The 144179-nt window shown below is 41.2% G+C and overlaps 1 protein-coding gene across 1 annotated transcript; it reads left to right on the forward strand.

Annotated features, from left to right (window-relative positions):
- The first annotated feature begins 12971 nt into the window (after positions 1–12971).
- Positions 12972–97857, forward strand: znf536 (zinc finger protein 536). Its single transcript, XM_084540891.1, has 5 exons — positions 12972–13610; positions 16323–18619; positions 49319–49477; positions 56959–58743; positions 97277–97857. Exons 2-5 carry the CDS (start codon positions 16324–16326, stop codon positions 97429–97431), a joined length of 4395 nt encoding a protein of 1464 aa, XP_084397017.1. The 5' UTR covers positions 12972–13610; position 16323; the 3' UTR covers positions 97432–97857.
- The last annotated feature ends 46322 nt before the right edge of the window (positions 97858–144179 follow it).

Genomic DNA, 144179 nt, shown 5'->3' on the forward strand with positions numbered 1-144179 from the left:
GTTTAACCCCCAGCTTTCCAGTGGTGATCCACACTCTCTCCGTTTCACTCGCACACAGACACACACAGACACACACACACATACACTCATCCCTCCCTAAATGTCCCCCTCCGTCTTTAACACACAACTTTCGCTCCTGGCTTTGTGACTCTGACCTCCCTCTTCTGATCTCTTTTTCTTATTTCTTTCCCCCTTTGTCATCTGCCTTTCCCTCCCCAATCCCCAGTCTCTGTTTTGTGGTCCTTCTGTTCATAAATGCTTTATTAATAACTCAGTGAATAATGTAAAGAGTATTGTTTTCTCCAAGGTTGTATTAATAAACATGAATGAATTTATTTGTCTTCACCAAAGCATGATTAATGCACATTAATGTCTGGATATTGCTCACTCTGCCCTGCATCACCAAGCACATATCACCCCCACGCTGTCCCTGCCACCAAAAAAATAAAAAAAAGACCTATCAATGTTAAATATTTATGGCATAATATTAATGGTTTTGTAAAGAAAATAACACGTTATTAATCCTCTGATTAACAACTGATTAACCTTTTTTATTAAACACGTGATCCGTGCATCATCTCGACTCAGGATATGTCGACTGACTGCGCAGCAGAATAATTATTTTTGTGTCTTTTCTAATTGCAAAAATCGCATGACTGAACTATATGTGTGTGTATGTGTTTTTTTTTTTTGTCTTGCCTTGACACGTGCATAGATACACCGCTCGCACTTGTTCAAACAATATGAGATATACGTAGCTAAGATGACAGCGAGGGCTGAAGGAAGGGAAGAAAATAAAACACACACAAACATAACTGGTACATTCTTTCACATTGCGGTAGAACGAGAGCGGCCCCTAAATTTAGAAGCAGATCTTTTTAAAACAATGGGGTTTAATTCACATATCCGTTTATTCTGCAGTCACTGGCATGGGGTGGGAAAGTGGAGTGAAAACACAGCTGAAGGACAAAACATTTTCTCTCCTTTTTTGCCTCTGCTCATCTCAAAGCTATTGTCTGTGTATTTTTAGTTCTCGTCAACTGAAAGACAATTACGCTATGTTTTCTGACATGGTGGAGCAGACTTCAGGTTGAAGAAGACTGAATTAGACGCAATATAAATCTTTAGTTTAAATCCAGCGATTGTTTTTTTTTATTATTATTATTATTCTTTAGCGGCATTGCGGAAACGGTTCAATGTTTACACAGTGAAATGTGAAAGTGCTCTTTCACAGGATAATATTCTTGATAATACTGATGTCTTAATCTGTGGGACAACAGCACAACACTAATGCAGATATTGGATGAGGTGGATCTGATTTTAACTACTTCATTTTGCTGCGTTTTATCTATACCAATAAATTGTATTTTATGAGCTGACAGTACACTTTCTGGACGTAAAATCTTTAATTAGCATCAAAACAGTTAAGGTAAAAGATATGAACAGCAACTTTATTTTTGGTGCTTATTTAATTGTATTTAAATAACACAATTAAACCCTGTCATAGGTCAAGAATGAAATTTACACACATTGTGCAGCGGGAATACGTAAAAGCATCGTACTGTATATACATTTTCTTTTATAACTTTGTAAAAATATGTCAAACACAGTGACAGCAAAGACACCAACAAAAGAGATTGCTTTGCTTAAGGGACACACCTTTTGTGAGACATTTTGTTTGTTTACATGCCTTTTCTTATGATATATGTCATCTCACTCCCACAGAGGCGTGTGCCTTCGTTCTGTCCTTTTTACTCCTTTTCTTCACCTTGTTTGCTTTCTCCTAACCCATCCCTTGCATAGATCTCAGTCTTTTTCACAGATCTGTTGTTATATATATATATATATATATATATATCTATAGACACACAGACAGAACATACTGTCCTTACATCTCCCATGCTCTCTCTTTTTGACTCTGTCTTTTAACTCCAGCCAACCTGGGAATCTACACAAGCCTGTTATGCACCCACTTTTTCTTTTAACTGTTGTTTAATGCTGTTTGTCCTTATTACAGACAATTCACTTCGACTTTGATTGTAATTTCGCCCTGGTTGCTGATCCTGTAGAGGTTCAACCTTATTATAGTCTCCTGGAACTCCCCCTAAAACCTTGACTGATCATGTATTCCCCATGGCCTCTTGTCATAGCTTTGCTCTATCTGTTCAGATCCTCCTTCTTCTCTCTCTCTTAAAAAAAAAAAAAAAAAAAAAGATTTAATGCCATCATTAAAAAAAATGAATTAGCCGGATCCCAAAATACGCAGAAGGACATATGGTTTGGCCCAGTTTCTGAGAAGTGTCGGGTTCAGTTTTTGGTCATTCTGTAAAAAGGATGTGTGTGTGTGTGTGTGTGTTCATTCATTTACAAGTTGTATTTCAGGGCTTCTTGGGAGTTGAAGGCTATTTATAGTGCGTCTCACACAGAGGTGGAATTCGCAGTAATTAAAAAAGCGGTAAAGGTGGTTAATTCTATTTTTCCAATCACTTTTTTAATCTTCTGTCCATCTATTCTTGAAACATACAGAGGGAGAGAGAGAGAGTGACAGGTACATGAGACTTAAGCCTCTTATAACTTGTCTCCATGCAGTGCAGACACAACACTGTGTCAGGGAGAGGTTTAGGCATGGTGCGGGCCTTCCTTAATTACTGGGGGATTGCTAAGCAGATACGACTGTGCTTTCACTGCAATAGGTGCTGGGTCAGTGGCGGCCTATGGGATTAGCCATACACAGTAGCTTCAGTCAGGAAAAAAGTGAGAAACATATTCCAAAAGAAGATGAAGAGCTTCAGTAGAGTGGAAGACAAAAGGATAGAGTTTACGGAGCATTGCACTGAGTTTTTATTGATTGCCATTAATTTATGTAGTGTCATCATTTTCTCAAAATGTTCTTGTCAGTAAAGACTTGAGTAAAGGGCTTTGTTTTAAAAGAAAAAAAAAGATGCATCATGTTTTGTGTTAAAAATAATAATGCTTCCATGCAGGCCACAAGGTCCTTCACAGTTACCAAACAGGAGATGCTGCATGGTTTTTGCACCACACTTTGCAAACTTGCGCATAGACCTGCAAACCAATAAAATAATTGCAGCTGATGCCATACATACTGTCCACCGACTATTTTTTGATTGTTGGCTTGTTGGTCCATTGTGATCCCAGCACATTTCACTCTCCATCTCCTTTCGTTCTACTGGAGAGTCAACATATTTTTATAGATGGAGCCAGAAGAAAACAGCACATTTACTGTGTAATGGTGGCATCAAGCCACAGTCAAAGTTCTGACAAAGGAAAGTCATATGCAGGTTGTCCTGCTTCCTGGGGTTAGGGTTAGACATTTAGACATCACCAACAATGAGAAACTATCCTTTGGAAGAATGATGTCTGTTCTTTATGTGAATTTCAGAGACTTTGTGAAAGTGTGCTGAGCTAAATGTTCAGCTTAACCTTAACCTTACCCTGAGTCTTTGTAGAAGTTGCAGATGTACAGTATTTGAGTCATTCCTAGTGATTTATAACTGCTCTCAACGACAATAGAGAAAAAGGTGAGCACACACTCCCCCCTACTCTCTCTGGAGCACAGTGGCCTGCCACTCTGCTGAGAACACATTAGATTTGTCACCGAACAAATAGAGACATGTCGAGCGCAGTCAAAACACTCCAAACCGACGTGAGTTTTGGTGGGAGGAAGACATTTTTGCCTCCTTGTCACCAGCTGGAGTTTGGACGTACCACCACAGGAGTTTCGGTGACAGCCCAGTGAAGGCTGCTTTGTTTTCCTAAGTCGTCTCCATTCCCTTTAATGAGCCATTATGGTTATGTTTTGTCTCAGTCGTGTACGTTGGCTGGCTGAGTTTCTGAGCCGGCAAGACAGGGGAAATGGGTAGGGGCGGTGGGGGGCATCTTTAAACCTCCCTGCAGTTTTTCAAGAAAGAGAATCAACTGGAGAGAGGCATAGTTAGAAAGCGAGAGTATGAACAAGAACAAGTTTGGATCACTATACTAGGACTGAAATAACAATATAACAATAGTAATAAGTCAGGAATGCACCAGCAATCATGTATATTTGGACATTACATAGTCATTCTTCAGTAAGTACGGCCTGATCATTGACAGATTTCCTTTTGACAAAATATTGGCAACCCCAGCTGTCACCAGTGGCCTTTAAAAGCTCATACCACTCCAAGAAAGCAGTAAATAACTCCCTCAACTTATATCGCTCTGAAATGTTTCCTGAATCAAAGTCAGAGTCTTGAAGCCAAACTCTCCTTTTCTTTTGTCTCCTCTGTTTGCCTGAAGATGCAGTGAGTTCCTCCACATAGCATGTGGTAAACTGTAACAGAGTGTGATGGAAAGTGATGGGATGTTGAAGGGGGGTTGTTGAGGGGAGTTGGGTGGCCAAGCAGACACTGTGACAACCCACCTGTCAGCAGGTACTCAGTATAATTGGTAAACGAAGGCCGCGGGATAGTAGTGGGGCCCCGTCTCTTCTCTCTGTCTTCTGCTCTGTTCTTTTTTTGACAAGTATTTGAAGTCACCAGGCAGTTGTTGGAAGCTCTCTCCTTTCTTGTTTGGTTCAGAGAAAGACAGGGGCCAACCAGGAGAGAAGAAAAAAGAAAGTGGTGATGAACACATGTAAATGTGAATCACCGGCTCAGTAAGTTCACTGAAGGTGATTATCCGAGGAGCGGACAACTCTGCCGGTACATTTCATTGTGGATTGAGAATGGATAAATGTATTTTTCATCCACGTTAGACTCTTCTCCCTCTCTCTCAATGCCAATTCCAGCCATCAGGCTCTGTTTGCCCTCTAATGAAACATATTCATCTTCATCGCACTCTCTCAAGGCTCTCAAACTCACTTTACAGCATAGTCAATTAAACCCTTAGGGGCTACTCTGTGCGTAAGAGGATATATAATGCTTTGACATTTCAGCGAGTCCACATTAGGCACACCCATATAGCATTCTGCTTTGGGCTGGATAGGAAGGAGTCATAGACAAGCCTAGAGGTAGAGGAAAGCCAGTCAGTGGGATTGGGTCTCTTATAAGCTAGTTAGCTCTTTGGATTCATTTACTTATGCTGATGTAATAGGGCAGTTGTAAGCGGATACTCAAGTCTCTCTGTGACCCCTACACTGGCTCTTGTTCTCATATGAGTGTACCTAATATATACTAAGTCGTCTATAGTGTAACCATAGACTAACTAATAAATGCATTAGTGTGCATTAGTGTTGTGCATTACCATTTAGGCTTCTTAAATTGTCAGAATGTCCTTCTGAGGACTTTTGTTATCTTGTGTCTCATCTAAGTCCGTGATTGTCAGATTTGTTTGCTTGCGTCGTTCCCTCTTAGACATTCGTAGTGTCACTGGGACAACTGAGGTCAGCAGTGTAATGATGCAAAGCAAGTCTTGTAACGGGCCTACCGCTCTGGGGCTCAGGGTGCTTGTGTGTCTCCTAGGCTATTAGTTGATCCTGCATCTCAATGGCATGAAACAGCTTGACGGAGCCAACTTCTCCTTAAGGCTGAACATCACCTCTTCTCCCCCGTCATAACCCCTCTGACTACGGGGGGCTTATTTGAAGGCTGCTCCGTATCCAGTTATGTCAAGTGTTGTCTGGAGTCATGGGTGTTACAGTTACATACACACTGTATGGTTGCTCGTTTCAAAAGGAGCATTTAAAGAGCATAAATGATATGAAAGTGGTTTGAAACAATAAACTAAAACAAAGTAACATAATTAATAAGGTCCACTTGCTAGATTTTTCCCTACATTTTCAGTCACACCTTCCTTCCAGTAGGGATTTTAAGGCGTTAGGGGTCAAAGATTTTTAACCAAAAATCTGGATAAATTACATTCATGTTCCAGATTTATCTTATCTTCCCTAAACAAAATCTTTTGCTCCATTTAACTATAGGATCAAGTGTTTAAAACCCCTTAAGGGTTTTGATAAACAGTGACTGAGGACTTGAATCACGCGTTCTGCCTGGTAGTAAGATGGTATATCATGTTTTTATTCTTTGTAGGCCACACTACAAACGCCTGAGAATATAGTCACATTGTGCCACCAGATTTTTATTATTCGTCATCACGACCTGGCCAAATAAATTATTCCTAAGGAACCTTGATCCATTTTCTGCCAACCAACCTGCTCAAACGTGCTTAGATGGTCTTTGAATTGTTGCTCAACGGTTCAGTTAAAACTCCAGAAAAAATAAAATAAAACTGGAAGAATCTTTTAATACCGAGGTTCAAGCCATGGTTCTTAACTTCACTAATTTTGTATTCCTTCAATTATGTCCTGCTGTCACAGGCGACGGATCAAGCTTTTAATTCACAGCAAGCCATCTCAGATTTTCTATTGAAAGAGGGATAATGTGGTTGTGTTTTGTTGAGGATACTAATGTAGACTGTTTTATGTTGGATTGTACGTGATTCCTATTTGCTGATTATGTTTGTATCAATAGATGTGTGTGTGTGTGTGTGTGTGACTATGTGTTTCTGGGTAAGATAGGTGAACTCTGTTTGGTATGCCCAGTCACCAGTATGTAGAACAACAGTGGTAGGCTTCTATTGTCTTGTGCTGCTCTATAGGGGTTAGTTGGCGCTGCATATGAACAGATGTATTTTATATCATTGTTGTTATTTACCAGTCATAAGCTACAACTCAGGAAAATGTCTCCCTCTTCTGATTTATTCATCTGGACAGTGGGTTTAGTCAGAGATGCTGAAAATCAGGATCTTTTCTGCACGGAACAACAAGCAAATTTATTATTCATAAAAGCTAATGCATTGTTTCTGTTGCTTTATATCTCTCTTTTTTTTTTTTTTTTTTTTTTTTTTTTGCTCTGTTACTCTGCCACCCCCCCGCCCCATCCAGACAGTGAACCGAATTCTCTTAGGCAAAGGTTGGCAGTTAAATGTCTGTGTTGAAATGAGAAGTTTGAAAGACGCGGCGCTATCTCTGTATATATGCGTATGTGTGTAAACTGATTTAAATCGCTCTTTGAGCCCTACAGAATGGCGCTTTAAATGTTAAATGGGGGTTGAAGCCTGCCTGAACTAATTTGTAGGGCTTTGCACCATGTTGACATTTAAATGTGATAAGAATAGCAAACTGTACCGCCGACCTATTTTGAAGATGCTTTCAGAATACATTCACATCAGCTGTGGCCTATAATTAATAAAAAAAGACAGGCCTCCCTTGCTCCAGATTTGATTATAATACAACCTTATAAACACACCAGGGATAGATGAGAGAAGACGAAGAAGAAGAACCAGGGGAGGGAATAAAAGAGAAGAATAACAGGAATAAAACAAGAGAAATGATGGAGGCAGGAATTAAGAGGGAGGTGGATTGCGAACACCTGGTCTTTGAGGCAGATTGCGTTGGCTGGCTGCTGTGCTATCACATTACTCTGATCCTGCCTCTCTTGTTTGTCAGAGAATTGAGAGAGAGGGAGAGAGAGAGAGTGAGAGAGAGAGAGGGTAGATGGGGGGTGGTGGGGTCTGCAAAATCAGCATGCAAATAACACCACATTGTTAACTTAATCAGATGCAGGGGGAGAAAATATGGAGAGGGATGGAAGGAGTGTGGTGGCGATGAGGGGAGAGGGGGGTTTGCCAGAGAGGTGAGGCAGAGAGGAAGAGGGGTTTTGCGGTGATGGAAGACGACAGAGGGCACGCAGATTATAACCACCCACACCCCAGCCCCACCTCCCACCACTGCCCACATCCAACACCCCTAGGCTGCACCGGAACTCATGGAGAAGATATTGTGTGTGTGTGTGTGTGTGTGTGTGTGTGTGTGAGGAGACGGGATTCGAGGCAAACGGATGCAGCCTCCTCAGCACCCCGTCAAGTGGCGTGCACAAACAGCTAACAACTGGTTACTATACCAGCTTGTCGTGGCAAGACTGCCGGTGTCAGGCATTTTGATTTTGATCAAAATATTTCTGTGATAAACGGCAAAAGTTGTTAGGCCCAAGTAAGTCTTACTAACCACTTGGACATTAACGATAGTGCATCTTAGAAATATAAATGACTCCTCAGCCAGAGCTGTTTAGGTCCTAGGAATTTATTCTTTCAGGTTAGCAGCTAATCCCAGAGAAAATCACTTTTCTTAGAAAGGGGTCCAAGTGTCTGTGTGTGTCTTTTTAATGAGCATGTGTATTGTAGCCTTTGTTGTGGAAGATAAGTAGGATAGGAACCTGAAGGTCACGCAGGGCAGAGAGGAATGAGGAAAATGCAGTGTTTGGCCTGCAGACACTCTGCACTGAAGAATCGTAGACAGATACAAGTCCTGGGACAGTCAGATTCTTTAAGAGACATCACACACTACTGCACACCAACTAAATCTTTTTTTTTTACCCCTGAATCTAAATCCTAAAGTGTCCCTTTAAACAGTGAGGGTTAACCTCTTTCCCTCCACGCCACTCGGAAAATGCAGAAGTGCACAACCAGGTGTCTGCATCTTGTGTGTGTGCATGTGTAACAGTGTGTTTTGTAGTCCAGTTCACAGAAAAAAAAAATAAAAGCTCCTCTGAGGTTTCACCCAACTTCCTGCTTTAATCACGGCTGCCTTTCACCGAGTCATTGGCATCGATGCAAATGCTGCCTCACTGGCATCTCTCTTCCTCTCTCGCTCTTTTTTTTTCTTTATCAGTCTTTCATTTCTTATACTTTCCTTCTGTAAACCTTTTCATCCCTCTCCACTCCACCAAACCCCGTCTCTAATCTTAAGAGCAGTCACCACTTTGTGTTTCTGATAAAGTCTGATAGATAAACATGCTCTCTTATGTCCCTGAGGCCCTCCACCCTCTCTCCTGAGAGCACACCCCTCTAAAGCACTTCCTCTGCTACAATTAGTCTGTAATAAATACACCCTGTCCTTAAAGTAGAAAATGCTCTTTCATTCTCTCTCTCTCTCCTCTATTCCTTTTTATACAGTATTAAGTACCACATTAGCTCACTGTACGTATCTGACTTTGAAGTAAAAAAAGAGAAAGCAGAGTGCGCGCTGTGTTTTTCTTTTCTTCCTTTTGCTCCCCAGTCACACCAAACGTGCGTGAGAACAATAGCGGTTGTAAGGGCACTAAGAGATATTGTAACATATGCTGAGAATCGCAAGCATTTCCACTCAAGTCTCCACTTCCTTGATAAGATTAGTTTGCTTTCTTAAACAGGAAATGTGCTGCTTAAAGAAAAAAAAAAAATGACAAAAAGACAGCGCGGTTGCAAAATAAGTTCAGCTTCTTTCTAAAGAGCGAAAGTTCCATTCAAACTCTTCAGATAAAAAAAAAAAACAAGAAATGAGAGAGGAGAGAGATGGAAAGGGAGAGTTTATCAAAGTGATTGAATAAAGAGAGATTTAACACGGTCATATTAAAAAGACATGCAGCAGTTTCAATATTTAAAAATCCCATTTGCTTCGACAGAAGAGCTTTTTCATTCAAGAGCATATGGCAGCAGTACCTGTATCCAGCCTCTCTCTTATCTTCCTCAAAGAAGAAGAAAAAAAGAAGAGGGAGGGGGTGCTTTCAAACAGACATTCAGACATTGAAGAATCATTCAATTATCGGCAGCATGATGTAAAATAATTACCTGACTCGCTTCCTGTAATGAGTGCTGCTAATTAGCCATAGACTTTTGTTTTAGTTGAAAAAAGAAAGAGAAAGTCCCATACTCCCAACAGCAGAGAAGCTGTGAAAAGATACGTTGTATGTTGAGGTAGCGCCCTATCCTTTCTCTAACCACACACACACACAACATGCACTATGACTCTTTACTATAGGCTCACTTGGCTTGAAGGCACAATTTACCTCCCAATGTATGCACACACAGCTCTCAGTAAATAGTCGAGAGTGCAAAAAAGATCCTTCTTCTCTTAATTAGCTGTGTAACAATTAAAGTCTCCTCTTAGTAAATTGAACCTTTGTCTCCCTTCCCTCCCTAGTTGGATTTCAGCACCTGTCACAACAACCCCTCCCTTTACCACCACCTCCACCACTGCCACACACCCACCACTATTACCTCCGCAACCCCCCCACAACTGTAGTCATTATGCAAAACTCTACCAGAAAGCGCCCAGCATGAGTGGAAGAAAACAGCAATTATTTCTGATATTCTGTTATTTAGGCCGTATTGACATTCAGCTACTTTCTTTCTGCTTGTCTCTTTCTCGCCGCCATCACCTGGAAATCAGAGTGAGACTGAACTCATCCTTCTAGCAGTGAATCTCGCAGTTCATCACTGCACCGCCCCAAAATGTGACCTACAGACATTACTGTGTGTGTGTGTGTGTGTGTGTGTGTGTGTGTGTGTGTTGGCAGCATTAACATGCAGCACAGTGACTGACCAGTGATGTAAGCTATGACAGATACACTGCGGTCATTGTCTCTCTGGCCTCTTTCTTTCTATAGTGTAACCATGCATGAGCGCTCCACACTGCCATGTTTGTTGTCTAACACACACATGGACATGGCCGCCCACACACACAGATTTGTGCCCCAGTCTTCTGACTGATTTGACAGGAAGAGTTTAGTCGCCAGACAAAGAGCAGGGCAAACCACACAGGTACATTACACAAGAGCCACATTTTGAATGTGAGCTGCGGACTGAGTTGATCTGAGAGCCCACGCGGTTGTTGTGAGGTTTTCAAAAGTGCATCCTAAGAGCAGTGCTTGGTAGAAATAAAACCACAAATCAATCCAACTACAGTAGAACCACAATAGCAGTGAATTAGCATGTATAAAGAGAACTCATAAAGTTAATTCACTGATAAGTGCTATAAATGATTTGTTTTAAATGGGCAACACATATAGATTTGTTGGGGTTAATGTGATCCTTGACCACCGGCATTACATTTGTGGATCTGTGTTTTTGGCAAATGAAACACAACGTAGCCTTAGCTGCTACTTAAAGTTTCATAAATCTATTATATAACAGAAACAGTTCCTTCATATCTGTTTTCAAAGTCTGATATTTAGTGTTTCCCAATAGGGCAGTATCAGACAACAGGCAAACAAAACCCAAAACAAACAACAAGAATTGTGTTTATTATAATGTCAATTACTACATTTTTCAGTTTCTTTTTGGGCTTTCTCTTCGCTAAACTGAGACGGACTGCTTAACAAATGTTTGACACTGTTAATCCTGTGCTCATCGCTCAGCTTTATTCACTGCTGCAGGGGTCTGACCATGCCACTGTGACCTCTATTGTAGCTCACTCAGGAGGGGAGAGGTGTTCACGATGTACATGCACACACACACACCCACACACGCACATAGACACTGAGACATCTGCAGGTCATCATCATCATAGTGGGAATAATACCAGGGATGGTTATCATAAAGGGAAGCTTTGAGCTCCCGGCCGTCTTGGGAAGATGATTTGGCTGGCCCTGAACAATGAACTGTGGGAATCCGCTTGTCCTGCATTGATCTTCCTCCCATGGCATCCCCTGCAAGGCTGTCAGAGCGACGGACGGATAAAAAGACCCACAACATTTTTCTTTCTCTCTCTCTCGCTCCCTCCCGGTGTCTTTCTTTTCTTGCTGTCAGGAGGGCTCCCACTGATCAGCGGGGATGAGCTGAAAGTTGAACTACCTGTTGACAGGACCTCTTAAACAGCTCTCAATGACATATTGTGCAGGAGAAAGAAGGGAAGGCAGAGGCTCCTGTTCATTCATATTTGCCACAGATCTATTGAGTCTGTGCTCTCATTAAATCCCTGCTCCCTTGCTATTATTTTCTCTGCATTAAAGTAGAACAGGGGTTATGTTATTCCACAACTATTCACAAGTTTTCAGTTGTTAAATATTCTGTGTGTGTATGTAACAGACTATTTTTGTCTCACCAATGTTGTGTTTTGGAAGGTGTCAAATTTACAAGCCACAAATCGGGTCATAAGATTTGAGTGTCATTGGTGTTTTTGGCCAGCCAATCAGAAGTCTAGTTCTTTCAGGCCACTGATAACATTGCCCCAAAAATCCAGTAGCCCTTTGGGAGAAAGTTGCACACTAAATTTCCGTTAAACGATTGTTAATTTTTGCAAAGAAGAAAAAATAAAAAAAACACTTCATCTCCACATCTAAAATCCAGACGAGACCATGGCCATGTCTGCAGCTTTACTGTTTCCTCCCCTTTTAAAATAGTGCAATCCAGTTTTTTGAAGCTGCACATCTTTTTGAGAGTGCAGAGTTATGAGTTTTGATCAAGAGGCTCTAGGCACAGGATGGAGTTAGGATTGAATTTGGCAGGTGTTGTGTGACTGTTTTCCATGTGCAGTTCAGTGCAGAGTGTTTTCGCCTCATTACAGAAAGTAATAATGCAGTGAAGTCAAAGTGCGAGAGAGAGGAAGGAAAACAAGGCAGCTTTTTTATTGGATTAATTAGACGTCTTGCAAAGACCACCTGCAATAGAACAAAACACAAGCCGCGAAGAAACTCATATCTGGTGTGTTCTACCTACCAAAGCACTAACTCTAACTAAAACATCTTTTGCCAAGAGGTAATTGATCTTTGAAATGATGAGGAAGCTCGGTTTGTACTTTGAAAACACACTTTTTAATGAATCCGAATGTCCCCGCTGCTTGTCTAATCACTAAATATTTAGCATTCAAATCTCAGTGCATGTAACATATGGCAAATACCCACATTGTCCCTTCAACATCAGAATGCTGTCACTGCAACCCCCTTGTCTCATTAATGATTTGGTGCAAATATGATTGAATTCAGCACATTGTGAATAATGATTGATTTGTTTAATGCAATGAATTTGTTCATTAGGACTTAATGAGGTATTGCATTGTGATTAGTCGATGGGTTTTGTGTCGATACATGCCAAAATAACAAAGTAAAGTCCAACTAATGGCATTTCGATCCTTTACCCCCTCCCCATCTTGTCTTAAATGTCAGAGAAAAGTTTTTATGACAAAACTCAAGACTGACAGCAAATTCAAGTATACTATGAATTATGTTTGAAAAAGTTTATTTTAATAAGGATTTATAATAGGTAGCAATTCCTAATATTGGAACTGCCTTTGTACAATCATTTATATGGTTACAATTAGAGAGGAGCACATTTAAATCCCATATGTATTTATGATGCATGCTACTGTTGATAAGAGAGAAATGAACTCAGCGCATTCAAATGGTGACTGAAATATACTTCCATTGTGTTACAGATACCACTTATAATTAAGCTGAGGATTGAAGAGAAACCGAGTGAAATCAGTTTCTGTGAGTGTGTAAATGTGCAGAGTGTTTGGTGTGTTTACGGGTGCACGTGGTGCTTTGCTGAATATTAAACCACAAACTATAAAGACAACAACTGAACCTTCGTGAGAAAATGCTAAAGGAAGTCTCTGTGGTTTTAGAGGTATCAGAGGAGCCAATAGTTTTAATGAGGCAGCATTGCTGCACATGCCAGGAAATGATAAGGTTATACAGGTTAGAATAACGGCAGACAGATACTGTACCAGCGTGAAGCTATAGACGACATCTGTTCTTCGTAACGTCTTCATAACGGGTCTGCACAGGCTACGCAACAATGGCAGAGAGAGTGAGACATATTAGGGACAAAGGGCCCAGAGACGTTTCTTAATGTGACTGGTAAGAATGACATCCCTTAGTCTTGATCTTCGACATAGTACTGCTATCTTAACAATGCACAGAGAACTGTTCTTCAGTACATGTCGCGGATATTTTGCATGAAACTGTCAGACTGTGGTCAAAATTGAAAGTGTTGCTGATGTGAATTCTCTGGGCAGCCATTTGAAAATGCTGGGTGAGTTGCAACATACTCACCGCGTCTTTTAGAGGGCATTCGCATATTGAATTGTTGTCTGCAGTCAAAGGGATGTGTCTGAGTGTGTTTTTTTCCCTCTGTGTCTATGTGTTCCTGCTTGTACACCACCCTCAAATTCCCTTGCATGTGTGTGTTGATGTGAGCAGAGGGGGGATGTCACATAAGAAATGTCCTTTTTAATCAGGGGAAAAAATATAAAATGACTCGGGAGCAAGGCAAGCATATTAATGTGCCTCATTTGCATACGCTCGTCAGCCAGGATACGTTTATAAAAAACACAAACTGGATTCTTCAGTTCATTTCACATTATTCCATTGTCTATCTGCCTTTGTTATATGTTAAAGATAAAGGCAGAAATCAAATTGAAGAAAAGGGCAAGCTGCTATCTCCCCAAATGAGCAACAGCTCATCAGCCTAGTTTAAATCACAGATTTCTATTCCAAAAGGCAGCCGCCTCTGTAAAAAGAGCCCATTCAAATAAGGTCTTCTCCAATATATGCACGACTGGTGATGGAAGCTGGGGTGTCACATAAATACAATTTAAAACCTAAGCCCTATTAAGGCAGTCTAACAAAGTTTTATCTTTCCCAGCAATTTTAACAATAAATGTACACATATACAGTATATTCCATTCAAGTGTAAACTTATTTACTGTTAGGATTTTAGCATAATTTATTTCTTAGATGAGTGCAGCATTATTTAACTCACATGAGAACGCAGTCATGCGATCTGTTGTACATTTAAGTAGGCTTTGACGGAAGCACGTCTAACACATAAGCCTGCAGAACATAACATACCCATTATATTCTTGATGAATTCAGTAGAATTGCTTTATGATACTTGTGGGGAGGAATAAGGAGAATTCAAAGGGCAGCCCACAAGTGTCACATTCCTTTACACACAACTGGAAACTGGTGACAGTGTCTAATTCATGTCCTCAAGATAAGAATCCACCATCAACAGTGTGTTGGAGGGGCCAGTGACTACAAGAACAGACACCCCTTATGTCTGCTAACCTCCTACTGAGGGGAGAGAGAAGGGAAAAAGAGAAAATGCTCAAATGAACAAGACCACAAATGAGCCAAGCGCAACGTAGAGCCCCCCATGCTTCTGAAACATACAGTAGGTGGAGAGACAGAAATGAAGTGTGGCAGAATCTTAGCTGCCCTTTGTGCCTGTAAAGGGTACACTGAACATGTGTGCACATATTTAATGTGGGTGTGACACATTGCTGCCAGACCTTTAGCGTTCTACAATCATACCACTTTTTCTTAGTAAGTAAATGCACCTAATGGCAGTTCTTTACACTACCTCTTCATGAAAGGATTTTTTCATGATTATAATCATACATTATGGGCCTGTGGCTGTCACTGTTACCAGGCAGCATACTAATCAGCTTAATGAGATATTATACAATATTTTGTTGACCAAAGCAGAACCACTGTTACTGTTTCTGAGGGTTTGACCCCTGCAAGCAGCCAGGAAGTGTGCAGATAGATGTTTATACCTTTCCATCTGGAGAGCAGATGGATCTGCTTTAAAACATTGTTTTTTTTTTTATATATTTAAATAAAATGTTAGAAAAACAAAACAAAAAAAGGCACTGATGTCACACATATGGAATGAAACATCTTCACTGATAGTACAACATAGCGGGATGTGGATATATTTGAGTACCACTATGGAAGCCCAGGACTACAACAAGATATGTCCATAAATAGGTAGAATTAAATAAATGCACAAGTGGTACCTTCTAATTCCCTTTAGACGTTAGGATGTGCTTATCTCTATCTGTTCTTTTAGTGTATTATCCAGTGCAGTTTTGGATGTACTGCAAACCTTTTAAACACAGCTAACTTGTGTTTCCATTGTTTTCTCTATCCCAGGAACTGTGAAAGAGTTAGGTAGAGAGAAGAAGAAAGACACAGAGAGAGTTGGGAAAATAGAAAGACACAGAAGGAGAGCAAAGTGATTCACATCAAATGTAATACGGCTCTTTAATGGAATATTGCGCCAAGACAAGTGTCGTGGCACCAAGATAAGAATGTTGTGTTTACTGGAGTAACCCCTTGGTTTTAAGTGCTATTGTTAATATCATAATTGTAGTATTGCGGTGGCTTCCCGACAATGCAGTTGCTCCATTTCATTAAGGCGTGTAATTGAAGGAATTCTGATAGGATGGGCACAAGTAGCTTAATTATACACTGCTCGCAGTGTTTACAGAGTAATTATTCCATCCAAAATGGTTTTACATTTTGAAAAAAAAAGTTCTAAGGAGTCACAGCATCCTTCCAGGCCGTTGGTGCTGACAATACACATAGTGTATCAAAGACAATCAGTTTTATTTTCCTTCACCTGATTGCACATCATAGGTGCTGTTCCTCTAAAAGTCGTTAGTCCCTAAAACACATTAGTCCTGAACATGTGGTTGGATAATGCATTTAAAATACAGTGTTTTATTATGTTTCTTTTTCCTTGAAACCTTCTAATATGGTTCTTTCTGTCTGATTTTACAGGATGGAGGAATCTAGTTTATGTCTTGGTGTGTCATCAGCGGTTACTGACGCTGATGCCCATCTGAGCAATGCAGTGTTAAATGGCCGCTACCCGATCAGTCAAAAACTTCATCAGCTTACTGCCCAGCTAGGACACGCCTTTCCTGACCTACACCGCCCACAACAGATACCTGAAGAGAAGGCAGCCACACCTTTAGATGAGAAGACTCACCACGCAGCCCTGGCCAGTCAACCTATAAGCAGCCAGATGGCCCTGTTAGCCAATCAACTTAACCGAGATATTGATGCAGGGGCACTAAGTGGGTTGAACGGGCGTGTTGATCTACAGCAGTTTCTCAATGGGCAGAACTTGGGCATCATGTCGCAGATGAATGATATTGAAGATGATGCTCGCAAGAATAGGAAGTATCCCTGTCCACTGTGTGGCAAGCGCTTTCGTTTTAACAGCATCTTATCACTGCACATGCGCACACACACAGGAGAGAAGCCATTCAAGTGTCCATACTGCGACCACAGAGCAGCTCAAAAGGGCAACTTGAAGATCCATCTCCGCACCCACAAGCTGGGGAATCTTGGTAAGGGCCGTGGTCGTGTCCGAGAGGAAAACAGGCTGCTGCACGAGCTTGAAGAGAGGGCCATCCTTAGGGACAAGCAGATGAGAGGGAGTGGCAGTCTCCTCCAGACAGCTCAAACACCTCATCTGGGCCTCAATAGCAGCTCTAACACCCATCAGCAGCAATTAGGTTCAGCCTGTGGCCCCCCTCCCCCTTCTGGCCTTGCCACTCCAGACACCATTTCCCAGCCTTCTTCTTCACCTAAGCCAGCTGGCACCCAGGACGAACAGTCCCTGAACCCAACTACAGGCTTCCGTTGTACATTCTGCAAAGGAAAGTTCAAGAAGCGAGAGGAGCTGGACCGCCACATCCGCATACTCCATAAGCCCTACAAATGTACTCTGTGCGAGTTTGCTGCATCTCATGAAGAGGAGCTGATAAGTCATGTGGAGAAGGCCCACATCACAGCTGAGACCACACAGGGCCAGGGTGCTGGTGGAGCTGGTGGCACGCAGATGGCCACTGAATTTCGCTGTGACGTTTGTGGCCAGGTGTTCAGCCAAGCTTGGTTCCTCAAGGGCCACATGCGAAAGCACAAGGACTCATTTGAACACTGCTGCCAAATCTGTGGCCGTCGATTCAAGGAACCCTGGTTTCTCAAGAATCATATGAAGGTGCATCTGAACAAGCTCGCCATCAAGAGCAAGCCACCCCAGCCCAGTGAACAGGACATGGCTGCTGTCAATAGCATGAGCAATCTAGCTCAGGAAGCACATGCCAACCTTTATTCCCGCTACATCTCCTGTCTTCAGGGAGGCTTCCTTTCACCAGACAAACAGGGCCTGAGTGAGCAGCATCAGTTGCTGGCTAAAGCAGGGATAGCCATGAAGGAAAAGGAGATGCTAGGGAAGCTGCTGGGACCGATGGCAGGAGGCATGGGCCATGTACTGGGTGAAAATGAGAAACGCTCTCTCCTTGGTTGTCTGAATCTTGTGCCACCACTCAAGTCGAGCTGCATGGAGCGCCTCCAGGCAGCTGCAAAAGTGGCAGAGATGGACTCCCTCAATAGCTACCAAGCCTGGCAGATAATGGCTCGTGGCATGGCTATGGACAGGGCTTTCATGCCTAAGGATCAGCAGCAGCACCAGCATCACATACCCCCAGGGCAGGAAGATGAAATGGGTGGTGTGGGGCCCTTGGCTTCCTTCTCAAAGGATAAACAAGACTACTCCTTGATTGCTTCAAGTGATAGCTCCAAGCAGAAGCAGCTCTCTGAAGCCTTGCAGGGATCTAAGGCCTCTAGCGGAGCCATGATATCCATGAAGGAGGATGGAAGAGGCTTTGACAGTCATCGTGACCTCATGTCACACCATGGTAATGCCGAAGCACCTGGAGCCCTGGCTGGCTTAGGAAGCGCAAACATTGACTTCAGCCATTCCAATCTGTCCAGCCTGAAGGAAAAGCCTTCAGAATGTCCTGACTGTGGCCGGGTGTTCAGAACCTACCATCAAATGGTAGTCCACTCCCGAATCCATGGGAAAGACAAGAGAATCATTGAGGAGGCACTTCAGCAAGGTTTAGATGAACGTCGCGGATCAGCCAGTGATCCGGAGTCCCAGTCCATCAGCCGCTCCACCACTCCAGGTTCCTCCAATGTGACAGAAGAGAGCGGAGCTGGGGGTGGACACTCCCAGACAGGAAGCATCCAAGATGACAGCCCACATCCCTCCTCACCATCTTCAGGTAAGAAGATTGCTTATATCTTTTGCTCAGTCTGTGGATAAAGGGGTTGTCTCATGATGTATAATACAGAATTATGTTTCCTTATTTAATCCATCCATCTGATTTATTGTCCAACAACTCTACCTACATAGTTTCCGCGAAGAATTACTTTAACTGCATGGATGATATGATATACCCTAAATATCAGTGACAAATCCATGTCTTAAATAGGAATGGAAAACAACCCCAAAACCCGAGACAAATTGGAATCATATGGAACTGGAGCCACACATTCTTCACATAACTTAGATGCTTGATTTCAAATACCCCAGACCTTCACACATCCTCACATAGTGGCTTGCTTATACAGGTTACTCTACACTCACACACACACATGCTTGCACACACACACAGATTCATAGACAGAGTGAATTTAAAAAAAAAATAAAGTAAACACATTGTGCTATAAATACTGAATATAAGATAATCCTTTATCCCACAGTGGGGAAATTTGCAAAAAGGTACAGTTATACTTGTTACTATGTTGTACTATTAAGTACCATTGTAGCTAACATTCACATTAAGCCAAAGAAGACTCCAGAGAACAGAGTCAAGGAGGAGAACTGCTTCACTGCTGCTTGTTTGCAGGTTAGCAGTCTAGATCCCTGTGGAACATGAGTAAAGAATGAGAGCATAGGGACAAACTCATTTTAACCACAGTGATTAATAAATGTCTTTAATAAACATGTTAGAGACAACCAAACCCCTCCCCTCTCCCTACCCAGTAAACACAGGCCGGCTGGGGCTAGATAAGTGTATGTTTAGTGGGATTAAGGGAGGCTCATTGCTAATGATTACACAAGTTTTTAAAGGTAACTTTTGGTTGCTCCTCGGGGCACTATGCTGGCGTTAAGAAGCGTGTGCAGTAATTAGGTCACGAATATGCGATAATCAGTCAGTTTAAGCTAAACAAGACACTAATTAAAGATATACATATAAAGCAGGTCAAAAAAAGTGAACTTCATTTGCAAAAGCGAGGATGTGCTTTTAAGTCTTTTGAGAAAAATATAAATATATATAAATATAAATCAGAGTGGCTTAGCTTAAGGCTGTAAGCAACTTAATTCCACCAGTGGAGACGAAATTGTTTATTTATTCACAGAGGCATGAAGTCCTTATCATGCCCGTGTAGTGTGATGGGTTTGAACATGGGACAGGCTATGTTTATTTTAATCTAAGAATTAATAACAGACAACCCCCCACCCCAATTAGGAATTAATGAAAATGAGAGTGAGATAAAAACCTATTTTCTTTATAGAGACTATTAAACATAACACTTTCTCAACAGAGTGGGGGTGTAGCGGATGTAATTATCTTCTGAATTTTAATGCTGGAAGTTTCTTCCTCCATATCTCTCTCTCTCTCTCTCTCTCTCTCTCTCTCTTCCTCTGCATCTCTTTCTCTCTCTTTTGACTCAAGCACCCCAATTCTGATGGGTACAGCTTGTAGCAGTTCAGCAACTTCAGAGGTACTCTATATTGTATACAAAATAAACTAATTAAAATATGTCTGACAATAATAAAAATAAAACTTATAGCATTTGGCATGTATTCATTTAAATGTAACAAAGAACAAAGGAATGCATTAGATTTAGTTGAGTAGTTAAATCTTGCCCCCGGGCCACCATCTTTGGAGAAGGCGGGCAGGATTAAAGACAAAAATATACATATAAAAATACGTCAAAATAGTCATTTGGCAACTGTGATTGTTTCCACAAGACCTTAATGTTGCTGTATGTGTGTGCTTATGTTTGTGTACGAGCAGTTTTTAGTCTCACCCTTAGCCCAGTATTCAGACAATGGCCCTATTCAAGCTTTTTGCTAAATGCTACAGCGCATGCCAAATAAAATAGATTTTTAAAGAAGGATACAGTAAAGCGAAGAAGAACGCCCTGATCTGAATAGACTGGGATGCAGTTTTATTGAAACTAAATTTCAGAAGTAAACAGATTTGACATTAAAAATGTTAACAATGCTTGTTTTGCCACTTCCTGTTTTTTTAATCAGGAGTAGCAAAACTTGACTTGTCGTTCTTCACAACTTACACAATGTGATTCACATTTGGAGCTCAGGGACTCTCAAATTAGAAGCTTTGATGTGTGAGAAAAATGTGTCTGAGTCTCATGTGGAGAAAGGTGTCATGCTTCTCCTCTGCATGAATGTTTGTTGTGTGCGTGCATATATGTGTGTGTGTGTGTGTGTGGAGGGAGGGGAGGGGGTTAGTTTTGTAGTGTGTGTGCATATCACTCTCTTCTGTCGTGAACAGGATGTGGCTACTGTACCATTGTCTTTATCTTAATATTTCAGGTCTTAAAAGAACAGCTTGTAATTCTCTTTAAGTGTGTACCTGCATGGGTGTGCTTGTGTGTGTGAGTGTGTGCTTCTGCCCTGCCACCTGCCCACAGCAATTTTGAGTTAAACTTAAATTATAGTAATCAACAATAACATCTCAACTGTGAAAGAAGGTCAACTCTGGCACTTTTGTCTTTGAGACAGCGCTTGTTTAAAAGCAATGAGTGAAAAATGGGAGAAGTGAGGAAGAAACAGAGCTGAAAAACAAAGGCCTTTGTGGGAGATGTCCTTTAAAGACCCTTCTTATTAAACGGAGCTCTGCAGCTAACCTTGAGCATGTTTTTTTTTATTCAGCATGCTTTTTTTAAGAACACAAATTGGTAATTACACATAGACCCATTGCTAACTCTTTTATGTTTGATTATCTTTGGACTGACTTCCTGTTATTGTATCCTGTGATGATAAGGCCTTGAAGAAGCTGTGCTGGGTGAAAACCCAGTGCTGTAGTCATGCTAGTAATGTTCAGCAACAGGTAGGACTGGCGCCAAAAGGACCTGGCTCTATGGAAAGAATTCCCTCTTACATGCACGTCAACCACCATAGAAAATTCTCATTTTGTACAATACCGTCTCCCCATTCTCCTGCCATAATATAGGCAAAATGAAGCTGAATCTGTAAAAATTGGCTTTGCTGTAAGCATGTAAGGCCTAAAGCAGCCTTGAATGTATCTCCATAACCGTCCCACTCCCCTTAAACCCCACTCCCACCTCTTTGCTTGTAGCTGTAAAAGAAGACTCTATACACTCCCTTTGGCTCTCTCTTTCTTTCTGTCTCTCCGGAGAATCCCCTATGTCTACATTTTTTTTTTTTTTTTTTGCGTTTTAACATGGCAGGGATTAGCCTGCATATCCCTGGTCTTACCACGGCTCAAACAAGCAGGCAAAATGCTTGCTCTATACAAATTGAAATTGGATTTGCCAACTTGACGCCTTAGGTTATAAAGCGTGGATATTCATCTAATTGCGACAGTACAATGGGGGCGTAATTACACATGCAGACAAACTGTTACAGTGTAATTACTGTGTCATTAAAACAGGAATAAAGCAGAGTTGAACAAGATCCAGACTACTATAAATAAGAATGGTCACAAACCTGATCTATCTAGCCAATATCAACTGTCCAATATGGCAAGCCAAATACGCAGAAGCACAGTGGAGTGCTGTGGTTTGGGTGTATTCTAGGTGACGGGACACCCTCACACTATGCAAAGACATAAATGTTAGCTTAGCTGGGAACTCAAAATTGCTGACAGGTGTGACTGGTTATCTGTCTCTCTATGTGTCAACCCTGTGATTAACTGGAGTCCTGTCTAGGGTGTACCCAGCCTTTCACCCATTGTCAGCTGGGAGTGGCTTCAGCCCCACTTCAGCCTTGCAAAGGACAAACACATATACTATACATTTGAACAGAGTCATTCTTGGGCAAGACTGTAACCTGTGGCCGCTGTCTTCCTGCATACAGTATATGTGCCAAGGATTGACTAGCCCTCCTATGCTCCTATAAGTGATACAATTAGTTTTTTTTTTTTTGTTTTTCCCGAGGTGCTGCTTGGCTAGTAGCGATCTACAGTAACACACAAGAAACTAAAATAATAATCACATTTTAAAAATAGATTCTGATAAAAATGTCCACTCCAAGTCTGAGCAACCACACCAAATATACCAAGACTCAGCTGGTGAAGAAATATATTTGATGTAATATTTGAAAAAGGTCAATCGCAATTTGTCTTGGACGGACAACTTGGTAATTCAAGCAGAGTGATCAATTTAAATTTAAATCTGGATTGTGGGCTGGTTCATTGGCTACAAATTAGGAAAGTGGGATATCGCAAAATCAAGGAATCAAAGAATTGTTTATAAATAAACCTGCCTCTTGTACATTTCACGTGTCATGGCATGGCATTGTACAATTTTAAAACTCTTGTATGATGCTTACAGATCTAAAATGTATACCAGTCAATCTATTATGTGAATATGGTGCATATTCCTGCTCAGTTTGTGTTTACATAGAATGAACCTGGAGAAGTTTAATATTTCTGTGAAGGACTACTGGTTTGCTTTATGGTGCTATGGACAAAATGGATTAAAGGAATGAGTTGTGACAAGGCTCAATTGGCGCCCCCAGTGGGCTAATCCAACCCTAGTAGCGTCCGTGAATGAAAAGATTAAAAAGAAAGGTCACATCTTTACAAAATGTAAACCAGATGTTTGACCAAGCACTTGAACAAAAACTAGAGAAAAAAAAAAAAGAGATTGAACAACTACAAGAGTTGAATAGCACACTGATTTTTTTAACAGATAGATGGGTATTTCATAGGTTAGGCCAGGATAACTTACACATTCCTTGTTGCCGGGAAGCTACATTACTCCTACACCACCTCACACTGAAACCAAAACTGAAATGAGGCCAGGGCTTTGTGACTGTGTGCGCAATAATCCAGAGTATGTGTCTAAAACTATGTGCATTAAAAAATAATGAATTATGTTTCTCTTTTTTTTTTTCCCATTTCTCCCATCTGCGCAAATTACTTTGTCTTTGTAATTGACATCCGTTCCTCTAGTACTTTCCTCCTCGCACCATTCTTCTTTTTCTCTATAATCAGAGAACTCAGTGGTTACAAAACCTGAGCTTTCTACCCCCCACTCATTTGGAGAAGTCTGGCCTGTCATATCTGTATTTTTTATGTGTCACCAAACTTAAATAGACATTCATTGTGTTAGAGGCACATTCATTCCCTGAGCTGTATTTTTGTACAGTAGGTCAGGACTCTGGTGTCTGGTAAATGATAAAAGTTCTATTCAAACGCACTAATTGTCAGTGTGCTGCTCTGATTGACATGTCTCGGATAAATGCAGACTTAGTATTTTTGTACACGCTTGCACAATATAAAAGGCCAATTTATTTCTCTGTTCTTCTTTCTCTTTTTCCTTGCACAGTTCATTTGATTTCTTTCTTCCTCTTTTGCTCTCTGTCTCTCTCCCGTACCCCGTCTCTCCGACTCAATTTGTAAATATTACCCATGGTGGGAATTAGCCTTGGCTTTTTAGATATTTAAAAATTTCAATTGTATTCCGACGAGTGTGTTTGATCGAGGGAAGGACTGCGAGACTCGGGTTTGCTCCTCAGTATTCCTGGGTGGCTATCAGTGGCTAGCCTTGTCCTTATGAAACATTTATCAGCCCCTTTTATGTCTTAATGATCACGTTAGGATTCCCCGCTTGGTTATGAAGCCAGGACAGGGAAAAAAAAAAAAAAAAAGACTGTTGAGACAGTGAAGGAGAGGAGACGAAAAAAAATGACACGGGCAATCGAAGGGAAAGACCGAGAGAGTGGAGTGAAAAAAGGGAGGGAGAGATGACAGGGCATCACATTCCTCAGTAAACAGCACTGCATTATGCCAGTCCCTCTTTTCAACTCCAAATCTTTGCCAAAACATTGCTTACCTTTCCCTTGGAATAAGCTTCCTTGGCACACACCTCCTCCCTCTTCTTCTGTCTTCCCCATTTCTGTTTTATGTTTTATAATTAAAACATAATATTTATCTTTCCACAACAGAAGGCTGCCTTACACTGTCAGGTAGACTGTTTGCATATTAATATTCTTAATACATCAACAAGCTATCTTCTCTGGTGTCATTGCTAAAACTGAGCAAGAATAGGGAAAGCGAAGCCGACTCAAAATGCAGCTCTTTACAACGGTTTTGAAGTGCAGGAGAAACTTAACTTGATTGACCACGCGGGAGACGAGTCTTAAAAGCCTTAAAAAAAAAAAAAAAAAAGGAATGCAAGAGAGAGAGAGAGAGAGAGAGACATAAATTAACATCACAGTCACAACTTGCGCTAGTAGTGGAGCGTGTTTACCTAGTCTCGACATTAAGATGCACATACAAATGCACAGATCCAGACTAAGTAAGAGTTTGCCCTTCCTTCAGCCAGAACCGCAAAGCAAAACTCTACACTGGCTAAAAACTTTCTCTTCTTTTGATTGTTTATGTGTGTGCTTAACAGAGGGGCTGGAGGGATGGAGGGGAGGGCAAAGCTGAATGAGATTGAATGCCAAGTTCCCTTTCTCTCCGTCTGGTGACAGCTGTCTGACTCCGTCAATGTGGGATTCCTGTGAAATGAGGCAGGGCTCTCAGTCAGAGAATGCAAATGATGGCACTGGATGGCGGAGCGGCAGGATTGGGGTATGGGATGGGTGGCGGCGGGTGAGGGGATCTTTGTTTGAACAAGTTAACTTGGGCATGATTGGGTCTCCTCCTGTGTGTGAAAAAGAAGGAGAATACATTGACCTTTGCCTTATTAAAAAAAAAAAAAAAAAAAAAAAAATGGAGGGCCAGGCATGTGATACCATGACCGAGGAATCTCCTGCTTGCTCTTGTTCCCCTCATCCTGCCCACTTTTTTTTGCGCTTGCCTCTTTCTCTTCTTCTCTTTCTTTCTCCCTCACTTTATCATTCTCCAATTTTGCTGCCCCTCTCTTCCCTCCCCCCTCCTGCCTCCCTCCCCTCTTAATCTCCTCCTCTTAACCCCATTGACAGGTCACATAAAAAGCCTTTTGTGTCAACATCAGGGTGCTGACATGAGAGCAGAAAGCTACATGAAAAATTTGCTTTTTTTCCCCCCCTTTAGCTGTAGCTATCTTCTCATCGCAAAAGAAGAAGAGACAGTGAGAGAAAGAAGGGAGAAATGGAGAAAAAGAGGGAGAAGCAAAAAGTGAGAGGAATTAAGTCCAGGGATTAAGATCTCTGAGCTTTGGTTTTTTTTTTTTCACTCTCTCCCCCTGCCACATTCCAATTGTTCTTAAAATATTTGGCAATGTCAATTAGTAAGTGAGCAGAGCTAGCTGATGAACACAATTTTCCAGGCGACTGAGCACCCTATTGTTGTGGAGCGAACAGCAGATTTCTGAGGTCATTATCATTCCCTGTTAGCCGTGCCCAGCTGCTCTCCTCTTGGCTCCAGCCAAACTCAGCTCTCCTCTCTGCTTTTCCCCTCTCGCTCTTATACATCATCTCTCCCCTCCTCTCGTCCACCTCGCCCCACCCCACCCCCTTCACCCCCACCGCCAGCCTTCCTGCACCGTGTTCCCTGGTTCAGAGCTGGTTGATAGTGGGCAGCAACAGGGGGGCCTTCAACAAGAGGAGGGATGGCAGGAGATAGCGGGCGGAAAGAAAGGAAGACGGTGAGATGAATGTAGCACATGAGAGATGGGATACAGTAATGGCAAAGGAGCGAGGGGAGGGGTCAAAGGAGAACAAAAATAAAACAGAGAAAGGGCATGGGCCAAGCATGAAGGAGTGGGCAGATCAGATCAGGTTACGAATCACACAAGAAGAAGAGAAAGGAGGTTGATAACATGGTGTCCTAGAAGGAAGAGGGTGAAGATCACTCATTCCCAAAAATTTAGTTTTTTTTTTTTAAGGAAAGGCTAAATGTGTCTTGCCAGTAGCTTAGCATTTATCAAGCCTGTTTGAGGTTTAGTGTTAACATGACACATTGCATTTTACCCTGTTGTGCAGTACTTAAGGTAAGCTGATTGTTTTGAACCACAGTGACTTAAAACACTTTGTCAGGAACGCAGAGAATCAGAGCTATAAACCTTTTGCATTTTCTTAACTGCAACTTATTTCACTTTTAATTGCCTCAGTTAAATGCATCTTTTATGGAGCATTTATATCTATTTTAATAAAAAAATAAAATAAAATCATCTTAGAGTATGGTGGATATGATGCAGATGAGCTTTAAGATAAAAAACATGCCTGCTGTTACAACTGGTTTCAAATGGTTTGAGTTCTCTTTCATACCGAACAAAGCATCCAGGTATCTGCATCTAAACATCTGAAGGCGTCTTTCTTTTTCTTTTTTTTTTTGCTTAAGAAATGATGAAAGATTCCTTTGTGAAAGTTAAAAAAACAACAAGTGCAGAAGGAAGAAAATCAAAAATCTCAGAAATTTTTTTGTACTTTCCACATGTACTTCTTAATGTGTTCCCGCAGGCCTCTTTGCCCCCCTCCCTCCTTCCTTACCATACTGTACCCAACTATTTCTGCCATGGTTGCTCTCCCTCCTTCATCCCTCATACCTATCTCTTTTTTGACAGCAGATCTGTGCATGTTGGAATGCAGATCACTTTTTTTTCTTTCAGTTATACCCTTTCCTATATTGTCAGTTCCACCTCTCTCTTGTCCAACCTGTAGAAAGTTTGCATGGGTTAACACTGGTTAGTATGGGGGTGTGTGAGTTCTTCTGAGTGTGTGTGTGTGTGTGTTATAGAAAGAGAGAGGAGGAGAAAGAGAGAGAGAGGAAGGCAGAGAGAGAAAGAGTGAGAGTGAAAAAGGGTGAGCGGCATCAAAGCGTTGCTCTCAGCTGCAGCTGCCAAGCTTCCTCGTCCCCAGTTAGCAGCCATCCAGCTGTCAGGCTGCGCGAAGAGGAAGAGAGGGGGGAAATCTCTCACCAGCCATATGGTCCCCAGTTCTGTCAGAGACACTCCACGCTCCGTGGGCAAATGGCAAACTCATATATCTAATCAACACTCTTAATATCCAGACCTGAGACCAAGGAAATTTTCAGTCTTGCCTTTCAACATCGTGGCTAAAAGGGAGAGATATGGGATATGACCAGACACGATATGGGTTTGTTGCGTTATGTGAGCTTTACTAATCCCTGGACAAAGGTTACAGAACAGTACTGTGTGTAGAAATGCCTGTTTACAGTCTAAGCAAGCGTTGCTCCAACAGGGAAGAATAATTCTTATGTTGGGGACTATTTTCAGCAATGGGTTATTCTCATTTTGGGGAGCTAGTAAGCATTTAGGGCAGAACAGTGTCAAACCGCTGCATAGATGCTTGCGTTTTATTAGTATTTTTAAATGTTTCCTTGTACTGTTTGACCATAAGTTACACGAAATACACATAAACACACAATACTGCTTATCTTCTTAGGAGGACGACCTCATCATCAATCACTCTCCCAGTGGATTAACCCCTTTACCAATTCAACTGGAGACTTCCCAAATGGTATAAATTAGCTAGACATTAATCTGGTCTTCCCCCTACTGAAACATTATTACCACAGTAATATGTGCAGTGGATTGACTTGAACCTTCCTTTTAGTTGAGCAGAAGCTGTTAGCTTTAGCATTGGCTAGCCCCAGAGAGCATGGGCTTGAATATGGCTTTGTGCTGTATCTGTTAGCGGGATGCTACACCTGCTCATCTAATCCTGGCAGGCCTCTGTCTGTAGTCTCTCCGGCTGCAGAGTAACATGTGCCTTATGGCAGAGCAAGCCGCACTGAATCACAAGGAGGTTTGTTGGTATTAAAGTGACATTGCTGTGTAAAGCTTGGAAACAACCATCGCCCCCTCCTTGTTGGGACTGAAAAGTGTGACTCCCTCCCCAGTTTCTTCTCAGAACACAGCTATTAGGATGAAGCATGCACCAAGAGCTAAAGGCAGTGGACGGGGAACCGGTATGCGAGGTGATACATAGAGACAGTGACAGAGAAAGTGAGTGACATGGTGGGAGAATGACAGAGTGGGAAAGAGAAGCGGAGATATTTAAATAGAAATCAGGAGATATGGACGGGGGGTGGCTGGGAAAAGAGGAGAAGAAGGGGGAGCGATCCAAGTCCCACAAATCTTTGCTCAACCCAACAACCTGAAGCAGAGGCCATTAAAAGCAGGGAGAGCTGGGTGAGATATCAGCCTAGATGGATATGGTGGCAGCAATGGTTTGGAGGGATGGTAACTTTAATGGCCCCACTGGGTTTTTAATGAGTGTTGTGCCCCAAACAAAATGAGCTAATTAGTGTTATCATCCATATATCAGACCCTACACACACCCATGCGTTCTCAGACAGACACATACACACTCTTCTGTACATAGTCACAAAAAGCCTGCAAAAACAATTCAGAGCTTTTTACTTCGTGTTTTACATGTAACTCTTGAGCTCCCATCAAAGGACAGAATTTAATTCACTCCGTTCCTCTTTGAATTACATCGTGTCCACGAGCTATTTCATCCCGAAGTTAGCCAGCCACCTGTTCCTCCAACAAAGACACACACTTTCCAAGTCATAAGGCCGTGCCCTGATTGTGAGAGGAGCGATTATGTCTACACTGGTTTAAAATCAGGATAACAATGCCTGAACGGGCATTTGGAAAAACAGAAAAGGGCTCAAGCCAATATCCCGGCATTTGGACTCAAGCTGCTGTTACCTGCTCGTAAGCTGCGTGTTTGTCACGCCATCGCCTCTGGTTGACCACACTGCCCCGCCAGCCCCCCACTTTATTTCTCTTGCACTAAGCCTATTATAAAATCAATAAACAATTGAGCTTTTTTTTCCAGTCCTTTTAAATCTTTTTCTCCTCTATATATCCTCTGAGATGAAGGGGAAGCATGCAGGCGGCAGTGTGGAGAGTGTGGAGGAAAAAGAAAAGAATAAAAGAAAAAAGGAGAAACAAAACCAGCTCAGTAACCCCTTCCTTCCCCCCTCGCATTGTGTCTGTTTCAAGGCCCAGCTTCTTAGACCAGCTTCTGACGACCAGACGTGATGTTTGTGCTCAAAAACACTCATGGTTAATCATACTTACACACTTCCACATGTGAGCGCGCATTTTCAGTTATCAAAAAGAAGGCTTGTGTACCAAGAGGAGAATCATTTCCCTGCATGATCTGATATTTGTCATTTATATTTTGACCCCATGCTAGAATTCCGTCTACTTTTCAAGTTGCCGTGGTCAAAGAAAGCTCATGACAATGATTGAGGGGTTTTTAATTGTCACATTCTTGAAATGTAATAACCCTTGCCTGGATAAAAATCAACAAACACCAACTCCGATAGCTGATTTTCAAATTAAGCATCAAAAAATGTGGCGTTCACAGATTTTAATTCCCTTTGTCAGTTTAAACTCATATCTCAAACTCAGCCGTGGGGAGATGACAATATGAACTTCTTCTTATTCCACCAGTCTCTGAGAACTTAGAAATTAGAGTGTCTGCAACTAGGCCTTCTCCATTTTCTATTTCCCCCCCGTTTTACAACTTCTCCGTTTGTTTACTCTTCTTGGAGTGCAGATACAGTAATTATCAGCGATCAAAAACAGCGACAGTTACTCGTCTGATATATGCCCATGACACTGTGTGTCACCACATCATCTGTCAAATAGAAAGCAAGCAATTTTTGGGAAATAAGCGTTTGCCTAACTAACTTTAGCAATAGTAAAGTAATTATCATCTATAAAATACTTTCAGATGATGACATACTGTCGTACTAGTGCTTTTTAATAAAACAGAATGCTGACTATTTCAACATGTTGCTGCACTCATTCTTTTCAGGCATCAGGCTTACACTCTTCTGTCATGCCTGCTGTATACTGTCCAGTGGCTGCACTTATGACTGCAACAGATTTCAGCAAGCTGTTGATTGTGTCATCTTGGACTTTATTCTTCTAGCTAGCCTTCTTGGCTGACCCTCCCTTCAACATGCCTGCTATTGGCTGACCCTCTATTTAACCAAGTTATCATTGGCCAGCAACCCGGCCCCCGTCCTGCCTTGAGCCAAGCCTTGATTGGATGATCTCTGGAAAGCTCTCATCAGGATGGTCTAAATGAGTATAGACGTGGACTGTCGTGGTCGACCGTCCACACTTTCCCATTCGGTCCTCGGGGATATGGCTCGCGGCGTGGCCAGAGAGTGCCGACGATGCTGGACGAGCATTTGGCTGGCTCGGTCCTATTCCCAGGGTTTGTCCCCCACAGAGACCCCGTGTGGGCCGCTGGTGGTGACTGTGCTTCATGCAGCATGGTGTGGCCATGTGTGTCACATTCCCCCTTGTCATCCCACCAGACGGAGGGCTGTATCATGGCTATCGTCCTGTCACACTTGGATGATGCTTCTTCGCCTCAGAGTTTGACAGTGACTTGCCTTAGTGACAATTACCACCAGAACCAGCTTTCTTATCCACCTGGTTCAAAAGGTCTGTGTGCCGAAGATTGGCAGGCGCTTCATTTTCCCTCTCTCACTGCTGTCATGCGGTGCCTTACATTTCACTGGTCCGTTTATGTTTCTATTGCTCTTCTTTTGTTATGGCACGTTAACCGTCCGTTTCACATCATGATATCTATATGCATGTAAACATCCATGCACAGATAGCAGGCAACTCTAGTCTGTTTGCAGGGCCTTTTGCCACCATATCATAGCAGTATTCAACAGGAGAGCTGGAGAGAAAGAAAGCCAGTCTGTAAGCATCTGTGGTGCCTCCCTTTTACTCTGTGTTTTGCTCCTTCTTTCGCTTATTTCCACTGGGAGGAACACTGACCTCATTTGTGAGGACAATAACCCCCTTGACTTTGGGGATTAAGACATGAAACCTTTGTGGATTAATTAGGTTCAGAGCTGAATTCATTTTGTCGTTATGGAAAGCAACGAGAGAAAGAGGAAAGAGGAGTATGCGGACTATAGGCTCTAAGATGAATTTGCTATTTGTCTGGATGGATATATTAAAAACAAATGCTGATCGCATTTAAACCCGCAGAGCATTAGCGCAGGAAGTAACTGTAACACAAACCATCAAGTCACAGCATTACAGAGTGTTATACATCGGTGCTGACTTCAAACCATGGCTTTGCAAGCGTGGAAACAATGTTAGCCCACTGAGCTTAACTCTTTGGCAAGGTTACGCATGCAAATATGGCTTGCCGGACTATCTTCAATCCGCAATAGGCTGAAGCCTGAATCTGCGCATTCATGCCCCTAGATCTACTCTTAAGCTTGTCACACATAATGTAGCAAGTAGCAGTCCTGACAATGCCGCCGGAATCACATTATCTCAGTTGTCTTGGTAACAAAGCAAAGTGTTTGTTTTCCAAGAAGCAGTGCAATTGCAATTTAGACGGTTTACACCTATTTTGTGTGTGTGGTTTTTTTTTTAGTCAAGAGCATATGTTATTTGAATGTATCTGCAGCTCGCACGAGGGGCTGTGTGTTAGACGTTTTGTTTACAAAATAACAAAGGTGTTTGTTTCACCAAAGGCATAACAGAAGATGTGTTAAAGCATTTTTCATGTCATCTTGTGCTTGTTGTAAATAAAAGCGACTGTTGTCTTATTAGAGTAACACCTTCTAAATGCGACAGCCCCAGGTATAGCTCCCTTATGGACCAAGTGTTGAACATGTGCTTGATGAGATGCCTTCCTCACTTTCATTTACAGCTCCGCTAATGAACCTGAGTCTCGTCGTCTCTACCAACTCCTTATATTTTTTTTTTTGCATCTGCCCTCAAGTTAACATTGCCCAATGTCTCACACAGTGAGCATATGTTTATGGCGATGATAAGGTTTTAACAGCGAGGGACGGTCTCTCTTAGCCTCTCAGTGTTTTTCATGTACAGCATAAAGCTCCATGTGAGGATCTTTAGAAGGAGTCATTCCCAGACTTAGATTAGGTCTTGGATTCTGGCACTATTGGAGAATGAGATCTCCCCGAATCAGAAATTCTCCAGACAATCTTGGACATTGAGACAGACTTTGTACATGTAGAGAACAACAGCATTTCTATCTTTCAACTAAGTTAACAAGTTCACCAACCAAGGACAAAAATGCTCCATAGTTACGGCTTTCTTGAGACTTCAGTGTCATCACATTTAACCCTTGGGCCTCCATCCAACTGCCAGAAGTTAGTGTTTTCCCTCGTGAGAACACAGGTTTATCCTGGGCTTTCACACAGAGCAAGAGAGACTCGTATTTTCCCCAATGGTCCTTCCCATCCCTCCTATCCTGTGTCTTAAGACATGGAGCTAAGTCGGGGCTAAGCCCCAAACCACCCTCATGGGAAGACGGATCGACCAAATGCCACCTCTCCTGGCAGGGCTTGCAGGTAAGGTGTAATTGTGCTGGTGTCGTACTCTGAGAGCCAGAATTTCCTATTAGACACAGAGATGAGGAGTGGATTTTCAGGAAGAGGATGGGAAAGCCGTTTTGGTCAATCCTCCCTCCCTCTCACTATCATGGTCCTTTTTGCTCACGCTCTGCGTCTTCTCTGCCCCCACCCTCCATTCCTGATCCTTGAGCCCACTCCATGCTCTATGTTTCTACCTGTTTTGCTGGTACTTGACAAGACGGGATTTCGTCTTTTGTCTTCCATGGCATTGCCTTTTTTCATCTTTTGGAGAGAAGGGCAAAAAGAGGATGAGGGATTGAAAGTTTGTGGAGGAAAGTTTTGGAGGACGTTTCTGGATTATGTTCACAAGGCACAAGCTGCTCACAGTGTGAACATGGCATGTTGTCAATGAGATCTATTTCCATGACGATTATTTTTATACTCCAACAATCAGGGAGCCGACAGCACAGTACCACAGGAGGAAAAAAAAAGTCCTTCTTCCAATTCGCTACACACTCTGTAACATTTTAGCTGTAAATACTAACAAATCCATGAGGGAGAATATAATGACAAGATATCAACCTTCTTTTCTGGCGTCACAAATTCACATTCTAGCTCAACTAAGTGTCCTGTTGAGTTGTCAAGTGTAAGTGCACCAAACCTCAGGCTGCGTACATCTTCTGATCGGATGCTCTCCACTGCTCAGTGTTGCGGTAAATGCAACATCTGATGGCTTTCTGAAATCTAGCGTGTTGGACAGGTGAGATGCTGCAGCGAGCATCACTTTTGAGATGTGTGTTAGCACCATGTCACCCTTCACCATCTGTAAGCTTTCAAGATTGTATGTTCGGTGTGTGCGCGCGCGTGTGTGTTCACATGTTTCAGGGCGTCAGAAGTAATTCAAACTGGTTTTGTACACTGTGCGTCCAAGAATTGAAATAAAAACTCTTGTTAAAAAAAAAGGAAAAAAAAAAAGAAAAGAACATTTGTGCAGTCTATCAAGAATATGGCAACTAAACAACGGATTTGGAATTCACTGCTATATTCAGTGTCACTATTTGACTTGGTGTTTGGCAGACTAAACCAGGGTGCAGATTGAGAGACAGTGTCACAGGGAGAAGGAAATGTCTTGCCTCCTTCATCTGCCATTGCGATTGCTTCCATTTGTTGCGTTCCTCGGCGTTTTGTTTTATTCAAACCTGAAAGAAATGATCAGTCACATTCACCTCCCCCTTTACATAAAGTCACTGACAACTGACAGGATCCGTCAGATACATCAGAGGAGTGTGTACAACTCCTCTCCCAATGTCTTGCGTGCGCTGTGGGCTGCTGGAGGGCTTTCTGCTAGACAGAAGGGCTCGGCTGCAGAGTGGGGTGAGAGCCAGGCATCTTGATGATTTTTTCGGGGTGCATCACCATCTCTTTGAAAGTGCCAAGTATGCACCAAGGCCATGCCATTCACTGTAGAGAGTGTGTGATAGGGGCACGCCATCTTCCAGCTCTTCCAGGCATCTCGGAGTTTCTAAAACGAAGATGAATCTGGTTGCCACATTAAAGACAAATGCTGTGATTTCTGTGAGCAATAAAATTGTAATTCAGTGAAGCTGTAATGAATGCAGTGAAATGGTTGTCTAGTGAAACATTTTGTGAACTCGATTAGAGGTGCTAAACCATTTATTTGTGAAGTCTGTTATTGCAGACATAATTTGTGGTGGCAGTGCAGTTTACCTAATTTTATTTATGTATTCCCCTGGTCAATGTTGTTTCTAAATGAATGGGAGATTTTTGCCTTTTGTCGTGCACTAATGCTAGAATTTTGTTTGTAACAAAACAGAATTGCACGCAACTGACTACAGTATAATAAATAATCCATTCTGTTTCCCTTAATACTAGTAAAGCTGTCAGCTCAGATTTCCTATACTGATAAATTGTTAGAAATTCGGAATCTTAATTTCAAGTGTCTTTCATTAACAGCTTTCTTCTCCAGTGAATAAACCTGTAAAGCACATATAAAGCCTAATTCAACTGTTTGCTCTCTTCTCACCCCCCTCTCCTTATTCTAAATTAACACCACATAACACTGATCGATGGATCCCTGCTAATAGCGTTAGATGTTTTGTTTTAAAATACCAGTACCCAGCTGGTGACTCCGAGCACTCATCTGTTTGTCTCTGTTGTACTGATCGCTGTCTCTCCTTTTCCCTTCTTCCTTCAGTGTGTCTCCGTTGCTCATTTTCTACCTCTGTTCATCCTTCCCTTCCTGCTTCCATCCTCACCCACCTCCTTTTCTCTTTCTCTCTCCCTCCCTCTCTCTCTCCCTCTTTCTGCATCTCCGTTGTGTTTGTTTTCCAGGCTGGCGGGGAGGGGTGGGGGAACATTTGGCCCAAATCCTAGGTATCACATATCTGACCATATTTCAAGCCCGAATGAAGCATGTTAAAAAAAATCCCTTTTTTCGCTTTAAAGGTCAGACATTAGTGCTGGTAAAAATTGATCTGTGGATTTATGAATTTAGCCCTGTTGTTGGGGCTCCTTTGTAATGGAAGATTCAGTGGGGGAAGCTTAACATTGCATTGTTTTGCTTTGACAACGCAGCCACGAGAGCCCGTGCAGCTGTTCCCCATGCTCACAATGGCAGATTAATTAACACAATCATGTGGCGCTGGCTCAGGCTCAACAGCCAGGTCTGCTCAGGGATAGATAGGTAAATCCTATACATGCATTTCCAGACTACCACTGAACATTCTTGTGATGCTCTGCCATAACTAGATAGATTTGGTCATTGACTGGTCAGCTGAAGGCATAAAATTAACGTTGAATAGGGGGATCTTTTGCTAATTGCACTGATGTTAAAATTGTGTGTAGGGTAGAGTGTGTGTACACATGTATTTTAGTGAATTTCCATGAATTAAAAATTTCCTTTTAAGTAATTTGAATTATTTAAGTGGATTCAGAGAACCAAAATGTTTCTTAGCAAACATGTAAATGACGATGCGTTCATGTGCACATTTGTCCGTTCAAGTCCGTTCAAGGATATGAATGGGTATACTATATAATATAATGGGTGTATTTATGACTGTGTGTTTATATCAGCATGTATATGTGCATGTGTATGTCATCATTAGCCTTTCATCATTAGCCTGGAAAGCCTTGCCTTTAGATGGAGCTATTCTAATTAAGATTCTGCCGGTGGACCCCTCTCTCTCTCTTACTTACTCTTAGTCTTACTTCCCTGACATTTTCAACTGTCTATTATGCCGCTTGGCTTTCAGGTGCAATGCTGTGTAAATGGCAAGTCAAAAAATTATGTATCTTTTACATACAGTTATCCATCAGGGGCGGGGAGGAGGTGGTGGGTGACAGATTGGGCCCGGTTTTTAAATTGTTACCGGACTATGTGATCTTTCTCGATTGATCATATCACTCACTTTACGTCCTTGATGTCACTCTGTTAACACCTTTCTTTCTTCCTCATTCTTCACCGATACTTCCCAACCATTAGCCCATCTTTCTTCCTTCCTCCCCCCTTCCTCTTGTTTTTTTTTAATATTTCATCACCCACTACCACACATAAACACACTCCTCTTCTCAATGCTTTGCATGAACATGACCGCAGTTTGTCAATATTTTACCCTTGGCCCATCCCCTGTGTTGATATAATGATCACTTAACAGTCAAGAGTAAGGCGAGGAGGAAATTAGGGCGTCGGCAGCAGAGAGGACAACAACACTGAAGCAATTATGTTTCTTTCAGCCCAAGCATTCTCACGTTAATGAAATCCCTTATCGTTAGGGGAAGGGGAAGGTGGGGAGGGGAGGACAGGTGCACGAAATGTACGTTGTTCATTTATCTTATTCTCTGAAATGAACGGAAGGAGCGGTGAGAATAATGTAGAGATAAAGTCCGGGCAACAAGTGTGTAGTATTTTTTTTTTTTTTTATTCATCTTGCTGGCCCTGCATTTTGCAGTGACAGAGGAAGCAGAGAAAAGAGAAAAGAGTTTGCGAGGCAGATGAATGAGAAAGGAGGAGGGGAGGGAAGAAGGGAGGGCATGGTGTATCACACGTTAGCATCTTCCTAAAGGACAAATCGAAGACACTCCCCGGGCTAACATTTGAAGTATTTACCTTCCTGCAAAATGTCTGCCCTTTTCCTATGTAGATGAGATCAGTCAGTCTTGGAAAGTCATAAAGATCCAACACAAGACCTTATGTCAAAATGGCACTAATCAAAATCTTTGTAATTAGTTTTTTTTTCTTTGTCTGACTAAGAAATTGTATCAGAATTTATTTTCTCTCCTGAAAACTATGTACGTGTGTGTGGGCCACCAAAGGTGACTGGTTTATAAACCAGCAAGGATAACAGGGTAAAATAATATATATATAAAAAAATACATTAGGATGAACATAATACAGTAATACATTGGATTTAGTCAAATCTAGAATTATGTGTTTTGGTAAATTTCTTGGTGCTTTGGTAGAGGTTTTCATTAAATATCAAATTGTTGGTGGCTTTAGATGAATGTTCTTGGAGATAATTTGAGTAAAAAAAAAATTTTTTTCTTTTTTTTAGTGTATAGCAATAAGTGGAAAAATAATAGGTTTTCACATTCCCTGGAAAAGATTCAGTCAATCTGGCTTACCATCCTGATTGTATTCCAAGTGGCATACCCTAAAACCTCACTGTGAACAACCGCAGCTGCAGATACCCTGAGATCCTGTAGTGATTTAATAATCCAACTCATGGAATTTGTACTGATTTTCAGGCAATTTCACATACTGCTGAAGACAATGAATGAATGACTGCCTTGTTTCCACACTGTAATTGTATATGTTGGCACAAATAACCGAATGCACAGATGACCTATAAAATTGAACTTCAAGTTAGACGAAATCGGTCGGCAGTGCATTTTTCAGGTCCAAAATGAACCCAGAATGAGCTGAGTGCTTCAGTCATCTCTATTGTACTGATGAGCATTGCCACTGGCCATGGTTCCATTGGCCGTTTTGAATGATTCAGTTCTAGGATAGATCTCTTAGCCTCCACCGCAAAAGAAGAGATACAAACTAACTCATTGATCTTGTGACTGACCATCCCCCTCACAGCTTTCTTAAAAGAGACTGTGACTCAGTAGGTAGAGCGAGATGTCCACAAACCAGGGGGTAAGTGGTTTGATCCTCTGTACACGGACCACATGCCAAAGTGTCCTTGAGCTAGACACTGAACCCTGAGTTACCCCCAGTGCTTGGCACTGTGGGTAAATGTGACATTGTGACAGCAAAGCAATTTGAGTTTCGACAGGTAGAAAAGCCATTTACCAAATTCACTCATTTTCTGATGAGTCTGTATGTACAGTATACATATGTTGCACTGAGGTGCAGTAGACTTGCACATACAGATATTGCCAGTTCATTCTAATATATTACATACATTTTTGTAGAAATGCATACTTAAACAAGTAATTTTAGGGACTGTGTATAAAACCAGGTGAAGAACAAATTTTCCATTATATCCACAGAGGGACGACAATGATCTCGCTGCTAACATACCTTTGGGATGACAATACATACTGTACGTAAATAAAATGCCCCAGTCCTTGTTAGCTGCTGCTATTAGTAGTGTTGAGCTGCAATGACACTAATGTCTGCTTTGGGCTGCCGTGCTAGGCTTCTTTCCGTCACTCCTGTAAAGGAAGGCTATCTGATAGAAAACAGATCTGGGGCACTGGGGGGGTTGGCCCTAGCTCGTTGGATTTAATGACCCATTTCCTCAGCTGCCTCATGCCACAAGCAGTTAAACGACAGTCAAGGTGCCCAGAGGTCCCTTACCATAGGACCAGGGGGAGTACAGAGTACACTAGCTGTAGAGACAGAGTGAGTAATTGAGAGCGACATACCCGGGCTACCAGGCAGCAAATCAAAGCCCATTTCCAGCAGGAAGTTAACTACCATCTACCATAGTCTCAAGTCAGATGTTCAACGAATTCCAGGAGTTATTTTGTGATCAGGTGTTGGAAATCACTTCTCTTGGTGGAGACATGCTTTCAACAGTCACCAGAAAAAGTGGTAAAAGTGGTTAGAGTTGGAATAGATCATATACACTTTATTTATTATACACCATGTACGTACAATAATATACCATACGCTGCGTTGAAATACACCTAACTGACTTTACAATAAATAAATTGATTGATACTATAATCTTAATCTTTAGGTAAAATACCCAGACATTTGCGGAAATCCGAGATCAAACTGAACAGCAGCATCCAGTTAAATACACATCTCACTGTATTGATATGACCTCATTTTGTTTAGGTCAGTAGTGTTTAATCTATAACAACACTTGACCTTCGATACTGCTCAAAACCCCAATGAGAAATCTAAAATAGCCACACCAAACTTCAACCACTAAAAACTTCAGCGCGCTCTGCCCTATCAAGCTAATGATCAATTATTAATATCCACAATCCTCAGCCTTGATGTGGCTGCTTGGATATAGAAAAGCAGGCAATTATGTGCTACTCTGTCTTTTGGGTTTTGGCTGCCTCCATCTCCGGCCTGCCCCTGCTTCTCCATGCGTTGAGCTCCGCTATAAATATATAACAACTAGTTCCTCTTAGCGAAGCACAAGTTCTTATTGGGGCCCTCTCATTGCAGATATCCAGATCCAGATTAATTTGTAATTAGTCTTGAGTTGTTGAGCCTCTGAAAGATAAAGGATTCCAGCTCCCATTCTCTTCGCCCCAAACACTGACGATCACTTAAAAAGAAAAAACGCTCTTGCATTTGATAAAAATAGCTTAAGCTTGGACTTATTTGTTTGGCGACAAATGCCAGACACATATGTCTGAATGGCTTGGGTGAAGCCAGAGCAGAGAATAAATGAGTTGGTCTACAATAAAACTTGTCATTGTCTCTCTCTGCATGTTTGTTTGTAAAAAGGGGGGAAATGCTTAACTATTCACCAGTTCAGTACAGGCAGCCGTTGTGTTTCATTTTCAATGTAAAGGCATATAGCAAGAAACATGCAGGACATTTTAAAAGTTCAATGTTCCGCATGTTTTTATAACGTAAATCTATTATCAGGAGATACCGTCTGTGCGGGTTTCTTTTAGGCTTTGTAAAAGAGGCTTTAGGCTTTGTCCTCCACAGACAACAAATGTCAATGGGATGAAGTCAGATTGTCTTTTTTAATGCCGTATGTGAATATGGTATGAGTATGAAAATATTAGAATAGATTTTAGTCATTTAAGCGGACAAGGGATGTAAGCAGGGGGGTGAGGGTAGGGTGTGGAGGGAGGCTTCAGTCTATTAATAGTTGAGTCATCAGTGCCTCAATGTTCCGAAATGGCAAATTGTTAGATCCCCAATGGTGATTATTACTTGCTGTCAATGACCTTCATAACAAATTAAAATTATGCGACTGGGACAGAGCGTGCTCTTTAATAGGCGTTATGCATGGGATTGTGTGTGTGTGCATGTTACTTTGTGCATGCAAATGTGTGTGTGTGTATTGTATGCTGATAGCCAGTGGGTGAAGGCCTCCAGGATTTAAAAACTCTTCAGCTCTCACTAAAAACCGGGGCCTTCCTGTCATGTATCCTTAAATTGTGGCTCTATCTCTTGTGGTCATTGTCTCGCGTCCGCACACCGGCATGCACTCGTGCACACATTGGCAGGGTGTTTGCGCGCTACAGTATAAATCTTTTTATTTCATTTTCTGAGACACTGGACAAGTTCATAGAAGAGCAAAACGGGACACGTCCTTGGTCTCTGGATTTACTGCCTGACCAGGACATGGTCTCTCTGACTCACACACAAACACACGCGTGGTATGTATGCAAGACGTGAAGCAGATTTAGCCGCCGTAGCTCCATTTCCAAAGAGACCTTGTTAAAAGTGTTCATCCCTTGTGGTAATATATGTCTTTAAGTGCGCATTTATGCTCCCAAGCTATCGATCACTGTACATTCCTCACCAGATAATTACTCCACCTTAATATGCATCCTTAATGAGGCTTAATTGATTCATTTTCATTGATGGAGAATAACGCCACTAATGGCTGCGGTGTGCAGAGCATTGATGCCACGTACAGTATAGACTCTGACCAGTGCCAGATGGATTGAGGGTGGGATAGAAGTGGTGGTACTGTAGCAGAGTTTGATGATTGGCCTATTGTGCTTGCTGTTGATTTAGTATGCTCAGAAATGAATAGGAAATCAATGGTGGCTTAGGGAGGAGTTCTGCCTTTATTCAGCGTTAAAGAGACAGTGCAACAGGGCGGTTGTCATCTTTAGGTGGCAGTCTATGCTGTGCATTGAGTCCGTAAAAAAGAGTTTGCCAGTTACGTTTTCTAATTTACGTTTCGTACATGTAAGCCACACGGCCCTCTCTTTTTCCCCTTTTTCCCTCTCAACTCTTTAATTTGTGTTGTTATGTCATGCCATTACTTTCTCAATACTCAATAAAGGATGAATAAAGGTACACCTTATCTTATCTTCCTGACCTGTGACCTTTTTTGTTGTCCCCATTCGTTGCTCTTTTCAGTTACTTCAGTTTGTTCAATTTTTTTTTGACTGTTGTGTCAAATCCATGTCATCTTCCTCACACTTCTTTTGTCTTTTGTTTTGCCTTTTAACATATATTGTCTTCAGTCCTTTCCCTTTCCTGTCCTTTGCTTTCCTGTCTCTATCTATACCAATCCAGCAGTATACCAGTAAAAGATACAGCGACCTAGTCATCCTTCACTAATGGTAACCACACCACTTCCTGCCAACACAGACTGAGAGGGGCATGATGAATATACACCCTGATTATTATAACATTACGCACACAAATGCACACACACACACACACACACTCACGTTGGCAAGTGCATGCATATACAAACACACAGACAAACACATAATTGCTTTTGTCTACATGTCCTAAAAGACACCTACCTCTGTCCCCATCTGCCTTTTGTGCTCTCATGCACACATGCAGACAGTGGTGGACATCACACACACATACATACATGCACACAAGCGCACACACACTCATAGACCCTCAAGCATCATCCACAGCCTCTCAACGGGGCTATGATCACCCTGCTAGAATGATAAAGTTAGTGAGACATCAGTGCTCCCTCAGACATTTCTATGTGCATGTGTGTGCGCCTGTGTGTGTGTGTGTGTGTATTTCTTTTTCCAATGCTCTTTGAAGCCTGAAACAGACTTGAGTAGGGGGGAAAACAAAGGTGGGCCGGTGCCAGGGAGAAACTTATGGCACCATTCCTCTTCTCCTAGCCGGGCAGAGGCATAGCCTTTACTGAGGAAGAGAGCCACCTTCTGTCAATTGGGGTGGGGAGTGGGGTGGGGGAGGAAGTGGAAAGAGTAATGGAGGAAAAAGTGGGCAAGGAAAAGCACCCTAAAATGAAAAGGCTGTCTGCAAAATCTTTAAGGTCTGGCCCCTTCAGGAATTATATTGTTTGTGAGCATTTAGAACGAGCTCACAGTGGTTTTTGATGCAGAGTCCTTTTCGCAATAGTTTTGGAGGAATAATCTTCCCAGCATGAAGATCACATTCCCTGAATAGATATCCTGCACTTCCATACCCTGCTTTCATTCATTCAAACAAATAGCTTTAACACAATTCTGCACAATGGAAACCACTACCCTTTCATTACCCCCGTTGAAACTGAGAACTATCTCTCCTCCTCTTGTTTTTCCCATCCTCTCTCTTCTTTTTTTTTTTTTTTCTCCTTCACAACTCCAGTCTTAGTGCGGGTGTTCACTAATAAATATAAATGTTTGTGATTAGCATCTCTGCAGCACAGGTGCATGTTTGTTGCGAGGGGAGGCTTGTTCATTAATTTTCAGCCATGAAAAGTGCAGTGCGCCATGAACGGAGAGTCCAAATCGCGCACACTGATAAATGAACGCACAGATTGTTAATGTACCATTGTAAGGCTGCTGCCTCTACCAGCTTTGAAAAAAAGGGGCCTGCTGCCAAAAGCAGGGCTGAGCGCACACACCGGCATAAACACAGTCTGAGAGGTGTGGCAGGACTCTATTCAGGGGTCTAGATTAAACTGAGGAGCGCTTTAAATCTGGTGTGTTTTTTGTCCATATATCCAAGGATTATTTTGATTATATAGAAAAGACACCCCCTGGCGTGAGGCCTCTGGGTTGTGTTGTCTAATTAGATTTGGTTGAACTGGTATCTGCTGGTAACGACAGAGCCAGGGACCTTGTGTCCTGGTGTAAGTGTGCGTTGGCTTGTTCAGCTATGTGGACTGGGCTTTGCAGATTAAAAAATAAATAAATAAAAAAGTGGTAAATTGAATTTGTTTGAGTTTCTTAAGAATGCGCATCCTTCATGAAGCAGTTATTTGGAAAAGCTTGGATAGCAACCCTCAAAGTGTTCTTTTTCCTCGCATCATGATTGTCATGATCATTATATCATATGTGAATGAATTCCCGTCGCCAGCCGTCAGTCTTTTGTGGACACATTTGCCTGCGTGTGGACACAACACGCGCGCATATCAGAATCACCACATACTGTATAATTTAATTAGATAAAGCATTCTGAATCTAGAAACAATCCTCAATATGTTTTTTGTGAGATACCGTTGCAACTGCAACATTCGCAGCAGAAGAGAGAAATATCGAGGAAGAGTAAACAAAGAGAAAATAAATAAAATCTGCCTCAAAAGGAGTTGTTTTTCTGGGGCCGCAAAAAAATGTTTTATTAGGGGGCTGCTGAACACCTGCCTTAAAATGTCGTTTCAACATCTCCCGAATGCCATTTTGCTTAATTGACTTGGAAATGGCCCAAATGTATTGCTGAATGCGGTCTAATTAATATTAATAATAAATGCCATTATTAACATCAAAGAACATCTGGTGCCCCTGTTTACCCCACCGCCTTATATGTAACACGTTCTGCTGCTGTTTTAATCTCACAAACATTGCAGGGGTAAACAAAAACTTGCATTTCCTTTATTTCGGTTATTTTTTTCTTGGGTTGGGGGTAGGGGGGGTTCCACAATTTTGCTGGTCTTTGGTCTCATTTCTGTTGCTCAGTGGGGTCAGTAGTACGACAACAAGTACAAGAGCAAAGATGCACAGAGCACAGTTGCTCTTTTCCGGTCCTCCCTCTTCCCTCTTCTTTTTCTTCTTGGTCTAGACCTGGTTGCTGTAATACCTAGGAGATTTCTCAAATCCCCAGTGAATTCCCTCCAAAAAAAAAAAGCGAAAAAAATGAAACTAAATTTAAAAAATAATTAAAAAACAGGAAAAAAAACAAAACAATGCACATTAAGAGAGCCTTGCAGTAGGACTTTCTGGATGCCTATAAATCATGGGCCAAATAACTTTAATCTAAAATTTCATTAAGTAGTCCTTGTCAGGTGGTAAAAGGAGGGGGATAATGCAGTGGTGTTTAATGATAATTGGTGTTTGGTTAATAAATTCTGCAAGTTCAGATTACGTTCTAGCAGTGGCTGGAATGCTAGCATCAGCAGTGTAACTAAACCTCAAATTGATTAACTCGCATGAACCAGACGCTCACAAAGATGGCAATGGTCCAAATCAAAAAAAAAAAAAGAATGAAGGTAAGGGGGTGCTGGGAGGTGTGTGTGTATGAGAGAGAGTGAGAGAGAGAGAGCGAGAGAGAGAGAGAGAGAGGGAGAGAGAGAGGGAGAGCAAGCATCGGGCCGGATGGTGTTGTGTTGCTCTGGTGTAAGGAAATCAAGTCCCCCCGGGCGCATTTTTAAAAGCCTAATGCCTTTCAAATGATGTCATCACGTTTTACTCTTTCTCTCTTTCCCTACCACCCTCCCTCTCACCCAATCTCTCTTAATATCTTTCCCCCAAACAGTTTCCGTCCCCCCCCCCCACCACCACCACACACACACACACACAAACACACGCACACATTCTCTCCCCAATTAGTTATTTGGCTACAGGGAGAGGCCGATGGGCTTCGACAGGAGTCACGTGACACATTAGAATAATGGCCAAGCAAAAAGCAAAACATCTTGTGTTTTTATGACTGATGTGCTTTTTCCCCCCTAGTTTTATTTCCTGAAAGTGATATCATACTAATCAAAACCACAGAGCGTTTAGAGTGCAATGTGTGATTGAAAGAGCACCATTAAGGAACTGGCAACTCCCCTGCCCCCACCAACCTGCACCCCTGGCACCATATATGCGCACACAATCACTGGCTTTGCTGTTTATTTTTGATGTTGTTGATGTTTGATGTTTTCTTACATTCTTTTTCTTTTTTTGTCTTCCATTAATGGGAACTGGGTGTGGTCGCTGGAAAAGAGTAGGCAGCGTGCCGAACCCTGGGGTACCCACAGGACGATCTCTGAGCGCGCGTCTCAGTCACACACACGCTCAGAGATCGCTCTCAATTTATATATTTGTCAGTCAGTTGTTGAGGCTGCCTCGGTGGCGTGTCCCCGCGATGGCGATGTATCGGTCGCTTTGTTGCAAGATCCTGGTGACGTGCGGTCAGAAGGGAGCGAGGTGTTTGACACGCACGCACAGACACACACGCGCGCACGCTTGTACATGCATTTGCACTCTCGCACACAGTTAGTCAGAGGGGAAGTGTGTGTACATGAGTGTGAGTGCAGCAGACAGCAGGCAGAGTGACTGATACTCAGCCTGCCTCCCAGATGGCCTGCTCAACTCTGCTCCAATCTGATCTCAGAGCCTTTGTTCTGGCATGTTCCATTATGCCGCCGTGACACCAGTAAAGGCAGAGGGGAGAGGAGCTGGTCTCAGATCAGATACAGTTGAATTATACATGTATTTCTCTTTTTTCCCCTCTGTGATATTCTTGTACTAGCACAGTCACAGTTCTGCGTTTGTCATGTTTTTTTTTTTTCTGTTTTTTTTTTCCTGGGGTAAAGCAAGACAGGAGTTCACAGACAATACGTAAAAACTGTTTGAATGTTTGAGTTTAATGGGAGAATCTGGCAACGAAGGAGTGGTAGTAGACTGAATGTTTAATTAAAAGATATTCTTTAGTGATACTATTCTTGATATGAATTCTGATCGTTTGTGGGGAGTAATGCTAGAGAAGGAGGCTTTGCTTGAAATAAAACGTGTCAACTCAGTAGGGACCTCTGACACTTGAGATAGAGATATGCACTAGATTGTAAATACTGATCGTTCTAAAATATGGAATATTAAATATCAAACAAATTCTGCATCCCAGTGTTTCTCTTTACCTGAGATACAAGTCGTTCTGTGCCAGATACAGAAATGAATAAATAATAAGATAAAACATCTGGCCATTAAATTTCTTTTGTGTTCAATTCACGTTTTGTTCAACTGAAACAGGCCTATATATAAAAAGCCAAAGGCTCACCTGTGACAATCACTTTAATGTTGTGTCTCCCACAGCAAATCTTTGCATAAAAAATAATGGAAGACAGGGAACGAAAATCAATACTCAGAGGATAGTTACGGCTGGGTGTCAACAGGAGATTCCAGACTCTCTCCACACATCACACACCCCACTGTGAACGATGATGCCTAATATACGGTGTGACCTTCAAAATGTCATAAATGTGTTGTGCAATAAAGTGTCAATATTTGTGGTTATATGGAGCAGGATGACTTTTACAGTAATTGGAACAGCCGCATTAAAGCTACGGATCAGTCAACTGATTAAAGATGTGCATGCTGGACACTCAGCTAGAGCCTCGGAATGACGTGCAGTATCCCACGTGCGTGTGTGTGCGCGCGCGCGTTTTTTGCGTGTGTGCATACACTTAAATCACATGCCTACACAGTCATGAGAAGAGCAAGGAAACACACCCAAAGTTCTGTTTTACCTTTCTTTGTAGTGTGTACCATGTGTGCGTGTGTGTCTGGAAATGTGTGAAGTCCATTTATTATTGAAAGGCTGTTATATGCCAGGAGAGCACACTCTCATCCTCTCAGTAGTGCGTCTTCCTCTTACAGGAGCACTATTAACCCTGACACACAAGGACATGTATGTCTGTGTGTGTGTGTGACAGAGAAAGGAAGATGCATAGCTTGTGTGTGTGTGTGTGTGTGTGTGGTCTGTTGTTTGTCCTGCTTCTAATCTGTGTTTTGGATTTTTTAATTTTAGCCCCATCTGGGGTGGGCAGGTGGGCCAGTGTCTGTTACACGATGCAGGGAATCTTTGCCAAAAAGGGATCTGTACAGTAGACCACTCAAAATATGTTTATGAGGAAGCGACTATGGCTACAGTATGGTGCAGTCCTGGACCATGTGCTGGGGGAATTGTATTTCTTTTTATTTAATTATTTCCTGTTTACGGAGCATATTTTAAATGCATTTAATGCGCGGCAAGGCAAAAGGATATATATATATATATATATATATATATATATATATATATGTGTGTGTGTGTGTAAGGCAGGGAAAATGTTCACAGTGTACTCAAACATATTTACACCGTCAACATTTTATATATATTCTACATTTATTTTAAAAGACCAATTTCCCAGACATTTTATCTGTTTTTAAGTGGATGCAGCGCAACAGTAGAATTTTCATTTTTCCATTTTAGCGACCCAAAACATTTTATTAGCTGTAATTCAATCAGCCCCTATTTCAACAAATGTGGAAATAACAGACAACCACCGAATGCCCCTTTGTATAATATTTGGACCTGGATCCACAGTTGCGCTTTTAAAACCTGTCTCTGTGGTTCTTTCTCCTTGCTATTAAAGCGCACAGAATTAAACCATACAGTCGCCAAACCCAAGAGGAAGCAGTTGGTATTCAGTATCTGCGTATTGTCACAGACTTACATTTAGGTTGCCTTTCAGTTTCAGTCATGATAAATAGCCTTCAGCCTGATAGCAGCCTTGCTGGATGGAGTTGTGTGTTTAGTGGCGATGTGGAAGAGGACTTGCTGACTTGGGTCTTTCCATTCTCTAAACCTTATTTGACTCCCCAACAGAGGAGGGTGAAATGGGGTGGGGAGCGACAGAAAAGAAAAGATTAGGCTACTGTTAAAAATGTTCCTCATTGTGTCCCGGGGTTGCCTAAGTGGGTTGCTCGATTTTGATTCTTATTCTTTCTTTCTAGCCCTCTCCCCTTCTCCCTACACACATAAATCATGCACCAGATTAGGAAATAAATAGCATTTTCGTCCATATGTGGGCATCTTTCGGTCACGCGCTGTACACACGGACAGCCACAGCTTCGGTGTCACCGCTGCTCACGGCCACAAAGTTCAGGAATTCTCACACCGGCTAGTTATTCTGCCTGCGACTATACATTCACGTATCAGACGCGTAAATCTTTATAAGGCAGCTGTCCCACAATTAAAGAAAATTATAACAAAAGAAAGAACCACAATGAAAAGAAAGAAAGAGGGAAAGAACAAGATTTTTACTTTACTATGAAATCTGTAAATCTTTCATGACAGTTCTGCACTGCGTGGGTTTATGTTAAACCGCCTGCTTAGTGACATCCATCAAAAGCTCCTGGACTACCAGATATTTTTAATTTTACAGCTTCAAGATACAAGACGTATCAAGCGTATTTTGCATGTTCTTTTCGGTTTCTTTCAAGTCTCTTTCCCACGTTTTGAACTTAACTGTGCCTCTTAAGCCTTTAAATGCGGCACATCACAGGCTCTTAACCACCGGTACAACAAGGCCTGTGTGTACAATCTGATGATGACACCCTCACCTCAGATTATGCTGCTGTCAACACATTCCCAGGTTGTCGTCGCTCATCTTTAGATTCATATTCAGAAGGTGATTGTGTTGATAACAGACTGCTGTTGCACTAAACTGTGCATCATCGTTTTTTGGCATGCGGAGGAAGTGGTGGAGGGCTGGGTCAAAACTGTTATCACCCTATCATATCTCTGACAGCTACCTGTCAAAATCAGGTCGCAGGAAGAGATGCAAGGATATCCTGCGATGCTGACAAAGCCAAATCTATTTTTCTCTTTCTTCTTCTTCCTTTCAGTCTGTCTTATTTTGCATTGTTAATTTTCACTGCAATCCAGCATATGCTTAATAGGAATGATGATGATAGCAAGGATAAAAAAAGAAAAAAAAAAAAAACAGGAGGAGAATGGGAGTTGCTGGTGTGTGTGTGTGTGTGTGTGTGTGTGATTTAAGGGGGGTGTATCTTAGAACCATAGTGTTTCTAAAGAAACTGAAAAGCTTATGAATTGTCAGCGTTCTGTCAGGGAGGAAAATAGCGTGGCCCGTGAACTCGTTTGATGTGTTTGACTTTGTGTGGTGTTCACACATTTGAACAAGGGAAAACGAGGGACAATGAGAGAGAGAGACAGACAGCGGACAAAGAAAAAAAAAATGCGTTGTGTTGTGATGTGTGGAGGGCGGGTTTGAAGTGGCACTCAACACACCTTCCATTTGTCTCTCCCTCCTTTTGCTGTCTCTGTGCACGCTCCAGATGTCGGGGAGGACTTGGGGAAGGCAGCGGGGAACATCCAGCCGCCTCTGCCCCAGCATCGCGAGCGGTGTCTAGCCTCGTCCTCCAAGGATTGCCCCTACTGTGGCAAGTCTTTCCGCACCTCCCATCATCTCAAAGTCCATCTGCGGATACACACAGGTCAGTACAAACACTATCATTTCCCTACCCCTCTTGGGTACAGGCATAAACTGCACTTCTTCAGCAATTAAACATTTATTGTACTTCATGCAAAATTTACTTTACTGCTTGTACTGACATTTCTTCTGGGGTTAGACTGACATATTGGTTTATGAATATTGGCCTAATCAGATATTGGAGTCAATCTCCCTCTTATATGATGGATATGATGCAGATTAATTGATTGCATTGATGTTGTCTCTGTCTCTGCCCCAAATAAAGGAAAAGAAAATCCTTTAGTACACAGTTTCTCTATCAAACTTATGTGCACAGATGGTCACAGTTTTCAAATCACACCAACACAATGTTCTAAAACTAAGCAGCCCCATAAAAACCCAGTGGTCTCAGCTCAAAAGCTCAACACATATTGCAATTCTCACCTAAGTCATAATCTTGTTTAGTCCACAAAATGTAATCCTTGAGATATTTTCAGTGCGGTTTTATCAGCTGTCAGTTTGGAACGCATTTTCTTCAATCTGACATAAAGCCAAATTAAGAAAACAGTTCCCAAGTAGGAATATGTATTACCGAACAGTGTCCCTCATTTAGGCTTAAGGCCATTGTTATTCTGTTTTTCCTACTCATCATTTCATTGAGCTCTAATTAACACAACAAGGGTTCAGTGTCTTCCAATGACATCATTCAGAGGGCAATTTCACACTCTCTAACTCCCAATAACTTTCAAGGCAAAACAAAGCCGGCCTGTCCACAATTTGGGGATATGCGTGAGATGGTGTGCCTAATAGATTTAGCTTTATTTTTCCGTCAAGCGGCCTAACCCGCTGTTCTCTCTGCTCAGACCTCTCACCAAACGTGGCTCAGGCAGTTCTGTGATAACCCATCCCCAGGTTATTGCTGGAAGGTTAAGTCTGCAGTCAGAGTAATGATGTGGACTGTGGACAGTAGCCAGGGCTCTAACCCTCTGCAAGGTACAAACGCCCCAATGAGTATCCAGGTTAAAGTCACAATTACACTATGCAGAGGACACCTTTCAACAAGGACACCTGGTTTTTATTGGAGAGCCTTGTGTGTAAAGTTTTTAAGGTGATTCCCCACCTCTCAGTTCATCTCAAATGGAGTCGGAGTTTCCAGACTGGGAACAGTGAACTGTGATATTTGGGCACCTTGCCATCTAAGTGGTACAACGCACATACTTATGCTACTGCTAGGGTTTTATTGATGAAGTGGATAGCTGCTTGGTTAATAAACAACAGTGTTAATGCTGGACAATTCTGAGTAACCCTGGATCATTTATCTTTCCACCTTGCTACATAAAGAACACAACCCATTCTGTGAGGACACTGAACATTGGCAGCGGATGTAAATCTTGAGGTGCTGCATCATCCAGTATGGATGTAATACCAAGAGACGTTACAGTTTATAAACTCTCATAAAATAGTAAAAAGGTGATGCGTCCAGTTTTCGTTTGCTTTGTCAGCAAGTTTTCAATTGCTTTGTCAGTGTCACAAACTGAGTTTGAAGAAGCAAACAGTATATCATAGAGAAAATCTATAAAACTCCTGTTTGGGAAACTGGAATAGTGGACAAAGATTCATGCTTTTTGACTCATCTGATCAATTAAACATCTAAATACTAATGAACAGCTGCATGGCTTTCACGTGGTTGTAGATGCAACTGAACATTTGCGGGAGGGAAAGGAACCAAGTGACCAATATGTATCTGGCCATAATTACATTATGAGCCATTAAGGGTCATTTAAAATTCTTACTTATGGGTTACCAGGATCACATAGATGGATTAGGAGTACAGCAAAATATTTGTAATTCATAGCAAATTATATAAATTGCGATTTAGTTTTTGTGTCATATGAATTCATGCAATTTTAACTGTATCGCCTAATTTGAGAAAAACACATAAAATTCATCATCATTTTCCTAAGTGTTTTTTGTCAGTTTACCCACCGCAATCATGTGACCACAAACACAGATTCATTTTTGAGTGAAAGCTCACAGTCCCTTCAAGCTTGGAGTTATTCTCCTTCTCTGTCTCACCGGCTTTGTTTGCTTCCTTCTGCCGGCACTTAAAAGTCAGACTAAAACCTGTGTTGGTTTCCTTAACAAAAGACACATACCTCAGACATGGAATGCAAGTAGAACAAAATCCTCAAACTGAAGCACCATAGCACATCTGGTGTATACTCACCAAATTAGATTCCCTAGGTTAAATAGCACATCCGGGTCACACCTCGGCCACCCCCAGCTGTACTGTAGTAGCTGGTGGTTTTTGGGGGCATCTGTTATCTGGTGGTGAGTTATGTCTGCTTTGAGTTCTGTAGTAAGTGTACCCATGAGGGCTATATTTTACTGTGGAGGAAGTGGAGACCTCAACCCAGGCCTGGTGTTAACTCATTTAGAAAAGCACACTAGTGGGTTGGTCTAATTTCACACAGCACATTTGTTCTTTCATATCTCAAAAAATACGGTATAAAGTTAAAAGGCTGAAGAGGAAAAGTGAGAAAGATTAGTAGGTATGTTGTCTTTTAGAATGGAATGTATCTTTGGATATGGGCCTATCTCAACACAGCGTTAACATAGTCTTCCACACGTGGCGAGAAAACGAGCCTGATGCATCCCCAACATGTGGCCTTTAAATCATCCCTATAACCTAATCATGGCATCTCCACTGTGACATCCTGATTACATCCACAAGATGACTTTTACAGCGGCTAAAGATCCTCTCTCTGCTCTGGTGACAATGCAGAGAAATTCACAGATGACAGCCAAGCTCTCCTTCATCCTAATGTAATGTGAGTGACACAATGGAGTTGCTTACCAAGCCGGTCGAGGCGGCATTGTGCAACGCAACACAGAGATTAATGAGCGACTAACGCCAGCTTGAAAGGAATGAAGTGAATTTAAATTTCTCAAAAAGTTAAAGAGCTAATGTTACAGTATTAATTTCCTCTTGAACAGTGAGTGGGAAAATATCCATTAGCAAAATTAACCACAGTTTTCTAGGTAGCTAACATTGTGCGGCAGTGGCACTACAGTGTGGGGCCAGAGCTAATGAACACACTGCAGAGGGTGATATTTCATTATACAAATTAATGCTCACATTTTAATGGGAAAGTCACATAATGAATCTAGGCTTCAGTGACAGCAATTAGAGGCCCAGATTGTCCCCTTCTGGACAAGGCACTATTTAGCAGTAAGCAGCTGTGTGTAAAAAATAAAAAGGTCCTCGCTCTTGACAATAGCCACACATAACTTCAGGCAGGGCCGCATAACCAATAAGAGTCCCTGCTCACCTTTAAATGAAGAGAGAGGGAGACAAAGACGTGGAGAAATAGAAGGAAGAGAGGCAGGACGTGCCCATGTCACTTAACCTTAACCTAACCTTGTAATCAGGATGAATCAAGAGGGACCTGTGATCTCCCTCTCCATTTTTCTCACTCCTTCGGGCCCTGTTTCTTCCCTTTCCTTCTATCTTTCCATATCTCTCTGCTAATACATTTTTTTTAAACTCCATTTCTCATCCTCTGCTATAGAGTGTCTTTCATACAGCAACAATGCTATATTTAATGTACACTGTTGCCCATAAAGTTGGAATAATTTTGTTTTCAGACACGTTCTTCTTTTTATTCCTATTTATATAAATCACATTGTCACAAGTATTTCATGAGAAGAGGTCAAAAATATGTTTTTCCAACTTTATGGGCGACTGTGTGTTTGCCATTTGGTGCAGATCTAATATCCAAAGTTCCTTTGTGCGTATACAGCTTACATATATACACAGTATATGAATTAAGTATTAATAAGCAAGTGTTGTACATTGTATGTAACACAGAGCTCTATCATTGTTGAAAAATAAATATTAAAAACACATTAGTAAGATACACTGCTGCACTGGATGACAGTCGCTGTAATGTATTTTGATTAAATCTGAGATACACCATCTTGAAGCTGGAAGTACTTATACCCAGTTGTTTATTAGCTAAAACAATGCCTTCAACAAATGTACTATTTACTGCTTTGAATAACACTTGGGGAAAAAAAACAAAATAAAAAAAACTACGGTACAAAGACAGGAAATAACTGTGTCCTTTTTTAAAATGATATATTTGGAAATTATGAACAAATAGACTGCTGTAGGCTTGTGTTTATATGCGGGGGTCAGTTATCCTTGGATTTCCGTGGATTGATCTGTTAACCCCAGCAGCACTGGAGGCATTCTCTAATCTACCTTCAACTGAATCACTTAAAACAGCTTCTCCTGTTATTCAGTCTCACATCAACAACATCTCAGCCAGTGTTTTTTTTTTTTTTTTTTAGTCCTTTTTTTTTTTTCCGTCCTTCTGGCCAAATGGAAATTCATCTTCCAGTATGTCATATCTATTAAGCCATTTTAATTGCCCCTCTGTACAGGTTCGGGGTATTTATCTTTACTTGTTTCTATGGTGCTGTCATAATTCACACAAAGCCAGACGAAATCCCTACATGCAGCATGAAGTGCAAACATACTGTGGAGAAGCAGATCTCAGTACAGCAGTCCAGAGAAGGCTGATTTATAGCCACAAAGGTGCCACTTAAATGTTTATGTGCTCCAGTTTTTCAAGTCCTCGCTAAGAAGGCCAGATAGGTGAATTTGTTATCCATCTTTCTTTCACCTTTGTCGGGGTCAAAATGTCAAAAGGAGTTGGGAAAAAAAAGTGAAGACAGAGAACAGCAAAAAGTTCACCATTCTATTTTTAACTCCACATAGCAATTTCCTGGTTTTGTGGCGGCAGTGATCTGTCATGTGGCTGGGAGGTTGTGCTGTTTGCGCTGATATCAATTAAAAGTGGATTAACGGGTACATAATGACCTTTAGCAGTAAATTGTGTGTAATGTTGCAAGGCAGGATACAGTATATTCCCCAGATGTCACACCAGGCCCCTGACGTATGATGGAGCAGATGTCTTAGCCAGTCCAAATGGCCCTCTAAGACACAAACACACACACACACTCATATACACACAGGCTCAGGCTGACACGCATGCATAAACATGTGTTCACACACATTCCAAATGGTGAACACACACGTACATAAACACAAGGAGACTCCGAAATGCACGTGTCGTCTGTCTCACTTGCTCCAGATATTTAAATGCTTAATTTTAATGGAAAACTGGTATAAACTGATCACTCACTGACAGCGTTTGTATTTGCTTTCAGTGCACTCTGTAAACATCAAGGGACTGTGTCAAACATACAATTGTCTGCGCTTTTTATTCTAATTTTAGATATGTAGATGGTACATTAATCTTTATTTTCCCCCGTGAACATTAACAACATCTTATAAGGAAAGAGAAGACAGAGGATGAAAAAAAAAATCTGATCAGTCTAATTTCTGTCTAATTTGGCTCCTAGAATATCATTTTGTCCAGTTAGACGAATTGAGAATGATCATTTGCATCAGGGACGTTTCCTTATTAAATCAGCACTGAGCCTCTGTTCGGCAGCTCACAGGAGAAGCACTTATTGGGTTAAAAGCTCATCTCGTATGGTTTATTTTAAATATACTCTATGCTTCAAAGCCACTCTGGTGTAAGAGAAAAGATATCAAATCACTGTCTTTCTGTGTATAGTCAGGGTTATCTGTATCTCTGCGTGCTCTCTTTCTCTCCCCTGCTTCTCTCTTACTCTTTCTCTCTGCTCTCTTCAGCATTTCCACCTTCAATTTTCTTTTGTATAGCCTCCTATTCTTTTCTCTCCTGTATCAATATTCTATTGAGTTGGTGTTTGTGGCCCTTTATTTGAGAACTCTGCAGTAGGTCTGCAGATCGCAAAGTCTTTTTCTGGAATGGTGCCCTCTAAATAATGATAAATTACTTGAGCAGTATGCCATTTGCTAATTATATCCATGATTTACTACACAGCCCGACTTAAATCATTCAAACCAGCCTTGCGTAACAATGCCTTTTTTCCTTTATAAAATGGTTTCCATGTGTATAATCTAAACATTTTATTGGCATACTGTATATATAGAAAGTGCATACAAAACACTACAATCATCCGATCCCCTTTTATTTCTTTTTCCACCAATCCGCCTCTTTTTTTCACACAGTCGTTGTTATCCTTCTAAGCAAAATTCCACTCTGGGAACTTTTTATATGTATATATTTATAAAAAAAAATAAAAAAATCAAGCTTAGCGTTTTTCTCTCTCTCTGTTCATTGTTTAATGAATCCAAATCTGGCTCAGACTCCAAGCCTATTATAATTGCTAGCAGGATGTGTTCTATTTCAACATCAGTATCATTCCAATGGAAGATCCACTTCTGGCAGAATAATGCTGGTGTTATACTATTATCAAGAATATTCATGAATATGGATGTGCAGCATAAATAAATATATGTAAATGTTACACAACAGATTTACCCTCTCTTTCACCATGATATAAATCACTTTGATCTGTGTATCCTGTACTGAATCATATTGTTCTTTATCACAGAGCTTCACTGCAACAAACATGTGGTTCACACATTTCGCCTGCATATTTCTTTTCCCATTTTCTTATTCTTGCATTGTGGTCTAACATCCATATTTTATTCTCAGTTCATTGCAGTGTAGCAGTGGTCGGGGTGATACTGCGCTGTGGCTGATTTATGCTTCTCAAGATAAACTGCAAATAGGGAATGTCCGAGAAATTGCACTCTCATCGCTAAGGCACAGGCCTGACAGAAAACAAGGCCAGAACAGAGGCATGATGACCCCACTGCATGCACACACACACATTCTTGTAGCGATACACAGAAACATGCACCGGGACCTAGCTGCACCCTCAGCCCCATGCAAGCACAGATAACATCGAGACAGTTGTGTTGTCAGTTGAAAATATTATCTCTTGTAGTGGACTGAAAGCACCATATGGTGAAATGTTTTTATGGTGTTGATATGAGTGATGGCTCACTTGGCGGAGCTGGATCGACCCATATTCAGATGCCTACTCCACACCCCCACTCCGGTCCCAGTACACACACATGCAAGCATCAAGTGGAGCTGAGCCGATGACTGGGAAAAGAAAAAAAAAAAAAAAAAGATGGAATTGTCGGGGTTGAATGAAAAATCTTGTTCATTATTACTTTGTGTTGTAATACTTATTTTTCTTCCTAAATTTCTTCTTACCCTATTTTACTTCTTTTTAAACTTTCTTCTCTCAATCTTTTTTTCAGAAATTAATATTTGCCTGCATTTTGATGCCAACTAAAAGTGAGGCATGCAAAATATAATCTTTTTACAGTAGTTAATGAAATCCTATCATTTTTGTGAGTTCACTTGACCTAATTTTCTTTGTTCAGGGAGGTTACATGACCCTAGGGTCCACATTCCCTGCTCCAATAAATAGATTTTGATACCAAGTCAATGTAATAAGCAGGTTAATTGTTCACTGTTTTCACTCTCTTCCCCTTTCTGTTTCTTTGTCTCTTTCTTGGTTTCCCAGGAGAGAAACCCTACCGGTGCCCTCATTGCGACTATGCCGGCACCCAGTCTGCCAGTCTAAAGTACCACCTGGAGCGTCACCATCGCGAACGTCAAAATGGCTCTACTTCATCGGGGCCATCTTCTGGCCACACCCCTTCTTCTGACCATAAAGACGATCATGGGAAGACAGGAGGTGGCATCTTTGCCCGGCCAGATGTCCTCCGTAATGTCTTCAAGGGCATGCCTCCCAACCTAGATTTCAGGGCAGGTCCATTGCTGCCACATCAGTGGGCGTCAGCTGGCATGATGTCTTCTCATGACAGAGATCGTGAGCGTGAGCGTGGAGACCGCCGCTTTGACTCCTCAGCAGAGAACATGAAGACAGCTGATGGCCCATCCTCCATGGTACCAACAGTGACTGAAAGTGCCGCCAGCTTCTCCGACCTGAGCAGGGCTTACCAAAGCATGATGGGAAATGGAGTCCATTTTCAAGGTTCTCTCCAGGCTTTCATGGACAATTTTGTCCTCAGCTCCATGAAGAAAGATATTAAGGACAACCAGAATTCAGTCCAACTCCAGCCCCAGCGCTACCATGATAATGGCGAGCCAAAAGCCAAGCGAGCAATCTCAGACGACCAGGACAGAGAGGATAAGGCTGAAGCCAAACAGAAGTCAGAGCCTGGGAAACCTGGTTCCCAGTATGAACCACTTGATCTGTCTGTGTCAGTCCGGCCTGAGTCTGCTTCTGGATCTCTCCCTGGCTCATCAGTCACCATTCACGATAATGTGGCATGGCATGGCTGCCTCTTCTGCTCCTTCTCAACTGCCTCATTGGAGCTCATGGCTCTTCACCTCCAGGCCAACCATTTGGGTAAGGCCCAGCTTCAGCGGTCTGATACAGGCAAGGAGCTTCATCGAGAGGGTTCTCCTACCACCTCCACCATTCTCTCCTCCAACAACAAGACGTCTGGTGTGGCCCTTGACAGAGATGGAGATAGAGATGCAGATAAAAGCCAGGGAGGCTGGAACAACCACATGGACCAGCCATACAACCCCTTCCAGAGTGACTTCTACAGAAGATTTGGTGGCTTGTATGATGGATCCCCAAGGACCAATCAGAGCCTTCAAGGGTATATAGCCCAAGCAGATCAGGGCCTCGACCTACCTAACCCTTTGGCTTTTGGAGGAGCATCTTCTGCTGGTGATGACCAGATTGGTGAGAGAGGCTCCAATGGAGATACTGAAGATGACCGCGTTGGATCAGATGAGGAGGTTGTAAAGACGAGGGTGCACAGTGCCAGTGAGACTCCCTCAACCACCCCCAAGAGACAGCAACAACAGAATCACTCAGATGAAGAGGAAGATGAGGGAGGAGCTGCTGAAGAAGAGGAGGACAGAGATGAAGATGGACAAATGGACATGGAGAGAGAGGAAGAAGAAAGTCCAGCTTCAGACCACCTCCACACCCATCCCAAACAGCTCCAAGATGAGTCCTCCCTACCTTCAAGGAGTGGAGCTGGTTTAGCGACATCTTCCTCCACCATGACACCACTTTCTCTGGTTCCACAACACCAGAACCAAACTTTGCCCTTAGAGAAGCAGTGGCAGCAGGGCCTGGGTCTCTTGTCTCCCGGAGGTCCTTCAGGACTGTTAAAGGCTGAGCAGCAGACCCACCTAGAGCAGCAAATGAACATGCTGTCTGTCCTCAGAGCCTACAGCAATGACAACCTCCCTGCATTCAACGGCCTGGTAGGTGGAGCAGGAGGAGCACCCCCAGGGGGCATGAAGAGGTCAGATGCACCTGGTGAGTGTGTTTAACTCCTACCGGCACCACACATATTCACCGACAGCTACAGGAGCAGAAAACCACGCACATAAAAACGCAAACTGAAACCCAAATTACATTTTTCCACCACTGCATACACATAAACACTAAACCTTCAAGACAAACACATATACATTTTTCGCCTGACACCCACAAAGGAATCTCAGACACTCACTAAATGCCTCAAGATTGGCTCTGAAGTGATTTCAGCCTTATTTCAAGCAAGTTTAGAAGCTATCAGCCTGGCGACTAGCAACAGATTAATCTTTATTACACGTTTATATTACTGGGAGTGCAGTGTCTCCCTCCCGCTCCACAGCATGGGGGGAATAACCCTGGATGAGTCAGAGCAGGACCTCAGCTCCCTGTGCCATCTCCTCCACATGTCTCTTAACTATCTTAGCTCTCATAAAGCCAGCTCCCAAAAGCCCATTACTTTATAAGACTCGTCGATCTATGACCCTGTGAAAAATGAACTGTCAACTTTCATGATTCTGCTAAGGTTATAGCCGCTCCTTGAGACCGAAGAAGGAAGTCTTTTTTTCTCTCTCTCTCTCGCTTTTACAATGCGCTTTGGCTGTTTAGGGGTGGTTGCAAGTTGCTTAGTGTCTCTATAGGAAGAAAGTAAAACCCAGTGTTGGTATTGAGCTTCAAAATGCTGACTTCGGCACACCACAAAAACAGGAAATCTAGAAAAAATACAAATGACTTAGCTCCGGTGAAGTTAGCTGATCATTCAGACTGAAAACTGAGCGTATATAATTCAAATAATCTTAAAAACAGTAAATAACAAAAGAATGGGGCATTTTACATATGATATGTGGAGCTTACCTTTACTCTAAATGGCTTAATGATATAAAAGCATACTGTATATGTATATATCATGAGACAGAGAAATGCATTTTTACCTTTTTGTTCAAATGCCCTACATGTGAATTGTTTAGCGCAAAAGCTTGTAAAAGCACGCTATGCAATGTGGGCAGTTCCCTTTGGAACTAGGAATGCTTGACCTTTATAGATAAGGCTTTCTCTGTTGAACAAAGGCCTTTCTTACATGTCCTAGTCTAAGTCAGGCATTCATTGTAATTAAAAAAAAAAAAAAAGTTATTATGTATCCAACTTCCTGGCACAGCTCAAGGATGGCACTGAAGATAGCATGGAAAAATATAATAGATTATAGGAAACATGAGTAAAATTGAGACATATTGTGGCATGCTTGAATGTGAGTGAATTGTTCTGCTAAGTGTGACATTACTTTAGGTGTTTTTTCCTGCCAACCTCCATTCCCACCCCACTAAACAATTATCCGTGTTTACTGTAACAATGATATATGTAACAGATAGTAACAGCACGTAATCCTATATCACAAGCAAAGCTTTTACAGATTCTCAAAAGCTTAGTGTATTCATGTCTGTGTAGTAAAACGCCAGCTGAACTGAACTACGATCCAGAGTGATATTTTGAAAGGAAGACGCTAGAGTGGTGTGAGGTGTCATTTACCACATGCTGGAAGCTCAGACTTCTTCACACAGTCCGGAGACATGCAAGAAATTGAAAGTGATCCTGTTGGCTGCTCACGAGTAAGAATGTGAGTGTGTTTGTTTGTCAGTGTTAATTCTGTGATGGACCACATGATGAAACCCCTATGCAAATTTGTATTAATAAGGGCAACTAGAATTACAGAATGTGAAGTGATGGTGACTGCTATTACAGTGTGCATTATTTATAATATAACTATTGTGACAACTACCTTATTGTTAATGTAACTACAAAAACAACAGTTACTATTAACTCTCATATTGTTACATACAGTATATTGTTATAGTTAGTAAAATTACAAAGTTGAATCATTTTTGTAATTATGCTCAGTCTACTATATTGTTCTGACTAGTACAATTACCAGCACTGCTCAGTCATTGGTCTCTGCACTGTCGTGAAGTACATCCATAACTAAAACAGCATGAAATGGAAATAATATCTAAAATTATATATATTTTTTTAAAATGTAAATTTGTACCACTTTTGCTGATACTAATTTCAATGCAGTACTACCACTACTGTGGCTGCTTCTGCCAGTTCTGCTTTACTTCATGTGCTACAGATGTGTGATTAGATGAGAAATAATAGGCGCACTTCTTTCATAGTAAAATGCACGATTACGGCCCTTTTTTTATGTGTCCACTTGTAAACCCCTTGTGCTGGGGGTCACTCGCAGCTTGAAGAGCAAGAGCCGCACATTCCACTGATATTTGGTGGGTGGAAAAGGTGGGGGTGGCAAAGACGTCCGTAAAACTCAATTCAGACCTGGCAAAATGTGATTATCTGGAGTGGGTTTGCATTAGGTTTGTATGCAAATACAGCATAAATCATTAATATCGAAATTCTCCCCTGAATCTGCGGGAGCTGTTGTAGGGCACGCATTGCACGTCTGGAGTGGCCGTCTCTTCATTAGTATGCCCGGAGGACGGGAAAAGGGGTACAATGCACATGAATCTACTTGCACTCTGACACATAGATACGCACACATAAGGATTTCCACACACATTTTCACATGTCAGTAGTATTAAAATCCACACCTCCCTAAACTGGCCCTGGAATTAGATTTATCAATAAATGTCATTAACAGCAGCAGTGGCCCTGAGGTCTCTGTAATCAGACAAGGTATCTGGTTACTGAGGTACAGTACACTGTGTAAAGATTGATATGAACCCACACCATTTGCTGTACTGTAGATGTGCTTAACACAATCAATACTTGGCTGCAGTGGAGACCTATCTATAGCCATGCATTATCAAACATGAAGTATTGCATTATTCAAACAGTGCTGTACATGCCATGACTGCTTGCGAACAGCTCCTCACATCGTATTACTTACATTACCTCAACCCCCTTGTTCATTTAATATATTAAATGTGGACTAGGACTTTAGGTTGAGATTGACAAGCTGGAGAGGAAGCGTTGATAGAAGTGTAGGACTGGGATGAGAGTGTTGAGGATTTCAGAGAAGAAAATGGCAGAGCTCATCGCTGAGCACCTCTTACAATTTGAGAAGTAGGCTACAAAAACAGAGAGTTAGTGGATAGGCAAGGGAAAGAGGAGAGGAAAATGCTGTATATCTCAATTAGACCCATCACTCCCAATTTACAAGTACGCTCACATTGTGTTCTATATTTCTCTCACCAATGCCGTGAGAAACTCAATTTTTACATACACATACTGATTTTATTATTATTTTTATAATTATTATGATCAATATTAATCTTAACTACATAGCATAATGCAGCCTATGCTGAGGCAAAGAAGGGACAACTGCCATGCAGATTTCATGCTGTACTAATAAATCATCTAATAGCCTTTCCCCACTTTTGAGAACAAGAAGCAAGGAATGTTTTAATATTGGAGCCTTTGTGCCAAAAATGGAATGCCATTTAAAATAGAAATATTAAGTCAAGAAAGATTTCATTGAACTTTTTCTCCATGTCATTTTGCTGTGAGGTCACTGCTCTTTAGTCCTGCAGTTGTAGGACACATGCTATTGTTTTGTTTGTGTGTGCAAGTGTGTTTGAGTGTGGTGCACAAGGAGAAGGCCATTTCATTTTCATCTTAAATGTAACAATGGTTGTGTCTGTAGTTCCTTACCTCTGTCAGAGGGAGTTCACACCACCCTACCTGGGAGGGACTGTTGAGGTTATATTAGAACAACGTGCACAGGCCATCTATACATGTGCATATTCAAGTGTTGGAAAGCAAACAGAGAAACGCATCCACTCAGAGGAAAGTTGAGGCTATTATGATAAAAAGGCTAATACGGTATGTGTGTCTCCCTTACTGTGTGTGTGTGTGCGTGTGTATGTAACAGGTTCTGTACAGCACTGATGGTAATTAAAAACATATGGTGGGATTGGTGGACTCGCTGTGAAGCGCAGATGTAGTGGATCACAGTTGGCATTACTGGTGTAATTTTTATTTTCTCTGCTTTAAGTAGAAGAAAGGTAGGCAACAGCAAATACTTCACACGCACACACACATGCTTTTTCTAATGAACACAGATACAGTAGTCAAAATTGTTTGTGTGCACAGAAAAATCACTCAGATAATGACACGCATGGACCTGTGTTTACTGAACTGATAAAAGTGAGGATTTGCACTTAACCAACATCTAAGGAGATTGTAGAAACTACTAAAATTCCATCGTCCTCGAGGAAGAAATGTGTTACAATGTGAAGGGAACTCAAGGGATTGGGACTGAACAGCTGTGTAGCCTTAAGAAAACCACTAATCAGTGAGGCTAACCAGAAAAAAAGGCTTCAATTTGCTAGGGAGCATAAAGATTGGACTCTGGAGCAATGGAAGAAGGTCACGTGGTCTGATGAGTCCAGATTTACCCTGTTCCAGAGTGATGGGGGCATCAGGGTAAGAAGAGAGGCAGATGACGTGATGCACCCATCATGCCTAGTGCCTACTGTACAAGCCTGTGGGGGCAGTGCTATGATCTGGGGTTGCTGCAGTTGGTCAGGTCTAGGTTCAGCAACATTATGTGCCCAAAGAATGAGGTCAGCTGACTACCTGAATATACTGAATGGTCAGGTTATTCCATCAATGGGTTTTTTCTTCCCTGATGGCACGGACATATTCCAAGATGACAATGCCAGGATTCAAAATGTGAAAGAGTGGTTCAGGGAGCATGAGACATCATTTTCACACATGGACTGGCCACCACAGAGTCCAGACCTTAACCCCATTGAGAAGCTCTGGGATGTGCTGGAGAAGGCTTTGGTCAGACTCTCCCATCATCCATACAAGATCTTGGTGAAAAATTAATGCAACACTGGATGGAAATGAATCTGGTGACATTGCAGAAGCTTAAAGAAACAATGCCACGGTGAATGCGTGCTGCAATCAAAAAACTAAAGGCGGTCCAATGAAATATTAGAGTGTGTGACCTTTTTTTTGGTGGGGACTTTTTTTATTTTTTTGGCCGGGCAGTGTATATTAATAATTTTATATTGTTTCCATTTCAGCCAATTTTCTCCTGACCCTCATTTTTTATAACCCTTAATTAAATTAGTCATTTTTATTTGTCCCTAACGTATTTTCAGTTCGTCTGTCTGATGTAAGCCCTTTCTCTCTTTTTCACTTTCTTTCAAATACACAGAAAACACTTAGTCCAGAAATGTAAATCTTGGTTGTTGTGGATGGGGTTTACGATCATCTAAAATGTGGAAACATAAAAGCTATATATAGACATGTTTATAGTTGTCGTTGTCATCATTCATCTAGACAGTAAACTCTAATGTAATGCTTGAAAATCTCTTTACTTTCTGAATAAGGTACACGCACACTGTTAAAACTTATGTTGTTGTATTGTTTCTTGTTCTTTCCCACATTCAGTGCAGATGGGGATCCAGTAGAGTACGACACATAAATAGCTTACGGGAAACACTGCACCTTATTGCTCTACAGTTTGCATGCAGTTCAGCATCTGAAAACCCGTAGTTGCAGACTGGCAAATCTTTGCTCCTTCAGAATTTGACTTCAGTAATGCTGTAATCTTCAACTGGTAAGAGTATCGGTGATGCTTCATGCAATCAGGAAGCATTATAAATTAGTTAGGCATCATCTGTACTTACTAAATGTAATTACCGAGATCTAAAAACACTGCAACTTATGCCACTTACTTTATGTGGCTGTAAAATGGAATGCAAAAAAATGTGAGTAAATTTCCCTTGCACAGCGAAACTGCATGTAAGCAACCTGTAGCAAATAAGCTAGGCCCAAAGTGACAGACTGCACAGTAGCACAAGGAGAGAGGAGACCAAATCAGCAAACTGACTTGGTTATGTAGTTTGTTAGAAGTTTGCTTAAGTTTAATTAATAATTTGTTTAATTATAATTGTGTTGTCATTAAAACATTACAAAAATTCCCTATAAAACCTGCTTAACTTGCCTAGCCAATTAACTATGAGCTTATTTTCCACTTCTTGATCACAATCACGCTGCATTATAAAGTATCAGCAGTTTAATAAAAATCAAAAAAATACAAATAATGTGAATAATGAAGAAAAGTTTAGATAACTAACATGGTCTTTGGCCAGACGAAGCCAGTCTCAAAGTTCCTGCTCTTGTGCCACTGGACCAGACTGTTCAGTTAAATAATTTATTCATGGCAAATTCAATTGGAGGCTTCTTGTAAACAGCTTAACCTGATTAGAACTTCAACCAGAGTTTGACTAATATCAGAGTGACACCACTGATGTTCCTGTGCTCAGACTAAAGTGAGTCCACTAGTACTCTTCCGTCTGTGTTAGATCCCTGCATCACTTTCCCACACTCCAGGATCCTTCCTTTCCTTTATCTCTCGCTCTGTCTTTTTTTTCTTTTCTCCTCTCTCCTTGTAACTGGAGGGCATGGGCTCCTCCAGTGATTAAGCCATCTGGAGGCCTGTCTGTCTGTCTTTTACTAAGAAGAAGAAGATGACTGTTGGTGATACACTTCCCCAGGCTCTTATTGTGTGCCTCCGCCATGCCGAGATGACAGCTTTGACGGCTGGTGAAGGCGAGGTGCTATTTCCCACGTGCAACAATATTACCAGTTTAACTTGTGCAGAGGTGCATTATCACCTTGTCACCCAAAAGTGCAAATAGTGTAGTTTTCAAAGAGCAATTAAGTGTAATAGCTGCTGTCAAGCCCTAAGGATGGTACCTGTTGCTCATCTCTCCTGCTCTTTTTCTCCTCGGCAGATGCGATGGCTCTAAAAATATTTCCCCTCACTAATTCCCCATATATCAACGCCTGTGTCTGCTGAAAGGTCCTTTCTGAAAAGGCTTTATATTCTTCCCATGTTCCTCTCTCTCTCAGCCATCTTCACTAATACCACCAATAATATTGGCCACATCACGTTTCCTGGAAGTACAGTACAGTGAGTGAAAGGCAGTATCGAGTTGCACTTGATAAGAAAATTGAGACGAATGCTGGATGATTGCAAAGTTACATGACAATTACTCTATTCATTATTTTAGAAACAGGATGGGGAAGCGGGCGTAGAGACAGCGTGGGAGCTGGAAGGTTGCGGGGAACTGGTGATCACATTCATAAACTATATGCAGTTTTTGTGTGTGTGTGTGTGAGTGTGTGTTCACGTGCAAATCAAGTGCTTTTATGTATATATGCAAGTCTGTATACCCTTTCCCCCTGTGCATTCATAGCTACGTTAGTGTGCATTGTATTCGATATTGCAAAACATGAAACAATGGGTTATAAATTGGCCTTCTAACCCGATATATTTGACATGATCTCTGCTTCCCATCTCGTTAGTTTGCTGTTTGTTTCTTTTCTTCCCTGACTCCTGTAGACTTTGTTCGGTTTGAGTTGCTCCTCTTAAGAATGCAACGTTCCCTTCCCCAGGCGCCCTGGAGATGTGAAGAGGACGCCTCAGAGGAGTTGTACTCATAAAGCTCCTCATCCTCCGAGGGAGAGACAGAGAAAGACAGCAGAGAGGGAAAGAGACAGAGAAACAGAGAGAGAGAGAGAGAGAGAGAGGGAACAGTACCGCCAGGCAAAGAGACACAGGCATAATAACTACACTTACACAGCTAGTCGACACATAATGAGACAATGCTGCATCAACTTCAAGGAAGAACACAGATATATAAAAAACAACAGAGAGCAAGGAATGGGGAGAGGAAAACAGGGGGTTGTGGGGGTAAAAAAAAATGAAGAAACTATGTCAACTTTTATTTCCTCTGTTATTCCACATCAATGGAGGCATGCGGTGATACTAATAAAAACAAAAAATATACACAGGTATAGACGTATAGGCAGCAAGCTGCCGTGTTTGAAAAGCTCTGTGGCAATTAAGGACAAATAACTTGCATTATTTCCCGTAGTGAAGAATGATCCCAACCACTCGCTAAAAACATGTTTGATTTGAACATCAAAAAGTGCCAAGAAACAAATAAATAAAACTCAAATAAACAAAGTTGCGAGAGAGCGAGAGAGGGAGAGAGACGCGGAGCAAACCGCGGGGGGAAAAAGAATAAGAATAGCGAGCGTCAAGACAAATAAGCCTGCAACATTATAACATTAGCAGTTAGAAAATACACTTAATTCCTCTGCAGAGATGGATATAAACTGCATTGTTGCGTTGCAAATCCCAGCGACCGGATTTAAACTGCTGCATTGTTTTATTAGGGAAATATGGGGGTGGAGGAACACTGCTTGTTCTAATTACAGTGATTTAATCAGGATTAGAGAGGTTACCTGGATGAAGCTAGGGGGCATCTATGGCAGGGGCACATGCTTTTAGACAGACAGACAGACTGCTTACATGCGGCGGGATATTTCACAGAGCTAGTCCTTATCGTAGCTCATCTGCAACAATGACTTCAGCTTCTAAAACAATGACTTTCTATGCTGTTGCATGAGTAAACACTGGCCTATTTGTTCTGCCTCTCTTTCCCTCTCCTCTCAATCTTTCATTCGCTTTTTTCCCCCCCTCCTGCCTAGTTAAACAGCAGGCAGAGGGAATCCATTTTAATCTGATTAATAACTTAGTTGATCACATATAACCCAATTTTCATTCAGTGCCGTCCTTGTCTCCCCGGCCACACCCACGCTGACCTTTGCAGTTGCCACAGTAACAATAAAGCACAATGAGTACCATTGTTCTGTCAAAAAAGCTGAAGATGTTTTACATCATAACAAAAATTTAATGTCCCCATCTTTTTAAATGGGATACTTTCCACAAAAGGCCAGGCCTGCAGTTGAGTGAATGTGTGTGTGTGTGTAGGGTGGGTGGGGGGGTGGGGGGGGGGTGGGGGGTGTTATTACGAGTAGGATTCGAGTTTCCCGGGTCGCAGAGATGGGAACAACTTTTCTCATGCATTCACAGTAATATGAATCGTCCTTTTAAAACAGATATGGTTACATATTAGTTTTGAAAGGTACAGTAACTGGCTCAGCGTTAAGCTGCCCTCCAACACTGAGGCTCTTTGTTCCTGGCCAAGCTAATAACTGGCCCCTGATCCTCATCTCTTACCGGTTACGGAAGAACACTCAGCTTTTTTTTTTCATCTTTTTCCCCCTGAATGTATCTTTGATTACACCGTTATATGAGCTTCATTTTGTCATTTCAATTTCACTCAATGTGTTTAGCGCTGAGAGATTTGTATTCAGGATTGGCAATTATGATTAGAATGCCACAAAGTAAGCCTTGTGAGTTTTTGCAATGACAAGTGAAAGGGAGAGAAAAAAAAAATATCCTTCCTCCCTTTCTTTCCTTCTTTTCTCTCTCTCTCTCCCTCTCTCTCTCGCACATACACACAGGAAATATGAATCAAATATTCATGAAGTGGGCTGAGGTTCTCATACACCCATATGCTTCCTCATTCAAGCAGCTTGCAGTGGACAGAGGCATCCATCCAGCTTGTATGACACAGCCGAGTGTGACAGAGAGCATGACAACACCCCTCCGCCACCTATCACCACAACCGCTGCCATCACGATAATCATCAAATAGGTCATAGAAAATATGCACTGCTTTCCTCCTATCTTCTCCTTTTCCTATGTCCTTTTTGCCCTCCGCTGTATCCCACAACTTTGTCTTTCTTTTAATAATCTGTTGTGAGAAAGATGAGTCCTTCGAGCTCTGTGATTCACTGGCCAGGAATCCTTGTAAAATCAGGGCGCCATGCATTTGCCAGTTTCCAGAAATTGTAAGTACTTTATGGTTTATAGTTTTTTATTATGCCTTGGTAGGAATGAAAAGGGTGCTGTAAGGGGATGGTCCAGGGGGTGGAGTGGTGGGGATTAAAACTGAAGGGATTAGCACCATACTTTAAGATAAATCTTTTTTAATGTGAAACCTCATCCCCGCTCATTCTGGGGTAACCGCTCTTATTAACTGCTTCTCTATCACTCCCTTTTTAGCGCGGCCTGTGTTTTTGTTATTTATTTCCGCCGAGCAACTTTAAGTACAGGCTTTTGGACGCGGCCGCACACCGCTCACTCTGCCAGCTACACAAACAACGTCTCTTTTTAAGCATTTAAACTCGGAACAATGGCAAAGCACATAGCCGCGCACATTAATGCTTTTGTATATGGGAGGGAGGGGAGAAAAAAGCAGGAAAGCAGAGGAGAAGAAAAGAGATAAGCAGAGCTTGGCTGTGCTGCCCCTCCATCCCTCCATCTCTGTCTGTTTTCTCTTTCCCCCTGCTCCTATCTTTGTGAAAAAAAAAAAAAAAAAGTCTCTCTTTCCATCATCCAATCCAGGCTGATCTGTATGCATCGCGGGCTAAACAGACAAACATCATATTCTCAGTCTCCAGACTCTAATTGACTGAACAAGGATTGGTCACACTTTTAAGAAGCGTTCCATAATGGATTTCCATGTTTGTGTCTCTTTTAACTGGCAGTGCAAAAGGAAGGCATAAATGTTGTCTTTATTACAGAAAACAACAGCCCTCTCTCTTTTCCGTCTGCCTCTATCTTTCTCTATCTCTTTTTATTTTTTCTCTCGCCATAAAAGATGATATCAGTGCAACGGTCGGCGTTAGTTGCAAGGTCAACTCTGCCCGACAGATGACAAACGATCTCAAGATGGCCACATCATCTGTCCTGTAGTTGTTGGCTGAGAAAGAGATGAACACACACATCTATTTTGCCTTCTTTCTTCTTCTTCTTTAATTTTATTATCACATCACGGGGGGGGGGGGCACGCGCACACACACACACACACACACACACACACACAAAACAACAACAACCACCTGATTATCCATGGCACCAACTACTGTAGAAGCGCTTTCAGGCCAAAAGCAAATGAGGAGTGGGGGGGGGGGGGGGGGTGGAAGGGGGATGGGGGGGGGCAAATGAACAAGAAGGGAATCTTTTCAAAAAATCTGCACTTATCGTGTTTCTGTATCAGGAAGCAGACTTGGCAAGAGACGGGGATTCAGTATTATGGACAAGCTGCTCATCAGATGGGAGTTGGGTTTATTTCTGTGGCACACACCCCCCACCCCCAACTCCCCTCTATCCATCCATCAATACCTCCCATCCTCTGCCACCACTCTTGTTTGCTTCTGATCCAAAATGTGTCTTATTTTCCCTGACTGGACAGCTACATCAGAAATGCCCAGAACAACTCGGGAGTCTTTGTGTAGACAGAACACAACTTTTCATTTAAATAATCTGATTGATTTCCTCGCTGTTTATTGTTTTGTCTTCTTCTTCTTCTTCTCCTTCTTCCCTTCATCTTTTTTTTCCTTCTTTAGTTTTTCCAGGCTCATTATCTGCAGTACGGAGCGCGGGGTAAAGACGCGCGTACACATACAGAGCTAAATTCCATCTCCAGCAGTGACGGCCACTTTTGACAAAACACTAAGTGCATTTCTTAATTATCTGACTCCTCTCTAATACCGTTGTCATCTCGCAGACAATCCTCCTCCTCGCTCTCTGATGTTGTTATTATGTTCTCATTTGGACGCTGCCTCTCTGCAGGTAGTCAGCCCCCACCACCTCCCATCACATCCATCCTCCTCTTCCTCACGGATACACACACTTCTCCTCATACTCCTCAGTCACAGGTCCTCTGATAAACTTCACTCCGTCCCTTTATCTATTTTAAAAAGTGATCGCTGGTACGAATTTTCCAAAATGCAATTTCGTCAAACATTAAAAAAAAAACAAAAAAAAACAACTGCCTAAAAAGGAAAAAAAAAATGTTTTCATCCTGCATCGCTAATGCATCTATCATGTTGAACACCATCCATCCGTGAACACCCCCACCCACCCTTCCTCCCCCTCCTCTTCCTCCTCGTCCTCATCTGACAAAAAAAAAGAAAAAAAGAAAACTGAACTTGTTAATTAAGAAAGCAAACATTCAGCAACTTCATCACAAGTGAGGCGGCAGACAACATTTTTATGCATTCCTTTTCGCTCCTCGTTGTTTTTTCATCTTTGTGAAAGAGTGCCGTCAGCTCACCTGAAGTTTTAGAAGAACGCGCTTTCTTCCAGGCTGTTAACTTGAACACAATGCAGTGTGTTTTTTTTCTTTTGTTTTTTTTTTTCTTTTGTTTTTTGAGCACAGGTTTTCCGCTCTTCTCCATTAAGTATTAAACGTTTACAACACAGTCACATGAAGCTATACCGCTATACCATTGCTTGAAATTTCAGAGCATTTACTTAGTTGTTTGGAATCTATCTAGTGTGGTCCTACAGTAGATTCCCTTACACAATGAAGTGTAGTCTATTGGTTTTTGGGGGAATGCAGAGGTTGCAGTATTGGATCTTGCACCTACTGAAGCTGACGCAGTATAACAAAGCATGCAGGGCCAAAAGTAATGATCATATACAAATATCAATATGAGAAAGAGTGTGTGCTAAAGAAGACGCATGGCTATTGATGTTTAAATAACTGTAGCGTCAGAGAGATGGAGAGAGGGGGAAAAAAGTGAATCATATTTTCTCACTGCGTCTTGTGGAAAAAAAAAAAGAAAGAAAAAAAAAGAAAAAGACCCTTAATCGAACACATCCCACGAGGCGCAAACAGTGAAGTCAAGGGCAAGATAAAAACAGCACCTCTCTGTCTTTTCTCTTTTTCTCTGCCGGGTGAACAAAACTACAAATAAATACACAACCGGTTAGTATACCGTTTTGTGGGCATTGTCTGTCCACGCTGGCGCTCTCTTTCTCTGGAAAGAGACAAAGAACAAAAAGTGTTTGACAAACTCTGATGATAAAAAACTGTAAAAAGTTATGTCTTCAGAAGTATTTTTTTCCGCTCTTCTCTGTGTCTTTTAATTTGTCTGGGCAAACGCAGCTGTATTTGCATTTCAAATGCTCCTATTTGAAGAGGGTGGTTTAAATGCCAAGAAGCGAATTGATGACAATCACCTGGACTCAAAAGCATCGGCGGAAATTCTCCATCCTCGCCGCTGACATTAAAGCTAAACCAATGGCCCAAACAGAAACACAAAACAAATATATATTTATCTGCCCTGGCCCCCCCTTTCTCCTCTATCAACCTTTTCTTGCTTTTTTTCCCTCCCTCCATCTCATTATTTTAGTATCACTTTACATTTGAATATGCGTTCTAATACTTGCAGGGGCAACCGTGTGTGAGCTGCCTCTGACAAACTCAAATAAGAGAATAATCAGCAAGGGTTCAGAATGAGGAGGGATTGATTCAGTGACAAACAGTCGGGGTGCATACACGCATACTCATGCACAGCCTCCCCCCCCCCCCCCCCTTTCACTGCCTTTTCATCACTTTTCCATATTCATTTCTGTAATTTACAGTAAATCCAATAGCTGTCAGTCACACACGCACACAAACACACAAAAGGAAAAAAAAAATGATTAAAAAACGCTGTAAATTTACTGTGTTGGGAAACAGCTGCAGCAACATTTACAGCAAAGACCACTCTAAAATATTAAAGATATGTCATCACCGGCACTCGGCCCCTGCATCTGTAACCATCTGCTTTCTATTAAAACATTACACCCAAAAAAAGCACATGCAGCCCGCTCGCTTGGCGATGCTATTTACAGCCCCCCTTTTTTTTTTTTTTTTTTCTTCCACATCTTTTCAGTCTCAGGGAAACTGGATCGGTGCAGACAAACAACCTTTTGAGTTTTGAGAACTACCCATAGCTTCTTGGATATCTGCTAGAGCTGTTGTACGACCTATGAGCCGAGCACCTGATACCAAATACTACAGGACACTGATTAAAAAATAGACAAGGTCACAGGTTTAGAACTTTAAGACAGTTTTGTCTTTAGTAGAAGAACTGAGTTCACAAAATGCAATTTATCACCTGTTTAGACTAAGATAAATCTTCTTGACTAAAATCAATAGTATATCAAAGTGATGTTTGTTAGCATGTCTTAAGGCCTTTTTATCTGAAAATATATTTTCTTCTTTTACTATTGTATTTTCCATATGATTAATAATAACTGTAGGTCACATACACAACCTCCTTTTGATTTATTTCATTACATTACCGGTGCCGTCCGCATGTCCTTGAGCAAGACACTGAACCCTCAAGTTGCCATGACTAAGAGCATCAGCTAAATGTCTAAAATGTAAAATTACAGTCCTCTCTTCCCTGATGTCCTTGGGTTACTCAGGGGTGTGGAGGCGTACAATGACTCAGACTGTTTGGGGCGATGACATCTGTCCTGTTAAAACAGATAGAGGAAGAAAAAAAAAGAAAAAGGAGTGAGAGCTGGGCTTCTGAAAGCAGCGCTGCAAAATATTATGTTACAACTGAACAGAGAGAGATGGGAGGAGAGACTTATGGGCCAAGTCAAAGGTAAACAATTACAACATCGTGAGTCACTTTCTTGGAGCATGGCTAAAGGAAGATCATCTCTCCCTCTTAATAGGTAATTTCCTTTGTCTTCTGAGGATCATATCACATGTTGCTGCCTTCAACGGGGTGGTCTGCTGAGGGAAATGGCAAATGAGAAAGAGAGGGAAAAAAATTACAGATTGAAACTTGGCTGGAAAACTTTCACAACGCCGCTCCTTGAGAAACATTCTGTTCAAATTAAACAAGCGCCTGTTTGTGCGGAATGCGACGACAGATTCGGAGGGACATTTCCCAGTTTATGTCTTTTTTTAATATTTCTTGCTTTCTGTCATCTTGTCTGTGCAAAACTAGTTGTCCTTTTTGGGGCTGTCATCTCCCCTTCCTTCATTTGCAACCTCCCTCTTGTTTTCTTTCTCTCACTCTATGTCTCTCTGTCATTCTCCCTTGTGATGTCACTATCTCGGCGTGAATCATTAGGATATCAGTGTTCAGCCAGTGACAGAAAGCGCCTGATTAACAAGCTCTCTTGTTTTTCCTCTCCTCTTTATCCTCCTCCCTTTTTCCTGAAACGAGGACTCCTGCTGCTCTCAACGACATTTCTTCTCATTCCACCCCCCACCCCCCTCCTCATCATCCCTCCTTCCCTTCTCTTCTTCCCTGTCGTGGATGGCAGGGAGTCACAGGTGTGTGACAATAATTACACATACACTCAGAAAAAAATAATGTCGTTTCCTCCATTTAATAAGTTTGCAGTAAAATAGGCAGCGAGATAGAGAGAGAGGCAGAGAGCTCAAATCTTATCGGATACCCCAACCTCTAACTTAATCATATGGCTCTTAAGAGCAGCCTGCCACCAGCTGGGGCTCCGTAATATGCATGCAATATGTGTGTAAAACGATACGCTTTAATTTTGAGCCCACTTTAAGCAGCAACAAAATCTGTTTATATGGGAGACATTTAAAGAGAAGAGAGGGATGAAGGGAGGGTGAGTGGAGGATTGGGTTAACTCTTGCTCTCCAGGCCTGACAAAAGCCATCTGTCGGGTGTCAACGGCTATCACTGTACACACTGTAATGTATAGAAAGAACACGTTTACATACCATTTTTGCATTAAAAAAGCATGTACAAATTGAGTCACAGGTGTCCCCAGTTTTAAAATCTAGTTCTCACTTACTATTTCCTCCTAGTTTGATGTCAAACTTAAAGCTAACCTTGAACATTCGAATGCATATGCTATTTATACTTACAAATGAAAACTTAAATTCATCAGCTGAGTTCACGGTCTTTGATCTGGTATGACCAGTAGTGTGCCAGATGTTAGTCATTTTTAGAAAGCTTTAGTAAGGTATAGTATAGTACAGTTCTACACGTTGCAGTACTACCAACATAACAGTATGTTATTCTTTACTGCTGACAGGTCATCCACTCTAAACTGAAGAATGACTTGTCTGACATAAACTTTGCTTCTAACTGGTCAAAGAAAGGAAGTAGGTCCACGTTAGGCACACAACCGTGTAGCACAATAGCAAACATACATAGGTTCACCTGGAAGCAGAAAAAAACATGTCCCTAACAGACATATTCTGTAAGAGCTGTGCATGCAAACCTGTCCCTTTATACATCCCTATGTCTATCTGTACACTCTCAGTTTTTGTGGCTCCAAAGTTTCATTTCTCCCACGAGTGTGTCTTATTTCGTATCTTTGTAAACTTTGAGGCCTCCTATAAAACGTAAAGTGTTTTGGCTAAACCGTTAGTACAGTCAGCGAGATGCATTTATTTGTTTGGATTGATCGGTCCTGTTGATTCGGGAGGTTTCGGCAAAGTTTGAGCTCGCCTTGCTCGGAGTGAAACACTTCACCGAACACAAAGACAGACATACTGAGCTGCTGTGTGCTCGTGTCTATACTGTACAGATATCACAGTAGAGTAGGAAAGAGATGACTCAAGAAAGCAAGAAAGAAGCATTCAAGGACAAGGGAAGCAGAAGGCTTTTGGGGAAGGAAGAAGAGGAAGGGGGGGTGGGGGGGAGCGCAGTGTGTAAACTTCAAAAAGCCTCTGACGGCGGCTGTTGCCGCTGCCGCCAGCCCTGACCACTCTACAGATGCTTTTGTTCCCCACTCGCTCTCACTTGCACCCTCCTCTTCTTAACCCCCTCCTCCTCTACTCCTCTCTTTTCGCTTGGTCTCTTTGGTGATCCAGTGCGAGAGGAGCGGGGGCTATCAAAGCCACCGCTGTCTGTTTCAGACTTCAAAACCCAGGGCCCCCGTCCATCCGTCAGCCCCAATCATCATATCTGCAAGGCCCCAGCGGAAAGCCTCATACACTGGAGGAGAAATATTTGATCTGTCCTCTTTGCAAGGATCAACAGTCACACAAACGACAGGGGCGCCCCGGCGTTGCAAAAGGAGGAGGAAGGAGGAGGGAGGAAGAGGAAGTGGGAGGACTTGAGGAGGGTGGCTGTGAGAGAGGGAAATGAAGACTGGTATAATGAGGGAGTAAAGCATTCACAAAAAAAAAAAAAAAATACACCTCTACTGGACTTCATAAGGTCAACCCATGTTCTTCTACTTGAGCATCTGTAATATTTGCGCAGGTCCCACATAGCTAAAAAAAACCAACTAAAACAGTCACTTACTATTTCCCCAACTATCATTTGGTTTTCTCCATGATCTTTAAAATTGTTTCTTTTTTCTTAACATACCGTATGCATCATGAAACAGCAGAAACTAAATGACCAAGACATAATGATGCACAGTAAACCTACCTTAACTCATTTTCTTTTTTTTTTTAATTTTCTAAATGTGTCCGGGCTTTTAGAGTGTAGTGGTAATACAACATGCTGATCGATAAAAGAGCATTTTATTTTCATATGAAGATGAAATCCCAACTTGAAGTGAAGAACCCTCAAAACATTTCGAGTGAGGTCTTTTAACGTTTCAAAACACACAGTTATACCCTAATTGTCAGGAATTAAATGTGTATGCCATGCTTAGAATTATCTGATATATAATTATCTGAATAGATGAATTAATAATAACAACTGAAATAATTTACCCAGCTTTTCATAAATACCCGAGCACAGTTGTTTTATTTTTGTTCTACATTACTCAAAAATATATGATAGCTATTTTCACTTCTTTTTATACTTGTAACACTAAATGATTGATTGAACTGATAATGTAAAATGATCTCATAGTCGCAGACCCATATATATGTAGGGAATCTTTTTTCTTTTTTTTTTTAAACCATGTTATTTTCTACCTACTTGACTGTGGACATGTTTGTGACTAAGGTCATGGTTTACCCAGCTTTTTATTTGTCACTGCGTCATGAAATATTAGTGCTCAGAATGGAGTTATAGGCCTGTATCTATCCATGTATCTATCAATCTATTTAGCCATCCATCTGCCTATCTTACTGTCATATGACAGTTATTTATAGACATCACTGTGTGTGTCTCTGGCAGACGGCCGGTATAGTTAGCTCTTAAATCCTGTATGTGAGATCAGACTACATAATTACCTATCACATTAAGCCCTTTATGTCCACCAGACTTAGACCTCTCTCTCTCTCTCTCTCTCTCTCTTGCTCTCTCTCTGTGTCTACCTGTCTCTCTATCGTCTCACACACACAGAGCACGAGCAGTGGAGCAGCTGGTAGTATTATTGACACACAGTGTGCCGAGGTGGTTGGGGGGCGGGGGGTGGGGTGCGAGAGGAAATCAAATGGGAGAAGATGAATGTGTGATTTGAAGGAGAGTCTATGTTAGTGTAGATGACCAACTTCAAAACACTTTTGTTTAATTGAACCCCCCCCACCCCCCACCCCACACATACACACACACACACACACACAGCATACCACAACTTCCCAAACACACACACACCAACGCCTTTGGCATGAATCTGTTCAGACAGACTGCTATCAGCAATGCAGGCATGTCACTCATCACCCCATCACATCCAACAGAATAATCAGCAGGATTTCGTGTCAGGCTTCATGGACATGCATGCATGTGCCAAGCTGCAAGTCCAAGGTTCATAAGGTTGAATGTTTCCACAGCTAATCAGCGTACGTCTTATGTCTTAGTAGGGTACATAGTGTAATGGAAGATTGTACCAGAGTGGACACAGCTAATCTGGCACTGTGTGTGTGTCTCTGTGTGTGTGTGTGTGTGTATTATTGTAACATACAGAACAAAAGGGATGATCCACACAGGTGTACTGTAGATTACTGTAAAGCCAGACATGGAGGCATATGTGCTGTATTCTATCATATTCACTCAATTGTTTCCATTGTGCATGCTCGCTGTGTGCCCCATTTCCAAGTCTATAAATTTATCATGTTTTACTAGAAGCACATTTTGGCACTGAATTTTTCCCCCTTAAGTTCAATATAAAAAATGCATGTCCGTGGAAATATCACAACAACTGTAATACGCATTTTAGTGTGAATCTGCTGAATTCATTTTGCAGCTGATTTTGAGCTCATCACAATGATGACTGCTGAAAAGTGCATCACTTCACCAGGCCTGGTTTTGGTATCTTTGATAATTTATTGGCTGTCGTGTCATGTCTCTAATCAGAACTATAAGGGTCAGGCTGGTGCTAAAGGCTCGTGAAAGATTCACTAACCCTGTTGAGTGGCAGGGATGGGGAAAAAAAATGAACAAATAAACAACAACACATGTTCATTGTGATTCAACTCTGATTGTCACAGTCTCGGAGGAATTGGGCAAAGATGGCAGGTGACATGCACTGTGTGTGTGCATATACATCGGAATATGTGTGCCATTGTCGACGCTTTTAGCAACAACAGAACTAATTATTTTCTTCTTTGAATGTAGAAATTTGGGGTGTCACTGTGCATGTGTGTGTAGTGCACCCGTGTGTGTGTGTGTGTGTGTGTGGTAACAGATGTCCACCCAGTGGCTGCTGGGAAGGCACTTCACATTCTACATGTGTTAAGTGACAGTGATGGACAGCAGGTAGTCCTTTTAATAATTCAATATATTTTAATCTTCTCTAGCCTCTCTCTCTCACACTATATCTGTCTCTGTCAGATGCCAAATAACACTGTTGACAAGAATATAATTACACAAATTGGTATCAAAAAATAGAATCTGATGTGAAGTAAATGTGAGACAGTGAACACTTTTTTTTTTTCCTCCACACATAGCAAATTGTAATTTGTTTTATTTAATTATTTCAGAGCTTACAATACATCTAACAAGGAGAAATAAATACCAGCCAGGAGCATGTGCAAAAATAAAGCAATATACAGTTTTCTGCTGGCGTGTATTGGCTGTGTTTTAAACACCACTCCATTTTAGAAAAGGCCAATCAAAAGACTAAAAAAAGGTAGTGGCAGGGAGAATGAGCCAGATCCAGCCAGCCACTCAGTCAGTCAGCCAGAGACACAGACATTTCCCCAACACCAGGATGCGGGTAAGTGAGCCTCAACTGACCAGAAATGATTTGCCTCTGTCTGTTAGACACGTAATGGAGTCATTTAACTAGTCAAATTAGGAGCCGGCGAGATGCCGCATGCTTCATTACTGGGTTCCAATGGGCACCGCTCTACATTTATGTCAGAAATGATTTCAGGGCAAATTAATGTTTTTATTGTCCTGTGAAAATAAAATAAAAAAATACACCCAAATACACAACACAGGATGACTCTTACGCATGTATGTCGACGTTCTTGTGCACGCATGGCCCTGAACTCAAAATGCAGTACAACAACACACACGGGTTGTTTGCCCACACTACTGTGTCTGTCACACAAAGCGCTTATGCAGATCCACCACGTCTGCGAATCGCACATCTAAAAGATCAGCACCATCTAGAGGTCAAAATCAGATAGTGTACTTCCCTGACTAGTGCATTAAAGCTCTGTGCGTCTCCCTTCTTTGGAAAAGCACCGAGAAATGTTTTCCACACCGTGATTTACTGCACACCAAATGATTGTTTCCTTAAAGCCGTTTATTGAGAAAAGAGGGCATTTGTTGCTACAAGTGTGCAGCCTGTGGCTTGCGAGTAGAAGTCATCATTTGTTCAACACAACATTTTCTTATGGGCCAGAACACATACAGTGGAGGTGGGGAAGATGGAGACGTACATTTCAACAGCAGAAAAGCTGATAGTTAGCAGTGGTGATGATGTGAGTGACAGCTATTTAGCCTGGCTTGATCCAGCACTCCCTCCATGACCTGTAAATTAGAACCAGGTGATGACGAAAATAGGAAATAGAATATATCCACTGGGGAGAGATCAAAGACGAAGCGTGTGTGTGCGGGAGAGGAAGGGTGCTGAAGGGGGTGTACATGGAGATCTGCTCCTTGTCGACAGGGAGGTCTGACAACTGGGATTATTGATGAGAGGCAGAACCCAGTTTGACTCCGAGCAGAGCACGGACCTCTGGGATTTGGAGTCCTTGTGGTGTTTACATGTCCTGACAGTCTGGTAGGCCACCGACTCTCATCAGCTCAAACCAAATGAGGTACAGGCTGAATTGGAATTTAACCAGCAACTCTTCTCAATCCCCAGCTACACTTAGATTTCAGTGTGCAGCCTTGAATGGTCAGAACAAGACCAGGTTCACGCAGTGCTCTTTGCTGTGGCAGTTTTTCCGGCTTCCCACAGCTGCTTGTATTTGTGTTATCATAGATTACAGCTGCATTGTTTGAAGTTGACTGACAGCCAGTGATATTTATGCTCATGCACGAGCGTGTATTTGGATTCCTTTGTTTTTGATGAGGCGTGCACATGCACACACATACACATAAACACACAAAGATGCACCGGTGTAATCATGCTACACACATACCAAGACGTGCAGGCACACAAAGAGATCGACGCACACACTCCCTGTCAGTTGCTGTTGTTCTTGACATTCTGTCGATATCATTGTGTCCAAAAGCACCGGTGTGTTTGATGGGGCTCTTGACTGACGCTGGCCGCTGCACAAACAGACACTTTGTTCAAAGACCAATGCAACCAGCTCTCTGTCTCTCACTCCTTCTCTGTGTTTCCGTCCCTCTTACTTGTTGGTCTTTCTCAGACTTTGTTGCTGTCCCTCTGTGATAACAGAAGCCCTGACAGATAGCTTTTATATTCAGAATGAGAAGGATGTCTACAAGGCATTGTCAGCATGAAATGAAATATCAATATATTAAGTGAGGGGATGGTGCTCAAGGATTGAATTTTTACATTTGAAAAAAAAATATATATATATACTGTGGAACAAGAGTTTGCCTACAAACTTTCTCTGTATTTTTTGATGATCCCTACAGTGATTAACTAATCTGTGATGTACTTTTGGTAATTCATATTATCTTGCATCATGCCTATATATGTAAACATCTTTCTCTTACTACACCTAAAATAATTCCGTTGTAAATTAAATTAACTTGTCAATTCTCTCTCTATATATTTAAAAATGGCGCCAGTGTCTCTATGTTGCCCAGAAGATGCTGGTATTTATGTACTGCAATAGTACATAAATACAAGTTGTCAGTGGGCATATCCTGACACCAGTTCATCTATGTTAACCTAATAAATAATGGTGATGACTTAGAGTCATAAAAACATCAAAGTTAACTTTCCAAACGAAAAGGGCTCTCTCTGCAAGTGCGTGGAAGAAATGCATGTGCTCATGTTTGGCCATTAGGAAAGAACAATTTGTTGCAATATATTTCTCATTTGTTTTAAAGGAGAGGCATACAGATTGATTTCTACATCCATCTTTGGCTGAGCAGGTTTTGTCTGTCCTCAGCCTCCCTTTCTCCTGCTTATTGAATAAACACGGGCATTTTATAGACATAAGCCCTGATGCTGCAGTATTGTTTTTGACACTCTCTGTTGCGTATTGATCACTAGTTTGCCTGTTTATCTGCACTCTGGGTGGATACGTATAGATGTATACTGTACATGCGCACACACTTCCAAACACACATAAATGTATAGGCACATAATATATATATGGTACACTTGTGGCCTTTCAATTGAACAAGGCATCATTGTTGCAGTGAAGCAGCGGGCGTGCATCTGAGCGCTTGGGAATGTGTGTGTGTGTGTGGTGTGGGACATTCAAACATTGATGTCTGACTACTGATTCCTTGTCATTTTATTATTACCCGTCCACTCTAAATGGAAGCAGCCCACTGTTGTTGCATGTTTTTGTGCGTAGTTGAACTACTCAGGCAACGACTCCATCGCTAATTATAGCTTTCCACTTGAGCAGTGACACAGAGACATGAGCCCTTGTGTTAACTTCTCTGAAACTCAGCAGTGGTGTGGTGTGTTTTTTTTTCAGACATACACATTTCTGCATTGTGTTCAACCTTGTAATTTTAGTGTTTCACTTTCTTGGTTGCACTCACCCATTGGCCTGTGTGACAGCAAACGCTCCTAAAAGAAGCACAAACTGTAGTTGCATGTTCCTCTGTGTATTGGTAAAATTTTAAGTTTTAAATTTCTATGCTGGCAGAAAACATTACCGTTTCTATCTTACTGCCTTAGAGCAGAGAGGCATGTGATGTTGCGTAAGAAGGGATTTTGTTACCCTTTCCCACACAAAACAGATTGCTAGAATTAAAAATTGCTATAAAAAGTGGTCCAGGTATTTCAGCTATGATTTATTTAAATTTGAGTACATTGAGAGTTAGTAATAAGTACTCAGTAGAGCGATACTACCTTTTTAACCTCACAACATTTTCTTGACAATTAGTTAACAGATTTCAAAACATCCTTTATCTGTCATGAATGAACATACCTTGCCTGGCTATATGACATAGTTTTTCAAGTGATCTGTATATTACCCTACATAACTTCATCAGATGTAGAAAAGAAGTACAATATTTGATTCTTAAAGGTACTGAAGTTCAAATATCAAGTGGGCTTGGTTACTTTCCACCCAAGATCCAGTTCCTTGTACCTTGTTTCTCTCTTACACAATGACGATACTTCCCTCTCCCCCTCTTTGTCTTATTTCTGCCTACCCAGAGTCCTACCTCAGTTTGCTGTTTGTGCCTACTGTATGTTGTGTTCTAAAGAAATCTATTTTTGTGCAATAAAGCTGCCTGGCACACAATGTAAAACACCTTTAAGATGCCAGTAAAGCTGCCAGTCTTCTTGAGTGGTTGCTTATGCTGATTTGACTCAAGTCCACAAACGAAGGCAGCGGTAACTTATTTCATTTATTTATGTTACAATACTACGTGCATAACATTCAGTCAAAGGTTTGCTGTAGTTATTGCAATTTGATACAGAACCACCACCCTAACCAAAGAACCTTTGAAGATCCCTGTTTCTTCAGGGTGTACCAGTGACAGAATACATGGTTGAGTCCGAGTACCGATCGAGTCCTGGCTCGGTTGTCTGCTCTGTCCAGAAGGCAACTCTGCAGGACGTTAGCCGGCTCAGCATTCTGGGATAGCTGCCCAGGGGTCCCGGATGACCTCAAGAGTTAAAAGCAAGCAGCGGGAGAGATAGACGAAGGCATGGAGGAAGCATGGAAACTGACAGAGAGACAGAAAAAGGAGGGTTGGAGGTATGTGCACGAAGGCAGGGAGGGGGAAGGCGATGGGAGAGAGATAGAGGTTTGGTGGTTTTGAGAGAGGCTGAAAGACAGATAAATTGGAGAACGGGAAAGATTTATGAAAGACATACAGAATGAGTGGTAAAAGAGAATGGGTACATTTTAGTACCAATAAGTTTTGACCAAGTCAAACATGATTTTACACAGCTTTTTAGATCAATCTCAGATAGAGCTGTTAATTGGTTTGGCTGATGATCTTAACTGTAGGGAAAACTACTTAAAGAGGTTGTTAAACATTATTAAGCCTGTCACAGTTGTCATGCAATGTGGGGAGAATGAAAGACACTGTAGTTCTGAAGATAAAAGGTGAAATGCTGAAGAGGAATGAAAACCATTGATATTTTGTTAACTGGAGAGAAATCACTGAACTGTGAAAAGAGCGTGAGCGATTCAGAGCACGGCTGAATCTGTCAGATGAAGGCCTTGTTAAGGAAAGTTTCTCTCAGACAAATTAATAGTGGGTTAGGGTCAGGATTAGGGGTATGGGGTTATTGAGGGCAACTATAAAAAGTTACAACTGGGACCAAACGGCTGGTGTCTCAGGAATCCAAGCAATCTCTGGAGCCAAACTCCGAGCCTGGCTGTTGTGCGTAAAGCTGTGTTTTGGCCACTCAAGTATGCTCACAATGAGAAACATGTGTAGCGGGCTCAGAAATTACTCTAAGATGTATTAGCAGTTTTATTCATGTGTGGATGATGTGCTACAAAAGGATGCTCCAGGAGTTCTGGATGGCCAGTGAATGACAGATCCTTCTAAACATCAGCAGCAAAGAAATGACTGGAGTGATGTTCTAGGAGTGACGGCATGTTAGGAATATACAGGAATGTTGGTAAATGAAAAGACAGATCCCTTTTGTGTCTCTAAGGTCATCCTCAAGATATGTGGAGTTCCTAACTGACCACGCTATAAAATAAGTTGTTCCTTCCTGGAGTAACACATTTCTCCTAAGGGCACTCATAGTGTTGCACTTGGTTATGTCTACATACCTTTGTCCAGTGCAGAAAGAGTCAAAAGCAACTCATTGTCTTCTTTACCACTGGCAAAAGGAACAAACATTAACGAAAGAGCCCAAAATTAGGATAAAATTGAAGAAGTAATGCAAGATGAAGGAGCGGGGTTTACAAAGCAGACTTGTGTCCAAAAGAGAGAGAGGAGAATTGAGAATGTTGTCCCACAAATGGACGTGGTGAGCGACGTGTCAGATCTTTCATTTCCCTCGCTGGCTTCCCCACCCGCTTTCCCACAGTCCTCTTCTCCTTGGCCTGATAATGACGCTTAAGAAGGTAATAGTGTAAATGAAAGCTCCCCCCTCCCAACGCTGCCCGTCCCCCTTCTATCTATATGTCTCTCTACCTCGCTCTCTCTGGGGAACAAAGGGGCCTTATTATACCTCCCTGTCAGTGTCGCTCTGCGTATCACCACTGTACAATCACTGTTTTCAGCAGCACTACCAGCATGGGGTAAATGGGGAGAGAGACTCAGAGAGTGAGTGAGACAGGTAGAGAGAGAGCCCGTGTCTTTCTCCAGTGCCGGTATTCAACACTAGTTATCCAGAAGCGCTTTTTTAGTTTGAAGCGCACCGTTCGCTGCTGAAAACGTCTTTGTCTGGAGCTTTTCTTTTTCTTAAAGCTTGAACAGGCAGTGTAATTTATTTGAAGCACTCATTCACATGACACACATACGGAAAGCGCGCGCACACACACACTCCTTAAGTCTAGAGATATCTTCTTATTGGGGAATCTTTCAATAAATCAATGTGACTTTAAACACATTTCCCAGGCGACAAGGCTGACCTGATAAGAAGTGAACTAATCTCTTTTGAGGCTGCCGGGAGAGCTTTGAACCAAATCTACTGTGCATCTATCACCAAGGTTATTTGTCAATGGCTGCTAATCCCAGGTAAATTTCCCTGGTTTTATATCAGGATTCTCATGTCTGAAGTTTCGTGGCCTTGGGAAAATAAGAGAGCAGGCTTACAGAAAGGAGGGGAACAAAAGAAAAATGCTATGGATTTCAACAGCAAAACAATGGTTCTTCGAAGGAGAGGGGCATGGAGGTAAACAGAGAATGCTTATTAAATCTTAACACACCAGAATCAGAACTGGATTGTATAGCATTTATCTTAATGAAATAGTTTGTTGTTGTTCAACTAATTTAAGATAGATATTTTTGTTCAACTTTTGTTAGTCTTCAAAGCATTACCAAACGGCTAAAATTAGGCAGTAATGACAAAAATAATGTGTTTTTAAATCTTTTCTGTTTGCATGTTTATATCTCTGGCAGGGTAATTGTTGAATTCATCATAAAACATTACAATATTCATTTTTGCAAAACAATATGAAACTAAATGGAAGTTTATTTTTTAATAAATACGTTATATGATATTTTATTAATTGACATAATTTTATTCAGCAAGCTTTTTAAAGCTATAATAAATCCACCATGAACGTGATTGCCTTCAAAACTTAACTCAATTAAGATATCACAAACGTACTTTAGTAATCGCCATTAATGGGCCAAAACATATTACATACTACACTCTCACAAAGTTTTAATGTCATCTGTCCTGTCTGCGTGCACTCAGAGCAGAGGCCCAGGAAACGAGGCTTTGGTTACATCTGTGTTACCAATTAGTAAAGCATTTTAACCAATGTCTGGCCCGCAATGTGAAAAATAATGTTCCACCTTTTCAAAACTATTACACAATCTATTGTCCCACCACACACACACACGCTGTTTGGTAATAAATAATTGACCAGACACATTATTGTAAGTAGGAAGTTTCTGTCTCCCATTTCTCAAACTGCACCACCTCTTGTGGAAAGAAACTTTTCTTTGAGTTCTTTTTTCTTTTTCAGTTATCATCCTTTACCTCCTCCGCCCCTTCATTTTTCTTCTCTCCATCCCTTGAAGTCCCCCCCATGTGTGCAGAAGATCATGGAAAATCTCTTACCATATCTGTCATCTGTCACGCTCTCTGATGAAGAGTTTTGATCTCTCACTCTTCTGTTTATGGCCGTTGTCAAGCAAAAAGAGTCGTAGCCGTAAGTGCTTACACCAGCGTGTAAATAGTTTGACGTGTGGCTCTGTAACAAAGTTGTAGGAGTAAATAAGGAACCAAACAACCACGAAGAATGGCAATTAAGTTGTACGTCTGCATTATGAAATGTTTGGAGCAGCATTTCTGCTCGGTCTTCTGCATTTATGAGTCTTGATATCATAAGTGTGTGTTTCTTTGTTCTTGAAAGACTCCTTGGCTGTGAGAGAATGAAGGGTAAATACAGTATATCATGGATAGAAATCAGCTACATGCAAACACACACACACACGTGCAGACACAGTTGGACAGTGGGGGAATATGTGGAATACAATGTGATTGCTGCTCAATTCTTCCATTGTGAGGTCATGGCGTTAAGGTCCAAGTGAGCGGGAGGATTTAATGGGAAAGAATACTTCCACAGCTGAATGGAACCGGGGTCAAACATTAACATTCAAATCTGGTGCAGTCTTAACAGGTGGTCAGGAGAACTCCACAAATGTATCTAATGATTTTAAGTGTGCTGTCTTAGTGTGTGAAGTTGTTTTTGTACATACGATAGTTTGGGTCAAAATACGATCATTTTAAGGTGACAGTACGATATTTCTACATTTCCCATCTGTCAACGCTGACAGGAAGAGATGGTTCCCTTAATGAAACTTTTTAAGAATGAGCATAAGGTGAAAGAGATTTTTAATATCACTGAAGCCTAAGTACACCCTGGACAGGTCTCCAGTCTACTGCAAAGCCCTAAGTTCTACAGTATACCAAAAAATTATGTTAAATTATGTAATAGATAGATAGATAGATAGATAGATAGATAGAATGGGGGATAAGAGGATAAGAATTTGACAGAATCCATAAATTTAGCTGAACAAATTTTATTAAAAAAAAAAAAAAAACAAGCTGAAAAGAGTTCAGTTTTCTTATTTGTTTCTTAATATTTTACACGACCACATTTTTCTTCTTTCCATTGCATGAATAGCATAAAATACATGCAATGGATTCAACCGCATTCAAATAAATCTTTGACATGTGTCGTGGTTCTATTATTTCCACTAAATTCTCGGGGGAAACGTGTCTTTTCTGCACAGAATGATCAGATTTAAAACATAGCGTTTGTAGTATCCAATCAGCATTAACAGTTTCAAACCAAAAGTATAGTCCAAACAGGCCTTCAAAAACCCATCAGCTGAGCATACGTTTGTGGTTTTTCTTCCTCAAAGGCAGATCAGTATTACTCTCCAGGACAGACAAAAGACAGAGAAAGGGCCTGAGAGGAAATGACAGAGAGTGAGGAACACGGAAAAAGAAAAATAGAAAGAGTGTGAGCAATTCGGGAAGACGGCAAAGACAAGGGGGAAGAGGAGGGGTGCTGGGTGGGGGTGGGGAGGGGGGGGTGATCTTGGAAAGGTTTCGTATATCATAATTATCCCGTTAAGTAACGGCAGAGCGGCCTCCCCGGGGGAATTTGTCTTAAATGGAAGATTTGCAAGGAGAACGGGTCAGAGAGAGAGAGAGAGAGAGAAACGGCTTCCAGTCGGCAGGAAATCCTGTTTACATTTACATAATCATATCAACACTCACTCCTTCTTCTTCATCGTCTCTTTCTTATGGGTGCCATTTAAAAAAAAAAAAAAAAAAAGGAAACAGATGAGGGAGGGCTTCAGGCTGCGGCTTGTCGGTGTTTGTTGTCATTGCTCCTTTTATTCCTGCTCCTATTTTCTTAAAAGTGCTGCGAGTGTTGGCAAGAATGCGTCTTTTTTATAAATCTCTCGCCAGCACCTCCAACCTCTTCTCAACGTCTCCTTCTTTCCGCCTCGTAACGTTTGTATTTGAGTGGGATTTCTCACACCTTTTGGCCTCTTTCTCTTGTTTGGAACGCTGAAAAAAAAAATATCATAAATAAGGCATGGCATGCCCGGCTGTGTGAGTCTTAATTGAGATCTGCTAAGAGCAGCGAGCAGATGTTGGTAGCAGCAACTGTTGAATCATCAGAGACCACTGAAAGCCTATGAAAGCATGTTAAACAGAAGCCAGGTGATCTACATTTTTTAGTTCTCACTTCCTCTGCCTTTTTCTCGCTTTACATCAAGGAAAGCTGAAGTGGTGATGGGAGAGTATGTGTGTGGAGAGTTTAAAGGAGGGGGAAAGGAAGAAACATATGGGTTATTAGCAATGCTAAACTGCCGCAAGTGTCTCCGTCTTCACATGTCTGCTGAAATGAAAACAAAGGCATGAGAAAAGAAAAATCTGGTATAGAGCTGATGGAAAAAATAACAATAGATAGTGCATTATAAGGTGATTAATGTTAATAAATAGCCATATTTTTGGCTGGTAACTGCCATTACCTTTTGATTCATTTTAAGAACATTTTACAATATATAACTAATTTTTAAATCCACTGATCTTTAATTCATTATATTTTAAGCTAAATATATGTTTGATACATTAAAGTATTAGGTGATTCAGATTCTATCTATCTATGTCACATGGATACTAAAAGGTATAACCCCTCCTCACTCCCTTACATATCACCACGTTATATTAGCCTAGCCTTGTGGCTGCATAACCTGGTACCATCTTAATCCACACGAGTAACATGCCAAGTCTTGTTGTGGGGTATCAGTATGCGATCTGTCTTTTCGAGCATGTTATTTTGCCCCACGTCATCTTGATGGACGGCCACCTTCCCCGTCCTTAGCCGTAATCCTAACCATTTCACCTGTCATTTAACACTGTAAAAATGACAGGTGAAAAGCTAAAGGAGCGTTTCCATGACATGCGAGATGTTCCAGAAGTGGTAGGCTATCTATACCCAACTGCATGATATCACCTTTCTACGGCGCAGCACTGTTCATGTAGTGACAGAAGCTTCAAACACGTGTGAGGCCATTTTTTTTCTTTCGCATATCATAAGTACTTTGATAATGAATAATGGGGTTAAAGTGTCACATATGACTTATATTCAAGCCGCTCCAAGAAGCACTGGCAGTAGGCGGCAATCAGGAACTGTTTCACCTTCCATGTATCGTGACAGTCGCGCCTGCTAGAGCTTTAGCATATGGCAAGTGCCTGCACCTTGGTATACCAAATTGATGCACATGTTGCAGTTGTTCACACAGCCCGTATCTCCTCCTCCTCTTTCTTTCTGACACCACAACCAACCACCCAGTCCTCAGAGCCTTCCCTATCCTCCCATTTTAAACTGCTGTCATTTATTTATCTGTAGCATTTGGAAGGTTGGGAAAACTCCCCGCACGCCATGGGAACGCTGGGAACCAGCGACAGGTTCTCTGTGATTATAAATGATAACTATGATAGCTGTGCGGATGGGTTGCTATTACTTTCCCGTCTGTCAGTCTGTTACATTAATCGCCCTCTGTAGAGCTCTGACTTCTTTTCATCTCAGTATGTGCATCTTTTTATCTCTCCTTGATTCATTCCGGGCCTCTTTCTCTATTTGGCCGATCTGCTGGAGTCCAGCTAATGTAAATATTTTAAATGATACCTTTGTACTGGAACCACTAATAGTTGGGATTTAAGGAAGGGCCTCCAGAGGTGGAGGAAACTGACTCACCAGTATCCATACTTAATGAGAGGCCTGATATTTTGGTTTCATTATTTGAGCTTGGAGATTTATCTCTCCTCTCTGATTCTCTATTTTCTTGTCCGTGTATGAATGAGTATTACAGACTTTAGCCGAGCAACACACTTACTGTTGCCCTATATATGCATTTTGCCCTATATTATATTGTCCTATTTGCCGCTGTGTCTCCAGTTCACTTTCTCCTCCCCTGTGATCTACATACATCCTCTATAATGTGTCATCACACTCCTTTTGTCTGTCCTCCTCTTCTTTTGCAGTCAAATGGCGGGGTTTGGGGACACATTTCATTGGCAGATCAACAGAGTCCTTCTTCCTTCCATCTCCCATCTGGCTTCGTGCCACACTGAATTAGTAACCAGATATGTCACTGCCACCGTGCTGGTGCGGAAAATACTGTCCACTTCTGGGAGGGCCGCGGCTTGCAGATTAGCGCCTACAATTAATATATCTGACATGCAGGAAGGCCGTCTGCTTTCTTGTGTTCGGTAGTCTGTTAGTGCTGCACTTCAAAACCAACAGCCAAGAAGTTTTTGCAATGTGTGGTGAGATTGGTCAGTGCCATAGATGATGGAAATTGAATTTCAGCTCCAATGGTCATGACAGGGGACTTCATAATTAAATAATGCACGATGTATCAATGCCATTATCTTCTTTCTCTTCACATTGATGTTATTTGTAGCAGCAATAAGCAGTAGTACAATAACAAAAGATTACAGCAGTCTGATTTTTCTAAACATAATGCATTGCACAGATGTAAGACAGTAGGCAATCCACAGGAAAAAACCCCAGTACTGTAATCTGACACATATTTATGAACAGATAATCATATTAAAGGGACATTTAAAAGCAGCTGCAGACATATGTGCTGCTCAGTCAGGAGCCCTTTTCCAACTTTTTACTAAACACTTCTACATTCCAGTGCAGCTGAGGGCACTAACAAATATCCACTAGCATGGCCTCTAGCCTTTGTTTGTGTCACAGAGTATGAGTAAAGGACGTGAGCTCATGTAAGCACAAAGCTTTCCTAAAAAGAAAGGAGAAGGGCAGACAGTAGCTGCAGTGTGTGGCGATGACCTCACGTATCCCTGCCCCTGAACCAAGAAAAAGAATGGACGGTAGTGATAGTTACTGTAAGTGCTCCAATCAGCTACTTCCTCATGAGAAAAGAAAGCCAACACGGAGGTACCGGACAGCAGACACACAGAATTGTCAAACTGTTAAGTCACACTCATAGAAGACAAAAAGTGAAATAAAACAGACTTCCTTTGACCTTAATAGAACCAATGCACATGGTCACTTTTTTTCCCCCTTCTCTTCTTTGATTATTTTGGGCGCTTTTTACATGGAACTACATGCTTTTTCAAAGTACAGTGTGTCACAAGCATTTAAGATGTGGCCTTTTTCCCCTGCACATTCCAATGCCATTATGTTACATTGTTGCCGAATAAAAGGACGTATTATGTTCCAGCCCCCCCAGTAAAAGGGCAGAAGTGGACCCAGTTTTTATCTGCTGAACGAATCAATCAGGATTATGTCAGCTGAAAAGAATCACAGACAGCAGTCGCCAGGCACTGTGTCTCTGTGTCTGACTGTGTGTTAGTGTGTACGTCCCCCTGTGTGTGTAAAGGATGAGAAATGTACAGTGGAGGAAAGCACTTGTTGGTTGTGAACATGCCCGGCTTGGTGACAGAGATGTCATTTGGGGTCTAAAAAGCAAGAGGATTTTTTTTCTATTTATGTATTTACCCACTGCCCCCTCAGCCCATCCCTTTGTCCTCCTCCATGGGAGGATTGGAATGGCACTAATTATCATTTCAGCAGAAATGATTAGGAGATCAAACAGGGATCGAATGCCATTTCCTTCCATTAATGCAGGGGGTTTAGAGTGCCTGTCATGGCTTGGCTTTTCCTAAGGCCCGCCGAGAGAAAAAAAAAATAACAGGGGGAAGAGAAACTGGGGAAGAATGGAGGATAGAGAAGCGGCTTAAGAGGAAGGGAGTGAGGGATGGACAGGACGGGACAGGGGCTTGGCAACAGAAAGGGAGAAGAGCTATTCAGTTAAAAGGCCAATGGATTTTGTGAGTATAAGCTGAAGAACAGAAAGCTATCATTTGAACAGGGAACTGTTATTTTTCTTGTGGGATTTTACACCAAAGTTCTCACAGTTTATTCGGTGACGTACTTGTATTATTGACTCCTGTCTCCTTATAATCTCTTTTTGTTTCTATTTTGTGGAGAATTTTATAGTCAGGCGTAATCTAAGATAGCTTCCTTTATTTGGACTATACTGATCCCTCTCGCAAAAGCATCCGGATTATTTTCCTCTGCGCTAAAAAAACAGAGGAAGACATTTTTTACAGCTTCCCGTAAGAGGAATTTAAACACAGCCCATCATAAAATGAGTTTTGAAAAGTTCTTCTCATATGCTGTGATATGTCCCGTTAAGATTCAGTTTAGAAAAATCCGACCATAAACAAGTTGCACAGAATTGGCCGCTAACAAAGTTCAACGTTTCCGTTCCCCCGGATCAAAGCGACTCGAGGTAGATATCTGAAAGATTACAGAGTCGCCGTGAAGCAAAGGGGCAAAATGGGAAGTGTGGATGAGGTTGTGATTGTTTCTGCACGTCGGATGAGAGAAATGTCAAAGAGAATGTGAGAGATGACCTCTGTGTTCATCGCCCATTAATGACCCTGCAGCTCCCAGCTTCATTTTCCCTCTCATCAAAAACATTAAAAAAAAACATTTCCTCCTGTCTCCAATAGTCATTTCCCCCGCATTGTATTTATGTATTGAAAAAAAAAAGGTAATAGATCAAGCACATTCCATTATTCTCTTATAAGATCATTAGCAAATATAATTAGATATGAAAGAAAGTAATTTGGAGAGAAGAGGAGAGAAAAGCGCTATCAGGCAGAGAAGACAGATTGTAGCATCAGAGTGTTTGGGCTTAAATTGCTCAGCGGAGGTATTATCAAGCCGGCAATCTTTTAGCCTCAGAAATAGTTTTGGAGACAGACAGCGAAAGATAGAAAGAGGCCACTAACATTCACTTCATTGTGTTTCCCCAACTGCAATCATTCACATATTTAATTTTTATTTTATTTTTTTTATATTTTCACTTCCTTTCCCTTTTTTTCCCCCTCTTTCTGAATATTTCCATCCCGCCACGCGCCTCACCTCATGCTAAACCCAAGAGTTTGCAGCAAAACAAAACTGACAAGCAAGTTGACATGGAGTCATCACGCACAAAAAGCACATTATCACAGACAACAGAAGACAGGTAACCTTCTTTACTCACTCCTCGCACATACTGATTTCGCTTTTGTATTATTTTTGCAACTTTAAAAAACAGAAATAACACACAAATTGCGCTCCGCCTTGAAGACGCTTCTTAAGGAACCTTTCCGCAGCACATCTTGTCTTGTTTCCCTCTCTCGCGCATGAACCTCCCCCCCTCCCCACTGCACTCTCCACCCGCACACAGGAGTTTTCGTCACTCTTTGTTGCACCTTAACGCCGCACTCTGTTTGTCTAATAAGGATCTGAGTCGAAACCAGACTGAGAGCACAACAATCCTGCTGCGTTTCACCACAAATTTGCTTCTTTTTTTTTTCCACTCACCCCTTCTTCTTCTTTAGTAGTGCTTTGAGGGATTGGGGGAGGGAGGGAGAGGAGGGTGGGAAGAGTGAAGAGGAGGGGTGGCAGTGTGGATGTGGATTTTTCTAGTCTTTTGTGCGAATCACAGGGAATGGTAACTATAAACATCCTGTATTCATTAAAACCATCTAAAAATACAATTTTGGAAAGGGGGGGAGAGGGTGGGGGGGCAAGGGGTGCGCTCACTTCCTTGCCGCTCCTCCTCGGTGTATACAAGCGGGCTGTGTTATGCCTGGTGCTGTTCGTATTTACATATTTATAAATACTGGGCTGTACAATGAAGCAAGGCTGTGCCAAGAACAACAGTTTCTGCTAGTGTAGGGCCCGGATGCCTGGGAGAGGGAACAAAGAAGCCAGAGCCACCTTCAGTGGCATGGAGGGAGTTCACACAGCTCTTTTTTGCACTCTTCATGAGTATATACATATGTAGGAAGGAGCCAACTTTCGGGTTACTTTTAATGCCTGAAGTCTTTTTATTTTTATTTTTTTTAAGATAAGCCTGATATATTGAGTAACATAACTTCATGTAACTGATTCAGCCACTCTAGCTAGATCGCAGTTCACTGGAGGTGAGGTTATAGTTTCCCTAGCAGCTTCAGGAAAAAAAAAAAAGAAAAAAAAAGAAACACGTTCTTGCAGGCCCACTTGTCACCACTTGTGCCTACTGGCTGTTGCAGGTGCATCCAAAGATTTTATTTTATTTTTTTGGAATGGTTTCAAAGGCCTAAAGAGGTACAAATCACCTATTCAAAAGAACAAAGATAATATGAAAATCTGCAAAAAAAAAAAAAAGAAAAAAGACAGAAAATCATTTTTTATTCTGTAGTGTTCCTTAAATGTACAGCACAACCCTTTGTAGGGCTCCTGACCCTCATGTTGGCCATATCTCAAGTAGTATCCAGCCATAAGAAATAATTTTTGTATTATTTAAAGCAATTCAGAAATCTTTACTGCCCTCACCTTAATACAGTGGAGGTGTAGTAGAATCTAGATTTGTTTCTTCTTAACAGCAGTGATGGGAAAGAAAAATCAGTTCATTCTGTTTAGTGACTGTAGTGACACCGTGCTCTGGCCGCGCTTTCTTTTGATTATCAGGAGTGCAGTTTTAACAAATCTGTGAGCACCACAAACACCATTTTATTCAGCCCGTTCCATCGGAGCGGAGTCGAGACAGATTTCTCAAAACCTGCCCAAATAAATCCAAAGCCGTCCAAGGGGGCGGGCGACAAATTCTTTGTAATGTGGGTGAACTGACTGTCGAGGTGGTGTCAGCATTCTTTGATGCCAACGGAGAGCAGCTGACTTTCTAACACCTTTATACCTAATTTTAAAACTGTATATTAGCTAAGCCTTGATGGTCATAGACATGGAAAGGATAAAGAAACAGAGTCACCAGCATTTCCTAGACGTTTGCCATTTGTCTGTGATCCCGTTTTCACACACACACACACACACACACAGTCTGCCGTATCCCCAAAGCGCTCTCCAACACATGCTCAGAGTGCAGTGGTATGCCATTGTCCCATCCTCCTTTCCATTTATCCATTCTGTTAAGCATGACACATGTATTAACAGTGGATGGATCCTGGAGCTGTGTGTCCTCACACCATATGTTTTGCTTTCCCAGGTTCTCTTCTCCACAGTAACCACTCGTCGTCTTGCTATCTGCTATCTCACAACACACCACAAGAGGGCGAACTGACTCTTTCCATTTTCTTTAGGGACCACTGTGGTTATACATTTGTGCTGTATAGACTGATGCTCGACTGCAGTTCCTTACATTGCGTGTGAGACAATAATACATCATTTTTAGTGACACTGTTAACAGTATCACACTGACATCATGTACGCACACCGCTTCCCCCCTCCTCAACCCACAAGACAGGCAAAATCTATGAAGGAGACAAACAGATAAGCCTTGCATTCATGTGATAAATGAATGCCAGGCAGGTTTTCTGTGTCTGTGAGGTGCATCTGCCATCTACCCGAATGGGAAATTAAAAACTGCGAGGGGGAAGTTATGCTAAATCTATAAAGTTGGCCAGGAAATCTCTCCCCCCCTCACAGCGGCAGTTGTTTGGGGAGAAGGAGCACCATGCTTAAATAATAACATTCCAGGTGGCTTAGTTAATGAACAGTGAAAATCAAATATGGGGCCTAATCTGGAGCTCGTTACAGAAAGTTTCTTTACAGGGAAGTCAAAGGCAGGAAGTGCCCTTGGGGAGAGACTAAACACTTTTTGAAGCTTCAAAACAAGGAAACTTTATCTTTGGTTAATTTTAGTTATGGTGGCTCAGGCACATAACATAAAAATAAAAAATCATAGGGACACGATCAAATTAGTGTTCTTTAAAGGCGGGTTTAACTAAATCAGTTTCTCATTTAGCTGCAACTTTTGATGTATAAATGCTTTAAGGAATCAAACGGGACTGGTATCAATATATGCAGAGGCATGCTCAGTTATCTAGTCATGCGCTACACCGTCTCATTTACTGTCGTAGCTTGCCATCTGGTGGTCACGGTCGGTTATGAAATCATATTGTGGCTGTAGCACTCTGAATGTGATGAGTAAACAGCCGTTGACTGTAAAAGAGGCCGACACGTCAATGAACAATGCTGCACTGACTCACACATAATCACGTTAATAGCATTTTGTCTCATGTAGAATATTAGAAAAGCAGAATTAGATTTTATCTTATATGTTCCAGTTTTTCAACCACCAGCCCTACCAATATCATTTCAATAAAACATTTTCTTGTAATTATCCTTTAGTATCACTGGAACTGCCTGACGTGAGTAACACGGAGCATTAAAAGCAGAAGCACATATAAGGCATACAGTGTTTGTTCACTCCATGCACAGACAGCCTGGGAGTTATTACCGAGTGCTGAATCTGAGAGATGTTTTATCATGTTATTAGCTCTTTATTTTCCCTCTGTTACGGTGGCACGTCCTTTCATTTTGATATCCATTTCCATACTTGTGAAAGCACAGCTCAAATAAACCCGTGTTTTAATTTGGTTTTGTCAGATTCATAACGCCACTTTAAAAGAACATGACATGCAAATGTGCTCAGCAGTGTTTTATTGCAAAATAATTTTCAAAGAAGTTACTGAGGGAATGAAAGTGCAGAAGGAGGAAGGGGAAGAGGAGGGGGGCTGGGTTGTATTATTTAGTGGCCGCTGCTGTGAGACCTAATTACAGTTATGCATTTCTTACTGTCTCGCAAAGACTTAAAACTGTTTTTTTTATTAGAATTAATCACTTCACTTCTCACCCACTGTCACATTTCTTGTCACACTTATTGAGCCAACCAACTTGCTTGTAACAAGTCTGAAGCAACTCCAGTTGTCATAAGTATAATGTGTTAGCATCGAACATTTTAAGTATGATTATTCCGAGTGTCCTCTCACAAACCCGCAGAGTAAGCTCCTGTGTACAGAAGACGCAAAAATGCAATTAGGAAAAAATAAATGGTAGATCTGTACAGTAGATGCTGCAAACTGAAGCTCTGCTGACCATGCGTACAATATGTAAAAAGCAGCGTGTTGCCTTGCAGATAGTCACATCAGAATAGCATGGACACAGGAGAATGCAATGCAAACTAAACCATAGTGCTTTAATATGCACTTCTCATTTTGTCCACCGTTTTTTTAGATACTGACCACATATCAGCAATATACTAACATTCAGAATATAACTGATGTCAGAGCAATTCTGCAAACGCAGTACATTTTGTTACTGTGACTGTTCTTGTCTTTTTTTTTGTTTAATTTTTTTTGTATATTTTTTTGCAGCTCATTGTACTGAATTTATAGTATCTGAATTCAGGGAAGACATCTTTAAATATTTACTTACTTAAATGAATTAACTTATCTGCTTGTTTCTAGTCTTGCATATACATCTTTTTTTAGAAAAACACTGTGTCCCAGTAATCTATAATTTAGGATTCTGGATAGACAGTTATCCAGCAGAACTATGACAATATGAACAGGAAGATGCAGACATTTGTTCCCCTATGTTGCACTGCATGGAGTCCCACACTCAGAAGCATCAACAAGTTAACATAGATGAGTGAAGTCACCCTTAAAAGTCAATGAAATGAAGTTAAATCCACATATTCACTGTGTAAATTTCACCAGCTTTAATATCTAGTCCATCCACTCACCATATGATACAATGTTAAGGGTGTGTGTGTGCGTGTCAGTGTGTTTATATGCTGCGGGGTGGGGTCGGTGTGTTGGGTCCGTGGTGCTAATCTGCCTCTTGTTCTCTCATTGGCCGTAGTGCATCTGTGGGTAGGAGAGGAGGACCAGCCCATGACCCATGACCCCGCGTTGACCCACGACCCCAACCATCTTAACAACGACCTTAACCACCCTAACAACCATAACCTAGGCGACCCCAAGGGGCTGGACGCCCATGCTGTAAACAGAGACTAACGGCCCACACCGGAGCAAGGGAGAATGATGAGGATGATGATGATGAAGGCGATGATCATGTGGAGGAGGAGGAGCAGGAGGAGGAGGAGGAGGATGAAGGTTAAATGAAGGAATACACTATAACAAAGACTTTATTTAAGATGAAAAAAAAAAAAAAAACACATACTACCGTCAGAGTCAAGAGAAGGTGAGAACTATGTGACGGAAAAGTTTGGGACAGTTTCCTTGGGGGATGGATTTTCGAGATGGACCTAATGACTTTTGCAAGCATCCTTGGACACTAAACAAAGTGACACCAACCTTCCTGTTTTGTCTCCTGTGGTCTGAATGCCCCTTGTCTTTGTTGTCTTATCTCTTATACAAGTTTTTTTCTTTTTTTCTTTTATGAAACTACCTGTCTGATTAGCACTTCTTGTAACTGGCCCTGCAATTTCTGATACATTCCTTGAGCTAGAAAGATATGTCTTTTTTAATTAGGTCTCAAGTGTAGTGCTTAATAAAATGCTTTTCTCTCATTAAATGAAGGAGATAGTTACTTCACAAGTCCACAGACCCCCCCACCCCCACTATATTGTACCTTGTGAAACGTACTCAACAGAATAACAGAAACCCAACTTTACCAGACTGTTGACAGAGACCAAGCACATTCCTGTCAAACCAGCCACTTCTGGTTTGCCTATTGGCTGTCATAGATTCACTATTTATGTCCCACGGCCATGCTTCACACTGATTATAGCTAACAAAAGACAGGCTGCTGATAATAATCTACAACACGTTTGTTTCCAGAAATAATATGGTATTGCTTGTATTAAAAACATACCTGTAGTTGACTTTGATGATGGTGGTGCTAATAATGAACGTTCAGACTTCCCTAAATGTATCCATAATACTATACCCTCCTCACCTACAGTATAGCCCTTTGTCTTTCTTTCTTGTTCTGTATCATTCAACCCAGCATCCATAGATGCGTAATGTACATTGAGCGACATACAGTAGCTGAAAAAAGTGAAAAAAAAAATAATAATAATAATAAACTGAAGTTTTAAAACGTGTCATGAGGAAAGAGGTGACAGTAGTATAAGTGGCCACATAATCAAACTGAAGGCATTCTTCTCCACTTTGAAAGAGGAATTGAAAAAAATATATATCAAAAACTGTGGAAGCAGTTTCTTTCTTTATTACCCTACACCTTTCTCTTCATCTCTTATGTCAACCTCAAGGACTCTAGTGTTGCAAATGTTTGTAAAATACTGCCACCTATCATTGTTGCACAGTGTTACTGACTACTGAAAATGGTTTGATGTATTTACTTTAAGATGAGAAAAAAAAAATAACATAAAACTGGAAAAAAGACATATTGTGTATAGCCTTAGATACAAGTCATCTGTTATTGCTTCTACAAAGCTATGTAGCTGTGCTAGACTGTAGGATGTAGGGTTGATTTTATTTTTAATTTTTATATGTACTGTACATTAATGCCTTGTCCATTTACTGATCGAGAAAAAAAAAGAGGAAAAAGATGACAATCGTCTCCTGTGCTGCAAACATATTTGCCCCCATATATACAGAATCCATTATGCATAGAGGGACTTATCCTTTCTTATTTCTTTCATTTGTTTTGATTCTCAGAAGTATTTTGCACTGTGATAGTATTATAAATCCAACCTATACAGTACAGAACTAGCTAACTAACTAAAATGAAGGTGTGTGTTTGTGTGTCCCTTGGCATTGTGAAATGTTTCTACATCATTTTTGTGAACCCAGAGAAAAGTCTAATGCGGTATGTACAGTCCAAATATAATACTTCTTTTTTTTAGTTGATCAACCTCTCTACTGTATGTGGCTTTGACAAATTGTTTCACAGATTTGTTTTGTATGCTAATCCCCTTCTGACCTACAGCATAGGCCCCTCACTGCTTTAGCCTGGGTGATTTTCAGTGCTCAAATTCCAACTTGAGAAGATTTTGCCGCAGTACAGCCTCTGATTTATTTTAACCTTTTTCATTTGATTTATGTAGACTGCAGTTTAACATTCTTTCAGTGTCAATATGCCGGAAAAAGAGGGGATTCAAAATTAAAATTAAAAGAGTGAGGCATATGAAATGTGAGAAGTATTAGGGGGTTTAGAAATGGGGTCTAAGTTAACCAGTTGGATGCATCCTGCTGGAGGCACTGACCAGGGGCTTTGACTTCTGACCCTATCTCTTTTTTCCAGGCGTGTAAAGATGAGAGATTAAGGGTGAGATTTGAGCTTGGGCTCTCTCCTTCTCTGAACCAGCTATAATGATCATTCCACTCCACATATTATGTACAAAACCTGTCTTGTGAGCTGAACACTCTTTATGTTTTGCTGTATCCTCATGGCAGATGCTTCGTTTTGTAACTACTGAACTGTACTTATAATAAAAATAAAATGTATTCAAACTAAAAAAAATGGATTGTCAGACAGTAACGGCCTGTTTCATGTTTTTAATTTCTTCATACCGGCTTCTGGCTTCGGAATCAGGAAGCCCACCCGCTGCGTCAGAGCGTCACTGTGTGATCAGAACTGTTTGGAGGACAGTCCATCACTTCAGATACAAGTTATTATCTCCCCATCAACATGATGGCAAAGCTTCACAGACTGTGATCATGTCGAATATATACAACTAAATTACTGTCTGCACCACTTTGTCTCCCAAAGGTGCATGGGGAGTAGCTGTAGGGAAAAATAAAGGAATGACAGTAAACACACAAGTGTCCCACATGACAAATGTAAGGACGAATCGGATATTTAGATTGCAGCGAATGACTTCCAGATCCGAAATACAGACATCTCCATCTCTTCCCTCATCCCTGTCTGTGTTCCCATCTCTTCACACTGTCTTCGTCTCAGGGTTAGGTTTATTTGTCACTCCTACTCCTTCGAAACTAAATTCATAACAGCTATAATTAACCTGTCTAGAGCGAGACTAACAAGCTGAAGTCTACATGCTTGTTTCACAGATGAGAAAATCAGACACCTCTTTCAGGAGACTTTGCAAGTCTACAGTATATTCTGTTATTGCACACAGGAACTACCCAGTAGACTCAAATATACAGGCGTGAATAAAATATTTTACTGGTGGATGAAGTGCTCAGACCTTAACCCTACACACCAAAGTAACAATGCATAAAGTCCTGCATTCACACCTTCCTGAAGAATGGCTAGATTATGAAGCAAAGGTACCACAATATATCAAACTAAACACGCTCATTATGCAGGAAGTATGTATACTGGAGTCGGGTGCTGGCTTGGCACACACAGCTTACAGTAGAACAATGGAACTCTGGCGGCCAGGTTCTGCAACCTGAAAATTAAACAAAAAAGGACATTTAATTCATCGCATTAGACACATTTCATAGGCCACTGTGAAATAGACTAAGAAATTCTGAGGTTCCTGAGAATTATCCCATTGCTCATGGGAATGTACTGTTATCACTGAAAATATACATTTTTTGCAAACGCCCTGCATATCTACTGCTCTCTTTTAACAAACTCGCACACACTCGAGTATACATTTGTGGCAGCGTCTGTAATGCGTTCAGATCATTCATTATTTCTTTGCATTTTAATACTGTGGCAAACATGCAGCGTGTCCAGGACAATTTAAAAGTCTGAATGTCATTCAGAAACACACATAAAAGAAAACATCACAAACTCTCTCACAATTTTAAAAGTTTTAAGTCCAAATGCCCACTAAGGCCTTGTTTTATAGGATTTAGGCTCCAGAGCAGAAGAAGGATTTAATAGTTTCCACACAGAATGATGAACTAGTGTAATGTGTGTGGTGTGTGTGTGTGTGGTATGTAGTTTACTCTTGCGTGCAAAATGTCTTCAAGCATTCTGTTTCTCCTCACGATGCCAGCATCATCAGAAAAGAACCACGAGTAATAATTAGAATAATACACACATGGCGTTCACAAGGGATCGTCTGTGGTAAAGTCAGAAGAAAGAAGATCAAGGTAGAAATGAGGGTCTGTTCATACAGTGAGTCAGAACTCAGTAGAAGCTATAAACATCAAAACTACCTTCAAATATGAGTATGTGTGTGTACATCTGTTGCAGAAGCAGTCCTCCTGTCATAACAGTAAAAATTACAACAAATCTCCCACACATCAAAAGTTAACACAAAGTTCTCTGCTGCACACAGTCCAGCTGCTTCAGCCCACTCCGCTTTACAGAAGGAAGACATATTTTATGGTTTCAGTGCCCCCCTCTGTCGTCTGAAACCTGATCTGCACCACATTAACGGAATCTGTATTTGTGTTAACCCAAAGTCAGGACCCCATACGTTGCCGAACCACTGGGAGGCTGCCCAGGTCAATGCCTGACTAATTTTTAAACGGATCAACTGCAATGCGCCAGATGCAGAGGGCCCCTCCTGCCACAAATCTCCTAAGTCTGTTACCAATAAAACTCACATCTGGGGAAAGTAACTGTTTGACTGGTTTGTACAGACACACACACGCACGCACACTTCCCCCCAGAAAGGATATTTAAGATGGCTGGGTTTCAGGCTGAGAAAGAACATTTAGGATATTATGTGCTATTATTGTGTGCTCTAACATTTAGCATACACGTGCATTTACATGGTGGTGTGGGCGTGCATGTCTGATTATGTCATCCTTATACATTTAAGTCGATGCGCGTCTCTGTGTAACAGCACACTTGTCTGAATAAAAAACACATTAGGTCATCTTTCCTTCTATATGGCCTCGGTGTATGTCTCTGTTCATTGTTGCCCAGTAACATTTGAAGCAACTTCTTTTACGGTGACGAACGCCGCTCTTTGCCCTTCTTTTAACTTCCTCTCTCGTCACGTCCCCCCGCCTGTCTTTCATTTACCGTCTCCTCTCTTTCATCGGTATGGATTTCTTTTCATTTTCCTACATGGCGTTTTGTGCAGCCCTGCGCACAAGCACGTTTGTGCATGCATGTTGAAGTGCTGTATAATTGTCTGCTTGCATGTGTAAGACAGCACTCTGATTGCAGTTGTGCCAGTGTTTGGTTGGTCACTAGGCAGATGGTGACCTACAGATGAACCCGTCTTTCTGCTTTTGTTCGGCTGCCTCTAATGTTCTCTCCCTCCTATCCATTAGATGGAGGGATCTTACGCTGCAGCTCTCCACTTAAACCACTAGAGGACACAGTAGACCAGGTGTTGGTGCAGAGCTAGTCTCGCACGGTGCACCGCAGAAAGGGACGCTGGATGTTACCGAATACACGTATTCTGGGGATTTGGGGCTTTAGGGCAACCATGTATTTTTTTTTTATTATTATTTAACTATAATCAAGGGGGAAAAAATCAATAAACAATCAATTTATAGTTTTCCCATCAGAAAAACTGGGCGAAGATGAGATAGCAGCATTCATTTACAGAAAAAAACCTGATCAGATGAAAAATCCCGACGAATAAAAGGACATTGTGCTTCTCTGGATGTTTTTCTTCATAGGTTCCCAGCTGGTTAAGGTAGCATTTAAATTCTTCAGTGCTCTCAGATTTTGGGGATATGAACCTATTGGCTGTTAAACACTAGTTTAGAGGTATATGTCTCCCTCTTCGTTCTTATTGTTTTTCTTTCATTCTTTTGATTTTATTTTAGAATCGTGCTCCCATCAAGTCCTTTGGTTTAAAACACCTGAATGATTTGATTTGAATTATTGAAATACTGTAAATCCCCATAAACCCGGAACACAAGAAGCCATGGGCATAATCTACAAAACTGACCAATGCAACGTAAAACCAACACATTAGTTTACAAGAGTCATATTTTCTATATCCAAAAAACGTTAAAAAAAGGCAACTGGACTTGTAGAGTTTATTGAAGAATGACCAGTTGCCTTTCTTTAATGCTGCAATGCAAGCTGATCATGGACTTCTTTTTTTTTTTTTTACTTGAAGTCCAAACTGCACTTTAAAATACTTTATCCTACAATTATTACATGCGCTCTGATATAATACATAATGCTAACCACAATATGCCAGTCAACAGAAAATTAATAGACGTTCATTTGGATCAATCATTAAGTCCAAAATGCTACAATCCTCTTTCTCTACTTGTGTTATTGTAATTAGAATATATTTTAGGCTATCCCAAGACTCAAGTGGGCTTGTAATGTATAATCAGCATTTTCAAAAACTAATCAGCAGACTATCAATAAAGAACGGCAGCTGCAGTTGCAGGTCCGATTTTAAGCGCAGCATATACTAACAAATGCTAATGTGACAGCATGTCCCCTCATTCTCATGCATCCTTCTGTTTCCCGCTAAGCATCTGTGCTTATGTATGTGGGTGTATTTCTGTCTGCATGTGGGTCACCGTGTGCCCAGCAAAGTGTGTGTGTTTGTGAGTATGCGGTGTATGCAGGGCTAGTGCGCTACGGCCTCCCTCTTTCCCTCTCCTCAGCTCTTATGAATCGATGATCATGTGGTGTAAGGGAGATAGATGGCCCCCAGCTCCATCTTGTCTCCTCTAATTGTAAAATATTAGTTACATTAGACTCTTGCCCATGATTAATGGAACTTATTTGGAAGGTAGACTCTCTTACACACACATACTTTCTTTCTCCCTCTCTCTCTCGGTTACCAACAGTCTCCAAAGTCTCTTCCTGAAAGAATTGAGTGATTTCACTTAAAGCGGACAAATAAGCTTTCCTATGCAGGGAGAAAAAAGACAGGAAAGAGGGTAGTGGAGGAAGACGAAGGAGAGAAAATGATGGAGGGAGATAAGAAAGAAGGGAGAGCTTATGAAAGGGGGTAAATAACAGCTCTACCGGGAGGGGTTTTAAAAAGTTGTGGTATTTGTTGATTCTGAAGGGATTTAAGCTTCTCGCCAGATAATTCTGTATGCAGGATCACACTTGAAAAATGCAAAACATGATCAAGTCTTGATCGTGTTTACAAGCTGATCAGTGTGAAAAAAAATAAAAATAAAAATAGCTCTGTCTAATGCCAATGTTCCAGTGTATACAAAGTAGTATCCTAATACATAAGTTCAGAAGGTTGTGAAGGAGTTTTATTTTCTTTCTGCTTTTACACAGTTGTCTGGCCACTTGAAATGGAGAGAAGCGGAGACATGTACAGGCACATGGATGCATCTGTAAAAAAAACATACTGTACATGCACAGATTCAGAGATAGTTTTGAAGCTTGGTGACGATGGCGTTTTCTGTTTTGTGCAAATTGCGAGTCCTTGAGGAGCACCTGGCAGGGTGATGTGAAACATACACATTCACACACGCAAACCAGCACACACATACACACACACATTGCAACACTCTCGTGTTGATAACAGTTTCTGTTTTCCTTGGCTGCAGCTTGTCTCACTTACACCGTTTACCAGCAAACACAGCTGATACATGATCAGCGTGTGTGTGTGTGCGGTGAAGTTGGCTCCCTGACTGCATCCTACACTTCTCTCTGTAAGGCTCTTAAATTATGAAGACAACCATTATACATTATAAAATTATTCTCACGACACTATTTTTCAGATTGCATTTTTAATTTTTTTAAATAATTTATTTGGATGACCTGATACTCACCAGTCAAATCAGTCTACGTTATCTCATCATTTTATGTGGCCAAAAAAATAAATGGAAATGATTTCAGTGCATTTTGTTATATTATAAAATTACTATTAATGCTGTGCATTATCAATTATAATTGTAATATTACATATAATCTAGTTTCAGTGTTTAGTGAAGATTGACATGGTATCAGTGAAGTAAACACTACGTACGAGACTTTCTTCTCTCTTTTTGTTCCTTTTTCACACTTTTTTTGTCGTACAATGTTTCCCATTAAAACTGAACCGGAGTTGCAAATATCCCAATGTTACTACAAACTCCACTGGCAAGTTATGAGCTCACAATTCATGTTTCTAAATTTTTCAAGCTCAAGAAATATAATATCAAGAAATAGATTATGTTCAGCAAAGCTAGTAATGGAGGAACTCAAAGACAATGCTGTACATTAGAATACTACTTAGCTCAATCTAGTGCTGTTAAAGCCATAAGGTACCACCACTCAGTGGATTTAAGCCTGACCTGCCATAAGTACCAACAATATGAGTGTGTACAGAGAAAACTAAATTTTCTGTGCCAACCTCAGTGATTTCCCATTTGCACTGGTATACTGCACTTCTGGCTAACACCCCGTTAAGTGAAGCAAGAGTCGGGACCCAGAGTTGGACTCTGAAGGGGGGCAGATGAGAAAGACAGAAGACATTACGGATGTGCGACCAAGAAAAGTGAATGTCAGGAAAATAAACAGACATCTGACAAAATCACTTTCACATACACTCATTTGCCTCGTTCTCACACAAGACATATGTGTATCCACTCAGAAATTAACCAAATGCAGTCCAAAAAAATACTTTATTAAATGTTCACGTGCCAACAAGACATTCAAAACATTCACTTTATTTTTTTTCAGAGTTACTTTGTAGTATATAATACATTAAACAATGCAGCTCTGATTGTCAGCCACTGAGCCACTCCACTGAGCTGTCTGCCATGCGGTTTTTGCTCAGTGCAAAGCCCTTAAGAGGAGAGCGCAAAGATTTTAGTTTCATCAACCAGTTCCCTGTCGTTAGAGGGAGCTTTTTTTATTTACTGTATAAAACGTGTCCGCCTGTTGCTCTGTTTTCTCAACTTTCAGCTGTTATCGCTGTGTGTCGAGGTCAAAGGAAGTTCATGATGATTAATACTGCGGAGCAGCCGATGCTCTTTGTGTCAGAATGTGAGTGAGAAGCAGGTGGCGGGCATATCTATCAACCCCCACTGCCCTCCATTTTTTCCTTTCCTTTCTTTCTCCTCATTGCTGAGAAACATGGATGACAGCCTATGTGCACACACGCACGCACACACACACATACAGACACACAGTTGGGCATCCATTATCTGTGTACAGTGACAGGTCAGCAGCAGATTGTGCCTTCCTCAGTTCAGCAGGGACTCAGAGGTTGGGCGTCCACAGACACACACACACATACACACACACACATACGCACTGCTGTGGACTCATAAAAGAATGGCGACTGAAAAATGATACAAATGACTGGCTGAGTGAGTGAGCAAACAGATGAGTGAGTGGATGAGTGAGGGAAAACATGACTGAGAGAGGCTTTGCAGGTTTGACTCATAATATGAGTAAATGAGTGACTGAGATTGTGAAAATTAAACAATAGAAGTGAGTGACTACAGCATGTGTACCGTACAGACGAGAGAGATACAGTATATTGTTGCTGGAATAGTGTAAGGAAACATCTGTGCAGAGCATGGACTCCAAGTCCCAAGGTCAAAATGGGAGACACCTCCAAAGGTAGTGGAGAACGGCCGAGCCAAGATCCTGTGGGACTTGTAGTAACAGACTGGAAAGCTGGTGATGGCGAACCAACCGAACATCGCAGTGATGGACAAATAGCGGAAGAGGGCCGTAGTGATAGATTTGGCAGTCAGTGATGGCAACATCAGGAAGTAGGAGCTTGAGAAGCCTGAGAAATATCAAGGGCTGAAAGAGGAACCAGAAAAAATATGTAGAAGGCGAAGGCAACAGTGGCCCCTGTGGTGATAGGAACACTCAGGGATTTGACCCCCAAACTGGGAGTGTGTCTCCAGGAACAACATCTGAGATCTCTGTCCACAAGAGTGGAGTACCAGGAACACCAGCTAGGATACCGCACAGGACCCTCAAGCTTCCAGGCCTCCGTAAAAAGGGCACACAATCAAATGAAAGCAAACATGAAAGTTACACAGAAGCTGTGCAGAGATTATGGAGTGAGTTTTAAAAATGAGAAACACAATGAATGAAAATTTGGGCCTGTGTATGAGTGAATGACTAAATCCAATAGTCGGTGATTGTGAGAGTCAATGTTAGTGATGGAGTAAATAAATGAAAAGTGTAACTGAATGAGCGAAAATGGGTGTTCATAACAACCCAGCAAGTTTGAGTGAAAGGGTTTGTGAAGCAAACTGAGCACAGGGATAAAAAAGAACAGCAGCAGACGCCAGACAAGGAGCATAAAACATGAAAATAGAATAAAGATGAAGAAGGGGCTGCTATTTTGGGTTTTTATTAACAGGTCCTGCTGGTGCAGCAATTAATAATCTAGTTTGGTATTTAACATGGGACCTAGTCCCTGGTGGAGGCATTTTAGCTGGCTTTGATGCTGAAAGAGCTCCTTCCCCTCCACCCCTCTCCCCCCACGGTTCCTTTCCTCTCCTTAAGTGCCTCCCCTGGTATTATTTGCGTGTTGGTTTTCTCTAGTTAAACTAGGAAACAGACCAAATCGTTATTCCCCAAACTTCAGCCCAATTTTCTATCAACAAGCTAACTCGCTGAGGGAAATGATCGTAATTCATCCGAGGAAATCTAGAGAAGGATAGGAGGATAGATTCCCTTCAGGCTGTTTGAAGGTTTGAAGTCATGTAAATGTATTTATTTTTAGAGGGGGTTGATGTGTGCTAAGACATATATGTGTATTTATGGAAATGTATCTTATCTATCTATCTATCTATCTATACAAAGAAAGAATATTATTTAAAAGTTAGATTCCTTATAATGCAGCCTTTCAGGAAGCTCAAACTTAAAGCTCTCACAACAGCTCTGCACACTCTTGGCATTCTCTCAACTTGTTTATGTGGTCATCACAAGAAACACTTCTCCTACCTTTATAAAGGCATCCTCCATATGCTGCTTTTGATTTGGATTTAGGTCAGGTAATTATGAAGGCCAGGTCATCTGATGAAGCATTCCATCAATCTATGTGTTTGAACGTCATGATATACAATAAAGCTCTTATTCAGATGCATGGTAGCCTGAAAGCCAGCCCAAACTTCCCCAGGACCACACAAATGTTGTGGTCTGGAAAGTTGGTCTGGAGTCTCTCCGTTGAGAACTGATTGTGCTCTGTCAGGGTAATCAAATTGTTTAGGCAAGCTTTATGTAGTAATGGGCAGAAGAGAAGACGAAGACATTTACACACTGATCAAGCATAACATTATGACCACCTTCCTAATATTGTGTAGTTCTTCCTCATGTCTCCCAAGCAGTTGTGACTCATCAGAGAATGGACATGGTTCTTCTGAGGGTGTCCTGTGGTGTATGGTAACAGAATGTTGTTAGTGGGGCTTCTGGGATCTAGTGAATTTGGAGGCCAGGTCAACACCTTGTGCTGTTCTTCGTGTTTTTTGAGTTGTTCCTAAACTGTTTGTGTGTGTGTGTCTGTGTCAGGCTGCGTCCTGCTGGGGATGGCTGCTGCCATCAAGGAGTGTCATTGCTATGGGGTGGGGGTGCCTGGTCTGGTCTAGGTGGGTGGTACATGTCTAAGTAACATCCACATGAATGCCAGGTCCAAAAGTTTCCCAGCAGAACATTGAATTGTCACAAGATGGTCAATGTTATTTAGTCCTCCTCTCAGTGGTTTTAATGTTGTGGCTGCTCTGTGTGCGATACCTGTTAAATGCAGCAAATATCTGATTATGAAATGAAGCCATACAGTCACGTCAAAACAGGTTCTTGTTGAGCCCAGCTCGGGATGTGATCAGCAGGAAACACTTATTTTTCAGGCAGTGGGTTTGCATTCTTGTATTCTGGTTTACAGTATATGCGTGCGCGTGAAGGTGTTGCTGCAATCTGCTGAGTAATCTAGGTGCTGCAGTATGCATGCAGGTTATTGGACAGATGGTTTAGCACATTTAATTGCTCACACCTTCTGTGTGTTTCTGTCTCTCTGCCTACAGACCCTCTGCCTGTCTCTGGTTTCTGCGTCTATTAACACTTTCCTCAAATAGTCATCTCTGCTTCAAGACTGTACTGTAAAATCTGTTTTAAAATTGTTTATACTGTTTTCATATGTATCTTGCTGATCATCAGGGATTATGGACATATATAACATGTGTCTTTCTGAAATCAAATATATACAGTATATTTTACAGCCACTAACAAACTAATGCACATTTACCTGAACATACACTGCATTAACATTGATTCACATACAGTATATAATGAACCATGTGTTCATCTGCACATACGCACACTGAAACACACTGCCACAGACATACATGTATACAGACCAGGAACAATGTGCTGGCATCCAACCAAATGCAGCCATTCTTAAATGCAGTTTGATGCCAGCACTGCCATCTGTTGCAGTCTTAAGACAGCTCTTCTCACAAGACGCAGGCGAGACAACACTTTTCCAAGAGCCGCGCTGTATTTTTTCACAAATAGCAACAAACCATTCAACGTAACCACAGTTTGGATGTATTACAACTTTGAGTGCAGAGTAACTTTTTTACTTCCAACTTTGCTACTTTACACGAAATAAAAAGACCAAGAACAAATGATGGAACTTCAGTTTTCCCAGACCGAACTGCAGGTAACTGATTTAACAAAGCATATGCAACTTGTCTGTCAGACAATAATTTGTTAACAGGCTAACGTGAACAAAAAAGAGGAACAGGAAGATGTTTTCCCTAGCTCCCTCCCTCCCTCCGTTTTTTATGAGTCCAAAGCATGTGTGTGTGTGTGTGCGTAAGAGAGAGAGAACGTGTTTATGGGTAAAGATAAAATGATTGCAGAGGGTTGGAGGGGGTGGATGATGAGTGGCAGGTGAAACATAGACATGTTTGTGGCAGCGGTGTGATATAGCGTTGCTACACAATCACACACACATACACTCACACCTCCACCCACTGAATCCTCTCTCGCTGCCCTCCTCCTCACTTCCTCATCCCCTTTTCCTCTGATCTCTTTGCCGAGGGCCTTAGGGGGTTAATTAACAGGCTTAGATAATGCCACACTAATGAAAACAAGACCACTGTTTTTCCTCTCTCTCTCCTCTCTTCCTGTCTCTCTCTTCCTCCTTTTCTCCCACTTTTTTCCCTCTATGCATCTCTTTCCCTTGTTTTTTTTTGTCACTTAAGGCTGAAGATATGGCAGACAACTTAGTGTCAAGACAAAAAGGGGCAAATTACTTAAATAAAGTGTATATGCCGATATGCAATATAGTGTAAAATGTGACACGTAAAAAAAAGAAAAAAAGGAGGGTTAGACTCATCAGTGCATGAGTTTTTTCTTATTATTTTGCCGTGTTTAGGACACTTCTGGGCTGCACGATAAAGTGTGCACTTTGTTTGCATCCACACAAACTCTGACCCGCCTTCCTGCAGGGTTGTGCAGGGTGGTAGCATATTTATTTGTGCTTCAGAAAATAACTTCTGTGTAACAATTGAACAATAACTTTTTATCTATATGATTAAAACCACTCCCTCTTTTCATAAACTCTCAATCTTGTGCAACCCAACCTGAACTTCAATCACCTACAAAGTTTTGGAGAGCAGATTAGGCTCTGGCAAAGATCTGCTGGCCCAATCAAACCATTCTGGGCGGGCTTTATTCTGTGATTGACAGAAAAGCAACAGCAATTTTCTCATCCATGTCATCTGAGTGTCATGGAGTTGAATTTGTTTGCAACAAAAAAGTTCTGCATGGTTGGAGAACTATCCAGTTGTGTGTTGATGTAATTTTGCTACTATCGTGCACTCTTGACTGAAATACTGTATATACACTACTGGTCAAAAGTTTTAGAACACCCTCATTTTTCCAGTTATTTATTGCAATTCAAGTCGTGCAAGTCCAATGAATAGCTTGAAATGGTACAAAGGTAAGTACTGAACAGCCAGAGGTTAAAAAAAAAGTTTGGTTAACCAAAACTGAAAAATAATGTACATTTCAGAATTATACAAAAAGACCTCTTTCAGGGAACACGAAGTGGGTTAACAGTTTAAAGCTGTTCTGCAGCAATGAAGGTTGAATCAGCCTTGAAAGCTGGTGCTACTAGTTCCTACAGGTGTTCCAACTTTTCTTGGTTACTTACAACCCTCTCTGTCTGCATAAAAGCAGTGTTGGAACACACTGTGGTACCAGACCCTCATGAGCATCAGGTGAACAGTACTGTACTGCAGAAAGTAGTGTGTTGCTACAAAAATTACGAGAAAAAGGCAATTAACAATGGAAGAGAGACAGACCATCATAACACTTAAAAATGTAGGTCTTTCCTACAGGGATACTGCAAAGACAGTCAAGGTGTCAGTGAGTACAGTTTTCTTCACCATCAAAAGGCACTCAGAAACTGGGGGAAACTCTGACAGGAAGAGGTCTGGCAGACCCAAAGCCACAACTGAATCAGAGGACAAGTTTCTGAGAGTTAACAGCTTGCGTGATAGGCGGCTCACAGGACAACAGCTTCAAGCACAGCTTAATAGTGGTCGTAGTAAGCAAGTCTCAGTTTCAACTGTGAAGAGAAGACTTCGAGCTGCAGGTTTGACAGGACGAGTTGCAGCAAGAAAGCCATTACTAAGATGTCAGAATAAGACAAAGAGGCTCGCCTGGGCCACGAAACACCACCATTGGACTACTGAAGACTGGAAGAAGGTATTATGGACTGATGAATCAAAATTTCAAATCTTCGGTTCATCCCGCAGGATCTCTGTACGCCGTCGAGTAGGCGAGAGGATGGTTCCACAGTGTGTGACATCAACTGTCAAACATGGAGGAGGAAGTGTGATGGTCTGGAGCTATTTTGCTGGATCCAGGGTCGGTGACTTGTACAGAGTGAGAGGCACCCTGAACCAAAACGGCTACCACAGCATTCTGCAGCGCCATGCAATACCCTCTGGTATGAGCCTAGTTGGTCAGAGGTTCATCCTACAGCAAGATAATGACCCAAAACACAAGTCCAAGCTATGCCAGAGCTACCTCAGGAAAAAAGAACAAGATGGTAAGCTTGAAAACATGGAGTGGCCAGCACAGTCTCCAGACTTAAACCCCATCGAGCTGGTTTGGGATGAACTGGACAGAAGAGTTAAAGCCAAGCAACCTACAAGTGCCACACATTTATGAGAACTTCTGCAACAGACTTGGGAAGAACTTTCTGAAGAATATTTAATTTCTATTGTAGAAAGAATGCCACGAGTGTGTTCAGCTGTTATATCTGCCAAGGGTGGCTACTTTGATGAGTCAATAGTTTAGAATACATTTTGGTCTATAAATTGATTCCATGATTTCTTTTTCAACTCAAATTGCTTATTTGTTCTGCTTTCATTTCAGGGTGCAATGAGACACTAAACTGAATTATTTTCAGTAAAAAAATGGAAAAAGTGTGGTGTTCTATAAGTTTTGACCAGTATTGTATATATTCGACAAAAAAAAATGCAAAATAACATTGCAGTTCTACACCAGTTGTGAGTAAAGTCTCTGCATGACAGAGAGAGGCGTGACACAAATCAACACTGAGAAAAAACACGAAAGAAAATACTGTTTATAAAGGTCCGTTTGACCAAACGCTGGTTACAGTGGTGCTGCATGTGTGCTGCATTAGTCACTGGCACAGACCTGAGAACATGGATTAATGATGGCAACTTTTGCCCTTCTCAGTAGCAGGCAATGTGGATTGTTGAATGCCTGAATGTATTTATGTGTGTGGAACTGAGTGAGAGAGAGCCTTAATTTTTAATCCATAACAAAGTATAGTCCGTGTTTCTCTGCAGTATAGTCAATTTCAATCTCAACACTTGCTCAAGTTTATAGAGCCTATCTAAACTTTTTTTTTTTTCAAGGCTCACATTTCAAGGCACAATCTTGCTCTTTTTTTTTTACCTAAACATCCCCGAGATAAAACTTGATTTGTATTTATTTTTAAAGTTCATGAAGACTAACAGTAAATAAGCAGGGAAAGGGAAAAAACGAGTTGAGTTGTTTGGGGGCATATTTCGCTCTCCCTAAGTGTAAAATGGGATGAGATATTCTGCCTCTCGGACTTAACGTAATGTAAGAGAGTGTGAAATTAAACTGCACATGAATAAAGGGGACCTTCATTGTGTGCCGCCGACTAGCTTATCTGGAAATTCAGACAACTGGAACATCCAAAGCCTCCAAACTTGTAGCAATCCCCTTTGTCTGGCTCTGAAGCAAACAATGTAATATCAGAAAGCCGGCGAGGCTCCAAAGCCTGTGTCAGATTGCCAAACACAAAGTAGCTGCTTCCACACATCTTGCATTGCCTCACTGTATCCTCACATCATGGCTGTGTGTGTGTGTGTTTATATTTTAGCGTGCATCTTTATACAGTATAAGAAGACTCCATGTGTATGCCAAGTGTGCGATTCAAAAAGACTGTTCCGTTTTAATTCCTGGCCTTTTACCTATTGATATTCCCTGCACTTATCCATGCTCCTCTTTTAAACCCCATATGTTAATTTGATTTAGAGCATCTCAAATTGAATAAGAGATAAAGAAAAAGGAAAGCGAGAGTAATGGCAAATGTACTGTTATTAATATTCTAAAGTACTAGCGAGAGCTCAGAACTCTCTCCCTTCATTCTGCCCCTACGACTTCCTCCCTCCCTCTCCATTTTGTCCTCTCTGTCTGTCTGTGAGTGAGTGAGCTAAGTGAAGTGGGTTATGATGGCGGTGTAATCGGCATCCCTCAAACAAACGGCTGGTGCTATTAAGGGCCATTGTGTTTGCTGCAGTGATGATCAGATTCAATCTAGGGAGAACATTTTGTGCCGGTGCAAGGAGGGGAGATAGAGAAAAATACCTTACCTTGTTCCCCTTTGCTATTGTGTTCAAGGGAGTAGATGCATGAACCGTTTTCAAAAGATGCATACCGACTCGGGGGCTGCAAAACTTTAGCACAGATGAATTTATGGTAACTCACAAACTGCACAAAGAGAGGCAAGTATTAACAGTTAGGTGTTGTTTTGCTGGGGATGTATTAGTTTCCATAAGGAGGTCAGCGGCGGGAAAATCATTTTCCTCTTTGTCCTCAACATTACAGTCTTCTTTCAGTCTTTCTTCCTCGCACTCATCTTCTTTGTGGTTAACGCATCTATGTAAGGATTGGAAGAAAAAAGGTGGACATTCAAGTGAGGGTTACAGATCAGTATTTTCACCAAATATCTGCTTGTCATTGAATACACTGTTGATGTGATGGAGAGGAGGAAAGGCAGAGGTGGCTTAGTGATCACCACAAAGAAAGACTGAGTTAAGCAGTCTGATAGTGTCTATTCACGTGGAATTCGTACGTTATCTCCATGTCTGCGTGAGTTTTTGCCTCCTCAGCTCAAACTTACGTAGGTTCAACAAATTGGACCATAAGTTTCTCACAGTCACTGTACCTCGCGGGGCAGCTCGATTCTCACAGTGTCAATGACCAACCAGTGTCCTATGTTTTATAAAGTAGGAAAGACTTTGAACAGCCAAACCAAAATCATCCGAGGACTTCCTCTCTATAGCTATATCACCAATATAGAAGGTATGTATCATCTAACTGTTGTCAGCAAGTTGAAATGGTTTTGACTTTTTTTCTTTCTTTTTGTTTTTTTTTCCAGGCCAGAGACCATTTAAGTGCAGTTACTGCCCCTACAGTGCCTCACAGAAGGGTAACCTGAAGACTCACGTTCTGTGCGTGCACCGCATGCCCTTCGACAACAGCCAGTACCCTGACCGACGCTTCAAACGCTCCCGTCCTGAGTCTGACGCCTCGGAGAAGAACTCTGATGATGCCATTGCTGGTGTCTAATAAGCCAATGACAGGAGCAGACGGAGGCCATGGGAGTAACATTAAGCTATTTTCTGGGGAAACCACATCTCATAGCCAGGAGTGAACCACCATGACCTAAAACACACCTCTGTGGATAGACCACACCTCCTATGATATCAACATAAACTAAAGGAACTGTATATGTGTTATTAGAAGTCTGTGAACATTTACTAAAATACATTACTAATCTATGTATTTGTGATGAGGCGATTCAGCAGTGACTGAACACAGTGGACCATGTGCCACGGTGGAAATGAAAACGAGTGGAAACGGTTCGTAGTTTGCAGACAAATCACGGGAGGATGGATGCAAGAGAGAAGTCAGATGAAGTAATCTGAAATCATTAAAGACTTTTCTCTAAAAATAATGCTTTTATAAGAAAAATGATCCATGTAAATGATTTGGCAGAACAGTTACTGCATCGAAGATGGAGGAGGAAGCGAAGGGCTTTTGAATGCATACCCAGACCAGAACATAACACCAACGGCTGCCATTTTTTTCCAGTGCGAGTAGGGAGCACTGTATATGTGTGTTGCAGGGTCAGTGCTGGTGATGGTGGCCTGTGTGTGTGTGTGGTGTGGATAGAGAGGAAAGGGGGCGGGGTGGGGGAGGCACTGGTGCCAGCCTGACTGGAGCTGTCATCGCAGAGGAAATCAATTCAACAACACACACACAAAAACACGCACTCAGAGTCGTACAGTGGTGGTAACCTGACTCTGGATGGTACGCCAAAGGGTCAAGTTGAGTCCCATCAGCTGGCCGGAGCCCCTCATGTCGCCCCCTTCTCTCCTGCGTCCTTCTCTTCCATCGCTCTCTCTAATATATATCCAGTCTGGTAGAATGGCCTGAAATATACAACACAAATCAATCAATGGCGTATTTAAAGCATCCATTAGCCAACATTAAGTCTTCGCTCTGCTCTGCTTTGACAATTCAACATTTGGAGGTCACCTTATAGGCTCCAGTTCAGAGAAGGACAGGGGATTTTAACAGATTGTGTTTTAGCTTTTGCGACGTCACAATGATAGATGTCAGACTGGTACGCTGGCAAGGACCATGAACTGTGAGGATTTTACTACGTGTACTTCAGAATGGAAAACAACCATTTGTGTTTTGTGCATAGGGAAACATTCTGCTAAAAGTCTGACGGAGACACCATGGCCTCATCTCAGACAAATAGCAGCATTACTATGTGTACCTGTGATAAGCTCTTGTAACGATGAGACTTTAGATAATCATTCATTCTACCCGGCTTTACGTCTCTAATTGTACTTCATTTTCTATAAAGAAAAAAAAACAACAACAACAATATACCTGTTTTTCAAATGCATTCTCATTCTTAGACGTGTTCTGTTTTTCATTTGGGTTTTATTCCTCGAAGGGGAAGAAGAAACAAACTGTTGAAAAAAAAGAATGTTTTGATTTTGTAAAGTTTAACTACATCGTTTTAAGAAGAAAAAAAAATGCATCAACTTTGATTGTACTGCATTATGCCGGCAGCTGAGGAAAATAAGTAAAGTATGGTGCTTTGTGATGTGTTGGCGGTTGAGGCCTGAGGGCTGGGGGTTGTTAATGCTTTTCTGATAAAGAGAAATGATCCAGACTTTTAGAAAGTCGATATCTTCCAGCGCAAACACACATTCAGTGGCGTGGAGGGCTAAACCCCCGGATCTTAGCGTCGCAGCTCTGCCTAGAGGACTTCACAATGCACGAACACACGCACGCACACGCACACACAAATGTGCACTGTTGTGTTTTCGTCACTTCAGAGGACAATACAAGGACTTCCGTTCATTTCTTGGACACTTTCCAAAAACATGATCTTAAGCTATACCTAAATTTCCCTCAACCCTTAACCAAGTGTCTGTCAAAAAATGTTAAGATTTAGGTTATGAGCACTTTCACTTTCTCTCACACGCACCGACAACAACAGCAGCAGTGACAAATCCCCCTGTGTGCATGGAGAGCAAAGAAAAGAAGGAAAACAGTAGTGAAGAGGAAAATGGAGAGAGCGTAAAAGCACCAGGGCAATAGAGTGCATTCAGTATTATGCTAAATTCATGTGATAGTGGTTTAAATTGTATCACTACATCTTTAGGTTCATGACCCTACAGAAAATGTTGCATTTGTAGAACATAAAATGTAGTTTTATTTACAATTCTTCTACTTTTTTGATGCCAGTAGCACCTTAGGTCTCACTGCTTATACACGCTTATACTTATGCATATGTGTGGGTAAATGTATGCTAATACATTTAATGTTTCATAAGCTTTAGGTTTCAGTGCAAATGGCTGTACCTTGCTTTTCTGGACGATGGTATACGTATGTGTGCGTGCTTAACATTAACATATATGTGAGAAAAAGTTTTCAAAGAAGAGAACATTCCACTTTTGGCACCAGTATTCTGGCTTTTTGAGCTTACCAAAGCATGTGAACCACTACATTTTCATCCTTGTGTTCAGATGAGGCAATATTTTTTGTTTCGACACTGGAGAACACCATTTGTCGTCATTCCTCTGTGACTTATATTCTTTGTCCATGCCTGAGAATGATACGCCATTTTCCCCACTGCTGTAATCCTAAAATAATCCATCCCATTTTCCCCTTGCTGTTTGATCTCTGTCAAGCTTCTTATTTAAGTAGCACATAGCTCAGTTATAATCACTGGTGCTAGAAAAGACAAAAAAATAAAATAAAATAAATAAAAATGAAACCATGGCCATTTATATTAGCTTGCTATTATGTAGTACATGGTCCTTGTCCAAGTACTGTCCACATTCCTAAATTAAGATTTCCATAGCCTAGGGGAGGACAAGTGTGGAATGGGGTTTTGTTGCAAACTATAAGCTTATACTCACAGTAGATAACTTTGTATTTCAAAACAATCAATATCCTTGGTCATTATTTATTATGACGTCTGTTTGACAGAAGACAACATTCACTAAAGAGGTGTCAAATATTGGACTGTTTATTCTTTCTGCGTTCTTGATGTTCTGATGTACTTTGAAGCATTACGATTTATCTGGTGTTTTTTCTGCAATAAAACCTCTACCTCTGGGAATCCTAACTTCTGCATCTAGCTCCCTCTGCACCATTCAATACAATCACTCCACTAGAGAAGTTGAATTTTGAATGTTTGAATGGCAATTCTAGGCATCAAGTAATGGTTATAATTCTGAAATTTGTGTATTAAACTGTGCCTGTAAAAGACAAAACGTGGATTCAGTGATGTTTGCTTGTAAAAGCTGGGTCAAGCATTAGACTTATATACATCTAAAATCACAAGAGATAGAAAGTAAGTAGAAACAACCATTTTAATGTCCCAAAACAGGGAGGCAAATAAGAAACCCATGAGATGCAAAATATTGCCATTCTAATTTTTCACAGTGACAATGTTAACATGCTGGGGACGATAATCAGACTAATTAACATTTTTATTTGGTGACTGTATCATAGGAAAAGTGAGGATTGCCTTTGTCTGTATCACAGAAAAGTTCTGGCAAAGTGTGTGTCAAGCTCCAGTGTCTGTTGTTGGTGTTAAATACCGGCTCTGGCATTTAGGATCTTTAAAGATGCACAAATCTGTGCCTTAACCTCAACTTGCTCAACTTCCAGTGCAGCTTAGTCATCTAACCACAGTTTAATAGCCAATGTACCAAGACTTTACAAACATATTACCATTTATGTATATATTTAGTCATAAAAAGATGACCAAGAGACCTGCAGCTAGCAGCAAATCCCTATATTAAAACTAAATTTAAAATATATATTTAAAAACATTGAGCTTTCCCATCACTTTGGACATTTTTTTTTTTTTTTTATACAACAGTTTATGTTTAGTTCATCAAATCTAACTGAACACTAAGACATTTGGACCATGCTGTATTTCATTATAAAAATGTGTGTGGAATTGAGTGAGAGTTATTAAATTTTATAAAAATCCAAATTGCTCTTTTTCTTCAAAAGTTGTCAAGTAGTGCTATTCATTCATGTGTGCTGCAAACAATTAGGTAGAGAAGCAGTCGAGAATTTGTAGAACAGGTTTATTAAAACCAGTATCACGGACTCATTGTTTGAAGGGCTTTATTTAATCTTTAATTCACAGTTTTGATCCAGTTACTATTCCGCACCTGTTACTGCCATTTTTTAAATGCTTCAATTTATTTTTATTTTCAGGAGAATATTTTAAAAAAGTCAGAATGTTATGGGGTTAAAAAAAAATTAGCCAGAAGATTTAAAATGTAAAAATATAAATTGCTGTGCATATCTGTTTGCCATTTGTAATGGATACCTTAGATACATTTCGAAAGTATTGGATGTGCATATCAAATGTTCTGCAAGTGTAAGGTCTGGGGAGCAATGCATATGCAAAGTGGGTGAAAATGAAAGAAAACAAAAAATCTGCAATGAAAGGACAGAAAAGGCGAAAAAAAGACAAACCAGCAGATGAATTTGAAATGTTGTCCCCGGGATGAGTGCTTTTTACTGTTAATGGAGAAATAGAGTGCGTGGCACATTTAATGGGTTTTGTTTTTATTGTACAGCACTGAATAATTAACTGGGAAGCAGCATGTCACATAGATTTATCTTTTAATTAAAATAACGTGGTTCACGCATATTTGAGTGGTAGTCCAAATAAATGCAATATCCAAATTTATGTTTTGTTTATCTTCCTGTTAATTATCCGGAGATTGTTCACTATACGGCCCTTCATATTCCCCCTCTCTGCATCTGTCCTTCCCCCTCTCTCTTCCTCTTTCTCCTAGTAATAACCAGTCAGGTTTTATTAATTTATGGATAATTGTGGTTACATGAATAAGGTGCATGGCATGAAACCAGCTCATTCTTATAAAGTGAAATGAATGTGTTGGGCTGCCTGATGCCTCCACAAGACAGCAACAAAGAGGGGAACAGTTTTTTGTCCTTGTCTGTAGAATCAGACTAATTTCCAACATGTTCTGTTTTCTCATTAGAGCTGAGACAAGTGGAAAGAGCAAGCGACTGCTCAGATGCAACATGCAGTGAAATTATTTCAACAAAGCACAAAGACAATACAGTTTGGCATTCATGTCTCAGGGATGTTCCATGGCAATCTACCCAATAGTTGATAAGATATTTCTTTCTTGAACAAAAATGACACCCTTTTGATGGTCTTGAGGAAAGTGAACAGATACAGATGATGGTTTCCAACTCAAAAAAAAGTGCCAAAACACAAACAAAACTGCTAAAATATTAGATCGATAACAAATCATACAACACCAAACTGCAGCAGCCAAACATCACAACAACTCACATCTGGCTATTACGAATCCATTTGAACATGTGACAAGCAGATGGAGCACTTCTTGCACATTCAGTGCACTAGTATAGCTGGTTACCCATGTACCAGTATGACTACCCTAGATTAAAGCAAACATGACCCCGAGCCTGTGAAAAATACCAGTTCCCACACTCACTGCCCCATTTCGATTTGATCATTTCCTGATTTCCCGAAATAATGACCAATCACAAAATCATTTGCAAATGTGCGGTGTTGAGAAGCCATGTCCAAACTTTGTCTTGCTGTGGGAACACAAACAGAATCGAGGTTAAATAGGCAAATGTAACATATTTTACATTTATTACTCCTTGAATCAGAACAGAATCCATGTGTGAAAGGAACCTTAAACTGAGCTTAAGTGTTACGGTTTTGTCCAGGGGGGGTAGGACCCAAGTGCAGGACAAGTGCGGAGAATGAGTGAGGAGGCAGGCGTGGGCAAAAAAACTAAGTTTAATAAAACAAAAGGAAACAAAAGGAAACAAAAAGCGCTGCAGAAAAAGCAGGAACTCCAAAGACAAAGAATCAAAAACTCTCAAAAGACAAAAAATGTAACATGAGACTTCGAGACAAAAAACAGGGAGCACTAGAGACACACAGGAGTAGCAAAAAAAACACTAGAAACACTGAAGATACGCAGAGGGGTAAAAAACAAAACAAAAAAAAAAACATGGGGAATGACACAACAAGGAACAAAGGGGAAGGCAGGGCTATATATGCACACATGAGGAAGAGCGGGGTGACGAGACACAGGTGACAGAAATCAAGAGACAGACAAGGAGGAAACCAATTACCTAATGAAAAGCACAGGGAAACACAGGGAGTAATGCAACAGGAAATCAAAAAACTTAACAAAATAAAACAGGAAACAGGAAAACAAGAAACATGAACGAAACTCAAAACGTGAACACAGAAACCACAAAAACAGAACCATCACATTAAGGAATTAAATATCCCTAGGTTACCTAGATGACTCTGAATGCTTATGTTGATTGGTTTCTGGATGCGTGAATCAGTCAACTGCTGTCACGTTTACCAGTAAAAATAATAATAATGACATGTATTTCAGTAACCAGGTGTTTCACTTTAGTCAGTGTTGGGGATTGATATTTTCACCCCCCCCCACCCAGAATGAGAGGAGCCTTCAGAAGAAGCATAAAGTGTTCCAAAATGATGACCAAGCCACCGAACTCAGAGCTCTGAACCCTTTATTAACAAACAAATACAAAAAAATATAACCTGGCAGCAGAAGCCATCCAGTTCCAGGCCCACCAAGAAAAACCCTGGCTAACTTAAACCCCCCTCTTAAGTGTAGACTAAACCATTTTAAAAAAAGAACAAAGGTAAAAATGAAAACAACCAACCTAGAAACTACAAATGTAAACTAGTTTTTAAATTAAACCCTTTTAAAATACATTAACTTCAAAACAAATATTTTAATCTTAAATTAATATTGGATTTAACAAAGAAAATACAAAAGAGAGCAACCCCAGTTTCTCCCCCTCTTAATCCTAGATGGTCCGGTCTGTATTGAAGGCACCTGGTGTCTGTGTGGCGTTCAAGTGCACTTCCTGAACAGCACCTCGACCGGAACACCTCCAAAAGAGAAAATGGTCAAGAAAAAACACCAACACCAATACAACAAACCCTGGAGAAAATACAGCAACCAAGTCAATGCACCAAACATCTCCATATCTAGCCAACAAATATCAACCAAATAAAGACATACTAAATAAAAGTAAATATGCAAAAAGAAAGGGCTGACCTGACAAGTGAGGGAGTGAGTACAGCTCCCTCACAGTCAGTTTAAAATTGACAGATCCACTTAGAAAGAGACATGTTTAAATGATGTAGGTCAGATCACGTTACCAAAATTCTCTGCTCATGTTTTCATATTCTTAAAAAGTTCTGCATAGATGTTTAAATGAATAGCTAACTGAATGCTTTGGGCTACTTGCAGCATGTGAGCTAAGCCAACACATTATATGAGCGTCTCAACTTAATGCAGTGTCATTTATTATAAAAACAGGCAGACAACAGCTGTTCGTTCAGAATGTTAAATTGAAGCAACTGGTCAGAAGCTGGGTGAACATCCCGCCTGCTCATTAATTAATGATAATTAAGACTTAAATGACGAAATAAACTTAAAGATCCACCAGTGTTGCAGCTAATAAAATAACAACTCTTCTTCCTTGCCGTCATAACATTTTAAACCCAACACTGCCCACTTTCTGCATCATTCTGACACGGCAGGTGCCAAATCCTACACCTTGTGGCCCTGTCTATACCATTGCTGTCATGTCTGCATAAAGCCATAATGAACGCTGATATCAAGCTAACCTGAGTCTGAATGACAGAATCCATCATTTTAAGAGAATGTTGACAACGCCTATGCACATCTGTGCACATGTATACTGAATGGAAACCACCATGCACGTGTCCAGTCAATCAAGTATTCCTTGATGCTGCCTGACGAAAGATGGTTTCTCCAATCACCCAGACTATAGAAACCAGGTATCTTGTTTCCTTGACATTTGAGAAATCATCTTACTGGACAAAACTGACTGTAACCTGCTCACTTACAGTACGCTTAAATGTAGCCTTCTGAATGTTGTGTTTACAGTTTGTTTCACTGTCACCAAGTTTAGAGAAAATCAACTGATATATAAATCATGTGAAGCTACCCAGAAGGCCTCTGACGTTCTATGGTGGAACAATAAGTCTGGAACAAGAAGCCCCAACTTTGTGATTGTATTTTTATCCAGATTCCTTGAACTCCATAATTACTATTACTAGCGTACTGTACATATACTGAACACACACACTATCCAGCGAGGCTTTTTCCAGATGGTGTCTCTGTCTGATAAGTCCATCAAAAGGATGAGTGGTCCTGCAAATGGAATCATCTCCACCATGAATGGCGATGATGCTCATCTAATGCACTGCCTATGTTCATGTCAGGCTCTGCTTGTCTGTGAGAACCAGTGGAAGTGTGTGCATTCAGCCTCACTATAGGATTGGTGTTGGTGTGTCTTTCTGATTGGATGACTGTCAGCGCTACTGGCTCTGTTATCCTGCTGACGTCTCCATTATTGCCGTCTTAGGTGGGACTTTAGCCCTGTCTGCTGTCACTCACCTGTCTCACACACATACATACGCACACACAAATTGTGAGAAACTTCACTACACAGCGATAGGCCACTCACCAAGCACATATAGCAGTTACATTCAGTTTTCTCTCTCCAGTGTTACATTACAGACTCAAATACACACTCACCGGCTACTTCATTAGTTACACTTTGCCAGTACCAGTTTGGGATTCCCTTTGTCTTCAAAGCTGCTTTAATTCCACATGACATAGATTGAACAAAGTGAAAGAAACGTTTCTAAGAGAGTTTGGTCCATATTGACTTTATGGGTACACATTTAAACAACGCTCAGGTGGTACTAAGGGACCCAGAATCTCCCACACAATTATACCACCGGCACTAGCCGGAATCATTCAGACAGGCCAGGATGGCTCCATGCTTTCATGTCTTTCATGGCAAAGTCTGACCACACCGTTCTAATGTCGCAGTTAAAGTTGAGACTCACCAGACGAGGCAACATTGTGTCAGTCTTCCATTGTAACCATTGTGAAGTGTTGCCTAAGTGTTCTGCTCTGAGCTGGCAGGAGTGGCGCTCAGTGCGGTAACACATCTTCTTCAAGGTTCACGGTGTGTGTTCTTTCTTTTACATATCTCGGTTGTAAAATGCTTTTCTGTTATCTCGAACAGTTCTGGCCATTCTGCTCTGACCTCCGGCATCACCAAAGCATTTTCACCCAAAGAACCGCCTCTTACTGGAAATTTGTTCTGTTTCAGCTCATTCTCTGTAAACCCTACACTGAACCCCCAGTTGCTCCCAGTGTGCGGCACTGGTATGTGAATGTGGGAGTGCTTGTGTGAGTGAATGGGTAGATGTGCCTGTGACTGTAAAGCGCTTTGAGTACCAATAGGTAGAAAAGTGCTATATAAAAGCAAGCAAGGCCATATTTCTTCCCCCATTTAGATGTTCACTTGACAGAGATTTGCTTGACAATGTCTATTTACAACCATTCTCTGTCTAACCCAGTGTGTATTTAAACAGTTAACCATTACAAATAACACGTCAAAAATCAAAGCAAATGTTTTATGGGAAATTAAGGGAATTCTGAACTTACAATGTGTTTTCTATATTTATTTGAAAGGTCACATAAATAAAAACTATTTCCATTATAGAAGTTTGATGATGGGAAAGCAAATTTGGATGGTGAACTTATGACCCCCACTTGAGCCAAGCCAGTTGGCCAGAGTACAGCTAGAGTTACAAACTTCATTTCTCTTGTCCTGGAGTATCTTGCACACTTCTTGACCAGCCCACCAGGGAAAATCCCTTCTGTTCCAGATGGTCAGTCCCTGCTACAGTTCCTGCATATTCAGACACAGTAAACTGTGTGATTAAATCTACACTATACGATATTGAGTATCACAGAGGTTTCTTGACACAGGGAATTTATGTTCCCCAAGTTCAAATCCAACTGATCATTAATTCTATGGATCTTGTTTGAATCTAGTGCTCCATCAAGTGTGTTAATTGGGGGTGTGATTTGTGATGTCAGGCTTTTCGCAGTCTTTTCAATCTTCTTCGCTTACTTCAATCATCAGCCACCTCCAGCCATCACCCAACCCTGCCCCTCCTCCTTCTCACTTACGATACGGCCTCTTTTCCCCCCATCATAATTAAACAAGTTTCTGCCTTTATTCCATGTCCATTAGCAGAGCTCACAGCACTGCTTGGGAAATGGTCATTATCGTAGACAAAAATAGGAACATAAATTTGCTGTTAATGAAAATGTCAATTAGTGGTCTTCTGTGTTAGAAGGGGTTGATAGCATCACTACTATGAATTAAGCGTGCACATGCTCACCAGGGTGCATTACATACATAAATACATGCATGTGCATACCGTGAAGTCACACATGAATCTGAATACCCCCATGCTATATATTACAGTAAACTGTTACTCAAATAAAACCCATTCATGTATTCTAGTCTTACATTTCATGTATTATTTCTTATTATTAACTAGTATAAGGTGAGGTTTCTATATATATATATATATATATATATATATATATGTATATATATATATATATATATATATAGTTAGTCTGTAGTTCCATCCTTAAGCTGTTTCGTTCTTCTGGCACCCCTGGGCTTGACAAGTTGTTTTGATATTTTTATTCACATATTTGGATCATTAATCAAATGGCAGCATGGAGGGAGGGCAAGCAGAGGGGGATGGATGCGATCCATATAGCATATCTTCTTCAGGGTGTGTGTGTGGGTGTGTGTGTACGTACGCGCATGTGAGAGTGCATGCATGCTGTACATAAGATCAATCTAAAAGTCCTCTGCAACAGCCACTTCAGACCCTGGGCGCAGTCACAAAAAAATGATTACCATTACACTTCCACCCTCCCCACACCTCCCCTCTCACTCTCAACAGACGATGAGAAGAAATAAATGTTGCCACACATACATACAAACACACACACACACACACATTCTCAAATATACCAACAGCCCCAGTGCTAGAAACGACAGAAATAAAAAAGACGGATTCCCACCTAAACGTCAATATGAGGGGGATGCATTAAAAGTGCATTTGAAATTCTTAGCGGCGTTCCACTTCATTTCTGAATGTCTGGGTCTTGCACCCTTAAAAGCAGAGGGAAATAAATCAAGTTTGTTGCTCACGCTGAGACCCCTATAAAAATAAATAGATGAACGCCGGTCACCTCAGAACCATTTTTAAAATGTCCCCCTAGCAGCACTGTATCCATAATTATGATTTTGATTGTCTGTGACCACATCCTCCAAGATCAAATGTGAAGCGGAATAACAGCAACGAGGACGAAGAGATTTATTCGTCGTCTGCTGCGGCTGAGGTTGTGCATGACAAAGAGATAGCTAATACCTTAGGGTATAACGTGCTGTTGCTTGGGCTTCACAACAATGCTCTCTAACTATTCAGTTGCAAACCTTGAACTTTGTGTATATATATATATATATATATATATATATATATATATAATGAATGTTTGGACAAAGTTTGTAGACATAAACGTCATACAAATGTAGACATCATCAGTAAATAATATTATTTGTTTTTCCTCACCTATGGTCTTAGCTGTCTATTTTTTGGTTATATTTGGTTTAACTGATCCTGATAAAGGTGGTCACAACAAGTTTTTTAGCATGTCATATCTATGTATTAATGGTATAGTTTTAATAACAGATAATTAATTCATTACTAGGAAATGAATGATATCTGAAGGGAGAGTTCATTATTGTAGCAGATATAGGTGATAAAGTACATAACATGAGACTAAAGGCCGTAAAATAAGACTACAATATGTGGGAATTATTATATAGGCCTGTTTACTGTGGTCGAGAGGCAATGATGCTGTGATGTTTGATGCTTTTTGGTCTCTTTAAGACAACCTCCTCTTGAAGCTCCTCTTGCAACTAGTGCAGAGGTGTACTTAAGACAGCCTGTCTGCTAAGCGATGCCACTTCGGCTTTACTGTTAGCGTCTCTTTGTTTCAACCATGTGTGGATACATTGGGAAAAAAAAAAAAAAAAGTTAAAATAACAGTGATGATAATTCAGTACATTTCTGCAAAAAAAAAAAGCTGTTCATTATAAAGTTAGCTAGAGCTGCAGTTTGTGTGGAATACATCAAAGTTTTGCAATGTTTACGTCTATCCCCAATTTTGGCAGCTCCTGCTTCCACCAGTGCTGACAATGAAGCCGAACCAAAACATAAGAAACCTGGGATTTTTTAAACAGAGACCCCAGATCAATGGATTTGATGATAAATCCATATATTTAATGAAAAACAAAGGTATGTTGCATCTCGAGAGTCCATTTTCCTCCAGTGCCTTTCATTGAATCTGGACCTGTCATGGTGCATAACTGATTTTAATCAGTTTTTACTCATGTTGTGTGATTGTCTTTACATCTAGTGCTTTAATTTGGTGTAACAGCTTTTGAGAGATTATCTCGAAATATAAAAAAAAAAAAATTACCAACACTTAAAAATAACACCTGCATGCACACCCACAACACTCACTCCCGTTCGAACAATAACATCCCATACACATGCACGCACACGCCGCACATCCAGTCAAACAGTGACACTACAGCAAATATCCACTGTCTTTGAAACAGAACGCCCATCTTTACTTTGATAGCTGTCATTTCTACGCGAGACTTTCCTCTGCTGCTGGGGGAAATAAAAGAGTTGGTGATAATGGAGGATAATTACATCTCTCTTTCTGTGAGTGTGTGTGTGTGTGTGTGTACAATGTCTCTCGCTAGTTTGTCCTCTGGTGCTGCATCACGCAGGATGGATGCCAGTGAAGTCACAAACTGCAGCATTCAGGCCCATTACATCTGCAATGAGAGGAGATGCAAGCAACATCTGGGGTCTAAGCCGTGATAGAGAGTGCTGCCTGTGCCTTTTTAACGGATATCTGGAGGCTACACAGAATGGGATATCACATCTCAGTGTTAACTCTTCAAAGCCCACTTAGAGGCACTGAGAGGAGAGTGTGAGAGGTGTATGGAAAAAAAGATGGGCAAAGAAGGAACCAATGAAAGAATGAAGTAGTGAGCAAAGACAATGGAGCACAATGGTCCCTATATGTACAAGGGAGGATGAGTTGAAAGAGAAAAAAGAGATCAACAAAGTGGTGGATCACGTGAAGGTCACCTGAAGTGGGCCAAATATCAAGGGCCTGTTTGTAAGTTTAGCCACCATGCCACCATGCACCAGGCAATTTTTTTTTTAATGGCAATATTGTATCAGTAGGTTCAAACCCATCGGTCAGCTAGGGCCTTTCTGTGCGTAGTTTGTATGTTCTCCCTGTGCCTGTGTTGGTTTTCTCCCGGTGCTCTGGCTTCCTCCCACCATCCAAAGACATGGTAAATTGGCGATTCTGAGTTGGGCAAGGGTTTGCATGTGAGTGTAAATGTTTGTCTCTGTGTTAGCCATGTGATAGACCCTCCAGAGGACAAGAAGTTATGGAAAATGAATGAATGAATGAATATTGTATCAAATGAGAACATGAAAACTGTGTGACAGTGCAGGAAAGGGAAAGCTATAAGTGTGTTAAGATAGAAACAAAAAGTTATACTTAGACATTGGACAATTGCATATAAATTAAATGCAGAGATATGGGAATGCAAGATATAAGTGGAAGTAAAGAAAATGGTCAGGTGCAGTAACCAGTTAACTGGCATCTTCCTATGGCTCACTGAGATTATCTCCTCCACCTTGGTTGACTCTCTGTGTGCAGCGGTGGGATAAGAGCTGAAGTAGAGGGAGTGACAACAGTAATCCACCGACGCACGGCTATGTTCATGGCTAGAGTGACTGTGTCATGACTGGTTCAGCGCTCACCTGAAGCTGAATCTGCAGCTCACTGTGTTTGTGTCAGTTTATTTGTTCAAGGGACGCCCTCACAATGCAATGATGCTGGAATGCACAAGGCATCTGTTTGATTCAAAGTCTCTAACTGTCAATTCACAATTATTCATGGTAAAACTGCTGGTTCAAGTGTGCAGCCTGTGAAATAACGACAGAAACCGCTGTGCACACCAAAGCTCATTTAAATGATTCTACAGTTTACGGTGCAAATCAGCAGGTGTTTTAGATATTGACACACTGACACAAGTTCACACAGTCTCATGAAAAATCAACCAACAGTTAAAACTTATATAACTACTAATAACTCCATCAGCATGGATCCAGTCCTTCCTCAGTGGCTCTATGCAACACGCCAGGTAACCAGGGCAACAACTGTGCATGTCGTCTTCTTTTTAACACATCCAACCACCTGGAGATCTGCATTTTAATCAGAACACAGGTAAATGTGCAGCAAGAAGCGCTAGAATTGGTAGTGGTGTTCTCCAAAAGCAAAACAAATGAATTATTCTAATTAATAACAAGTCTAAGCTGGCAACATTTTGTTTTTCTTTTTGTCACTCTTTCTTTTAACTACACTTACTGATCTTACTGACCACAACTATAACAAATGTATACGGTATTTAGAAAATAAAAGAAACACATTGCACAAAAGATGGTTATTGCTCATCCACACTGACTGTAAGAATTGTATTTGACTGAAAGACATCATCTGCTCTTAGCAGTGTATTTGAACCTCTGTATTCACATGTGCAGCTCTGCACGTCCCAGACAAGTTTCTACATCATCAGATTTGAAATGTAGTTATATGTGTGACAGAGAGAAAGCAGCAACGTGGAGCACATCATCTGACTTTTGGGATACTGATGAAATTACTGAAATTGTACGGAAATGGACATTAAAATCTATATAAAGACACTTGGAAAACAAGGAGGAAGTTCTGACAGTGCAAATAACTCCTCCTCTTTGCCACTGTGATGAATAAAGTCAACGGGTACCTCTTCTGATTCCTCCCTCATGGTGCACACCCTCCGTTTCTTACCACTCTCCTCCACTTTAATGACACAAAGTGAAATTGTCTGTTATTTAATCTGAATGTCTCGCTCACATGCACATGTTCTACGGCAAAACAAGAGATCACCTTCAGGTGCAGTGGTGCGTCAAGCTGAGCCTTCAGCTGTTGTTACAGCGACGCACAGCTGATCAGCAGCCAGCCTGACAACTTCATTCACCCAGCACCTGCTAGCTGTCAATCACACGGCAGAGACGGATGTACATGTAGGTGTGTGTGTGTGTCTGTGTGTGTCCTAAGGCTATAAATGAAGCTATCAGAGAGCGGATGAGACATGTCCATCAACCATCTTTATCTCAGTTTCTGTCTATTGCTCTATCCTCTCTTTCTCCCTTCCCTCTCCCTCTGTGCCCTTGATCACTGTCTTCAAAATTCCACACTCATCCTTCATTACATTCCCCGCACGCAAAATAATCTCCCTGCACCTGCACATTATCACTACACCTTGCCTCTAGCTGTTTACCATGGGATTTTTACATTGCAATGTTGCACATGCATGCACGTTGCTATACACCATATAATAATATATCGCTTTGACAAAAACCTTCTGATGATTCCATCACTTTCATGTTGATTCAGTTACTGATAAGAAGGGTCCGCTTACTTTTACAACTCACTTTGTGTTGTACTCATGTACAAATGAATCATTTTCTTGACTAAACAAAGTAAAGTTTTATTTTTTTTTCTCTTTATCTACTTTCCACAAAGGACTTTCCACAAATTCACAGATATTTGGAGTCATCTTTTATGCAGAAGTGTAGAAGATTGATGAGAAAAGTATTATGAATAAATAAAATCTTTAATAAAGCATGTAGTCCTAGGTCCATTTTACAGATTGGGGACATCCAGCATAAGTGAGTTTGTAAAATGGTCAAGCTGTGTTAATCAAACCAATGCAGCAGCTATTCGTTTGAATTCCTACTCCATCTACCCATATTTGTCATGTCAAAACACAAACACCATGTGGTATTCTTATTTCATTTTGTTGGCACAAAATCTCAGTATGCAGCTTTTTGGTACTTGAGACAGGCTTCAAATTTTAATACTGTAAATGTCCAACAGTTGTCAAATGACAAATCCATCATCAGGCACTCTTTCTTTGTTCAGTACAGTATCGTCTACTCGTGATGCCCAACCATTATTTTGTGACAAAGCTTCTAATTTTCTCTTTTGTTGCCAAATACCTACCTTCAAACCTTTAACGTCCCACAGATTTCTTGCATGCTTGATATCTCCAAAAGAACGGGTGTCAGCTTTGTGTTCCGACAGGAGGAAATTGGGTTATTAGATGTCACATATTGTTGGCTCTCAGTAGAAGCTCTTTCAATCTGACGTTCACCATTTTTCCTGTTGTCCGTGTTAGCTTTGATGGATTATCTGTTGATAGCATGTTGTCATTAGGATATTCATAGCCTTCAGTATCACCTGTATTCTTTTATTATTGTCACTTCTGTCTTTTGTTGCTAACATGAATCACTTATTTTCAGTTAAAGAACAAATTGCTAACAAATTGTCTTTATGATCTGTCAGAGTAAAGTGTCATAGACCAAGCAAGATCAGGGCTTTTGTTGGGAATTCAGAAACAGCTCCAACTTTTTATATTTTATTATATAATCTTTAATGATCAAGTCATATTAAACTATGCACTGTTAAAAAAATAAATAAAAAATCAATAAAACAGTGACATTATTCCACAATTTTTTTAAAAAATGTCTCGAAAGGTTAATCTGTGTGTTATTATGTGACTGTGGTGCATTAACACATAGCAACTCCTGTGTTCTGCAAGGTAAAAGTAAACTTTTTGCCAAAAGAGTATGGTGGTCTTGAAGCGATATAATGGCCCTCATTCCATATAACATCTATGGAGAGACCTGAAGATGGACGTTTACAGATGCTTCCCATCCAATCTGACAAAGCCTGAGCAGATCTGGCAGGAAGAAAATCACATAAACTGCCTACATCCAGGTGTGCAAAGTCTGTAGAGACTCATCCAAGAGCAACCCGAGCTGTAACTGCTCCCATTTGTTTAACATTTAATTAATATGCATTGCATTTACAAAACATGTTTTTCAAAAAATGTTTGTCATCACGGGTCGATGATTATTTCTGTAATGACGGACATAATGGTAGATTTACCAATTTAAAATTAAACCTATAACACAATGAACTGCAAAAAAAATAAAAATAAAATCTCTGAACAGGTACTGAAAGCTACTGTACATTTCAACATGTGCAAATCAGTTAGTATCCCCTAGAAACATTATGTTACCACCCTGACTTCTTAACAACAATGTGAGTCTGGTGACATGCCGTTTGGATTTCGTCATGGAGGATGTCTCAACAGATGCAGAGAAAAACAATACCTCTGCACACAACTAGATAATCCTACAACCAATCAATCCAACTCCATGGCGCTCAGAGGACCTGGTTGACTACATTACTATTACTATTTTGTCCATCACGGTGTAAAGCTTGCCCAAACAAGGCCTGATATAATTTTACATAATCAGTTCCCAACAGAGCAACTCCAGACCACCTTTCCCCTACAAATATTCTGAGGGTGGGAGATGTTGGGCTGGCTTCCAGACCGTAATTGCAGCTTATTTCTGTATTTGGTGGTGTTTTATTGCTTTTTTTTTTTTTCAGAATGTGGCTTGTGTGATATCAAACTGCTGAAGGTAGCTTCTTAATGTTACTGTATACGATGAAGTGTGTTGAGTCTCTAAACCATGTTAACATCTGGTCCATCTCTCTCTCTCTCTTTCTCTCTCCAGCCCACCTAGCCTTCCTGTCCATACACTGAACGTGCCTGTGTTTACATGAATACAACAAATGGAGTATTCTTAAATATTCTGTGTCAAATACAAAGACGGGGCTATGCTATATAGCTAAATAAGATACAACAGCAGGTTATATCTAATGTGGTCTGATGTGGCCTTCACTGACAAATGAAGCCTGAATCCTGGTTGTTTGGAAGAATTTAAAAAAAGCATAATATGGCCACTTTAACTGCACATGCCCTTTATGTATGGGGTGTTAAATTGACCCCCACATATGTATTTGTTTAAATGTTCATGCAAATTTAATGGCCATTTTAGCTGCATCTTTTGAATGCACACACACCACAGACTAATGCATAATTGAATATTGTACAAATAATGAGAGATGTTCATTTCAGCAGATTCCAACTTAATGAAAATTAGAATTAAAACATAAGAAAGGATATACAGGACATACTACAGTTCTTATCAGGGTATTTTTTTTCTGTATTATTAATCAAATGAGGAAACCACATACGAAATAACAAACTCGGACTACAACAACAATCACACACTGTATTTCGATTAGCCAGAATCAGAATCAATGTGCTTTTTTTGCGACACACCAATAAAGAAAGTGCATGGTATGCAGGAATAAATGGTGCCATCAGTATGTACACAGTGGTCTTTAGGGAATTCTTTTCTCTAAAAATCATTTGTCTGCTGTGTTCCAAAATGACAAGGAACAGAGGTTAGAGTTAACCAAAAGAGAAAAGTTGCTGGTTGCATGATTATAAAGGCATAATGAAGAGCTGATGGATAAAGAGAGGCTAAATGAATCTGAGGGGAAGTGACTGCTGTCCCCTAATCAGAATACATCATTATTTTATCTCTGGGACAGCAGAAGAGAGTCCAAGGGTGGTAGGGGACAGACTATATCTAAGTTCATGTATGTCATGTGCATGTGTGTTTGTGTGTGTGTTTGTGTCACATTTCAGAGCAGTGCTGTAGCTAATCTGATTTGGATAGTGCTGTGTCCATGTCAGCTGAGACAGACAGCTTATTGTCATCGTCCTCTGGCCCTGACATATGCCCTCCTCTCTCTCTCCCTCTCTGTCTGATTGTCTCATCACTCCTCTGTGCTGTGACTCCCACCTGACGTCCAGACAGGCCTCAGCCACTCGCAAGCTGGATAATCAACATCCTGTCAGTATACTGTCAATATCATCCTCGCACAAAGTGGACATGGACCCACACATGCACACACGCGACCACACACAACCGGTGAGACACATCCGCACCCTTCCCAGCTCTTTGTGCAAACCAGAGGCAACTGTTTACAGTGTGTTATGCTAGCTGTTCAGCTGAATCTGTCCATTGCCAACATGTGCTGTAGGTGCTAAAAAAAGTTTATTGCATGAACAACTATTGTCATCACAGGACAATAAATACAGGTTTATACAAAATGTATTGATAGTGGACATTTAAAATGTGCATTGATGTGCATACTACCTCAAAGGCTTTATTAGATGTGTCCAAACCAGACACATGGACCACATGGCTCCGAAAGCTTCTATGGCTAATGAGTTCTATTCAGCCTACTTGCTGTAATTCAGTACAATAGCTGTTGCCTGAGTGGGAATAGATTACCCTACCAGGCTCACATTATGTTGGTCTAATAAGTATTAGAAGGAAAGACTGGAAGGAAAGACTAGAACATAACTGAAGAGCTCTTTGATTTTATTACAGCACCCATTCAAGAGTCTATCAGCTTTGGCACATCTCGACTTCTGGACTATATTCCCACTTTGCGTTCCAGATCAGTCAGACGGACGTCTTCTGGGCACCATCTTGTTGATTCGACTGTGTGCTTTAGATTGGATGTGGATCGTGCTGAATGGCAAAGGTTCTCTGCATGTTCAGCTTTTCAGCAGACTCCAGAAAGTTTTGTGCCAAAATTGACTGATACTGTTCACGATTCCCTTCATCTTCATTAAAACCCCAGTTCCAGCTGAAGAAAAGCCACTCCAAAGCATGATCCTGTGACAGCCACGTTGTTGCTGATGCGCAGGGTTGTTTTTCTCTCCAAACATGTCTTTTACAGTTTTGGGCAAAAAGTAAAATAGTAGTTTCATTCGACCATAACACATTTTTTTCTATATGGTTTTAGAAGTTTGGGAAGTAATGTGTTTTTTTTCCTCCAGAAAGGGGTTGTGTCTGCTCTATTGCCCAAAAAAGATGAAGACAGCTGCCACATGTAGGCAGCAACCAGTATTTGGGAGAAAGAACTGCAGCTGCTTTAATGTTGCGGTTAACCTCTTGACCGCCTCCCTGACCAGTTTTCTCTTTGACTTCTCATCAAGTTCAGAGAGACATCCTGGTCTTGAGAATGTCACTGTTGCGCCATATTTCCTCGTTTTGTAGATGGTTGTCTTCACTGTGTTCCATTTTACATCTAATGTCTTGGATTTTTTTTTTTTTTTTTTTTGTAGGCATCATCTGATACATAAGATGCCATAAGATGCAACCAAGAAGATGTCACCATATAACATTATTATCATCATATAACATTTTAAATTGCCCCAGTTTTTAAAAAAAAAAGTAATATCGTCACAGTAAGCTGAAAAGGACTCCAACATCTTCCTGTACTTAAATGCTGTGATCAGCGATGTGATCACAGTCACGAAGCTCAGCTAAAATGCGAGAATATCTCATGTTTTTACTGTTCATTCTTTACCAGTGCATTACCACCACCAGTGTGTAGGCATCATTTTCAGGTTACTTTCCCCTTAATGTCAGAGACATCATGATGGGGTCTAATTGCCCATGATTCCTTACATATTTCTTCAGCTTTTCCTTATTGTGCACATGTCAAATAAGTAATTTAACTAATCTTTTTGAAGCTTTCGTTAGATGTTCCTGACTGAAAAATGTTTTCACATTTTCAGTCTGAAAAGTTCTTAGTTTCTGGTTCCTATAGGAGGTGGGCGACAGAACATATGGTTGTTTATTAATTTGAAAATAACACCACATTGCTCTCACCTAGAAACAATCAAATGTGACAGAAATCACAAGGATGTGTGTGGAAATTGAATACAAACAATATTCAAAGGATGATTGGACCTGACAGCTATAATGATTCAGAACTAATTGATAATATTCATATGACAAGCAATGGGACTCATCACTAGACTGATACTAGAGATGTATGTTGTAAAACTATAACTGCAGACATCCAGTAATCAGGGAATGTCATGATTCAGTGTATTATTTTTTAATTCAATTTTATTTATATAGCGTCAATAACCATTAAAATTGTCGGAAGACAGTTGAAACACCCTGAGCAAGCATTAAGGTGAGAGGGGCAAGATAAACTCTCTTTTAACAGGAAGAAACCTTGAGCAGAACCCAGCTCATATGGAGGGACCCATCTGCCTAAGGCCAGACATAGAAAAAGAAGAAGAGAAAGAAGAGAGCAACAGGGAAACCTAGATGAATTCGCACATATAACTCAATATGATACAAGAATGGACAGAGCTAGCATTCAATATGTTCACTGTAGAAATGTTTAGTTTGTATAGAGCGTGGTCATAGAGTTAAGGTTATAGGAATGAACAGGACCACAGGGCCATAAAACCGTGGCAGTGGTTCTATTACAGGTCAGTCAGCTGGTATCATGGATTAATATAAAAGGTATGTAGCAGGTTGGACAATTATGCATTCAGTTGGGAATGGAAAACTATAAGCTATGAATACACTGAAAACAGTTGCGTCCATCAAAACTGAACTTAAAGGGATAGTTCACCCTAGAATGATATTTCGCTCATTATCTACTCACCCTCATGTTGACTAAGGGCTGGAAGAAGTTTCAGAGTCCTCCGTCCCTTCTCTGAGTTACAGGGGGTCTTGGTGTAGCAGTGCATTTCAATGCAACGGTTGTAAAGGGACACCAGAGCTCTTCGTAAAAAAACACACACAAAAAAACATCCAAATACCTCCATGATGCTCGTATGTAATGTCCGTCTTGTGCTGAAGCCCCAAATTGCGTAATTGTCCCGAAAAAAATTAAATAAGTCCACATTCCAAGCATGTTTGTAGCATTAGCTCCGAGTGTTGTTGTCCCGGCTCTTCCGCTGCCAGCGCGCATGCGCAAGGTTCGCACTGAGACTCGCTTCCTTGTTTACCCCGGCGAAGGACTAGAAGCAGCCCGTAATAGCCTGCCTTGCACCGGGACAACACTTTTTCGTGCAATTTTAATTTTAATTTTTTTTAATTTCTTCTTCTTCTTCTTCTCTCGTTGCACGGCGGTTCTGGTCCTTCGCCGGCTGGCTCAATTCGCCGGGGTAAACAAGGAAGCGAGTCTCAGTGCGAACCTTGCGCATGCGCGCTGGCAGCGGAAGAGCCGGGACAACAACACTCGGAGCTAATGCTACAAACATGCTTGGAATGTGGACTTATTTAATTTTTTTCGGGACAATTACGCAATTTGGGGCTTCAGCACAAGACGGACATTACATACGAGCATCATGGAGGTATTTGGATGTTTTTTTGTGTGTGTTTTTTTACGAAGAGCTCTGGTGTCCCTTTACAACCGTTGCATTGAAATGCACTGCTACACCAAGACCCCCTGTAACTCAGAGAAGGGACGGAGGACTCTGAAACTTCTTCCAGCCCTTAGTCAACATGAGGGTGAGTAGATAATGAGCGAAATATCATTCTAGGGTGAACTATCCCTTTAAACTGTTGGCTGGTGGTCAGGTCACATTTGAGGCTGGCCTGAGCTTGTAATTCAAATGCCTGTGTAGTCCTTGTAAACGCACACACTCACAAAATAGTTAATATTGTTATTTACAATGCCTGTGCTGTATTGCATAGGTTAGTAGCCCTGGAGCTACTGTGCTCCATTTGAATTGTCCCTCGAGCCTTGTATAATGAACCGGGGTCCATGGTGTCCACCTCTTCCAGTGATCCGGGAATGACAGCATCCACCCCCCACACCCTTCCAAGTCTAGAACATTCCTGGAGCTCCCCTGGTGCCTGGCCACATCCATGCCCCAAGAACAGCAGCCCCCTTGGGTGGACACTCGGCTGACTGTCAGCTTCCACAACATCTACCAACCAGCTTCTATCCTAGAAGCACGAGTGCTGCCACTGCTGGCAGTTATCTCCATATGTTTTGATATTAGATCTGCCCTTCTCTCACTTTGACACTCACATTGTGACTTGATGGTGCCCTTGTAAAACTGGCACGAACATCCATGCCCTCAGTACCACCATGGGAGACAAAGACGGAGAGATGACAGCTATATAAAGTTTACCCTGCCAGCAAATGTCTGACTCCTCAGAGGATGACCAAGTGACCTTAAGAAACTCCAGTCTAGACATAAGAGGTGAGTGCCAGTGTTGGGTTACTTTGCGGTCCTTCATAATGTTTGAACTTGTGTTTTGCTGACTTGTTTGTCTGTGTGTTACCATGCCACAGGGAGCTAAGACTGCATTGTCAGCTAAACAAAAAAATGTATTGCCAGAAGTTATTTGGACATATTCTTTGCTGAGTTATTATCATCTATACATTACATACCAACATATTCCTAAAAAGTATTGGTTTACGTTTGACACATTAGCTCTATCAAACATACAGTATATGTGTTGTGAACATACTGAGCATATATAACATATTTCTGTGGAATATTTGGTTTTTGTGTTTCCTTGGACTGTTGGATTATCTTTTTTGCTTGGACTTTGGATGGACTGTTTGTATTACCCTGCCTTGTTTGTCTTTTGTTATATACAGAGTAAGTTTCATTAAACCTGTTTTGCTTTCTGTGCCTGCCTCCTCCTGTGTCTGTATTTGAGTCCTCCATTCGCTGCTACACAGTGTGACAGATTCATCCAGTCCGTATCTGGCATCATTAAGTCTGAGTATTTCTAATAAGCAGCAATCTCTAAACAAAATACCTTCTGAGAGGACACATTTTGGAAAAGAATGTCTTGTCGGGCTGTCATTTGAAGTTTTAGAAGAACTTAATGAGCAGCTTAAGAGGGGCTGAGAGTTTATAACTAAAGAGTAAACATTTGAACTGTCTTTCCTATAACCACTTAGTCTATGAGCAAAGGTCCTTAAAACTTCTAGTAGGTTACATTTTATTTTATGTTGTTCAGTGCCATCTAGGATTATTGAATGTTTTTGCTCATTGATGAGCTCCTCATTGAACACTTTAACTAGAGATTTTTTTGTGTTATTTATTTAAGAAATCTCAGTGTGGGGTTTTTCGTTTGCAGCTTTAATGGCACTTGCACAGACTGCAAATGACATTAGAACACTTCCCTTGTTTGAATGTCCGGCATTACAAGACAAAATAGCATATATAAATAAATGCCATAGTTCTTTAGAAGAGGGGAGCGGAGGGAGGGACAAAAAACCCTTGACTCGTCTTTACATGAGGGAGAGAGAACAGAAAATGAAAAAGAGCAGCGGCAAGAAAGGCAGTAAAAGTGTGGATATGGACAGATGGACAGGGAGTTTTCCGTTTAAACATCATCACCATCCTCATCATCCATGTCAATTCCATCCGCTGGGGACCAGCTGCTCAGTGGGAAGATGATGTCTCCACTCCACAGAGAAATGGCCATCAGAGACTCTCTACTGCAGTTCTTTTCCTGACACAGTCATAAACACCATCTTTTCCTCGCTATGCATAGCATTACAGCAGTGATCAACAGTACACTTTAAGCTAGGCCCATCCCCAGCTTCTTTTTATCGAGCTATTTTTGTTCCTTGGGGTTTGGTAATGCATCCCAGCTCAATTATCTCAAAAATATTATGTATATGCATGTTTATTCTCTCTGTTCAGAATGATAGATTGTTAGTGCAGTGTTTTTAATATGCAAACCAACCTTGTCAACCAAGCTGGGATTGAGAGGCTACCAATTATTCTGCATCAGACAGTGAGAGATGATTATCTAGGTGAGGGACTAGGAAGTGGCGTATTGATTGGCCATCGGGGAGCTAATAACACAAGGTTATCTACATGTAGCATGAGACAGTCACCCTACTTAATAGAGCAGTCCTATCTAGATTTAATATGTCCTTATAGCACTGAGCAAAGGAAGGGGTGTGCATCTTCCAGAGCCTAACAAAGGTCACTCTATCGTAAAACCATCTACAGAGAAACGAAAGGATTATACGCTATGTCATCACAGCTCTGTTTTACAGTTTCATTGGGTGTCTCCTGCCGCTTGTATTGATCACTGAGGCGGTGGTCTTAAACATTTAAAGAGCCTCGTCACTAGCAGCGGCATCTATGCTTTCTGAGGTAGGAAGCAAATGTTTAACATGTCCTCAGTCTAACTTACTAATAATATGCAGCTTGGTGGTTGGTTCAAACGAAGCAAAACAATACTCACCCATGCTGTTCTCATGGTATCTTGGACTCATAGAATGCAGATTGGCAAATGGTTGTGGCCTGGTTGCTTATAAAATGCAGGTGAAAGGAAGTTGATGTGATGTGTGCTGCCTTTCTCTCTGTCCCAGCTAATTCTAGAAAATCCAAAGACCTCACTAAAGGACTGCGTATTTGGTGGAAAATTCATGCAGTCATGCCTAGATTCTCACAGACTATGGCTGTGCAATGCAGAGTTTACACTGCAGATAAGGCAAATGCTGTTTCTTTATCACTTCAGAAGGGAGATGCAGTCATTGCCACTATGGCTGCTGTTTCCGTTACATCCGTTGACTTCACCTGCTCACCTAGCAGAGGTCACAAGATGGATGAAACCATATTTCCTTCCCCTAGTATACTTAGGCTTCTGAAAACAGGTCTTATCCCGGATTTTGAATTTTTATGGTCTGGACATTTGTTTTGCAGCATACACAAACATTTTATTTAGTTAATGTTTCATTAGTTTTCTTTTCTTCAGTTTCTACAGCCTCCCTCACTGGATGGTTAGATGCCCCATCACCGTCCAGCAGGAAAGTGCAAGGCGAGGTCCCAATCTGTGGTCAAACCGCAAACTCCTGTTTGCTGGTTTTTGGAAATGAATGAATTAAGACTAGTCTCAACAAAACCAACACAACAGATTGAAAAGGAACAAAATGGTAAAAGATGATGATGCTAGGAACAGATTATTGTGATAAGGCTGAAATGTCAGTTGAATGTAACAAGAACTGGGCAAATAAAACTGAGACAACACATTTCTTTTTTTCTTTTTATTCGGCTGAACAAAACATGAAAATAATCTCCCTAATAAACAATCTAATCTACAATTTGCCATTTGTAAGGAGGTGAGAACGGTCGCATTTCTGTTTAAATTGTGCCATTCACTGTCTTAAGTCCAGCAGTGAGTGCATCGGGGCCTCGGTGTCATAATGTGTGAGGCTGTTTGGTGCTGTGATTTGTCGCAAAGAGAGAGATCATGTTTCCAAAACCTAGGGCTTTCTCCTGCTCTCTAGGTCATGATTGAGACTCCTGGGCACATTATACCTACTGTATCTTTCCCTCACTCGCACACTTTCAATCTTTCAATGCATGCATGCCTGGAAATATATTAAAACTTATAAAAATATAGAGAAACTAAAGACAGAAAAGACTAACAGTCTATCAGGAGAGGAGTGATTTTTAATCTGAATTCTTATAGTCCATAAATTGTTGATGTGTGTCTTGGAGAGGCATAATTCAACCTAGGGCTAGTGGAGCAATCTTACGGCCGGTTATTAGTCAGTCTGTTTTAGAGCACTCCATTGTCTCTCAGACTAAAAAACATTGGGGCCCTGGAAAAAAAAAAAAAAAGATTACCCGAGCAGAGTTCAAGGTTCTGGTGTGGAAATACTCTGGGGAGGCCGAGCACGCTGCGAGCCCCAAAGATTACATTTCAGTCCCGGACTCGCAGTCAAAAGCTCGCCAGATGGAACAGGAAATTGTGTCGCTGTCAGTGAAAATGCGCAGAGAGAAATGTAAATGGCCCTCTCAGTAACGGACGCCTCATATGCAACCCTGGTTGTGTCCCCTGGGCTCTGCCTGTCCACCACGTCCATCTTGTGTCAAATAGCTGGTTTTAATACTGGACTGGGATGGGAGGGGAGATGTGTGCGTGTCGGTGTGTGCACGAAGCTGTGAAACTATGCAGTGATGTCCAGCGTAGCAAGCAGGCCATGCAATAAACACGTTAATGTATATTTGTTTATTAACTAAAAAAATATAATCATTTAATGTAATATAATGTAATAATCATTTTCATCATTTTTCTATGAAGTTCTAACACAAATTAAATGTGTGATCACAACTTGAAACAAGAGCTTCTAAACAGAGAGAGCCAATGTCGTGTCAGAAAACTGTCATCAATGAACACAAACTACAGCTATTGCTGAAGGAAAGCCTTCATGTTCAATGTCAGTCAAAAAAAGAAAACACATTTAGAATGAACAAATTACAGCCACAGTCTGGTGCTAAACCAAAGACTGCAGAAAATGGATTGACATGTTAAAAAAAGGAACAATTCTTTAAAGCGCAAGGACTGATTCCATGTCGCAGAATTAACGCAAGTAGTATTAACTACAAAATGTCCACAAATATTTATATTGTAACACCAGAGAGTTAAATCCGATGGGCCAGCTAGTACACCACTGCTCTCTCTCGTTCTGCCCCTTTATCTTGTCCGCTTGATTTGTTTTCTCCTCGTTTTTCTTCAATTTCATTGAGTATTTCTGCAACCCTCCGACTCTGCCCTTATCTTTTCCTCAGCAGAATGCATTTCCTTTAGTTTCTAAATAAGTCTAAACAAGATTTTTGTGACTTTTAAACAAATTAAAATGATAAAGTAGAGTGTACAAGTTATAGCATCTCACCTCTTCAGAGTATTTTATTGCGTACTGATAGAGTAATCATGTTTGCCTGGAGCCGAAGAGGACGCCGCAATGCCATGCATGACTCACTCTGAAAAGGGCACTTCATCTGAGTTCACCACATTCAATAAAATATGGTATAAGCCACTGTCATAGACCATGGTAGGTAATCAGTATATATTCGCAGCTTTTAATTCAAGGAGACTGTGTGCACAAGCGAAAGAATGTGTGTCTATTGGAGGTAAACAGGGACTGGCCCTCTAAAATGAGCATTGTAGGTCATGTAGCAATTCAGGCCTCCAGGCTTTATTGTGAATCAGGTGTTACTACCAGCACTCTATCCAAAACACAGAGAGGTAGAGACCAAGAAGAAAGGGAGAACAATTTATCAATGCAAAGTTAATAACATCCATTTGAATCTAACTAAAAATCAATATTTCATTACCAAATTGTTAGCGGGAATGAAGAAGGATTGGGGAAGTTGGGGCGGCTGTGGTGGGAAAGAGGCGTCGGAGAGTTCGATGGGGAAGACGGGATGATTCATGAGGCCATCAGGCCGAAGAGGTGGGAGGGACAGAGGGATGGAAGGTGGGTGAAAGAGGAGGGTGGTGGAAAAACTTGGGAGAGGGGTTTGCTCAACAATGACCTTGGTGAAGAGGAGAGAAATATATAGAAGAAAATGAAAGTAACTGTCATGTGCCCACAGGTCAGGATCAGCTTATAAATCATACTGGAGAGAAGACGCTGTGTGTGTACGTTTTTTTGTGTGTGTGTGTGTGTGTGTGTGTAATGATTTGTGAATGCGGTTTGCGATATTGCATTAAAAAAATAACCCACAGTTGTTATAGTAAAATCTAATATATATTCTTTTATTAAGAAAATGGATCCTATGCATCAAGGCTTTTTTGCGCAGCACCATATTTAGAAAGAGGTCGGAATCAGGTAGAAGAGCTGGGAGAGGGTTCTAAAGCTGCCGATAATGTTGCCTCCTCTCACCCGTTGTAAATCCAGAAGACAGTTTCCTAATTAACCGATTTGATTGTCCAGGCTGAAATCTCTGAAAATTAGCAGGCCAAAATACAACAAAGGAAGTCTTGCAGAGCAAAACAGATGCAACTAATAGCGAATGAGGTTTGAGCTTAATGCACGCTTTATGAAACGCCAAAATGTTAGCGCTGCCCGAACACGCATGTTAACTCTGCAGACCACATCTGATTCAGATGAACTATGACTGAGCAATGAAGACAAATGTAACCCTGAGAAAATATACAGCACTGCATCAGTGACATCTTTGGTTTTTTGTTCATTTTTATAACGTCAAAATATTGAGTGAATCCTATAGTGTGTGTAGGTTATACCAGTGTCATGTAATAAATTGTTTTATTTGCAAGTCTTGCATATCTTGCCAGAAGGATGTTTGTGTCTATAGATATACTGATATATTGATATATTGATAGCTATAGCTATATAGATATATACATACAGACTAATTCCCAATTGGACAAAACTTTTCTGATGTACTTCAGCTGCTCCATGCACCTAATGGGAGGCAGAACATATGGATGTTTATATCATGATTTCTATAATGATGATTATATCGAGTTAGGTGTAATTAC

The sequence above is a fragment of the Chelon labrosus genome (assembly GCF_963514085.1).
Source record: "Chelon labrosus genome assembly, chromosome: 3".
Classification (NCBI taxonomy): Eukaryota; Metazoa; Chordata; class Actinopteri; order Mugiliformes; family Mugilidae; genus Chelon; species Chelon labrosus.

Coding starts and splice junctions, on each gene's coding strand:
- znf536 (XM_084540891.1), top strand. CDS start 16,324: ATGGAGGAATCTAGTTTATGTCTTGGTGTGTCATCAGCGGTTACTGAC. Junction 49,478..56,958: donor CCATCTGCGGATACACACAG/GTCAGTACAAAC, acceptor TTGGTTTCCCAG/GAGAGAAACCCTACCGGTGC. Junction 58,744..97,276: donor GAAGAGGTCAGATGCACCTG/GTGAGTGTGTTT, acceptor CATTGGCCGTAG/TGCATCTGTGGGTAGGAGAG.